The 134,611-nt window shown below is 37.7% G+C and overlaps 1 protein-coding gene across 2 annotated transcripts; it reads left to right on the top strand.

Moving 5' to 3' along the window:
• The first annotated feature begins 15,930 nt into the window (after positions 1 to 15,930).
• Positions 15,931 to 82,023, top strand: NDFIP2 (Nedd4 family interacting protein 2). 2 transcript variants are annotated; one of them, XM_049647129.1, is made up of 11 exons: positions 15,931 to 16,038; positions 16,916 to 17,028; positions 19,922 to 19,983; positions 20,717 to 21,054; positions 50,474 to 50,630; positions 56,623 to 56,756; positions 61,875 to 61,968; positions 70,103 to 70,227; positions 74,794 to 74,860; positions 77,706 to 77,811; positions 80,457 to 82,023. In XM_049647129.1, exons 4-10 carry the CDS (start codon positions 20,782 to 20,784, stop codon positions 77,807 to 77,809), a joined length of 954 nt encoding a protein of 317 aa, XP_049503086.1. In that variant the 5' UTR covers positions 15,931 to 16,038; positions 16,916 to 17,028; positions 19,922 to 19,983; positions 20,717 to 20,781; the 3' UTR covers positions 77,810 to 77,811; positions 80,457 to 82,023. The 2 variants fall into 2 exon arrangements, with proteins under 2 accessions (XP_049503086.1, XP_049503087.1); XM_049647130.1 differs by having other exon boundaries at positions 16,916 to 17,019.
• The last annotated feature ends 52,588 nt before the right edge of the window (positions 82,024 to 134,611 follow it).

The following is a 134,611-nucleotide window of genomic DNA, read 5'->3' on the forward strand; positions in this document are numbered from 1 at the left end:
ACACCTGTATCCCTTGGATAAATGCCTAGTAGTGCAATTTCTGGGTCATAGGGTAGTTCTATTTTTAGTTTTTTGAGGAACCTCCATACTGTTTTCCAGAGTGGCTGCACCAGCTTGCATTCCCACCAACAATGCAAAAGAGATCCTCTTTCTCCGCATCCTCGCCAACATCTGTTGTTGCCTGAGTTGTTAATGTTAGCCATTCTGACAGGTGTGAGGTGCTATCTCATTGTGATTTTGATTTGTATTTCCCTGATGATGAATGATGAGCATTTTTTCATGTGTCGGTTGGCCATGTGGATGTCTTCCTTGGAGAAGTGTCTATTCATGTATTTTGCCCATTTCTTCACTGGATTATTTGTTTTTTGGGTGTTGAGTTTGATAAGTTCTTTATAGATTTTGAATATTAACCCTTTATCTGATATGTCATTTGCAAATATCTTCTCCCATTCTGCAGTTGCCTTTTAGTTTTGCTGATTGTTTCCTTCACTGTGCAGAAGCTTTTTATTTTGATGAGGTCCCAATAGTTCATTTTTGCTTTTGTTTCCCTTGCCTCCAGAGACGTGTTGAGTAAGAAGTTGCTGCGGGCAAGATCAAAGAGGTTTTTGCCTGCTTTCTCCTTGAGGATTTGGGTGGCTTCCTGTCTTACATTTAGGTCTTTTATCCATTTTGAGTTTATTTTGGGGTATGGTGTAAAAAGTGGTCCATGTTCATTCTTCTGCATGTCGCTGTCCAGGTTTCCCAGCACCACTTGCTGAAGAGACTGTCTTTATTCCATTGAATATTCTTTCCTGCCTTGTCAAAGATTGGTTAGCTATACATTTGTGGGTCCATTTCTGGGTTCTCTGTTCTGTTCCATTGATCTGAGTGTCTGTTATTGTGCCAGTACCATACTGTCTTGATGATTACAGTTTTGTAGTATAGCTTGAAGTCCGGGATTGTGATACCTCCTCCTTTGGTTTTCTTTTTCAAGATTTCAAGATTGCTTTGGCTATTCGGTGTCTTTTCTGGTTCCATACAAATTTTAGGATTATTTGTTCTGTGAAGAATGCTGGTGTTATTTTGATAGGGATTGCATTGAATATGTAGATTGCCTTGGGTAGTATCAACATTTTAACAATATTTTTCTTCGTATCTGGGAGCATGGAATCTTTTTCCATTTTTTTTGTGTCTTCTTCAATTTCTATAATTATAAGCTTTCTATAGTTTTCAGTGTAATAGGTTTTTCACCTCTTTGAAATCTAACCTCTTTGGTTAGATTTATTCCTAGGTACTTTATGGTTTTTTTGTGCAACTGTAAATGGGATCGATTCCTTGCTTTCTCTTTCTGTTGCTTCATTATTGGTGTATAGGAATGCAACCGATTTCTGTGCATTGATTTTATATCCTGCAACTTTGCTGAATTCATGAATCAGTTCTAGCAGTTTTTGGTGGAATCTTTAGGGTTTCCCATATAGAGTATCATGTCATCTGCGAAGAGTGAAAGTTTGACCTCCTCCTGGCTGATTTGGATGCCTTTTATTTCTTTGTGTTGTCTGATTGCAGAGGCTAAGACTTCTAATACAATGTTGAATAACACTGGCAAGAGTGGACATCCCTGTCTTGTTCCTGACCTTAGGGGGAAAGTTCTCAGGTTTTCCTCATTGAGGATGACACTACCATATGGCTTTTATGTTCTCGAGTTATATGATCCTTCTATCCCTACTTTCTTGAGGGTTTTTATCAAGAAAGGATACTGTATTTTGTCAAATGCTTTCACTGCATCTATTGAGAGAATCATATGGTTCTTGCCCAATTGTTTTGTTGTAGTAAACTACATAACGTAAAATTTACCATCTTACCATTTTAAGTGCAGAGTTCAATGGTATTAAGTCCATTCATATTGTTGTGCAATCATCATCACTATCCATCTCTAGAACTCTTTTCATCCTGCAAAACTGAAACTCTAGTCCATTAAACAATATTTCCCCACTACACCCTTCCCTCAGCCCCTGGAAACCACCATTCTACCTTCTGTCTCTATGATTTTGACTACTTTAAGTACTTTATGTAAATGGAATCCTACGGTATTTGTCTTTTTGTGACTGGCTTATTTCACTTAGCATAATGTCCTCAATGTTCATCCATGTTGTAGCATGTGTCAAAATTCCCTTGCTTTTTAAGGCTGAATAATATCTCATTGTATGTATATACTGCATTTTGCTCATCCATCCCTCTGTCCATGAACTTTTGGGTTGCCCATATTTTGGCTATTTTGAATAATGATGCTATAAACATGGGTGTACAAATAACTCTTCAAGAATCTGCTTTCAGTTCTTTAGAGTGAATGCCCAGAAGTGGAATTGGTGGATTATAGTAATTTTATTTTTGATTTTTAAAGAATCAAATGGTATGACAATACTGCTTCCCACAATGGCTGCACCACTTTACATTCCCACCAACAGTGCCAAAGGAGTCTATGTTCCCCACATTCTCACCAACACTTATTTTCTGTTTTGCTATTGTTGTTTTGTTTTGTTTTTGATAATAGCCATCTTAATGAGTGTGAGGCAGTAAGTTGTTTTTGTTATTAGGTTTATTTGGCCTATTTTAAATAATTGGATAGCCTAAAGTGATTTTTAAGTATGTTTGTGGAGTTTTTTTAGTTGTTGTTAGCAAATAATAAATAAAACACACTGAGCTCATATCCTGAATATTGATCTCTAATGTTTCTGACACCAAGTGATCGGTCACCTTGAATTGATGACAACCTTGAAATTTGGTGTTAAAGTCAGAAAAGACAATTGGCTTTTTTTTTTTTTTTGGTTTAATGACTCCATATTTGATAATATTAAGGGTTATTGTTAAGGGTTTTTTTTTTCAGTTTGCTTTTAGCTATGATATTGGATATTTTGATTATGCTTTAAAAAAGAGTCTATACATGAATTCAGCAAAGTTGCAGGATACAAAATCAATGTACAGAAATCAGTTGCATTCTTATACACTAATAATGAAGCAACAGAAAGACAAATAAAGAAACTGATCCCATTCACAATTGCACCAAGAAGCATAAAATACCTAGGAATAAATCTAACCAAAGATGTAAAAGATCTGTATGCTGAAAACTATAGAAAGCTTATGAAGGAAATTGAAGAAGATATAAAGAAATGGAAAAACATTCCGTGCTCATGGGTTGGAAGAATAAATGTTGTCAAAATGTCAATACTACCCAAAGCTATCAATACTACCCAAAGCTATCTACACATTCAATGCAATCCCAATCAAAATTGCACCAGCATTCTTCTCGAAACTAGAACAAGCAATCCTAAAATTTATATGGAATCACAAAAGGCCCCGAATAGCCAAAGTAATTTTGAAGAAGAAGACCAAAGCAGGAGGCATCACAATCCCAGACTTTAGCCTCTACTACAAAGCTGTCATCATCAAGACAGCATGGTATTGGCACAAAAACAGACACATAGACCAATGGAATAGAATAGAAACCCCAGAACTAGACCCGCAAACGTATGGCCGACTAATCTTTGACAAAACAGGAAAAAATATCCAATGGAAAAAAGACAGTCTCTTTAACAAATGGTGCTGGGAGAACTGGACAGCAACATGCAGAAGGTTGAAACTAGACCACTTTCTCACACCATTCACAAAAATAAACTGAAAATGGATGAAGGACCTGAATGTGACACAGGAAGCCATCAAAACCCTAGAGGAGAAAGCAGGAAAAGACCTCTCTGACCTCAGCCATAGCAATTTCTTACTTGACACATCCCCAAGGGCAAGGGAATTAAAAGCAAACATGAACTATTGGGACCTCATGAAGATAAAAAGCTTCTGCACAACAAAGGAAACAACCAACAAAACTAAAAGGCAACCAACGGAATGGGAAAAGATATTTGCAAATGACATATCGGACAAAGGGCTAGTATCCAAAATCTATAAAGAGCTCACCAAACTCCACACCCGAAAAACAAATAACCCAGTGAAGAAATGGGCAGAAAACATGAATAGACGCTTCTCTAAAGAAGACATCCCGATGGCCAACAGGCACATGAAAAGATGCTCAATGTCGCTCCTCACCAGGGAAATACGAATCAAAACCACACTCAGATGTCACCTCACTCCAGTCAGAGTGGCCAAAATGAGCAAATCAGGAGAGTATAGATGCTGGCGAAGATGTGGAGAAACGGGAACCCTCTTGCACTGTTGGTGGGAATGCAGACTGTTGCAGCCACTCTGGAAAACAATGTGGAGGTTCCTTAAAAAATTAAAAATAGACCTACCCTATGACCCAGCAGTAGCACTGCTAGGAATTTTCCCAAGGGATACAGGAGTACTGATGCATAGGGGCACTTGTACCCCAATGTTTATAGCAGCACTGTCAACAATAGCCAAATTATGGAAAGAGCCTAAATGTCCATCAACTGATGAATGGATAAAGACATTGTGGTTTATATACACAATGGAGTACTACATGGCAATGAGAAAGAATGAAATATGGCCCTTTGTAGCAATGTGGATGGAACTGGAGAGTGTGATGCTAAGTGAAATAAGCCATACAGAGAAAGACAGATACCATATGTTTTCACTTTTATGTGGATCCTGACGAACTTAACAGGAACCCATGGGGGAGGGGAAGGGGGGGAAAAAAAAAGAGAGAGGTTAGAGTGGGAGAGAGCCAAAGCATGAGAGATTCTTAAAAACTGAGAATAAACTGAGGGCTGATGGGGGGGGGAGGGGGTGGGAGGGAGGGGAGGGTGGGTGATGGGTATTGAAGAGGACATCTTTTGGGATGAGCACTGGGTGTTGTATGGAAGCCAATTTGACAATAAATTTCATATATTTTAAAAAAAAGCGTTCTTAGTTAATTGTGGTAATCATTTCACAATATATGTAAGGCAAGGCATTATGCTGTGTACCTTAAACTTATGCAGTGCTGGATGTCAGTTATATCTCAATAAAATTTAAACAAAATAAAAACAACAACAAAAAAAACATCATCTTTCAGAGATACATACTAAAATGTACATAGACAAAATGAAATAATGTCTGATATTTGCTTCAAAATAATCCAATGGAGGTCAGGGTGAGAGAAGGCAAGTTATAGATAAAGGTTGGTTATTAATTGATAATTGTTGAAACTACCTAATGAACCCAGGAAGATTTATTGTATCAGTCTCTCTACTTCTGAGCAAATTGTGATTTTTCATTATACAAAGTTTGTTTTAAGCAGAGTTTGATCTATTAAGTATTTAAAAAGATAACAGGGTTGCCTGGGTGGCTCAATAGGTTAAGCATCTGACTCTTGATTTCAGCTCAGGTTATGATCTCACAGTTCATGAGTTTGAGTCCCTCGTCAGGCTCTTTGCTGACAGTTTGGATCCTGCTTGGGATTCTCTCTCTCCTTCCCCCCACCCCTCCCTCTATATCAAAATAAATAAATAAACTTTAATAAATAAATAATAGAGAGATAAATGAACAAATAAGTAAGAAGATAACATTTGTTAAATATGATAGGAGTAAGTTTTCACTTAATGCAGAAAAGAAAAATGTGAAATAAAACATTTGTATCACACTCACATATCATTTTTCTTACATTTGATCCTTACTATAGATGATTAATTTAGTTCTGAAATAATATTAAGTTTGTAGTATACTATAAAAAAAATTTCTGGTTACCAAAAATTGAGTAATTTATTGAATAAAATGGAGGCAAAAAACATAACTCATGAATTAATGCATAATCCAAACATGCCACTTTCTGCCTAAAGCCATAGTATAGCTCCATCCAACAGAACTTTCTGCAATAATTAAAATGTTCTATATCAGCTCTATACAATATTGTAGCCACTAGCCACATATGGCTATTGAGCTGGCTGGTGTAACCAAGTGGCTAGTGGGACTGGGAAATGGAAATTTAAATTTTATTGATTTTCACTTGTATTTTTAAGCACTTTTCATTATATCTGAGAAATTATGTTTTTCAGTGAAAATGTATATCCCTTGGACAAGTGAAAAATAAAATTATAAACTTAGTCCCACCATATATTAAAAATTGGTAATTAGAAGTCCTACTACTTGACCTAAAATACTTTATAGTATTTATAGTACTTTATAGTATGTTAAAATTTAAACAGAAGGCTGTATAAATAATCTATAAATAATATTACAGATTTTAAGAGTAGTTAATTATTGTATTTGTCTTGTTTTAAGATTTCAGTATTTAGCATACCAAATATGCACTTAATAATTGCGTGTGTATTTAATGTGTTGTAGGTTAACACATTTAATTCTTATACCAATCTTATCAGGTAGGTACACTATTTATATTCCCATTTTTCAATGAAGAAACTGAGACACAGAGAAGAAATAACTTACTCAAGTTAATGCTAGCAACTGGTGGGACTAGGATTTGAACACACAAATTTGGCTTAGGTCTATATTCTTAATTGCTTTGTATGTTTTCTCTCTTGAAATAAGTTACCAGGAAAGGAGTTAAGAAAGAATAATTAGTTAGTTGTTAAAAACATGTTCATAAATTTAGAGATTTTCATCACCTTAAAAAAATTGTATGTAAAGTATTATAAGTTCTAGTGGAAAAGGATATAAAATTGAATATAGAGTATCATTGACTATGTTTACTCTCTCCATTAGCCCCCTAAAAAAACTATGTCCAGGAAAAGAAATCAGAAATAAATATTTTATCTATTTTTTCATATATACAGATTTCTAAAATTAAAAAAAATGTTAATTATAAAACTTTATTATAATCATAAAGCATACTTAAATTTTCTTTATGGTATAAATTAATATTTTATATCAGATAAAATAAAAAACTATATTATTATAAAAGTTCATAAAAAATTTGTCTGAATAGTTTGGTTGTTTATTTTCCCAGATGCTAACTCTGAGAATCAGTTCAGTCTGAAGATGCTTTTATTTTTAATAAGTTATTAATTCCATATTCCTTAAAGATATGATTCTACTTACTTGTTAGAAAAACAAAATGAAACATTTTCTCCCTGAAGAGACAAATCACTGATACTCCTTAACCTCTTTGAAGTTGGCAAATAGATTGGGGATAGAGTAAAAAAAAAAAATGCATGTTTCACAAATGATTCTTTTCTTCCTTGGGTGATCTGAATATTTTCTTTTATTTTTTTAAAGTTTATTTTTGAGAGAGAGTGGGGGAGGGGCAGAGAGAGAGGGAGACAGAGGATCTGAACCAGGCTCTGCACTGACAGCAGTGGGCAGGATGCAGGCCTCAACCTCACAAACAGTAAGATCATGACCTGAGCCGAATGCTTAACTGACTGAGCCACCAGGTGCCCCAAGTAATTTGCACGCTTTAGAAGTCAAAAATACCTTTTGCATATGCCATATGTATATGACCTGAGATGACTTTTTCACAAAGCAGGTGATGCAGGAGATACATTGAGTACGTTAGTCTGGACTTCTGAGATGAATGGCACAGACTCTTGAATTGTTTGCCATCAACATGAATCATTATGTTACTAGCTACCCTTTATTTAATAGCAATTATATGACAGACACTACACTAGGTATTTTGTTATCTTATTAAATCCTTACCCCAGTGAGATGGGTAATTTCATTTCCATTTTACAAGTGGGGAAATTAATATGCAATGGGAAAATTCAACTTGACCAGAGTCAGTTGCTATGTAAGTGACAGACTCAGCTTTCAAATTCAGGCCTACCAGGACTGGTAATTGTGAAAATTAAATAAAATAACCCAAGTGGAAACAACCCAAATGTCCACTGATGGATGAATGGATAAATAATATGTGATATATACATACAATGTATATACATACAATGTATATACATACAATATACAATACAATATACAATATACAATGTATATACATACAATGTATAATTCAGTGTTAAAAAAATGAAATTCTGACACATACTATGACGTAGATAAACCTGAGGACATTATGCTAAGTGAAATAAGCCAGACGCAAAAGGATGAATCTATGATTCTACCTACATGAAGTACTTAGAATAGTCACATTCATAGAGATAGTAGTGGTTTCTGGGAGCTAGGAGGAGAGAGGAATGGGAAATTCGAATTTCATGGGTACGGAGTCTCACTTTGGGATAATGGAAGAGTTCTGGAGATGAATCATGGTGGTGGTTGCATAACAGTGTTGAAAGTATGGACTGTGCCCTTAAAAATAGTTAGAAGGGTAAATTTAAATTTTTTTTTTAACGTTTATTTATTTTTGAGACAGAGACAGAGCATGAACGGGGGAGGGGCAGAGAGAGAGGGAGACACAGAATCGGAAGCAGGCTCCAGGCTCTGAGCCATCAGCCCAGAGCCCCGACGCGGGGCTCGAACCCAGGGACCGCGAGATCGTGACCTGAGCTGAAGTCGGATGCTCAACCGACTGAGCCACCCAGGCGCCCCTAGAAGGGTAAATTTTATGTTATGTATATTTATGTGTTATGTTATATGTTATATGTATATGTATAAATATATGTTATGAATAATAAAAAGTAACTTAGGAAAACTCTTCTTTTTGTTTTTAGAAAAAGAGAAAAAGAAAGTGTGAGCTGGGAAGAGGGATGGGGTGGGGGGAGGGGGAGAGAGAGAGAGAGAGAGAGAGAAAGAGAACCTTAAGCAGGCTCCATGATCAGCACAAAGCCAGACATGGGGCTGGATCCCAAGACCCTGGATCATGACCTGAGCTGAAATGAAGAGTTGGGTGCTCAACCAACTGAACCACCCAGGTGCCCCCCCCCCCAATGCACCTTTTTTTAACTAGGCTTTATAACCAGTACAGAGCACAGCACAGGGCTTGAACTCACAACCCTGAGATCAGCACCTGAGCTGAGATCAAGACCTGAGCTGAGATCAGGCGTTGGACACTTAACCGACTGAGCCACCCAGGCACCTCATGAAAACTCTTTTTAATTCCTTTTTTTGGTGGGGGGCGGGGGTGTCTGGGTGGCTCAGTTGGTTAAGCAGCAGACTTCAGCTCAGGTCATGATCTCAATGTTTGTGAGTTCACGCCCTGCATCAGGCTGTGTGCTGACTGCTCAGAGCCTGGAGCCTGCTTCAGATTCTGTGTCTCCCTTGCTCTCTCTGCCTTTCCCCAGCTTTTGCTCTCTGTCTCTCTGTCTCTCTCTCTCTCTCTGTTTCTCTCTCAAAAACATTTTTTTTAAATGCTTATTTATTCATTTGGGGGTGGGGGGTGGGGAGGAATGGGCAGAGAGATAGAAAGAATTCCAGTCTCTGCACTGGCAATGCACAGCCCAATGCAGGGCTCGAACTCAGAACTGTGAGATCATCACCTGAACCGAAATCAATAGTTGGACACTTAACTGACTGAGCAACCCAGGAGCCCCCTCATGAAAACTCTTAAGTAAAGTTATAGCCCATTATAGAACCAGTACAAGGTTGAGAATCACGAGACTCTATCTGTAATAATAAATGAAAGTGGGGCGGGGCACCTGAGTGGGTCAGTCAGTTAGGCATCTGACTCTTGGTTTGGGCTCAGGACATGACCTCATGGTTTTGTGGGTTCGAGCCCTGCATCAGCCTCAGAGCTGACAGTGTGGAGCCTGCTTGGAATTCTCTGTCTCCCTCTCTCTTCTGCTCCTCCTCCACTCTGTCTCTATCTCTCTCAAAATAAATAAATAAACTTAAAAAAAAAAAGTGGGAAGGAGATCATTAGTGAGATGCTGTTTAAGTGGTCAGACCTAGTTCTATTTACATTTAGTATAAACCAGGAAAATATTCATGGAGAAATACTAGAGACTTTCCAAACCTCATTTACAAAGTATGGCATTTTTTGTTATCTCTTGGAATATTTTTTTTTTTTTTGATGTTAAAGATTCTTAAGAAACAAGACAACATTCTATGAATGGATATACTATGCATCTATTGCATGGCAATCAAATGGAGGCTTCAATCAATTACAGTCAACAAGTCAATAATGAGGGCCTACTTTATGCAAGGACTCATATTAGGTACTGAAAGCAAACACATACATCCAATCCTCTGTAGCCAGTGCTTGTAGGCAGGGGAAGTGAGCATACATAAAAAACTGTAAAAAAGACAGGCGAGCAGGCCAAGTGGCTAAAGCCTTTGAAAGGAATGTTGAAAAGACGAGGCAGATAGACAGTCTGGCACTCTGACAGACATGCACACACTCACTCACTGAAACCAAAGGTCAGACTTAAAAAAAAAAAATCCAAATAGACCAGATGCTGATGGATAGTTTTGCACTAATTTATTCCTCCTGTCACTATTTTAGGATATGATTTTTCACCTTCTACTCCTGGCATTTTAAGCACGTGCATAAGAGAAGGCAGAAAGTGAAGCAAATTACCTATATCTGTCACTTGCCTGAAGCCTACTTCCTAACTCTGAGAAGAGTGAAAAGGGATATATGTGTATATATGAAGGACCCATTATCTCCGAAAAAATGAGTTACTGCAAGTCCCAAATAAACGCAGGTAATTAAATAGAAAAAAAAGCAAATGACCAGATCAACAAAATGATCTCCACATGATTAATAATGATATCAAAAAGGAGTTCGACTTTATTAATCATCAGAGAAGTCAAAATTGAAATCACAATGAGATACAACTATCTTCCCATCATGATGGTCTAAATAAAAAAGACACCATACCAAATGTTTGTGAGGCTGTGGCTCAGCTGGAATTCTCATACATCGATGAGAGGAGGGGATATTGGTATAATCATTTTGGAAAACTGGCAGTACCTACTCAAACTGAACATATACGTACTCTAAAATCTATCATATCCACTTGTGGGAGTATACTCAGCAGAAATAAGTACATGTATTTACTGAAATATGTACAAGAATATTGTTAGCAGTGTTGGCCCTAGTAGCCTTGTTATGGGTTCAATTGTGTCTCTCCCTACCCCCAACTTACATGTTGAAGTCTTAACTCCCAGTGTCTCAACTGGGGCCTTATTTGGAAATAGGGTCATTGCAGATGTTCTTAAGGTGAGGTCATAGTAGGGTGTGGCCCTAACCTGACTAATGACCTTTTAGAAGGGGAGACTTCGGATACAGACACACGCACAAGGAGAATGCCTTTGTAAAGATGAAGACAGAGATTGGGGTGATGCTTCTACAAGACAAGGAGCACCAAAGTTTGCCAGAAATCCGCCAGAAGCTAGGGAAAAGGCATGGAATAGATTCTTCCTTACATCTCTCCAAACAAGCCAATCCCGATGACACTTGATCTCAGACGTCCATCCTCTAGAACATGAGATAATACATTTCTGTTGCTTAAGCCACTCAGTTTGTGATACTTAGTTATGGCAGTTCTAGGAAACTAATATGAGCCCCAAATTAGATGCAACCCAAATTTCAATCAGCTGTATTTATTCAGCAAAACAGATAATTAAGATAGGATATATTCTTGCAGTGAAATACTGCACAGCAAAAAAATGAACTAGCTACACCTATACTCAACTGTGTAAACAAATCTTACAAATATAAAGTTAAGCAGAAAAATCAGACTCAGAAGAGTACATATACTATGATTCCATGTATATAAAAGTCAAAACTATAAATTAGTCCAAACTACTATATGGTGTTAAAAGTCAGGATTATGGTTACTGTTTGTCTGGGAGAAGACACAGGAATTAGGCCAAGGGTTTTTCTGAGGTTCTGGAACTATTCCATTTCTTAATATGGGTTCTGGTTGCATGGATTTTTTAGTTTATGTAAAATCTGTGAGCTGTATGTACACTTACAAAATGCATACAAGTATGTATATTTCTTTTTTTTGTAATGTTTATTTTTGAGAGAGAGAGAGACCGAGCATGAGCAATGGAGGGGCAGAGAGAGAGAGATGGAGACACAGAATCCGAAGCAGGCTCCAGGTTCTGAGCTGTTAGCACAGAACCTGACATGGGGTTCGAACCCATAAACTGCAAAATCATGACCTGAGACGAAGTTGGACACTTAACTGACTGAACTACCCAAGCACCCCAAGTATATACATTTCAATAAAAAGTTGTTAAAGTAAACAAACAAACAAAAACAACAAAAACAAACAGAAAATTCCTTTTACCTCAGTTGTTGTTGACCTTTGGTAAATTTCTTGAGACTCTAGGTCTCAGTTTTCTGATATATAAAGTGGTAGTAACAATAACACTTATTGCATACATTTGTTGTAAAAGATATGATGCACTTAGCAAACTGACTGGCAGCATTTAATGAATGTTAGCTATTATTACCATAATTATAATGATTGACAAACATACTTCTGGATAAACAAATGACATATTTTCTATGGTTACACATATTGGAGTCTTTTATTTATTTTAGGATGACTCCTGCAGAGCATACGCCCAGACACTTAGCTTAGAAAAAATAAGATGTGGCCAAGTTGGGAGGCCTAACCAGCTTCTGGGTTCTTTCAGCAAGTCTCCATCTTCTCCAAACTATAATATTTATTCCATATTTTAAGTATAAAAGGCATTAAACATCACTTTTTTTTCTCTTGCAGTCACTAGAAAATGAAAGAAAGGAAAAGAACCTCCAGGATTAATATTACTTTTTATTTGTATGGCTACATTTCATTTGAGCTTCACAACAGGCTGTGAGACAGAGAGGGAAGGCATTACTATTCTGATATTTAAGAGGAGCAAACCAGCTCAGCAGGTTAAGTGACTTGCCTAGGAGCCACACTGTTAAGATATTCAGAGTTGGGACCAAAGCTATTAGAAAATTAGGCGGATAATTCAGGAAGTAAAAGAAGGAGGGTGGGGCGCCTGGGTGGCTCAGTTGGTTAAGCACCTGATTCCGGCTCAGGTCATGATCTCACGGTTTGTGGGTTCAAACCCACCTCAGGCTCTGTGCTGACAGCTCAGAGCCTGGAGCCTGCTTCAGATTCTGTGTCTCCCTCTGTCTCCACCCCTTCCCTGATCACACTCTGTATCTCTCTCTCAAAAAATAAACATTGAAAAAATTTTTTTAAAAACGAGGGTAATTTAAGATGAATAGTAAGAGAACCTTTGCTTGAGCAATGATGGCAAATGGAACTTTCTGTGATGTTGCAAGTGTTCTTTATTCGCCCTGTCCAACACAGTAGCTGTTAAACATTTATGGTTAGTATCACTGAAGAACCAAGTTTTTAATATTAGTTTAAATGTAAATGATCACCTGTAGCTATCATGTGTATGTGCAATGTATATCATTTCCAGGAATCATGACAAAGTCCCATGGTCAAGGGGTTGGGGCTGCACTGAGAGCTGGCATCCTGTTCACTGTATGTGTTTAGGTCATCTTATATCCCAACTTTATCTGAATGGGCATGCTTGTATGGGATTGGGATTGTTTAGTTTTTAAGCTTGCATGCAAGCTGTAACTTTAGTTGTAACTAATGTTAGGTATCTATTGTATTTTCAAAGACTATCTTTTTGGAGGGCTCATTTATTGTATGTTAAAAAGTAGACTTTCATGGGGAACCTGGTGCTAAACCATTTGTAGACGACCTGCTTCTGCATCGGGGTTTCATACTTAGCAGAGCAGATCTCTCACTGTGATCTATTCAAAGTCAGGCCTCAATGAAAGGGTTTGAAAAAAAATATATATGAAGAGGGGCACGTGGCTGACTCAGTTGGAAGAGCATGTGACTCTTGATCTTGGGGTCATGAGTTCAAGCCCCACGTTGGGTGTATAGATTATACTAAAAATATATATATATAAACTTTAAATAAAAGAAAAAAGAGGGGCCCCTGGGTGGCTCAGTCAGTTAAGTGTTGACTCTTGATTTTGGCTTAGGTCATGATCTCATGGTTTGTGAGTTCAAACCCCATTACGGGCTCTGTAGGGACAGTGCAGAGCCTGCTTGGGATACTTTCTTTCTCTCTGCCTCTTCCCCTACCCCTCAAAATAAATAAATAAGTAAACAAATAAATAAATACATGAATAAATAAATAAATAAAAAGGACAAGAGATAAAACAATATTTAATATCTGTTTATAAAATTTTTAAAAAACACACACAAAAAGGACCAAAAAAAGTAGATGTTTTACTTGTTCTGAAGCAGCAACCCCTGAAAGAATTAGCAACAATCTTAAAATTTATCCTGTTTGGTGGCAATACATTTCACTATAATATTTCTTACAAAAGAAATGTTGACATGTTGAGTTCATGATGCGTTGGAGTTCTAGATTTATTTTTACTAGTAATGTTTTGGAGGGCCGTTTCTTGTTGGATGTGGTAGGAACAGCCAATGGGGTATTTTTTAATGTTTTATAAGTTACCACATTTGAACTAAGCTGGAAGTGGAGTGGTAGTTTCACAGATAATCACTTCAAGGCACATTTACCCCTCTCAGCCTTAGTTTCGATATCTCCAAAATGAAGGTTTTGGAATAGGTGACAAGGAAGATCCCCTGAAATGCTAAAATTTTATTAATCCATGAAAACACACATTTCTCTCTTTTTCAGACATTTGGGCTCTAAGGAAATTTCAGTGACCTGTGAGCCAAATCATCTGTTGTGTTCAAACTGAAGGAATTAAATTTGATTTTCTATTCTATGTGCTATATTTGTAAGTACACATGTGTTTTTCGTAACATTTATGCTTTTGTTTTTTTTTTTAATTTTTAAATGTTTCATTATTTTTAAGACAGAGAGAGACAGAGCATGAGTGGGGATGGGGCAGAGAGAGAGGGAGACACAGAATCTGAAGCAGGCTCCAGGCTCTGAGCTGTCAGCACAGAGCCCAACGCAGGGCTTGAACTCACAAACTGTGAGATCATGACCTGAGCTGAAGTCGGACGCTCAACAGACTGAGCCACCCAGGCGCCCCTATGCTTTTGTTTTTAAAAGTCAGTATCTGGATGCTATCTTCTGAATGTTTGTATCTCTCCCCTCCCCCCTCCCCAAATTCAAATGTTGAAAATCTAATGCTGAAGTTGATGGTATTAGGAAGTGGATCTTTAGGAGGTGATTAGGTCCAGAGGCATTGGATTAATGTCCTTTTAGTCCCTAGATAGATCCCTCAGGACCCCTTCTGCCATGTGAGGATACAATGAGAAGCTGGCAGGATGAAACCTGCATGGGGTCCCTCACTAGAACCCAACCATGCTGGTATTTTGGCCTCCCAGCCTTGAGAGCTGTGAGAAATAAATTTCTGTTTATAAGCCACCCAGTCTATGGTATTTTGTTACAGCAGTCTAAACACACTAAGACACTGGATAAAGAAGATTTGAGCTTGATGTCTTTATTGGGGAAATCATGCCAGATTTCTCAGTGATCATTCTTCGTAAGGAGAATTTATAGACATTTCATGGGAGCTTCACATATTTTTGACAGGTGAAGTGGAATAGTATAAATATTTTATTTTTTCTATGATATCTAGCATATATAAAACAACTCCTTTTTTTCATTATCTTGACTCACTTAGGCTCTATAAGGCCACTAAGTTTGTTTGTTTGTTTTTCCCTATTTGAATCTTAAGGCCAGGAAACGGGTATGAATTTCTTCTTAATTATGGAAAGGCAGCATCTTGTAAGTCACTCTGTCTCAATACTGTCATCATTTTGTCCCTTCAGATATTGAATGCCCTTTATCCTCACTACTGAAACGAGGCACCTTTATCATACGGCAACCTTATTGGTAATGTTGTACAATGTTGTTAATAGCGAAGTGGCATTCTGACATCAGATGATTTAACAAATGAGGCCTGGTTCCTGTTACAGAAGGAGAGCAAACAATGTCTTAGATGTTACGAAAATCTTGATATATAAGAGACATTTGTCTCTCCTAGTATTTTATACACACACACACACACACACACACACACACCCCTACATGCACACAAACATAGTATTTGTCTTCTTCCATGATCATCTTGGAGGTAGTTAGTCAAGAGAAACCTGTCATAATAGGCAATGTACTCAGTGCCAATTCTGTTCTTCTATGATGAAAGTGATTATCAGGCTTGCAGAGAAAACAGGAGACAAATAACACATAAAATCCTGCCTTAAAATGGTCAAAGAACAGCCTTCTGTACTCAAGGTAAAGCAAAGAACATTTTAATAATTTATGAATTAGCCCAATTTTAAATACGTAATCCCTAAGGCAAAATGGCTGTTGATTTGATTTGCTCATGACTAAACAAAAATGAAAATGATAAATAAAAGTAGTGTTAGGACAGCTTATCAAAATTCAAATATTTTCTAATTGTTGCCTGGTGATGCCTCCATATATATAACAGTATGTATTTAAAATAAAGCTGATAGGAAATACTTATTATGGAAATTTATTTTAATCTCTAAGCTAACTCTCTGTACTTCTTTCTCTCTTCTGTTTCTCTCTCTCTCTATTTTATAGAGACAGTTTCAGCTTGTAGTATTTAATAAACATGGGATAGCCAGTTTTCTGTGTCAGCTTGGTTAGGTTATAGCTCCAATTAAAACTCAAACACTAATCTAGGCGTTGCTGTGAAGGTACTTCTAGATACTATGATCAAAGTCCAAGATCAGTTGACTTTAAGGAGATTATCTTCTATAATCTGGGTGGGCTTGATTTAATTTGTTGAAAGGTCAAGAGCAGAACTGAGGCTTCCCTGAGGAAGAAGAAATTCTGCCTGTAGATAGCAGCTTCTAGAATCTTCTAGAGTTCCAGTGGCCTATACTATGGATTTTGGATGTTTAGCCAGCCCTCACAACAGTTTAAGACAATTCCTCACAATAAATCTCTTCATATATATCTTCTATTGGTTCTTTTTCTTAGGTTGAGTCCTGACTTATAAAAAACATGAGCTGTATTTTAGATTCTTCCTATATTCTTACTATATTGATATTCAACATAGTGTATGAGAATAAAGAGAGAGACAGGAAGTAGATACCTGATTGTCAAATTGCTCACTCAGATTTCCTCTCTTAAATTATAGAGCTGAACAGATGACAGGAATCTCAGAACCAGTTAAATAAGGAACACTATGTGAAGCTAAATTGAGATACAAGCCTCCAAACTGCTAAAAGATCCACGTACATGGTAATAGAGGTAAAACTTTGGAGTAATAATTATGCTCATTTTCATTTACCAAAATGACACAATAGTTTCTTGTATTTTCTAAAATCTACTTCAGAAAATTTAGTGAGCAGAAAATAATGGCTACTGAATTTTTTTAGGTAGAGTTAGAAATCTTCAGACAGAGAATGCAATTTTACCTCTTTTTAATCATTCTCTAGATAAATATACGAAATCATACATATTCCAAATGCAATTAACCATTAGGATCTATGGTCACACTAACCATCAGCAGCTACTTGGGGAGTAGTTTTATGTTGTATGTTCTATGTTGTAGTGGAAGTGATAAAAAACTAGAAGTCAAGGGGCGCCTGGGTGGCGCAGTCGGTTAAGCGTCCGGCTTCAGCCAGGTCACGATCTCGCGGTCCGTGAGTTCGAGCCCCGCGTCAGGCTCTGGGCTGATGGCTCGGAGCCTGGAGCCTGTTTCCGATTCTGTGTCTCCCTCTCTTTCTGCCCCTCCCCCGTTCATGCTCTGTCTCTCTCTGTCCCAAAAATAAATAAAAAACGTTGAAAAAAAAAAAAAAACAAAACTAGAAGTCAAGAAGTAAGGAAAATTTGGAGCATTTGCCTACCTATGATTTAGGCCTGTGTAGAAAGCCATGTGCTGGCAAGGGCACGTCTGTCCACTGCTCTTTAACTGGTGAGAATAACAACAAAGAATCCTGGTACATGTACATGCAGTTTTTAGCATATCTGGTTTGAACTAGGAGGAGGGTATGGAGGATGATAAGAAATCAGTTTATCTCTAAAGGGAATGGCTTTGCTTCTGGGAAGGTAGGAGGGATTCCTAGTGGGAAGTATATCCCAGGAAAAGGGGTCTCTATGACTAGATAGCATCACTCTACAGAACTTCAAAGTCATTCTTGGTGGGATGACTGTAGATACATTATGCCCACATGAGAAAATGGTAAAAATGGAGGGTAATGGGGGCGGGGGGGGGGGGATTATTCTGGGGATGACGCATCAATTAATGTGAAAAGACTATTGTCACTTCATACAATTTTGATATTAACCATGTTTTATCACTTTATGTCTTGGCACGTGTTTAGTTTGGGTTCTCTAGGAAGCAGATGCTGATATGAAGTTATGAGTACAAGAGATTTATTGGGGAGTTAACATCTGTGAAAAAGAAAAGGATTGGGCAGGGAGAGTCATCACAATATACTACAAAGCTAACAAAGTCTCTGCCAGGTTAGCAGGGAGTTCGGAAGCAAAGATTGCCTCTTAAAAGGATGTCAGGCAAAAGTGGCTCCACGTGTACCACCACCAGTTGATGGCCAGATGCCACCCTGAAAATAATACAACCACAGGTTGAAAACCGAAGGAAAACCGGGCAGAACAGCTGGAGGTTGTTAGTTAATCACACTCCTTATAACTAGTCACAGAGTATTTTCTTGATAGGGAATTCAGGCAGTTTATCTCCATGTCTGCCCCAGTATTGCAATGTGGCTCTGGTAAAATTTTGGGTGGCTGAGTATTTGAAAATGAAAATTGATCAGGCCACAATAAGAGGTGTTCGTGAAGGGCATTAACATTCTAAAATTCCACCTGAAGTATTTTATAGTGGTACACTACCATCAATTCCTTAGGTGACTAGAGTTGTCACCACCAAAACATTAGGGGTTGAATACATCAGATGTTGTTAAAAGCTTCTAAAATGATAAGAATATTGTTTCTCCCATTTCATGCTCCCAGTGGGACAACTCAGGGCTTCTGATTGTGATGGCCTGTTACAGGTCACACTGGCTTAGTTGTGAAATGGGCAAAAGGAGCTCAGAGTGGCTCTTTTTGGGATGGTAAGAAAGCATCATTCATTTCATATAGATCAAAAAGGTGGGATTTAAGAAATTCAGATTGGCTCTTTGTGATGCATCACTATGGGGGAGGGGTATTTTATAGCATAGTGCTTAATATAGTGGAGACTCTGGAGTCTGTGACCACCTGCTAGTGATTTGGCTTTGGACAAGTTTCTGAACCTCTTGGTGCCTTAGTTTCCTGACTTGTTAAACAAGGATTATAGTTGTGCCTACATCATGGAGTTGCTGTGAGGTTAAAATCACGTAACATATGCAACGCCTGGCTGGGGAAAGGCTCAATATCCATTAGCTGTTATTCTACTTCTTTCCTCTTTTTCTCTTCCTTTTCTTCACTGAAAAAAAACACTTTCTGTTGAATTTTGTTGTCTGCTGTCTAGATTAGCAAAATGTTCACAAAGCTTGGGAGGAGGGTAAAATTGAAAGAATCTGTTACTTTAACAGGATTCATAATGCTTGCTTTTGGTCTTTGCTTTTCACCATTATGTTCTCAGTACTGTTCTGGGTATGCTAGGTGCAAAAAATGGCCACTGCGCTGAGCAGTAGTCTATTTGAAAAACAACAAATGGGCATATAAATGATTAATGAAAACACAAGCACATATAAAATTAAGTTCTAAAGGAACAGTACAGACCATAAGTGATGTAGGAATCACATTTTTCTGTTTCAACACTGTGTGTTGTTTTGGCTATTTAAAGGTGGTATCATTTGGGGTGAAACTGTGAAGGTGACCTCTTGTACAATAATACAATAAAATGTCCTATGTTTATTGTCTTCGAATCCAAAATACATGAATTTATATTAAAAGAAATCAAGTTTAAAGACATTTCAGTATGTTATTGCCTCCTTTTATTGTTAGTCTATTCATAGTCTCTACCATTAGATGTGTTGAGATGGTAAAAATAGGAAGAACTGGTCAATGCTTTGAATAAAACTATCAACAAAGCTTAAATGTTTTTAGTTGATTATTTCTCAGTGAGTTTGTCTTTATTGTATTTTTGCTATCTTAACTAGCCTATCAGACTCACTCAGTGGCTTTTTTTTTATTCCAGGACTGTCCTTTGGAAATTCAGAAAGGAAGTAAAAAGTAAAGGAGATCGCTGGGCCAGCTTATGTGAGATCATAGTTTTTGGGGTATAGAAAGGTTAAAAGATACTTTACTTTGTCCCATCATACTCTTCTACTCCGTAGAAAAACATGCTTTGTGGCCTTTGGGAGATACTCTCACATAGTAGGTCACGTATGCCTAATCGGACACTAAGACTGTCTTACAATGTTGCACACCAAGTGATTTCTTACTGTTATTTCCTTTGGCATTACTGAAGTGAGTACGATGACAAAATAGCCCTATCGTACTTCCCTATTTTCTTGTACCCTTCCAGTAACCTAGGGCTCTAGAGGCCTCCTTCCTTGGCGAGACGTTGAGTATGGTTGAAGAGTCCCTGTTAGATTCTTAAATCTCATACTACCAAGAAGGGGACAAAACAGTATTTAAAAAGATATCCTTTACCTCACTAATGATTTTGAACGAGCGTTTTAGGAACGTCTTAGAGACGGATCTCCCCGCATTGTCCTAGCTTGGGTGAGTTATAAGAGGAAGTGTTGGGTAAACGGATGACCCATCCTGAGGTGTTCTAGGAATGCGTTCCCTTCCTCCTCGACTCCGGTGTCTGCGTGGTGTGATTGTGTACCCGCCTGTGCCGGCGCCGAAACCCGTCCAATAGAAAAGACCTATCAAGGACGGTGATTTTTTTTTTCCGTCCCTTTTGCCACCGCCCACTCCCGGCAAGCAGACAACCTAGACAGTTCCCCGGACTTGTCTTACTTTTCCATTTCCTCCCACCCAGCCAAACCCCCCCGCTCGCGACGCGGACACCGGAAGACGCCACGAGCATGCGCGACCACTGCGAGCATGCTCAGTAGCTCGCGCGGCGTTCTGGAGCTTCGCCGCGCGGTGGCCGACGCGGAGGTTTCCGCGACTGCTGCGGGAGCGACAGGAAGTGAAGCGGCCCGGCCGGGCGACCGCGGCGGCAGAAACAGCAGCGGAAGGGGCGCTGCGGCCAGGACGTCGTCGACGGGGGTGGACGAGGGGTCCGAGAGCCGAGAGGACTCGCCCGCTCGGAAGCCGGATCCCGAGCCGGGCAGGATGGATCATCACCAGCCAGGGACTGGTCGTTACCAGGTGGTGAGTTCCTGCGTCCCGGCCCCGGCCTTCTGCGCTGCCCAGGACCCCAGAGCTGCCTCCCGCCGTGGACCCGGGAGTCCCCTTCCTCCGGCTAAAAACTGCCTAATTCTTCTTTTTTTTCTTCACACCTTTCCTTGTGGAGCTTGTCTCTGACTCCTTCGAGACCCTTTCCTCTCAACCCAAGGCTCCTCCTGCCTCCCCATCCTCACCCGCACCCTATATTTGGCTGTAAGATACCCTTCTCCCTCCCCCTTCCTAAAACTTCTGTTTGTTTTACTTCTCACCTTCTTGGTCATTCCTTATTTCCTGACCCAGTCACTTCTGAGATATTTCCAGTGGATTGTCTGCTGGAAATGGTGCTGAGTTCACATACCTGCTGGGAAGAGGGTCGCCGTCAAAAATGGAGCGGGTAGGGGGGAAGCAGATGTAAGCACGATGTAGGGTGGGATGTGGATTCGGTGAAAAATGTGGGTTGAAAAATTGTGTAACTACGGAGAATAGTGGTGCTGATCTGTGTCTTCAGCTCTAGTTAACCTTGCCATTTTGTCCTGTTCCATTTTGTTAGTATTCAGATTTTATTTCTGTTCTCACTTGGGAGGGGAGGGGGAGGCAGGAGAGGAAACAGGTTTTGCTAGAAAAAATGCAAATCCTGTTTGAAAATTATTTTTCACTAAATTTTTCACAGGGTTTTCCAGTTCAACCACACAAATCTTTGTATGTTAAATGAGTGAAAAGTGTCCCTCTACATTTTCAGTGTCAGTTTCTCTAATATAGTTTTTCCTGTAGTCTTAATTCTGGTAGTGTCGTTGGAGATTTCTCTTCTAAACCCTCTTTAAAAAATGGGCTCAGCAACAGTTGACTGGTTGTAGCTAGGTAGCATGTTATAAACTTTCATGTGGTAATTAAACCTTTTCACTAAGGAAGAATAGGAAAGCATTAATATGTAGCATTGATGGTGCAATTAATAGTGCTGTTTGTGAAATTTTGCAGATGTAGATATATTAGTGCAGATTTCACCTCTCAAATATGTGTTTGCAAATGTGAGACTTAGTTACGAACAAAGAATTCCTATCAATAAGTGCATTTTGACGAATATGAACGAAGGCTACTGAAAGATGAAATTCCAACGTATGCAGTTGTGCATTTGTCTAAGATACAAGCTCATGATGCTTCCATTTCATCTGGTTTACATCCTGTAAACCTTCAAATGATCTATGTTGAATTTTGTGAAAATTTATCTATTTTCAGAACGGTTTAGAAAATATTGCTGCCACTGTGGAAGGCATTTTTCTTTTCTTTTCTTTTCTTTTCTTTTCTTTTCTTTTCTTTTCTTTTCTTTTCAATGTTTATACTTTTGAGAGAGAGAGGGATGGAGGGAGGAAGGGGGAGGGGCAGAGAAAGCAGGAGACACAAAATCCAAAGCAGGCTCCAGGCTCTGAGCTGTCAGCACAGAGCCTGACACGGGGCTTGAACCCACAAACCATAAGATCATGACCTGAGCTGAAGCGGGGTGCTTAACCGACTGAGCCACCAAGGCGCACCCCTGGGTAGTTTTTTTAAAAAAGACCTTTTTTTGCAGATGTTAGCTAAAATAAAATGCAGAAAATATTGAGTACTCTTTCCAGTGTCTTTTTTCTAATCCCTTTCTTTTCTTATTTCTATTTGTTCCCTTAATGGCATTAGCTTTATTTGAATTCTTTCTCTTTGGGGTTTTGTGTGTCAGAATCAACTGTGTTCTCATACACAAGCTACTACTCAAAACATTTTTAACTGATGTAGCTGTGTCTTAAAATAATTTGTTACAGTTGCTTTCAGTAATTATGACTAGTCGAGATTTGACTTAATTATTACTAAAAAAATGTTTTTCTGACATCAGTGTATTGAAATTTACTTACCCAGTTTTAAGATATTTTTCTTTTTTTCTACAACTCCTTTTGCAACAAATGGGTATTTGCAACAAATGGGTATTGCATACCTCCCCCACCCCCCCACGCCCAACTGGAGATGTGTCCTACATAAACTTTGAAATAGACTTTGAATGGGTGGAAGCATTCCTTCAGAGCAGAGGGCAAAAATTGGTTCTTGTAAAGATACTACTCATGGTAGGATATCAGTTGTTTTCTTTGTAAGGCAAAATGTTTGAGAATCTTAGCATAGTTTAAATTTGGATTTTAATTCCTGTTGCTTTGTAATTACATAGCTATTTCATCTGTCTAGTGTAACTCTGGGTTTTATTGAGGATGGCCTGATGAATAACTATATCTAGGTATTCTGAAGAAGCAGCTGAATTGTTGACTATTAGACTATTTGGGGACAAGTCTGCAGCTCTGGATTATATGATGAACACAACTGCTGTGTAGTTGTCTTTACTCAGTTTTTTTGAAAACTCTGGAATGATTAATAAATTATTGATCAATAAGTAATTTCAGTTGTTAAATGTTAAGAGCTAAGTAGGAGACAGGCAGATATGTTTAGGAGTACAATCGTCTGTAATGTTAATTTATCTCTTATTGATAGAGTTAAAATTTAGGTTTCCATATTGGAAAGTTAGTGGTGATGACCGTCAGAATGACTCATGACCATTAACCAGTGTAAAAGTTTAATGTGGAAACAGCTTTTTCTGTGATGTCTTCTTCCCTTCCATTGTTATAGGAGTCTGAATTTTGTTAAGTAAAGCAGTGGATAATAATGTAGAGCTACAAAAAGCCTGAATTATTACCCTTCTAATTTTAGAAAAAGCTAGATATGCTATATGGTTTCCTTGTGTTACGGGATTAAGTTTTGTTTGGTAGAAAATGAGCAATGTTGCCAAACTATGTAGTTGATTTAGCTTGGAGTTGTTAGGCCACATTCTAACTTTGATGTTTTCTATTGTAAAGGATTATGTACCTATACCAAGCTGACTACTAAGGTTTCAGAGATGTTCTGTATACAGGTTAAGTTAGCACTGTTGATTGTAGCAGTAGTTTCCCAAACTGTTTTCCAGAATGATGGTAATAGATGGTCTTAGAAGATTTATGGCATATATTAGCATGTTAAAACATATATTTGCATATTAAAACAATGAGAAATTCTGCAGTGAAGACAATGGTTTAGATATTTAGTCTAGCTCTTCCTAAATTTTGATCACAGATTTTTAAAGAAAATTTTGAGGTTATATTAACATTTCCAAAATGTTAGTTTTCTGTGAACCTAATGAAGTATTCATATGGTAAAGATCTAGATACTTTGGCCTTGTATCTGGAGAATTAGAGTTGTCCTTGATAAATCAGGGAAGGGGATTAACTGTTGATGGTTAAAAAAAAAAAACACGTTTTAAAGTCATCTTGGCTTATATTTAGGTTGTGCTGCTTACAATTTGTGAGCTCTTACCTTAGTTAATTTATTTAGCATTTTGAAGCCTCAGTTTTGTCATATCAGTACCTACCTCATAAGGATTATTATGAGAATTATACGTTGTAATATATGTAAAAGATGTAATACAGAGATTATTACGTGGTAAATATTATGAATAACATAAGGTATGTAAACTGTAAAGTATTATATATCAGTTTTTGTTTGTGACCACTTTTGTATTTTTTTTTTATACAGCAACAGGAATATCAACTACTTCTTTCTTGTTCATGTCAAGTACTGTGAAAAGTCTTAAGATTTGATTTTATCCTATTTACAGGCTAAGAAGTTAGTTTGCTAATGTTTCATGGTTACTACCAGATGAGAAACAAATAGCATTCTTACTCATAGCACAGCGAGCTGCATGAATGTCAACATATTTGGGTACATTTTCCTTGCACCCACATCCCATTATGGTGATGGGTCTAGATAGATGCACTTGGTGGGTCACAGCACTGGAACTCAGGACCAAGGCTCTAGCACTTTAGCAAGCAACAAACAACAAGCTAGTTAACCTCTCCCTAGGAGTACAGTTATGTGCTGTGGTAACCTTGACCTTCTTTGTTGCCTAGGTGACTTATTACAAGAATCCACTCAGTACCAGGAAATAGATAAGTTTTGCAGACTTTAACACTCAGCAAGAATGTGCACAGACACTTAGGCCCATGGCAGACTGCCATACCCAATAAATAGTACATGTTCTGGGTGAGATAATAGATGGGAATTTTTAGGTGTAGTTATTTACTTTTGTTTTCCATGTTAAGGAAATATTGCAGTCTTTTACCCTATGTTGCTGTCTAGTTTTGCCTTCTTTTCTTGGCCCACCTCTGTTCCTTTGATCCTTAATTGTTTGTTTCCTTTGAATTTATCAGGATTCTTTGGTTTATATTCTTACCACACCACTTTTACATCATCAGAGTTGCCCATTGCTTAATCCAATAGATACTTTTCAGTTCTCATCTTACTTGATTTCTGTTACATTGACCCTGGGAACCTTCTTATTCCTGAGAGGAAGAAGCTTTCTACTCTTTACTTCTCTGACTTCTCTTTGTAACTCATTTTGTACTTACTCCTTAAATGTTAATACTTTCTAAGGCATCAACTATTGTAATAGCTTACTTACTACTTTCTTCCTTCATCCGACCATTCTTCAGAATGTCTTTTGCACTGAGTCCTATTTGTAGAACCTAAATTTTATTTTCATTTCTCTGCTCAAAAATCTTCAGTGGCCTCTTAATTGAATGACCTGTTCCCCACATTTAATATTAAAACTTTCAAATACATGTATAGAAATGTTGAAAAATTATACTGTTACCCCCATATACCAAATACCAATTGTAGGATCTACAGTTGCCAGCAGTTAATTTTTTGTGTTGTATACCTGTCCATCTTCTTATTTTTTGATGCTTTCAAACTTGCAGATACCTTGCAGTGTACCTCACTGCAAACCACATGCTTATCATTAGCCTAGAGTTTGATATTTCATGGTTCTCTTTCTTTGAGGTTAACATTAACATAGAGTGAAATGCATAAATCTTATGTGCTTTATTGGATGAGTTGTGACAAATGCATACACCTGGTAACTCAAGTCACTTTCAAAATACAGACCAGGGATCACAAACTATGTTCCAAGTACTGTTTTGTAAATAAAGTTTTATGGTAACAGCCATGTCTATTCATTTACAATGGCAGAATTGAATATTTGAAACAGGGCTACTGAAGTATTTATCATTCTGCCCTATAATATAGAAAATGTTTATAGAAAATGTTTATTGACCCCCTGATAGAAAACATTACTATTACCCTAGAAAGTTCCCTCATGACTCTTCCCTGTTGATTCCTATTCTCTAGTTGATCGCTGTTCTGATTTTTTTGACTTCAAATTAGTTTTGCTTATTCTAGAATCATAGAGCATATAGTCAGCAAAACTTCTTTCACTCTCTATGGAGTTTTGGAGATTGATCTGTGTTATTGTGTATATCAGTAACTCATCCTTTTTATTGGGGAATAGTTTTTCATTGTATAAATTGAATGAATACACTAAAGTTTGTTCATCCATTGCTCTGTTGTTGGACATTTGGGTTGTTTACAGTTTTGGGCTATTATGGATAAAGCTGGTAGGAATTTTGTACAAATCTTTTTATGGACATATGTCTTCATTTGTCTTGGGTGGAATTACTGAGTAATAGGGTAGGTGTATGTTTACTTTTATAAGAAACCATCAGACTTTTTTGAGTAGTTGTACTATTTTACACTTCTACCAACAATGTATGAAATTTTGGTTGCTCCACCAACTTCCAAAATTTTGGTGTTGTCAGTCTTTTTTTTTTTTTTATTTTTTTTTCAACGTTTTTTATTTATTTTTGGGACAGAGAGAGACAGAGCATGAACGGGGGAGGGGCAGAGAGAGAGGGAGACACAGAATCGGAAACAGGCTCCAGGCTCCGAGCCATCAGCCCAGAGCCTGACGCGGGGCTCGAACTCACGGACCGCGAGATCGTGACCTGGCTGAAGTCGGCCGCTTAACCGACTGCGCCACCCAGGCGCCCCTGTCAGTCTTTTTAATTTTAGCCGTTCTGGTTGACTGGAATTTTGAAGTATAAATTTCTGTTTTTAATGTACAGACAGAATGGATGGGTCTTCCCATACCTGTACAATGCAATATCTTAGCAGTTCCCCCTCTTAATTTTTATGCACTAACTGCTGTTGTCCAGCAGTACTACTTATTATTAGTTCTGTAGCCATAATGTATTCTCTCTTTTACTTCCTTGATTCTACATGTTTGTTTATCGTGTGACATTCTGTACCACACCCCTCTGATTTGTTTGCCTCGTAAAATACTGTTCTTAAATGTGAAAACTACGAAACCATAATTGAAAGGTAGGGCAAGTTACTTGTGTCTGTCATCTACATCAAGGCAGAGAAAAGTTGAAAATCACAGTATAGTTATAATGAATCACGTTTTTGTATGTCTTTCTGCTTTCTAGACTGGTGTATTTCAGAGGTGCATCAGGGTTCCTGTGAATGTCTGGTTTTTATCTCTTTAAAATAGGTTTTAAACTTATAAAAACTGTAATTAAGGAAATTCGCACTCAAATGTATTTTATATCACGTTTCTACAGCTTGAAGATTAGTATTACGTTATTGTGTGTTGTCAGGGTAATTTGTTTTTGAATGGAGGGCGTAATTAGTTTCTTTGGCTATTTCTGTGCTTGTAGTGATATTTACTGTAAGTGGGTTACTGATTTGATTACAGCAGCTCTTTTTTTTTTTTTTTTAATTGTACAAATGAACAAGAAACAAGTTTTGGTGAGGACGTGGAGAAATAGGAACCCTCGTGCACTGTTGGTGGGAATGCAAACTGGTGCAGTTAGTGGAAAACATTATGGAAATTCCTCAGAAAGTTTAAATAGAACTATCGTACAATTCAGTAATCACATTACTAGGTGTTTATCCTCAAAATACGAAACACTACTTCAGAGGGATGCATGAGTCCCTATGCTTATTGCAGCATTATTTACAGTGGTCAAGTTATGGAAGCAGCCCAAGTGTCCATCGATAGATGAATGGATACAGAAGATGTGGGATATGTGTGTGTGTGTGTGTGTGTGTGTGTGTGTGTGTGTGTGTGTGTTTATGTAAATATAAATCATCCATAAGAAAGAATGAAATATTGCTATTTGCAATAACATGGATGGAGTTAGAGAGTATAGTGCCAAATGAAATAAGTCAGAGAAAGGCAAATACCATATGATTTCACTCATGTGGAATTTAAGAAACAAAACAAACACACTAAAGAAAAAAAAGACAAACCAAGAATTAGATTCTTAACTATAAAGAATAAGCTGATAGATAGTTACTAGAGGGAGGTGGGGGTGTGTGAAATAGCTGATAGGGATTAAAGAGTACACTTAAGATGAGTACTGAGTAATGTATAGAATTGTTGAATCACTATATTGTACATCTGAAACTAATATAACACTGTAAGTTAACTGTACTGGAATTTAAAAAGCTTAAAATACTCTATTAAAAAATTATACAAATGAGTATACTGTATTAGCAGACGTAATTGGAGGTTGAATCAAATGCTAGTCGTTACTTAGGGCGTATTTGTTCATTACATGAGCTAGTAATTGTAAAAGATTTGTGCAGTAACAAGTAAATGCACTGGAATTGTATCATGAAAATATCACATTGTAGCTTATATGCTTATTTTATGTTTTGAGTGCCTCTTGTCAGATTTACACTTAAGGTATGGGAACAGTGTTAGATATCATTATTGATTATGAAAAAGAGGTCCTATAACTTATTTATTCAATATATAATTTATGAAGTATCTCTGCCAAATTCTGTTTTAAGTGCTGGTGAACAAAACAGTTAAGTTCTTGTCCTATGGCTTATACTTTGGTGGAGGAGGTAGAACTAGGTAGTTTAAAGAAAATGAAGCAGGCTTGTGGGATAAATAATACATTTCATCAATACTAAAATAGCAGTAAGAGAACAGTAATGACTTTGCATTATGTCAGGAATATGCTGAGAACTCTGCCAAGTGCTTTATGCATATGAGCACATTTAATCCTTGGACCACTTCTATGAAATAATGTCATGATCCTCACTTTGCATATGAGAAAAAATGAGACATAAAGAGGTTAAATAATAGGCCCAGCTGTGATAGATCTTGTATTCAGATTTAGTTTTAGTTGTTTTTTTTTTTTTAATGTTTATTTTTGAGAGAGAGAGAGAGTGTGTGAGCAGGGGAGGAGCAGAGAGAGGGAGACACAGAATCCGAAGCAGGCTTCAGGCTCTGAGCTTGTCAGTACAGAGCCCAGTGCGGGACTCGAACCCATGGACTATGAGATCATGACCTGAGCTGAAGTTGGACACTTAACCTACTGAGTCACCCAGGTGCCCCTGTTTTAGTTTTATATTACTTTGTAGCAAACTACTCCATACACAAGCATTTTATTATGTTTCAGGATCCCATGGGTTGGCTCTTATCAACAGAGTGGTTTTTCTGCTCCATGCGATGTTAGCAGGGTCTGCAGCCATTTTGTGGCTTTTTTGGATTGAACACTCACTTGGCTAGCAGTTGATGCTGACTATTGATTGGGATCCCAGCTGACACTGTTGACTGACTCATTTCAGTTCTCTTGTGTATTAAAAGTTAAAGCAGTCATAGGTCCAGCCGAGATTCAAAGGGAGAGGAAATGAACTCCATCTTTCAGTGAAGGAGAGGCATGCATGTACATGGTGGTAATAAATTAGTAGTGACCATCTTTGGAGATGTCACACCAGTTGGTCTGACCCCTTGGTTGATTGGAATCAGGATAATAGAGAACTGTATCCATTCTGAAGGTATGACAGTTAGGATGAGACTTGATTGAACTGTTGTAGTTGGTGAGTATTTCAGGTGTGGTAGTGGCCTATGGTGGAAATGAATTTATTTAAGAAATATGAAGAAAACTGTGGTAGAGCAAGATGAAGGGAGTTGGCTCATAGTGCAATGGGACAAACCATAGTAATTTCATGAATTTGATTGAAGAATGGAACTTTCACTTACAACTTCAGTTTATAATTTTTGTTTTATGAAAACAGTGAAGTCTAGCTACATAATTTGCAAGGTCCAATGCCAAATGAAAATGTGGTGTCCTGCCCTGGGGCAGTCCCTTTCTGTAGGTCTGCTGTCTCAACCCACAGCAGATGGACAACTCCCAATGGATTGCATCCTCCATGCTAGGACTTGCTCCATACATGAATCAGCAATAGGAGAAGACCTTGCTGGTTTGCCTGTGAATGTGTCATGGTGATACCAGCCTGGGATGGGGTGCTATCTACTTCGCCCCTCTACTCATGGGGCAAAGGTGGGGAGATCAAGCTGAGCCAGAGAGTTCAGCTGACTGAGAATTCTTCCTTGGGAGGCGGGCTGCTTATGAACCAAGGTTCTAAGCCCCTGGCACATGGTCTGTTGTCCCTTTGGAGTTCACTTATAAAACAGAAGACCATGGGGGAGGGGAAGGGGAAAAAAATTGCAGAGAGGGAAGGAGGCAAACCATAAGAGACTCTTAAAAACTAAGAATAAACTGAGGGTTGATGGGGGGTGGGAGGGAGGGGAAAGTGGGTGATGGGCAGTGAGGAGGGCACCTGTTGGCATGAGCACTGGGTGTTGTATGGAAACCAATTTGACAATAAATTTCATATTTAAAAAAAACTCAGATTCAAAGATAAAATTATTAAGAATTTTAAGATGGTGACCACAAAGCATTAAACCCCAAGCATGGGGCCTTTTTGAGGCAGGATTCTGTGTGACTACACTGGTCATGTGCTCATGAAGATGTCCCTGAAAGTGGTCTTACTATGAAGGGGTGGTGATGATGATGATGATGATTATGATGATGATCTAGACCAGGTGTTGTCAAACTTTCTGTAAAGGGCCGAATAGTGAATATTTTAGGCTTTCCAGGGTAATGTGGTCTCTGTCATAACTTCTCCAATCTGCCGTTGTAGTGCAAAAGTATCCATACTTAATATGTAAACAGATTGATGTGGCTCAAAAGCAGTGGGCTGGATTAGACCTGCTGGCTGTAATTTGTCCACCCCTGTTGTAAATGATTTGGGAATGTACCTCAATCAGTCCTGAATTTGGGGCCCTTTGCCAGATGCTTTTGCCAAATTATTTATTTCACCCAGTCTCCAAAACAAACCCTTAGGAATGTGGTAAGGTTGTTTTGTGTCACTTACTTGTAATCGGGCAGCTACCTAGTCTGTCACTAGAATGGGGGTAGAGATGAATGGATAGTGGAATAGAGTATAACATTTTTCTGTGAGAATGGCAAAGACCGGTTTCTCATGTCTGGTAGAATCTTCATTCTGTTGGAGTGGTCACGTCATTGAAGCCATTCTTGGCCCTCTTATTTGAAATAACTACACTTTCTTTACAGTACTCCTAATTCTACTTTCTCAGTTTTTCCCATAGTACTTATCACCAACTGATACTCTAAATATTTTGCATATTTAATTCCTACCTCCTCCTTTCACCACAGGTGTAATCTTCATAAGGACAGGGATTTTGTCTGTTTAGTTCACTGCTGTATCTTTCAGTACCTCGTATATGGGAGGCCCTTAGAAGTATTTGATGAGAACGAATAAACAAATGATGCTAGCTCCAGACCAATTTCGTGCACTCAAAACCTTGCTTATGTTATTTTATTCTATTTTTATATTTGCTTTTCATTGTTACTGACACGTGGGATCTCTAAGGTTGTTGTCGTGGTGGTGTGTGTTTATGTTACCTTCCAACTTAACATGTATTGCCTTGTCTTTCTGTGTATACATGATTGACACCCCCTAGAGTTGTTTATTAACCCATGAAGCCATTTGCAGTGGCCCGGCTTAGTATCTTCATTAACTATGGAACTGTGAGTACTCCTTTGGTTTTCTCATCTGTTTTATATTGGTTACTTAACGACTATTTTCTTTTTATTCTTCCCTTAACGTCAGACTTACATTCTAAAACATTGTCTGATTATGTGTGTATTAATAATATTTCAGAATTTTGTATATATTTTATGTTTATAGGCCTGACAAGTTTAAATAACTATAGAATACATTCTATTCTGCTGATGTTTATTAAATGTAAATTTACTGACAAGATCCTTGTAATTTGGACTAGCCTACCTAGCATGTGATCATAATCCATCCTGTGTCTGTGTTTTCATGTCTTGTTGTTATGGTTTCTTCCAGAGTTTGATTACATAGCTGGAATTAAGGTGTGGATAAAATTCTTGTTAAAGACATGCCAAATGCAAGTTGGGAAATGCTGCAGTAGTCTAAGATTTACTATCAGATTATTTCAACTTGCTTACTTTTAAGATTTGTTTGAACATGAACAATTTAATATTTTAAAGTTAGGAATGTGCTGTCGTTTAGTTTGTGATGTTTCTCCAGTATTACCAGTTATATTATATAAAGAGACTGCTGTTTAGCATAGGCTTTGAAAATCAGGAAATAAACTGGGTGGTTTTACCTCTTTACTAATTTTGAGGTGCTTAGGACTTATAGACTTTAGATGTTGGACTGAAGAAATCCAGTAGTGACAGTTTTTATAGAACATTGTTTTCACTTAGAGCTTTCATTTATATCAGGGTAACTTCTGTGTGATTTCCCCAAAAGAGGAAGGGCCTTGAAATAAATATTGACCCTTTTTGAGTTTTTGTTTAGAGAACAACATGAGCCTCTGCTTGATTTGTTATTGCGCTGTGCACTAAAGATATTTTGAACTCTTTTTACTTTTGTTCTCTTGCTCTGTTCCTCTCTAACCACCACTCCGAAGCATGCTCTCTTGCTTTTTGGCTTTTGAACATATTATCCCCCCTTTTTCTTATGTCCCTCCTTCCTCAGGATTAATTTCTGTTCTTTATTCAGATCTGTTTAGATGTGCTTTCCTCCAGAAAATCTTCTCTCACTGTCTGCTTCCTCCCTCCCCCATTTCCCACCCTTTACTACCTACCAAGTTCTGTGTGTTATTTTAATACTGTGCATGGATCCCTATCATAGTTCTTGTTCTTTGGTATGTATTTTGTAAACCCAATGGGAAGTAAAGCTTAGGTCTGTCTTGTTTGTGATAGTGTATATCATAGTTCTGAACCCATTATAGATGCATACTGCATACTTATTGAAGAAATAGATCAGGCCTTTCTGAATGATTTCAGGTGTATGCATGAGTTACTGGTGTATTATCTTTTATTTGTAAAGTGAACAGTTTTCCAAAGACCGTTATGACCAAAAAACCCAACAACGATGTTTTGCCTAGCCTATACAATGTTGATATTCTTGATGTCCATAATTAGGGTAGGTACTTTCTTTTAGAATAGTGCTGAGGAATCTGTTTAGATGAATTCTGCAATTTTTACATAATTCTTCATCTGACTGGTGGCTTGTATTTGCAAGATAGTGAACCATGGTTAGGTTATTTGATCTACTTATGGAAAGAAGGAGAATAAACTGTTTCCATTTATTGTGGAAGTTAGCTAGTGATCATTTTCTTCAATCTTCTCATTTTATAGATTAACTGAAGGAGGAGGGTCTGTTCCAGGTTGTGCAGCAAAGGTGGGAGGACAGATATTACTTTATTACTTGCAAACATATCAGTTAAGTTAAAATATATTACATTTTATAATATATGTTACAGTAGTAGATATTAATATTAATGTCAAATACTGAGAAATAGTCCCCTTTTCCATTCTTTGTCCTCTAAGCCATTCTCCTCAAAAAAAAAAAAAAAAAAATCTTTTTTAGCTGCTTTAATTAACTCTGCATTTTTAACATATATGTATATTCATTTACTTATTGATTAATTCTACAGTTGATCCTTGGACAACGTAGGTATAACTTGATGTTACATGTTATTATATACTGTATTCTTATAATAAAGTGTTCTAGAGAAAAGAAAATCTTTTTTTATTAACTTATTTATTTTTATTAGAAAGTGCACAAACGGGGGAAAGGAGAGAGAGGCAGAAGGAGAGCTAGAGGGAGTGGGGGGTAGAGAGAGAGAGAGAGAGAGAGAGAGAGAGAGAAAATCTTACGCAGGCTCCATGCTCTGCGCATAGCCCAACATGGGGTTTGATCCCATGACCCTGGAATCGTGATCTGAGCTAAAATCAAGAGTTAGACGCTTAACTGACTGAGCCGCCCAGGAGGCGCCCCTCATTATAATTTTCTTAAGATTTTCTTTCCTCGGGGCACCTGGGTCCCTCAGTTGGGAGTGTCTGACTCTTGATTTCAACTCAGGTCATGATCTCGTGGTTGTGAGATTGAGCCCTGCATGGGGCTCCGTGCTGGGTGCGAGCCTCCTTAAGATTCTTTCTCTCCCTCCATCTCTCTCCAAAACAAAACAAAACAAAACAAAACAAAATAAAACAACACAAAACAAAACCCAAGAAAGTTATAATGGAAATACAATTACAGTACTGTATTTATTGAAAAAAAATCCGCATGTAAGTGGACCCACACAGTTCAAACCCATGTTGTTAAAGGGTCAACAGTATTTTCTTACATGTCCTGCTTTCCCCTTTCAGATCATGATCTTTGTAGTCTCACCTCTAGCGTTCAAATCTTGGCTGCTCACTATAGGCACTGTAACCTTGGGCCAGTTACTTAACCTCTCTATGCTATAACTTCCTCATCTATAAAGTAAGGGCAGTACAAATGCAGGACCTACTTCATAAGATTATTGTGAGGATTAAATATATGAAAGGTACATAATTTTTAAATCAGTAATAGTGTTTACATTTTATGACATGAAAATATTGCTCGTTACTGAGTCAGGTGGTGTATTCTGTGGAACTTTTTAATATTTTTAATAGAGTTGCCTAATTTTTATTTCTTTATTTTTCTCTGTATCTGAGTTAATTCTTTGCATACCCAATGGTGGTTTTTCAGAATTTGGTCTTCAGCTGTATTCTTTGTATCAGATAATTATTATTTTGTTCTTTGAAGATAGTCTTTCTAGAGCCCTTCTTCCTCCTTTTTCCATTTGTACTGTTTTCTAGGCTTAGTACAGAGCTATCATACTGAGACTTCTTTGTGTAATACTTTGCTATGTTGGATCCTGTTTCTTGAATTACAAGTCTTACTCTGATTTTGATTTATTCTTTTATTTCATTGTGACATGTTTTCTGGCAGGTTCCTAAGAAAAGATGCTTGGAGGTAAAATTCACTCAAAAATTTTGTTGCTGTTTTTTTTCCTGTTTTTCTGCTCTGATTCTCTGTCATTTCATTGATTTCAAGGTAATTTTGCTTTACTTCCTGGAACATAATTATAATAGCTGCTTTAAAATGCTTGCATGGTGACTATAATCTGAGTCATCTTGGAATTGGCATCTCTTGATTGCCCTTTTCCTGGAGAATGTTTTATATTTTCTAGTATTTTTTATTTCTAGTAATTTTGGATTTTATCCTGGATCTTCTGAGTTTTGCTGTGGTCCTCTGGAGAATATAGCTGTTTTGTTTTAAGAGCCATCCTCTCAGCTTTAGATTTTAAGTACTGCTTCACACTATGTGTGCAGTGGTTCAGATATGATATTAAATTTTAGGCCTTTACTAATCTATTTTGGGTTAGTCTTACACCTACATGGTTCCAAAGGTAGTGATGTTTCTGTACTTTCTGGCCGGTTTGGCTGCATTCCATGCTTCTTTTGGCCAGGAATAGGATTTTTATTGGGGTTTTAGTAGCCCAAGCCACAGTGGTTTTCCACAACTGTGGTTCTACCTCAGAGCAAAGCTGCAAAAAGAAATAAAAGGCAGGTGGTGGTGGGGTGCTGGTATTTTGTGCAGGTTGTTTCATCAAGTTTTAACTTTCCTCTACATCCCTATTTTCTTTAGTGTTCAGAGTGCTCAGGCAGTTGGGTTGCTTTGTATGTTGTCCCAAGTTTTTAGTTGCTATCAGTGGGAGGGTTTGACTTTAGGGGGCCTATACTGCCATGCTGGAACTAGATCCAACTGTAGATTAGTGAGATTTTTTATTTTCTACTCCCTACGTTAACTTTCTTTTTAATATTTTTGTTTTGTTTTTCTTTCATGTTGGAGATTTTCTTTAAATTGGGTACTCCTCTAAAGGAGATATTTTTCTAAAAAGATTTGTGTTTTATAAGATGTGTTTATGTGTTCTTGACTTACATAGGTGGGCTTCAGTGTTGTATTATTTCTTGGTGAACCAACCAAGAATTAACAAATGTTAGTGTCTGCAATTTAGTTAGGAAGCTATGGCAATAGTTTAGGTAAGAGATAGTGGTGGCTTGGATTAGAGGAGTGGCACTGAAGGGAAGTAGATGGGTGGATTCAAAGATGGGGTGTGTGTGCGTGTGTGTGTGTGTGTGTGTGTGTGTGTGTGTGTGTGTGTTCGTACTTGAATCAGCATAAGAAGTACTCAAAAAGGTCATTTTGTGGCAGAATGGATTACTACCCCTGATTTTTTTATTGGAGGCATTTTGAATTAGAAAGAGTCTGAATTTAGAGACAGTACAATCTGTATTTGAATCTTGGACTCTGCTTCTAACTAGGTGTGTCAGTTTAATTCATACTTGTTCCACCGTGCTCATTTTACTCAGCCATACTCAGAGGGTTATCGTAGAGACAAAAGTGGGTGATACATGTAAAGTGGCTTTGTCTTGTTTTTTTAAACTAACACTTATTGGAGTTTTACTGTGTCAGGCATTATTCTAAGTGTTTACAGGTGTTAATTTTATAATTCTTACAGAAACCCTGTGAGTAACCATTTTGTGTTTAAGATGATAAAACTGAAGCCCAGGTAGATCACAAGAATTAGTAAGTGCTGGAGCCTAGATTTGAATCTAGAAAAGTTGATTCCAACCCCGTTGTGTTTAAACCCAGTATGCTTCTTATTTTTAGCCCAATTCAGGTGATTGAGGATGGGCTCAGAACTGTTTGTGCTAGTATTTTATTTCATTTGTCTATACGTAATATATGCCTACACAGTGCTATTCATTGACTCTAGTTAAAAGCAAAATTACTGTATAATGAAATATGTACTTTCAAGTCTTTCACTGTTTTACTTACGCTAATTAAAGATTTCTTTTGAAAGCAAAATTCAGTTTTGCAGAGAGTAAAGCATTTAGATTACCAGGTTTCCCCCTCCCCCACCCCCCACCCCCGAAAAACCTATTTGGTAAATTTGTTTTATTATGTGTGCTGAGATTTGCTGACAGTTGGAATTTGAGTAACATAGAGAACCACCTACTCAGCTTCTCTCTGGGAAGTAATTTTGCTCTGGTTTCTTCAGAGGCACAAGTTATAACATGTTTTTGTCTTGTGCATCTTTGCTCCTAGGGCAAATCAATACAGTAATGGAATTCACGTGTGTAAATTTTTATTAGAAAATGCCAGCAGTCACATCAAGTTGTGTGGAAAACCTAGGCATAATGGTGTTTCTGTATTGACCATGCCTTTAGAAATGTGGCAATATAGTGATCACTATAGCATGAGAATAACTAATATTTATATGGGAGTAAAGAAATATATAGTGTGAGTCAGTGTAGAAACACATGATTTTTTGAAAGGAACAGAGAGAATGTGTGTGTGTTTGGCTTCTGATATTGTGAAGTTATTGAGATTATGTATTTCATTTATCAGCCAACTTTTGAAGGTTTGCTTTTGCATGTAACACTGATGGATGAGTCCTTTGACTTTTGCCTGTAGTGGCATCTTGGCATTTGCTATCCTTCCTGGATGAATCATTAACAGCTTGTCTCATAATTGTTATTACTGTATTTAGTCTTGCTTGAGGATTCTGTTCATAGCTTCTCTGTGTTTGCTGAGGGAAAATTGATGTTTCAGGCCTGGGTCCTTGCTGGTCTTGGCTCTCTGGTTTATCTGTGATAGACGATACAGACTCTTGTTTTCCTTTATTCTCTCTGTTGTAGCCCTAGTTATACTGTATCATGGCCTTGCCTAGAGCTCCTAGTTGTTAGAAGCTAGAAGTTCTAGGGATTGATGGTTTGGAATTTATACCCATTTCTTGCACCCAGTCTGGTACCTAGAACATATTAGGCACTTAGTAGATGTTAGATAACTGACTACTGAATGAAAATGAATGATTCACAGAAAGAAGATGAAGCCCAAAGACCAGTGAAGATTATGCAGTTAGGAGGGGTAGGAAATTTAGATCTTCTGATATCAGGTTATCTTCTTTTCTAGTTTATTCATTAGCAGCTACGCAGCCATCTAAGAGAATGTAAAATCAGAAGACAGTACACTGTGCTATTTTTTTAAATGATGAATGCTTGTAATAGCAACTTCAGCATTGTTACATGGGGTTAGTTGCTTATGCCCTTGGTAAATGAAACTAAATCATATCAATTACACACTATCCAGCTTCAGTCCAGTCTGTGTCTTCGAGGCAGTCTCCACAGCTCTTGATTCAGTTTTAGCTAAGACTTTTTAAAGTTGGCAGAGTAAAATAAGGACCCCTGCAAAAGAAACAAAATGAGTAGTCAGAGGTAGGAGGAAAACCAGAAGGAAATAGTTCTGTGGAGGCTAAAGAAAAACCAATTAGAAGTACACTCAATCGAGTTGAATGTATTAAAGATTTTCTTATAATGAGGACTGAAAAAAAGGCTTTTGGATTTAACAATTAGGAGGTAGGTGTTCCTAGCAAGAGCTCTTTGAGTGAAAGCCAGTTGGTGATGGATTGAGAGGAAATGAGAATTAGAAGTGCACAGAGTAAGAATAGATCTCTGTCTCTCTCTCTCTCTCTCTTTATAGGGTGTTTGTCACTGAAGGAAGGAAAGAAAGGCAAGATGGAAATACTTCAAAAAGCACAGGGGAAAAAAAACTTTATTTTTAGCTGATGGCAGTTTTTCTCTTTTAACTATGGCATGAATAGAATATACATGTGGGTAGAGAGGCAGAAATTAGTGGAGAAAGGAAGGAGAGACATAATTTAAAGAGAAAATGATCCTTTGGGAGGCAGGATCTTCTCTGTGCAGTTGTCTGGCATTTAGGAGTAAAGAATATGTTAGGATGGATGCCATAATGCTAAATTTAGAGATGCAGGGGAGAGAAGTTGAAGGAATTTTTGCTTGAAAACCTGTTTTCCTCTGTGAAGTAGGAAGCAAAGATTTTGACTGAGCTCCAAGGTCGGAAGTGGAGGATAGGAGGTTGACAGAGCTGAAACACCTGTCGTGGTGAGGACTATTCTGATGGCCCTGCTGAGATGAGAAACTAAATTTGTGTGGCACAATTGTGTGATTTGTTTTCCTCTTTCTACCTGGAGAATAGCAGAGAGACTCATTCCAGATTGGATCTCAGTAGTGTACATGTAGCAGAGGATATAGGAGCTAGAAAATTGAGTGTGTCATGTAAATTTTTCACTTTATAATCCTGGCTGCATGGGATAGAAAGTAAAACCAAGTGGCAGTGAATGGAGGGCCCAAAGAATAGACTTAGTGGAAGTAAGGAAGTGAGAAAGGTAAATGCCAGGAGTTTGTGAACCAACTACTAGATGTAGAAATCTTTTTTATAGAAGCAGGAATAGATGACTGTCAGGTCAGGAAAAGTGGTGAACTGAGGTAGTCTCTGGATAACTCAACTCTGAATATCATCACTTCCTGTTTTATAGCTGGGGTGTTAAGTTGGTTTAGTGATCCTGTAACATAGTAGGACTTAAGGCAGAGGGGATGTTGGGGGTAGAGAGCTGGCTTGTAAGGCTTAACTGGGGAATGATTTTTGACCCTTGTGAATAGTAATAATAAGATGTAAGTGGGTCTAACAAGCTGTATAGATAGTGTAAACTTTAAGAGAGCCTCTTGATCTAGATCTGGCAATATCCAAGAAAATGTTCCTTTTCTTCTTGTTCCCGGATAAGGAGGAGCTGTGGGAGGATTGACATATTTGTTTGAGAGGCCTTTGAGGGTTGTAATGCCATCCGGGGAAGTTGGATTTTGATTAAATGTGGAGAAACCATTTTCTAAAGTGACTGAAGGTGTGGAGGTTTTTCATGATCTTATAGGATTTCTAATGCTGGAATGGAAATTGTTAGAAGCCAGATTGTAGAGTTTAAGTTAATCTGTTGGTTTTTGTACAACATATTGTTCTATTTTCTTATTGTATAGCATTTTGTTTTTTAACTTTTATTTTAAAATAATTTTAGACTTATAAAAAGTGTGGAAAAAGATTCCAAAGAATCCTGTATACCATGTATACAGTTTCTTCAAATGTTGATTTTTTATTATATTTGCTTTGTGATATTCCCGTTACATTGTATGTGTATATACAAACATACACTGTTTCCCCCCCCTGCCCCCCCCCCGCAATTTTGAAAGTAAATAGCAGACATGCTGTACTTTTACATCTAAATATCTCTGTGTATATTTTGTAAAATCAAAGGCATTGTCTTATAAACTTATAGTGCAAATTATCAAAATCAGTAGCATTGATATAATAATATAATCTGCAAAGTTCACTAGTTTCCCTAAGATCTTTTATAGCAAAAGAAAAATATCAGGATGTAGCTCTTTATTAAATATTATGCTTCTGTTAGTCTCTTTTAATCTGGAACAGTTGTCTAATTTTTTAAGTCTTTCATGACAATGTTTTGGAAAGATTCACATCTGCTATTTTGTAGTATACTCCACAAATGTCCATTTTTTTCCTAACAATACTTTCACCAACTGGCTTTAGAATTTACTGGTTATTATTGCCTGAAATAGTTATACCTATGGTAGTCGTCATGGTAATTTTCTAGTTCTTTCATTTCTTCTACATTTATTTAGAGTTGTACAAGGAAACATTTCCTTGCCTCCAGTTTATTTATTCATTTATATCAGTATGAATTAATGGATTCTTATTTTATTCTACTGATTATAATTTGGTACTGTTATCATTTATTATGAGGCTCAGCTCCTCCCAGATTTGACCAGTGGTTGCCTCTTTCATCTCCCATGTCCTTTGATATGTCCCCATCATGTTTGCACTTTCCTACCACACAGAATCTAGATAATGTGAAATATCTGATTTCTAGAGTTTAGTTTGGATTGAGGAAGTACTGTTTACACTTAAACATAGGGCTGTAGTGGAAGCAAACTGACCAGCACAACAGTCACTGCCATAGTAGCTTACTATTGCTCTACTGGGTGCTTACTGAGCATTTTCTCACAGAGTTGTTTGTGGAAAGTTTGCAGAGTCGTTTATTAGCTGAGTTGTTGAATAAAACAGAATATTGGCGGCATGTTGCTGATGATGTAAGTGTGCCATCCTTGTAACTGGAGTACTAAGGACTAGATAGTGTTCCTGTGCAAACAGAATGACTTTGTAGATGATGTACATGAATATGTAATGTGATTAACAAAGGCAAAGGGACCCCATAAAGCAAACTCTGCTATAGATGGATAAGAGACCAAGAAAAAGCCCTTATGAGTAATTTTGGCCTCTAAAGTGTGTTTTATTAGAAAATCATCACACAAAAATGGGTACATATTGGTATTACTTTATGTATTAGTTCTATTAATACATAATTGTATTAAAAATTGATGGAAAATAAAGATGATCATATCAGTTTATATACCTGACTTTCTTTTCTTGTAAAGATAATGGTTATAAAAGGTTATTGGATGTATGTAGAGTATGTGGTGATTTTTTTTTTAATTTGGTAATGGAGAAATTTTATAGTGTCTGTTTTCTAGCTTACAGAAACTTCTTTCTTTAAGCATAGATGGAAATGTCTTTAATATATCACTTTGTGTCTTAAGAATAAAAACGAATGTTTCTTACTTTCTTCTCAGTTCTAGAGAACTTGGAGAAGATAGAAAAGTAAAAAACAAAGAAACATAAAGTACAACTTGCAAGCGCTCATGCTGCCCATTTTGTCACCTGTCAGTTTGAAACATTTTTTCTTATTTAAACATAGAATAATATATAATTTATCCACACAATTTTGTCAGCTTTTTAATACTATATCATGATCATTTCCTTATGTCATTAAGTATCCTGTTAGAAACACCATCTTAAATGGCTCCATTCTTTTGATACTCCTATATTATTTTGGATGAATAGATTGTTTCCAGTTTTCCATTACTGTAAAACTGTGATGAACAGCTTTATAAAGAAGTCTTGTTTTAAGTTTCTGATTAGTTTGTTTGGGTGTAGTCTTAAAGTAAGAATTACTAGACTAAAGTGTGTTTTTGTAATGACCTTTTTAATTTTTCTAAAAAGTTATGTATACTTATTTTTAAAAATGTAGGCAGTAAGAGTACAAAGAAAGAAGCAATATAGGCATCCATACCTTAGCAACCAGAAATAACTTATGTTAGCATTTGGTGCGCATAATTTCATTTGTGCTTATAGAAAGGAATAATGTTATAAAAATAGGATAATGCCATTTATGCTATTTTAAAAAACGAAAACATGAAATATGATTTTGTTTGAATTCAACACCAGGGGAACAAAATCTAAATGAACAGCTGAATTCTAGATAAAGGTTTAACACAGAGCTGTTCGGTTATGTAAGATTTCACCAAAATTAAGAAAAAATACAAAAACCAGTAGGGAATTAGGATAATTTAAAAAAACTGCATGTTTTAATTTTAGGTATTAGAGATTAAATCCCAGCTGTGATAGATGAGATAAATGATACTTTCTCTCATCTCTTTTTTTCCTCAGTCCCTCATTTCTATGTTACGTATATTTTTACTTTTTCAGGTTATGTAATGTTTGCTTTTTGGGTTTTTTTGTTAAAGTTTTTTTTTTTTTAATGTTTATTGATTTATTTTAAGAATGAGAGAGGGGTGGGGAGCATGTGCAAGCAGGGGAGGGGCAGAGAGAGAGAGGGAGAGGGAATCCCAAGCAGGCTGTCAGTGCAGAGCCCAAGTATTCACAAACCATGAGATCATGTGAGCTGAAATCAAGAGTTGGATACGTAACTATTAACTAACTGAGCCACCTAGGCGCTCCAGGTTTTTGTTTTTGTTTTGTTTTTTTTTAAGTTTATTTGTTTATCTTAAGAATGAGAGAGAAAGAGCGTGAGCAGGGGAGGAGCAGAGAGAGAGGAGAGAGAGAATCCCAAGCAGGCTTAGCACTGTCAGTGCAGAGCCCAGTGTGGGACTCCATCCCACGAACTGGGCAGTCATAACCTGAGCCAAGGTCAAGAGTTGGACACTTAACTGACTGAGCCACCCAGGCGCCCCACCCAGGCGCCCCTGATTTCTGCCAGCAGCTTAGACTTTAGCTCTATGTTTAGCATTAGTTCTGTATTTAAGAGGATTCAGTGCTAACCACCATATCTTTTCCTAATACTTTTCTCTTTGCTTGGTATTTGACTCATTTTCTGATTGCCTGTTTTTCATTGTGGATTAATTTTTTTTAAGGAGTCGTGGGTGCTATAAATATACATGGAAGACAACTTGGCCAGCTCAACTTTTTGTTTTAAATGTAAATATTAAAATTATGAAACATTTCAAACATAAAAGTACAGAAAATAATATACAAGATAGTTTTATATCCACTGTGGAGATAATGGCAAATGGAGATAATAGCATTTTGTCATATTTGTTTCAAGTTTTGAACTTTTTTTTCCTTTTTTTAAGGAAAGGTATGCTTAAAGCCTTGCATTCATGCCTCCCCCTTCTTCCTCGTATGCTGTCTTGAAGTTGATGTATATGATTTCTATGGATGTTTTTACTATATAAAATAGATAGGTTTTAGATTTATGTGAAAATGTACTTATTACAGTTTTTTGCTGTTTTATACTTTTGCAGCTTGCTTTTTCACCTGGAATGTTTTAAAGATTTATCTATGATGATTCATATTGATCGAATTCATCAATTTAAAGTGTTGAATTGTGTTATAAAATCATGAAATAATATTCATTTCCTGCTGGCAGACTGTTGTTTTCAGTATCTTACTATTACAGATAGTACTGCTGAGAGCAATCTTGTACATGTATTTTTATGTCCTAGTGAGTTTTCTAGTGTTGACATCTGGAAGTAGAATGATTGTATCCTACACACCTTCAGCTTTCATAGGAATTGCCAAATTGCTCTTCAAGGTAGTTCAGTGAATTTATACTCTTACTAGTTTGAGTCCCAACACTATCCTTCCTAACAGTTTGTGCTCTTTTAATTATTAGGAATATTTTCTTTTTTTTTCATTAATAATTTATATTCCTTCTATGTGATGCTGTTTTGTTTCTTATGTCCAGTAAAATTTGTTTTCTTAGAGTTTTCATTTCTACTAACTTTTATCAAAAGATCACCCCTTTTATGACCTGTTTTTGGTTTTGTACTTATATTCTTTCATAGTAAACTATTTTTTGATGAGTAAAAATCCTGTGTATGAACTTTCGTTACTTCTCTGTGCTCTGAGTCCCTGATGCTTCTTCTATCTGTACGTACAGTCTCAGGTAGTTTGTCTGTAATCCAGTGACCCTTACCCTTGCCAACTCATTGATTTGCTTATGGGAGAGGATAGCTGCATGTGATTTTTGTGACTTTCTTTGTTGTTGGTTGTCTTGTCTAGCTGTGGTAAGAAAGGCTGACTCTAGTGTAGTTTTTCTGAAGACTTGGGTGATGTGGGGTTGGAATTTATTTTCTTGTTTAATGTAATTCAGAGATTTTTTTCTGAAAATATGGTTTAATTTTAGTAAGCTTAATAACAAACATTTTCTTATTAACTAATAATAACTGCCCACAAAAGTTGAATGACTAAATATTTCAGGTGTCTGCTATATGTAGAGCACCGAGGAAATCCTAGAAATATATGAAATATGATTCTTGATCTTGAAATGTTAAGTGCATCTATTACTTGACTAAACTCCCTCCCCCATTTTGGTAAAAAAACTCTGGGAGGCTTAGACGACTGTATTTTATGTGAAGCCTACTCAAGCTGTACACTCAGCTACCTGTTTTAGGGTATACCAGGATGGATAAAGTATACTTTATAAATTTCTGAAGGTTATGATCTGATCGGGAAGGTAGAAACATTCCCAAATCTAATTAGAGGTTGTCAGGGTCCCTAAGCCCCCACAGGGCATCATGAAGCACAGTACAGACTTGCAAGTGGTAGTTTGCTGGAAGGAAATGGTTGCAATTAGAATTGACTAGATCTTGTTTTTCATTCTTGTGCCTAAATAGTTTTGATTTTAAAACCTCTTGAATGTTCAAATTCTGATTGCTGAATTAGGGGCTTATTTCATGCGTGGTGACATTTATTTTCATAGTTTCACTCTATTTTAATGTCTGAGATCTCAGTTCTTTTTTTCAGTTGACGTGTTGGAAGCAGACAATAGCAGTTTTGAAATGAAACCAAAACCCTTATTTGTTTAAGAGAAAACTAAGATGTGCCTTGATAAAATATCTGATGACACTTTTTTTTGTTGTTAAGTTTATGTATTTATTTTTCTGTAAGAAAGTGTGAGCAGGGGAGAGTCAGAGAGAGAGAGAGAGAAAATCTTAAGCAGGCTTAGCACTGTCAGTGCAGAGTCCAATGTGGGGCTTGAACTTAAAGTCATGAAGCATGAGATCATGACCTGAGCTGAAATCAAGAGTCAGACACTTACCCAATTTAGCCATCCAGGTGCCCCGACACTTGGTTTTAAATAGTTATTTTGCAGCCTTGTTCAGGTGATGGAGCATCTAGCACTCATGGTACCGTTTGTGGAGCACTATGAAATAATGATACTCTTTCATGCTAAGAAGAAAGGTTTTACTAGCAGAAATATGTTTATATTATGAAATATAAAACAACTAAAATTCTGTACTTTCAAGAGAAGAAGCTGAAAATTAAGCATGATTTGCCAACTGACAGTTTTTTATTAATATTCATTCATTGCTTATACATTCTTTCCTAATTGTTTATATTTTTGCTTTATCATAAGCTAGCTCTCATTAGTGGATAAATGTCCAGAGACAGGAAAGTTTTAGCGAAGAAAAAACACCCTAACATTAAGACAGTTCTGTTACTTTGCTTAACAGTATATTTATATATATAAAGAAGACTGCTATAATTTAGTTTTATTGGTAGAAAATCTAACTTCATATACCAGGCAGCGGTGCTTTGTGGGAACCTGTGTTCCACGCTATTGGTTTAGATCGCTTGTGCTGTCTGCAGGGATTTCGTAGCTCCTGCTATTATCACCTTATCCCTAGAGGCATAGATAAGGTAGCTCATTTTCTTCTTGGGTGATTAAAATGAGTAGCTGGATTCTACCAGTTGATTTTATTGCAACTCTAATCTGTTTTCTCCTCTAATTGAGGTGTTAAGGCAACATAGAATGATAGAGACTACCATAGGTTTTTGCTAGAGTCATGTTATCTTATAGCAGCCTTTGCCATCTATTAATATTATATAAAGGGCAAGAATCCCATTTATATGTAGGTTGACTATTGAATTGACCATTCAGTTTTCTTGAGAATGAAAGGGGTGGAGAAAATGCTAAGTTGAATGGAGCCCTGCAATAGTAGATATAAAAAGTAGGATTCTTCTGGGAAAAACAGCTATATGGTGTGCAGCCTTGCCAGAGAATCATCCAAAATCTGCCTGAAAGTGTTGCCCTTCAGAAAAGCTAGCATTCTAATAATTTAAAAGACCTAATTAAACAATTTTAAAGGTTTTTTATTGAGGTAAAATTTATCTCCTTGCATCTATGAACTCTTCTTCCCAGTTTTGTTTTGTGCTAAAATTAAATGTAAGAATATGGTAGTATACAAAATATACATTAGTTCTTCACGTACTTTTTTCCCCCCAATAACTTACAGTTTTTTTTTTCTCTTTCAAACACTGTTCACTGAACACTTCATAGTACATCCATACGTTCTCATCTTGGTATGTTTAGAAAACATTCATTAGGTTTCTGGCTTCTCAGAAGCAAAGCTCACAGTTATTACGTTAATCTTTTATCACCTTAAGATAGAGTGAAGTGCCATAGCATAGGAGAGCTTAAAGGAAAATAAATAATAGTTTACACATGAGAAGACTGGACAGCAAGGTAGAGTTAATCATAATGGTTAAGGTTGTCTTATCATTAAAAATACTCAGCATACATCAGTAAGGATTAGCTACAGGTATGTTGAAGATAGCCCTCTTGTTATCCTAGTATCCTTCAGGCTAAAAAACTGTGGCTCCCTGTGCAACTTTTCATCACCCTGGTTACTATATAAAAGACATGTTTTAGTTTTCATATGCTATTTTTTAAAAAAATTTATTTATTTTGAGAGAGAGCACATGAGCGAGCCAGGGGCGGGTAGAGAGAGAGGAGATAAAGACTCCTATATGGGGGGCGCCTGGGTGGCTCGGTCGGTTAAGCGGCCGACTTCGGCTCAGGTCATGATCTCGCAGTCCTTGAGTTCGAGCCCTGCGTCGGGCTCTGTGCTCACAGCTCAGAGCCTGGAGCCTGCTTCTGAGTCTGTGTCTCCCTCTCTCTGACCCTCCCCCGTTCATGCTCTGTCTCTCTCTGTCTCAAAAATAAATAAATGTCAAAAAAAAAAATTAAAAAAAAAAAAAAAAGACTCCTATATGGAAGCTCAGTATCACAACCATATCATGACCTGAGCTGAAATCAAGGATCAGAGGCTTAACTGACTGAGCCACCCAGGTGCCCCTTCCTGTGCCCATGTTTTTTTCAGGAGACTTATAAATAGGATAAGCTAGGAAGATAACTTTGGAGGTGCCTTGTTCATTATTGTATATATGTAGGTCCTACCCTATTTATCCCTGTCTCTTTTTTTGCTGTTTATGGTAATCCTTACAGAATGTAAAATAGAACCATTGCACAGCATGATTAAGGAAAAATTTCCACAAATGACACTGTCTGGTTTGATAAATGTGATTTGGTTTGAGCCCTTGAATGGACTTAGTTAAAAGGCACTCAAAGTAGGTCAATTTACAGAGGCACCAAAGAGATCAAATAAAAAAATTGTATTTTGGAAGTTCTCTGCTACAGTGGATAGACATTATTGACTGAGTTATTGGGTTTTACTATTGATACATGGCAAATGTTCACTGTACGTTATAATTTTTTTAAAAAATAAAACTGGAACTGTAGGGCATTTGAAATAATTTAGGGTATGTTTTACAAGTTCCGAGCTCTACTTCTGAGATCATATATAAAAATATCTGTAGTTAACTCTTTTTATTGCAGTTATTTAAGTACATTTTGATAGGTTTTAAAAATGAGCTGGTCATTCTGGGGAACACATTTATGTATTTGATATGGTAAGGAGTGTTTCTTAGGAACCAGAGGAGAGCTGTTTTGTCATAAGGCGTTTTCTTTAGTATAGTTCACCCACATTTGCATTGTTAATGGTAGCGGTGGAGCAGTGGTTTCATTTTTTGACAGCATCGCTGTTAATTGTTTAGTTGTGAATGTTAGTATATATCCGTACTTCACTTTTATTTGCCTCAATTTGCTCGTCTAACATTTTTGCTTTTCAAAATATGATCAAAGATGACTAAGTTAGGTGTTCCCCTGTGTAACTTGTACTAGGAAACATGGAAGATGCTTTGTGACTCTGAGGCAGTGTTGCTAGTCAGGAGGGTGGTCGTGTAGTGCCTGCTTGGAAAACTGCAGGTAAATACAAAGCTCATGCAAAATTCACTTTATGATTATTTGACCTTACAGTTCAGTTTCTGTGAGTGAATTCTGTCACATAAACCTTGGTGTTATGGAGAAAAAAACTGTCTTAGTAACTTGAGAAGTGATTTTAGGTATGTTTATGGCAGTTCTGTTAAAATTTATGAACTCAACAAAAGTATTGTGTTAGTGAGATCACTTACCAAGACACATGCTAACAGCAGTGAAGTAAATTTTACTTTGCATATATATATTTTTAATTTTTTTACAGGCATATGAATGACTATTGGACTGATAGCACCGAATTATTTCAGGTCACAGAATAAAGTATATTAAAGGGGAAGAAGGAGGAAACTAGTATTTATTAAATGCCTTCTGTGTGTTAGATGTTAATGTTGGGTGCCTTCCAAATATTATTTTACAATCCTATGAGGATTTTGGCTGCATTTAGAACTTAAACTTGGAGACACTGAGGCACAGAGAAGAGGTTTCTCAAAGCTCCTAAAAGGTAGAGAAAGAATTTGCATGCTCTTTTTAAACTCCAAGTGCATGTTCATTTCACCACATCACAACACTCAGATTTGTGTTTATACAGTTTTGCTCTGTGACAAAATTTGGGGGATTTTTAACATTGAATTTCTTTACAAGAATAAATTAAGATGTGAAAATTGAGTAATATTGAAGACCTGTAGTTTCTTTTCAAAACAAGATTCTAATAGATTTAAAAGTATCTTAAAATATTTCATAAGAGAAGGGGAAATAATAGTTACAAATAGAGGGAGGGAGGCAAACCATAAGAGACTCTTAAATACAGAGAACAAACTGAGGGTTGATGGGGGGGCATTGGAGGGAGGGGAAAATGGGTGATGGGCATTGAGGAGGGCACTTGTTGGGATGAGCACTGCGTGTTGTATGTAGGCAAAGAATCTTGGGATTCTACCCCCAAAACCAAGAGCACACTGTATATACTGTAAGCTAACTTGACAATAAATTATATTAAAATTCTTTTAAATAGTTAATAAGAACTCTTTTGCAAATATAAGGATCAATTATAGTACCTTTTTGGTGAGTCACTTTTTAGATACTGATGCTTTTGGTTGACCTCGAATTAGTTTGTATGTCATTACCATCACCTCCTAACAAATTTAAAGTTTTTAAAAGACTTTTTAAAAGGTTACTTGTAAATGAAGTAAGAAGTCTGCAGCCCTGCTGCTCAGGTTTGAGTCCTGGCCTTACCCGTCCTGGCTGTTGTGATGTCTAGCAAGTTACTCTAGCCCTTTCAGTGTTGTTCCCTTCCCCCATTTCAATCTGTCAAATGGGGATAATACTATTTCATAGATATGTGGTGAGGATTAAATGAGTTAAATACAGATCCAACGTATTATTTTGCAATTCTGAGCTTTCAGTACGTTTGTTGTGTTGAAGAGCGTCTTCCAAGATTTTATATACACATTGGTTCATATTGCTTGATAAGTAATTCTTCTGGTACTTGAGAAGACCTCCTTAGAGTATTCTGCATTTTTGAAATGTTTATATATTATTATTTCATTTTATTAATTCAGGTTACATTTCAGTTATCCTAGATGCTAGTGTAATAGAAATGGTATTGTGGTTGTATTAGTTGTTTTCTTTGTAGCGATTAATACATGGTAGATGATATTAACTGTAGGATTGAATGGATTTGAATGTATTTTAGTCATGATTTTTTTTCTTTACAAATGCTTAATTTGAACCTCAATTTTATTGTAAAGAAACTACCAAAAATATAATTTTTTAATGACTGCTTAGATCTCTTACAAATTTTGTTCATCTTTTTAAATGCTATTTTTCTTTGTTTTTAGCTAAAAAGTGATCCTTTGCCTAAAACAGTCTTTGAAAATCAGCTTAAATTTTTTAAAAATAATAATGAGAATTACATTATTGTTTTCTTTTTCCTTGTTCTCTTAGCTTCACAATGAAGAGGATAATTCAGAGTCGTCTGCTGTAGAGCAACCATCGACTTCAAACTCAACACCGCAGACTGTTCCTTCTGCATCAGTACTTGAAACTGACTCTTCTCCTCCACCTTATAGCAGTATTACTGTGGAAGTACCTACAACTTCAGGTATTGTTTCTAGTTTGAAACGACAAGTAATATTTTTAATATCTCTCTCTTTTTTTTTAACCAGTATGGTTTTGTGTAATTATCGAGTCTATTAAGAGGCTTCCTGGTTTTATGATTTTTTAAAAAAAGGTTTTCCCAAGGATAGTTTGTAAAATGTTTACTCATATATTACTTGCCTCATATTCTTGTTGTTTTCAAAAAAATTATAAGTATAAACTTGCTTATGCTTATTACTATTTCCAACAGAGTAGCATATTGCTTTTGGAAGAAATAAATACATTGTATGTACACAACATATTTTTATATATTTGTGTTTGTGTATATCTACTTACATAGTTGTAAAACAAGGTACTATTGATGCTGAGTGTGAGCAGGAATGTGGTATGTGTGAACGGAGGTGAAGGGTGTACATAATGTTATCACATACATATGGTAGTAATTCCTGGGCATACGACAGTGGTTCCTGCTTCTTACTGTTCATCTTATCTTTTCAGGTCATTCTAAAGAAATACCCTCCTCAGTTTCTCCGGCCACAATTTGTATTTTCCCAGTAATGCTAAGCTAATCATTATATAATTTATTTTTTATTCTTTACTTTTATTCCAGTACAGTTAACATACAGTGTTATATTAGTTTCAGGTGTACAATAATTTAGCAGTTCTGTACATTTCAGTGCTCATCATGATAAGTGTACTCTTAATCCCCTTCACCTATTTCACTCATCCCTTTGCTCATGTCCTTCCGATAACCATTTGTTTGTTGTCTCTGGTTAATAGTCTCATTTTTGGTTTGTCTCTGTTTTCTTTCCTTTGCTCATTTGTTTTGTTTCTTAAATTCCACATATGAGTAAAGTCATATGGTATTTGTGTTTCCCTGACTTATTTCACTTAGCATTATACTCTCTAGCTCCATCCATGTTGTTGCAAATGGCAAGATTTCATTCTTTTTTTAAAAAGCTGAATAATACTCCACTATATACATACACACCATATCTTTTGTATCCTTTCATCTACCAGTGGACACTAGGACTTCTTCCATAATTTGGCTATTTGGCTATTGTAAATAGTGCTACAATAAATACAGGGGTGCATATATCCTTTCAGATTAATGTTTTCATGTTCTTTGGGTAAATACCCAGTAATGTGCGATTACTTGATCATAGGGTAGTTCTATTTTTGACTTAAAAAAATGTTTTTTTAATGTTTATTTAGTTTTTAGAGAGAAAGTGAGAGAGCACGCATGAGAGTTGGGAAGGGACAGAGAGAGACCGGAGACACAGAATCGGAAGCAGGCTCCAGGCTCTGAGCTGTCAGCACAGAGGCCGATGCAGGGCTCCAACCCACAAGCCATGAGATCATGACCTGAGCCAAAGTCAGACACTTAACCGACTGAGCCACCCGGGCACCCCCTATTTTTGACTTTTTAAACTTCCATACTGTTTTTCACAATGGCTGCACCAGTTTGCATTCCTGTAGCAGTGCATGAGAGTTTATTTTTCTGCACATCCTTGCAAACATTTGTTGTTTCTTGGAGTTAATCATTATATAATTGAAAAAATTTTAGGGGCGTCTGGGTAGCTCAGTTGGTTGAGCGTCCAACTTTGGCTCAGGTCATGATCTCACAGTTTGTGAGTTCGAGCCCTGCATGGAGCTCCCTGCTGTCAGTGCAGAGCTTGTTTGGATCCTTTATCCTCTTCTTTCTCTGCCCCTCCCCTGCTTGCACTCTCTCAAAAATAAATATTTAAATTTTTAAATATGCTTTCGTATACGATTGTAAATAACCTCTACGTATTTTATGTATTCTTTAGGAAACACTTTTTAAATCTATTATAAGAAACATTTTAATATTAGAAGACCCTTCACTAGAGTATTTCATCTTTCTTGTCTCTTATTCTGTAATCAATATCAATACTTCTCAAACTTCTGCCAACTTTATCTTGTTACCATTTCTGCTTCTACAAATTTTATCTAGACCATATGGGTGTGTAAAAAGATCATACCATTTACTTTTTCCATTTACAATTTTATGCAATTGCTGAAAATGATTTTCTTATGAAGGTATTCTCACTAATTTACTAAAGAAGTAAATGCTTACTCCTTTTATTTGTATATAATGTTTATTTGATCAGTGTGCTTGTTTAGTGCCCAGTTTGATGGACAGTTTTTATATTGATTTATGTCAGTTTTATGTGTCTTTGGCCATAGGATTTAACAGCTGGATTGGTGCTAGCTAAAATTTATTTTGGGCTAATTTTTTTTTGATTATTCTACGAGTTTCCAGAATATAGTGCAGTGAATTTGCTATTCTAGTCTAGGTAAAAGAAAAACAAATCTATTTAATGGTAGTCTTGAAGAAAGAAAAGGAGTTATTTTCCTGATGCTTTGCCTGTGTTTGAATGATGGACAATGCTAAGATTGAAATTATAGGTTTTTTTCTTGTGGCCACCATTGCCTGGCTGTATAACAAGCTACCACAAACCAAACAGAGTAAAGTAGCAGTCATTTAGTGTTATCAGTTCTCATGGTTTTTGGGGTGGGCTAGACTCAGTTATGCGATTGTCTCCCAGGATCTCATGTGATTATTATCTTTTGGTGACCTGGAGCTGGAGTCATCTTGAGGCTTCCTTATTTACATATTTGGCAGCTGATGCAAGCTTCCGCTGGGGCCTCCGCTGAGACTGTTGGCTAGAACACCTGTACGTGACCTCTTGTGGCCTGGGCTTCCTCACTGAATGGAGGCTGAGTTCCAAGAACAAGCCAAATAGAATCTGTGTCACCTGTTGTGGCATTACCACTCAAGTCACACAGTGTCACGTCTGCCACATTTGATTTGTTAGAAGTGAGTATCTGGGGTTAGTCTTTATTCAAGACAATTAGTCTCCACCTCTTGATGGGAAGAGTTTGAAAGGATAAAGGAGGTTTCAGTACCTTTAAAACTGTCAATGGCTTCTTCCTCCATCACTGAACCTTTTCCTTGTCAGTCGTCTTCACTTTGGTAAATGGCTCCACTAGGCCAGAAACCTTGAAGTCATCTTTTTGGGTCTTTATCACAGAATTATGTTTTTTTCTCCTTTAATTTTTGACATAATGAAATATGTTATTACTAGATTTCTTTTTAAGCCAATTCATTTCTGCATTCATAGACTAAATTGTTACCATATTCTAATCCATTCTGGATTTATATTTGTTAATGTTTTTTTTCCCAAAAGTTTTGCAATTTTATTAGTGGGATCTTTAACCCTTGTACTGTCTTTGTGGTTTTAGTATTAATATTATGTATGGAAGCAACATAGCATGAATTGAGAAGTTTCTCATTCTTCTATGCTCTAGAATAGTTTTGATAATGGAGCATGTCATTTTTTTTTTTTTAATTTTTATGTATTTTGAGAGAGAGACAGTGTTAGTGGGGAAGAGGCAGAGAGAGAGAGAGAGAGAGAGAGGGAGAAAGAATCCCAAGCAGGTTTCACACTTAGTGTGGAGCCTGACATGGGGCTTGATCTCACAGCCATGAGATCATGACCTGAGCCAAAAATTAAGAGTCAGATGCTTAACCAGCTAAGCCACCCAGGTGCCACACAGATCATGTCATTTTTAGAGATTGGATAAATTTCCATTGTAAGACAGGTTGTCCTTGCTACCTAGGTATTCAGTTATTCTTATAATCTGTATGACTACTGGTCTCTTATTTTTACACTTGTACTAAAAGGCCATTCATGACTGTAATTGAGCACAAGAACTGAGTAATTCTAGAAGTTTGCTTCTCTTTAATGAAAAACATCTAGTGTTTTTCTTCAGCCTTTTACTGTTAAATTTTAAGCATGGACAGTACGAGTTTTCTGTGGAGATTATGTTCTTCAGTAGGTCACTTTATGACTGGTTTTATAGATCTGAGCACCATCAATAATAATAGTTGACATTTGTATAATGCTTTACAGTTTACAGAGTCCTCTTGACTACTCTTAAATCCTGTCATATAACAGCAAGTAACAGCCTTGCTGAGTCAGTTTTATGGATGAGAAAGTAGAGCTTCATAAAGTGCTTAAGTGATTTGCTTGAGGTCACACAACTTAAGACGAGCAGCTAGGATTGGAGCTCTCCAGACTTTAAATTTTCTGGTTGAGAACTGCCGCCTTAAAGGGCAGATAAAAAATAAGTAAAATTAACCAGTGAAAGTTAAAACTATAGCAGTGCTTTTTCCCAGTTTGCATTGCATTTGTTAGTTTCATTTTGCCTTTCACGGGAGTTAAAACTTTTCAGAAATTACATATCTGTTGTTAATGTAAAAGATCTCATCCTCTTGGGTAATGTATGTCATTGTTCCAGTTTTTAAATTTATAATTTTAATGTTACTGCCTTAAAATTTATAACATTGCTTTCACTTAAATTTTGCTTCTATTCGAGGCTTCAGAACTAAAGAAATCTATTTTCCTGACTGTGTGTGGTGTTTTTACATCTGAATAAGAAGTCATTTCTAAGGATTTATGACCCTTGTACCATTTTGGTGGTGCTCAGTGTTCTGCTGCTACTAGCATTACCTGTCATTGGATTAAAAATTGCCTAGCTTCATATCCTTAGCTCTTATTGATAGCATTTAAAAAACTTCTTTTAAAACCAGTATACATTAAAATACAAAAGGAAAAGAATTGCTAGAGTGAAATGTGTTTTCATGTGGAAATGCAAGAAATTCTGATAGAGAAAATTATAAACCGATATAGAAAATGTGCAAATACTGTATTTATAATCGAGGAAATCACGAAAGTGATGTCAGACATTGGGGTGTGGACAACCTTGAGAGTCTGATTTTCTTGGCAGTGATGCTAGCATGAGTCTAATCAGTATATCAACCTGTATGTATCGCTTTACCTGTACTGCTGAAGTTGGTGATAAGTGATGCAGGGTTTTTTTTCTAAATTAGCACTCTTTGGGGCTCCTGGGTGGCTCATTTGCTTAAGCGTCCAACTCTTGGTTTCAGCTCAGGTCATGATCTCACAGGTTCGTGAGTTCGAGCCCCGCATCAGGTTCTGTGCTGGCAGTGTGGAGTCTGCTTGGGATGGCAGTGTGGAGTCTGCTTGGGATTCTCCTTCTCTCTCTCTCTGCTCTGTCTCTGTCCCAACTTGCTCTGTCTCTGTCACTCTCCAAATAGATAAATAAACTTAAAAAAAAAAGTAAAATTAGCACCCTCCCCTTGCTATTGTGTTATATTTCTAAAGATCATATTTTAAAAATCATCTAAAAATTGGGGATGGAAAAATTCTTCATAAAAAGAAACTCTGAAAAACTAGGTAGATATGGAAAAAAATGAGAAGAGGGGGAGAGGAGTAAAAAAGAACTAAAAATCACCAGTCTTTTTTAGGAAAGAGAAATGTTGAGTTTGCTGAAGAGATTTGGACAGTTGCTAAAACTGACATGTAAAAAAAAAAATGAACCTCACATGTTATGAGAGCAAATATTGGTAATTAGGAAATCCCTGGACTCTGCCACTTGTTGGTTGTGTAATACTGGGCAAATTCCTTAAGTTTTCTGAACTTGAGAGTTGCTAGGATTAATGTCTTTAGAAGTGGCATATTAAATAATGAGTACTATACAAGTGTTGTTATTCCTGATACTTCTACTTTTAGGCTATGAGATTATGAGCAAGTAAATTAAATTCTTTGAGCATAGCAGTAGGTAGAATGGATGCTCATATGTGATGACTTTCTCACCTCCCTTGTCTTGTACAGATTTTCAGATTTCATTCTTGATATTTTTGTTTTTTGTAATAGCCTTTAGATGATATTTATGAGTCTTTTCCCTTTATAATAGATATGGGACTAAACTAACACATAGGATTGAATTAGTAACTTACATACTACCTAGCTTTATAAAATAAGACTACAAATAGCAGTAATAGTCTTTAGTAGCCTGTTGTAAATTATTAAATTATGTTTTTGACTATAAAAATTTTATTAAATAGTTTGTTTTAATGGTTGTCCTTTTTTAATCCCTTTCTTCAGATTCAGAAGTTTACAGTGAGTTTTATCCCGTGCCACCTCCCTACAGTGTTGCTACCTCCCTTCCTACATACGATGAAGCCGAGAAGGCCAAGGCTGCTGCCATGGCGGCTGCAGCAGCAGAAACAGCTCAGAGAGTAAGGCGGTCTGATTGCTTCCTTTTGAGAATATCGTCTAATAATTCTGAGTACATTCAGTCTGTCAGAAATAGTTCTCTAAGAGTGTTTGTGCATGTAGATTGTTTTTTAGTATTTTCTCTACTACTACTTATGTGTGTTGTCATGCTATGGTGAAATTGGCACTCTCCTAGTTAAATCCACCTTCTCCACCGTTTCTGTTTCTGTTTATTTCTATATCAGTCTTCCTCCTACACTCCATCTTAGTTTGTGGACATCCTAGTCCTTACAGTATGTTTACCAGTATGTTTCTTAAGTCTTGATTTGTCTTCCCTCACGTGCTGACTTTTACCCCCCTCACTCTAGTTACTGCATCCCATTGACCTCTTCACTGTTGATATCCTTATTTCCTTCTTTATATAATTTGGATTTTGTGGTCCTTAACTACAATCATAAAGCATCTTTTTTTTCCCTACTCAGTTGTGTATATTAGTATAGCCAGTCTAGTGACTCTGAATGAACTCAGTGTAGGTTAAAAAACACAGAGAAATAACATCACAAGGCCTCCAAATTATGTTTGTCAACCAACTTTTTAATATTTTTTGGCGTTTTAACACATCCCACACTAGAATTTTAGAATGATGGTCAAGGATTCCACCTGCCCCTTCTCCCCTTACTGTCTCAGTAGGAGAGCCAGTGATACATATGGATGCTACTTCCTTGTTCTGGTAAAGGAGTGACTATCTCAGTAGTGGACAGTCAACAAGATGCATGTGTGCTATTTTACAGTCCAGTAAAAGATGGAAGTTATTTCATTTCAGCATGGCTGCAAGCCGGGCTAGAGTTTGTTGCCCTTTTTTCTTGCTTTAGACGTTAGAGATGAGTACCATTTCAGAGTCCTAGATTCATCCCATTTTTTTTCAGGAAAAGACACCCAAACTTATGTTTACACAGAAAGCTAGAATGAGGTGAGGCATAAAGGGAGAGAAAGGAGTTTTTGTGTACAGCGTTCTCCTGCCATCAGGCCAGAGCCCAGCAAGTAGAGTATTTGATAGGTGAGTGTTTTCTCCTGGATGGGTTTCTTTTATCAGTACAGCACTTTCCATGCCTGCTCCCACTCCTGTACTCCAACACACAGAGTTAAATGTCAACATAAATAGCTTTGGGCACATAAGTAAAAACAGCAAGCCTCAAATTTATTATTTATGCCTTTTCCCTCTGAGGGGGAAAGCAAGTCTTTGTTAAGACCGTGGCATAAATACAGCTCAGTCAATAAGGGTTTTTTGATGCTTGGAGGAGAGAATCATAGAGAAGGAGCATAGATCTGTATAGAGTGTGGAGTTTCTATCAAAATCAACTCTAGGTTGCCTGGCACATATGTGGTTGTCCATGCATTGTATACATGCATGCACTCTCCGTGAACCAGAAGGACTCCTTTTCTCAGGGAGTGTCTCTCTAGAGACGTTGGAAATGGCAGAGGTCCTTAAAAGGATGTTAAGCAAGTTTGGGACCTCTATTGCCCTAACTTGCACACAGTAGGGTAGAACTCTCCAAAGAAAGAAGCAAGCCTTGTCTTGCTCTCTGTGAGGGAAAGCTTTTAGAACATGGCTTGTTCACCAGGTAGTCTTATCTTACAACCTAATAGTGAGCAGTGTTTGGTTTTTTGTACCTTATTTTAAAGTTTGTCAGTAACTTGTCTTTTGACACAAAAACTAACACTTTATAAGTTGTGAGCAACTCCAGGACGAGGACCTCGTGGTTACATTTCTAGCACCTCGCTATTATCTGGCACATACTTGGTATTTAATAAATTACAGTTTATTAAGTTGAATACTTTTTAAAAATTAGCAATGAAGAGAAAAATTAGGAAGAAGAAAATACCACACTTGTTCTCTTACAGCTTTTCATTTTAAAATATATTGGTGTCTTTTACCAGTTTTGGGATCTATAAAGCTGTGTTTAATGTAGTTGAAATTATCACAGAGTTTCTTTTATTTTTTAAGCATTTTATATAAATGTTTCTCTGTTATTTTAATGGTTGAGTGAAATTCCATGGAATCAATTATGCTACTGTAATTTAGTGGTCATTCCTCTCTGGTAAAGTTATCAGATTATTTTGAAATGTGTGTTGATGTGTCTATGTTTTACATTGTTAATGTCGTAAAAGTATCTTTGCATATATGTTTTCTTTTTACAAATGATGTGTGATAAAAATATCTGGACTGATATTTAGAAAAAATATGAAATGTTTATATTCTTGCTATCATACTGACTGGTTGGGAGGGGCTTACACTGGGTTTTAATGCTTATTTCTTGAATTCACTTGAAATTATACAAAATCTTACTGTGTATTTAGTCATTGCCAATCACTGAATTTTCTACGATATATGATTGCAGAGTACTTGAGGGATCTTTTGGCCCAAATAATGAGCAATATGGTTCTGAAAGTCTTTTTCTTTTGGCAGTGTATGTAGTGAGACTGCCATGAATATATTAGCATTTTCTTGACCAGTCTCCTGAGCCTCAGTTCCCACTAAGAAACACAAAGAGGACCAAGTAATGTTTCCACACACAGTGTTGAACCTTGGGTTTAGTGAACCCGATGTATTTTTAATGGTCACTAAACATGCCCACATCTCTGCCCTAGGGAGTGACACGCTCTCTCTTCCAAAGCTGTCTGCAATATAAACAGCCTTGAAAAGATAGTACAGAAGAAGGGCAGCCATTGCCTCCACCTGGAAGACAATCAGAAACATGAAGGACTCATCAAGAATTGTCTCCTGACAAGAGTCCACTGTTGGTGGGCGTTTAGATTGTATCTGATCTTTTGCTCTTATTAACACTGCTGCAACAAATTATCTTTAATACATGATTTCTTATGAGTGGGAATATAATAAGTAAATTTGTACAGAGTATTTCAAGAAGTGGAATGCTGGGTCAAAGGGTGTGTGGGTAAATTTTTTTTTCTTTTTTAAGAGTTTTTATTTCAGTTCCAGTTAACATACAGTGTGATATTAGTTTCAGGTATACAGTTTAGTGATTCAACACTTACATATGACACCCAGTGCTCATCGCAAGTGCAGTCCTTGATCCCTATCGCCTTTTTGACCCATCCCCAGCCCCTCTGGTAACCATCAGTTCTCTATAGTTAAGTCTGTTTCTTGGTTTCTCTCTTTCTCCCTATGATCCTTTGTTTTGTTTCTTAAATTTCACATATGTGAAATCATGTGGTATTTGTTTTTGACTGACTGACTTCGCTTAGCAAAATACTGTCTTTAGCTCCACATCACATCCACATCATTGCAAATGGCAAGGTTTCATTCTTTTTTATGGCCAAGTAATATTTCATTGTATGTATGTACCATGTCTTCTTTATCCATTCATCAATCAGCAGACACTTGGGCTGTTTTCATAATATGGCTATTGTAGATAATGCTAGTATAAACACTGAGGTGCGTGTCTCCCTTTGAATTAGTATATTTGTATTCTTTGGGTAAATACCTAGCAGGGCAGTTGCTGGATCATAAGAGTTATTTCTGTTTTAACTTTTTGAGGAACCTTCCTCCATTCTGTTTTCCGGAGTAGCTGCACCAGTTTACATTCCACCAACACTGCAGGAGGGTTCTGTTTTTGCCACATCCTCACCAACACCTGTTGTTTCTTGTGTTTTTGATTTTAGCCATTCTGACAGGTGTGAGGTGGTATCTCATTGTAGTTTTCATTTGCATTTCCCTGATGTTGAAGTATGGTGAGTACTTTCTTGTGTCTGTTGGCCATCTAGATGTCTTCTTTGGAAAAAAAATCTATTCATGCCTTCTGCCCACCTTTTAATTGGATTATTCATTTTTTGGGTGTTGAGTTTTATAAGTTCTTCATACATTTTGGATACTAACCCTTTTTTAGATATGTCTTTTGCAGATATCTTCTCCATTCCATAGTTTGCCTTTTAGTTTTGTTTCCTTCACTGTGCAGAAGCTGTTTGTTTGTTTATTTATTTATTTACTTATTTATTTTTGAGAGAGAGAGAGAGAGCGCAAGCAGGGGAGAGGGGGAGAGAGAGGGAGACACAGAATCCGAAGCAGGCTTCAGGCTCCAAGCTGTCAGCACAGAGCTGGATGTGGGGCTTGAACTTATGAGCCACAAGATCATGACCCGAGCCAAAGTGGGATGCTAAACTGACTGAGCCACCTAGCCGCCCCTATTTACTTACTTAAAAAAATTTTTTTAATGTTTATTTTTGAGAGAGAGACAGAATATGAGTGGGGGAGGGGCAGAGAGAGGGAGACACAGAATTCGAAACAGGCTCCAGGCTCTGAGCTGTCAGCACAGAGCCTTACCTGGGGCTCGAACTCATGAACTGTGAGATCATGACCGGAGCCGACATCAGATGCTTAACGGACTGAGCCACCCAGGTGCCCCAGAAGCTTTTTATTTTGATCAAGTCCCAATAGTTTATTTTCTCTTTTGTTTCCCTTGCCTCCGGAGAGATGTATCTAGTAAGAAGTTGCTACGGCTAATGTCAAAGAGGTTACTGCCTGGATTTTCCTCTAGGATTTTAATGATTTTGGGTCTCATATTTAGGTCTTTCATCCATTTTGAATTATTGTTGTGTATGGTATAGGAAAGTGGTCCAGTTTCATTCTTCTGCATGTTGCTGTCCAGTTTTCCCAACAGCATTTGTTAAAGAGACTGTCTTTTTGCCACTGGATATTCTTTCCTGTTTTGTTGAAGATTAATTGACCATATAGTTGTAGGTTACATTTTTATTTTTGATAAATATTGCCAAGTTGCCACCCATAGAGGTCATATAATTTAGACTCCACCAATGATCATGAAAATTCCTCTTTCCCATTGGATGCAAATGCACAGTGTCAGTCACATCTTTCTTCACATAATTTTCATTAATCCAGTATTTAGTTTTTATCTTTTTTGTTTAACCCTTTTTAAGGGTGCCCATGAAAAATTAATTCTTGCTAATGTTTTTGATTACTTTGTGCCAGATATTGTATTCTCTGTATCATTTTGTCTATACAACAAATTGAGGACATTTGATTTTATTTAAATTTTTATCTTTATACTTAAGATAATAAAGTTGTAATTGGTTTTTAGTGTGCTATTCTAATGTTACATGTTTTACAGATTCAGGAGGAAGAGTGTCAACCAAGAGATGACTTTAGTGATGCAGACCAGCTCCGAGTGGGTAATGATGGAATTTTTATGCTGGCGTTTTTCAGTAAGTGATTTTTCATTTCCACATTGTTTCTTTGGGTATACTGGCTACATGTGTATTTAAAGTAACATAGATAGTGAAGAAAGGCAAATATTGTTAAAGTGTGTCTAATTAGTGTAAAATATAAATTGTTTCTGATATGTGATCATGTGAGACCATAAAAATCCTAGAATTTATTAAACACAACTGTGTATTGCAATCATTATGCTAGATACTGACTGTATAGAGTTATATAAGCATATTTAAGCTAAATATGTTTTTGCATGAAAAATGTTGCATGTCCATGCAGTGATGTAGGACCAGGCAAAATGAAACTATTAACTTCTGCTTGTGGGGCAAAGGACTTCCATTTGAGCGTCTTTATAAGGCACGAAAGAAGGGTTGGAAAAGGAAGTATTTTGGGCAACTGGAATAATGTGATTTGAGACACAAAAGAAAGCAAGTATGTCTTCTTTGGGGGAATGGTAAGTGATTAGAAGACCAGAAACCTAAGTAAGATTTTTTTTTAACATGTTGCAGAATTCTTAGTTTAATATCTGAACTTATAAAGTATACTTTATACTTTGAGGGAAGACTGTGTTATAGTTATTATTTAAATTCCTAATACAGGGATTGGCATATAGTATACTCAGTACATAATGTTATGACACCTGAATTGTTTAATTGCTAAAATTAAGTTTTAGAAACCCAATATTCATGTAAGTAAATTTCTTAGACTAGGATATGGTGAATTTCTGCCCTCAACCTGGTTAAATGACCAAGCTTTCACAGAATGCTTATTTCATTCATTTTAAGTATAATGTTTATTTTGATAATAAAACTGAGGAATATTTTACTTATTTAAAGTATCACATTCAAATTTAAAAATAGAAAATTCTTCTTGAGTTACTTTTGAGTCTGGGAAATCACTAATCCTCCATTTTGAAATGGTTTCTTGCTTGCTTGCTTTCATTTCACCTGCTGAAGAATAGAAGTAGATAACCACTCAGAAATGGTAGGTGAGTGGGAAGATAGTTACGTTTTCTCTTCAAATTTAGTACCTTATGTTCTGCTTCACAGCCAGCTAATGTATATGCAATATTTAAATCTTGTGGTTTTAGTTAAAGTTTGTAATTAGATACAATGTTGGGTATGGTAGAAAGGAACACTTTGGCTACAGATAACTACTGTCTTGTGCTGTCAGTCTAGTAAACTGGCTTTTTTCTTAGTTTTAGTTTAACTAGTAAGCCTTTATTATCAAGTCTTCCACATATTTTGCTAAGAGCGTAAATATTAATTCCTCTAATGGTTATAGCTTTTAAAAATCTTAATTGAAAAAGAGAATTTAAATTAATTGCGCTATTTTTAGTATAAAGACCTGTTTCTTAGGAATAAAAATGTGATTTAATACCATCTAGTTATTTGACCCCGAGCTTGTGATTATTTCTCTATTTCTCAATTTCACTTAACCCTGCTGTCTTTTTAACCTTTATTTTTTTTTAGATTTGAAAACATTTTTTTTGATTAAACAGTGTTGTGTTTGGTAACCTAGACACGTGGTTGACCTTATTTGGCCTGTGGTGGTATATAATTTAATATAAATATATTTAATGTATTTAGTGTAAATCACCTACTTTTACTGCATTTTTACTAATGCCTCTACACCTTATTTTTTTATGCATCCCATTCTATAAGTACTGCACCAATATTATAAGAGTAAAAATATATATTATTTTCAGACTTCATTTCCTAATATATTTTTTTGTGGTAGACTGTAGGCCAGTGTTTGAGTTTATTTGCTTTGATGAGCATAGATTTATTTGTGATCACTACCATCTAGTGGCTGTTCTTCAAATTGCAACTTGGTATATTTTTCATGCTTCCACTATCTAATAGTAGCTATTGTCTAGATTCTGTTCTATTTTCTATTTCTGTGGTTCAGAAATAGATTTTTTTTAATTTTTAAAAATTTTTCATTTTAATTTCAGTACAGTTAACATAGTGTTATAATAGTTTCAAGTGTACAATATAGTGATTCAGCAGTTCTGTATATTTTCAGTATTCATCATAAGTATCTTCTTTAATTCCCATCACTTATTTCACCCATTCCCCTCCCCCACCGCCTCCTGTCTGGTAACCATCAGCTTGTTCTCTATAGTTAAGAGTCTGTTTCTTGGTTTGTTTCTCTCTCTTTTTTTTTTGTTTGCTTGCCTTTGTTTCCTAAATTCCACATGAGCGTAATCATATGATATTTGTCTTTCTCTTATTTCACCTAGCATTATACTCTCTAGCTCCATCCTTGTTGTTGCAAATGGCAATATTTCTTTTTTTTTTTTAGCTTTTTTTTACGTTTATTCAGTTTTGAGAAACAGAGAGAGTGCAAGCAGGGGAGGGGCAGAGAGTGAAGAAGACACAGAATCCGAAGCAGGCTTCAGGCTCTGAGCTGTTGTCACAGAGCCCAATGCAGGGCTCAAACCCATAAACTGTGAGATCATGACCTGAGGCAAAGTCGAACATTCAACTGACTGAGCCACCCAGGTGCCCTGAGATTTCATTTTTTTTTTAATGGCTGAATAATATTACTCTGTGTGTGTGTGTGTGTGTGTGTGTGTGTGTGTGTGTGTATACACATCACATCTTCATTCATCTATCGGTAGACACTTGGGCTGTTTTTCATAATTTGGCTATTGTAAATAATGCTGAAATAAACATAGGGGTGCATATATCCTTTTGAATTAGTGTTTTTATATTCTTTGGGTACGTACTCAGTAGTGTGATTACTGGATCATAGGATACTTCAGTTCTCACTTTCTGAGGGACTTCCGTAGAGTTTTCTACAGTGGCTGCACCAGTTTGCATTCCTACCAGCAGTGTGTGATGGTTCCTTTTTTTCCACATCCTCACCACACTTGTTGGTTGTCAGAAATAGATTTTCTTTAATATGGTTTATAGCTTAAGCATTTCAGGTAATAAAAGTTGTGTGAATACAAACTACGGTGAATATCAGTAAGAATATTTCAGTTAAAACTCTTTGGTGGCTTAATTCTTGCCTATTGTGTTTCAACATCCATTTTTCAGTCTCTTACCATAGGTAATCCTAAAAAAAGTTTACACATAAATTTGTAAAATAATTGAATGTTTATGTTCAGAAAATGTAGAGAAAGAAATGTATGTATCCCTTGATAATTTTTGCTTTTCATAATCCCTTGAAGTGTCACAGCAAAATGTCTCATACATGCCTAACTTGCTTGTTTAACAGACTTCTTAAGACAATGGAATGAAAGTCAGTCATTATTTAAAAGCTAGAAATTAAGATTGAATTCATTGGATAATTGATAGTCTGGAAATGACCTTGAACTTTAGTGCTTAAAAATGGAATGGACTCTGTTTAGAAAACTTTACTTCTAGGGTTTATTCCTACCTTTTATACTTACTGTAGTGATCTCTGTGGTGTGAACATTTTGTAACTTTACTAAATGAGAGCTTGTTACTACATGGAAAGAGCTTTGAAAACAAAAAATCGAGTTTGGGTCTTACTTATATCAGTGTTCTAACTTTAAATTTTAAATAATTTTGAGCATTAGTTTCTTCATAATGGGCTGGTAACAGCTGCGTTTCATGATTTTTGTGAGGCTTAGAAGTGATATGATTAAAGCATTTGCCCAGTTGCTACACAAATACCATAGATATGATGTGTCCTTCTCAGTGCATCGTATCAGGAGGCAGTGATCCAGTTATGTCTTTTTACTGGTGATGTCAGTTCTCATCAGGTTAAGGTGGTGTCTGCTAGCTTTCTTCACTGTTTTTTCCTTTTGTAATTAATAAGTGTCTTGTGGCTTTTGAAAATTTTAAAGTAAAGTCTTATTAATGGATAACTGTAGTGTACAATATTGCTTTCTAGGCTGTTCTGCTACCCTCTTTCTGTAGATGGGAGGTATATGTAAGAAAGAGATCACTGCATAGAAGACATGAAAGGCTTGGATGTGCCTATCCTACCTATACCTCTTACTTGCTTTGTGAGTTTATGTGGCACTTTGCTGTTCTAGGTCTCAATTTGTCCTTCTGTAGAATGGAATTAATTCTGACTTTGCCCTTCTTAAAAGGCTAATGAGAAGATCAAATAAGTTAAAATATGTGAAATGTCATAAATTATAGAGTGCTGTTGGGTGAAGGTAGTTCGTAGTAATGTTCTCCTTCCACATCCTTAATTGAGAATTCACCTTTTACATGATTTAAACTAATTGGCAGCCTTCTTTCAAATGTCATTAACCTGTCTGACTCACTTTCATACAAAGAAGGCACTGTGAACGTGACTGTGGAGAATGTAATTGGAGCAACACTTGGCATTCTTTACCAACTTTTCTTAATTGCCCTGCTTTGCAGCTGCTCGCTCCCCCCAGTTTTATTTTTTCTAAGGAATATAGGTTTTGGAAGTCTGTTCCTTCTTTGGATTCCATGTTGGGCCTTGACTGTGTGGCGACTAGGTGCCCTATGCCTTTTAAGCTTTGTCCTAAGTTTCCAGGGAAACATGGCACAAATGAAGTAAAGCTGAAAGAAAAGTGTTCCTGTCTTTTTCCCTAGGCATATTACATTCACCTGCCTCTACTACATGTTTCTTTTATGGATTTTACACACTTAAGGTTTAGCATACATTTATTTTCTTTTTTGCCAATTCAGACATGTCATAGAGGATTCAGAATTCAATGCTTCTGCCCTTTCTGTGTTTTAAGACCTGTTCAGCTTTACTTGCTATCTTATAGGCCAAGGCCATAAAAGGTGAATCTGTTGGGGCCCCTGGGTGGCCCAGTTGGTTAAGCATCCCACTTCAGCTCAGGTCATGATCCTGTGGTTCGTGAGTTCAAGCCCTGCGTCGGGCTTTCTACTGTCAGCACGGAACCCTCTATAGATCCTCTGTCTTTGCCTCTCTCTGCCCCTACCCTGCTTATGCTCTCTCTGTCTCAAAAATAAAATAAACATTCAAAAATTTTTTTTAAAAAGTGAATCTGTCTACACTCAAGTAGTCACCAACTTTGTTTTTTTCCTAGTGCTTAAATCATTTACAGATGGATAAAGTTATGTATTAGTCTCTTAGAGCTAATACCACCATCTGGGTGGCTTAAACAGTGGAAATTTATTTTCTCACAGTTCTGGAGGCTAGAAGTCCAAGATCAAAGTGCTGGAAATTTTGGTTTCTGGTGAGGCGTCCTCTTCTTGGCTGTGGACGGCTGTCTTGCTGTGTCTCACATGGTCTCTTTTCTACATGTGGGTGGAGAGAGAGCTCCCTTAGTGCTCTTCCTCTTCCTATAAGGTCACCAATCCTAGTGGATTAGGGCTCTACCTTTATATCCTTAGTTATCTCCATAAAGGCCCTATCTCTAAATTCAGTCACACTGGGGAGTTAGGGTTTTAAGGAGACACAGTTCAGTCCATAATACGTTATATTGCACGAGCATAGCTTGTAGGAATCCCTGCTGCTGGCAGAGTGCAGAAAAAGAAAACATGATGACTCAATAGGTACTTTTTTGTTTTTTGGATCTTATTTCTGGTGTGGGTACAGTGGTATGTGTACTAGATACCAGTAGATCTGATTTTGAAGAAAACAGTGTTGAATTTTCCCCTGAACTAAACATGCTCAGAGGTGAAAATGCACTTTTGGAATATTTCGCTGTTTTGTATTTTCCCCATCAGTGCTTCCTGTGTTTTAACCATGTGACATGCTTGTAAAATGATAGACTGAGGCATCACTGGGATAAAGTAATAAGTTGCTCATGGCTGCTGGCAGTCTGTCCTCTGCCCCAGACCTCACCCACCTGCTGAGGAGGAGGAGAGTAACTGTCTCAGCCAGTCACAGCACACGTATGGCACATAGGTTGGGAATCTTTACTGCTATTTATTAATGTAAATTCTTTATTTTAAATAGACAGGAAGATATTACATAAAGCTGTTGCATGGTTTCTCCACAGATAACACAAATATTAACCCATTGGATGTAGAACAGCTATGTCTAATAGTATATTCTATGATGCTGGAAATATTCTGTATCTCTGCTGTCCAATATGGTAGCTACAAGCCAGATGTGACCATTGAGCACTTGACATGTGGCTAGTGTGACTGAGGGACTAAATTTTAAATTTCCTGTCATTTTAATTAATTGAAGTGTAAATATCCTGCTTTGTAGAGCAGGGTAGGTTCCTGGAGCAAGTGGAAGAAGCAGTGTGGCTGGGGGGCACTGGATAACAGATGCAGAGGACATCGAAGTACTGATCAGTATCTGGGTTTACAAAAAAGAACATGTGGAGTGTAAACAAGTTTTATTTCCAGTAGTGTCACCTGAATTTTTTTTTTTTTTTTTTTTAAAGATACAACCTATTCTGTAAAGAGATCATCTTGTATGGGTAGTAATAATGGCTACCATTTCTTTAGGGATCACCATGTGCCAGATTCTATACCATGTTAAACTCTTTAAATTGATTATCTCACTTAATCCCCTTATCAGCCTTGTGAAGTAGTACTACAGATCAGAGAACTGTGGCTCACCAGAGTCAGCAGTGAGTCCAAGGTCATTTATCTAGTGAGTGAGTACACTTTGACTCAAACACAGGTCTCTTATTTCAAAATTCATTCTCCTCACTGTTGCACCATATAACATAGCTTACCATAAATGATCAGGAAAGCATTTGGAGAAAGAAGAAATTATAGAAGACATTGGGAAGGAAGAAATTACAGGAGTAGGGAAATTGCTTTGAAGAAACAGCTATTTCATTTAAATTTATCCTAAAATGTTTCCTCTCTGTCTTCAGAATTCTGAAAAAGTCAGCATTTCTCTAGGTAATTTACTTTGTTTACCCTGAGAGTTGGGTGGAGATATTTGGGGTATGAGGATGGGCAGTGAACAGGACAAAGTTCTGTTCAAATTGATCTTCGGTTTTACTATTGTTACTGTTATTATTTGATAATGTTACTCTCTTGGACACAGGGCACTCTGATTATATCTCAAGGACCTGTGTCAGAATGGTTTCTGCTACAAGTAATAGAAAACCCTCATTCAACTATTTTAAATAATTAGGAGATTATCTCACAAAACAGAAAATCCATGAACAAGCAGATCCCAGCCGTAGCAAGTATCAGTGCTATAGCTCTGCTCCTCCTGGATTTCCTTCCTTCTCTAGCCTGTTTAGAGTTACAGTTTAATCCTCAGGCTGATAGCAAGATCCCTGCAGTGGTTCCAGGTATCACATCCAAACTAGACATCTGGGGGAAAGCAGTATTTAAAAAAAAAAAATGTATGTATACACACACACACACACACACACACACACACACACACATTTAGTAGAAATTCATAAACTAGGCAAGAGTGTAATAAACTTCTATGTATTTATCACTCAGATTCAACAGTGATTAATTTAGAGCCACTGTTATTTAACCTATATTCCATTCTCCATCTCCTTGATGTGTTTTTAAGAACTGAAGAATGGTTTTCAGAAATCCTATTTCAAAAAAAAAATTGGCAGGGAGTTTTGGCCTCCTGTGATTTTTTCCCCCCCCAGACTACTCAGGATTCACCTTTTGGAGTTAAGTATGGAGTCCAGACTTCCCTAAAATAAAGACTTTATAGGTAGGTGGATTCTTCAGGAGGGGGAAAAACAGGTTTTGTTAAGTAGGAGGAAGAGGCAATGAACAGTATCTTCTCTGGAAATACTTTATAATTTATGTGACTCATCTTTAATATTGCTTTTTAAAAAATCCAGTTTGGTTGGCTGATTGCTTAGGCTGGGTTTATTGGGTGGGATCACAAGGGAGCTACCCTGTGACTTGGTTTATTATTAGCTGGTTTATTATTATTACTATTATTATTATTATTATTAGCTGGTTTAAAAATGCAGTTTAACCTAGTGGTGACACATTTTAAGGAATTGATTCCTCTTGGCCAAACTGACAAGAAACCAAGCGTACCTGTTTGTTAATGTGTAGTTAATAACTAATACATTTGCAAAAGGTAAACTACAGTCTATAAAGAAGACTTAATTGGTACAGAGTCAAAAGAAAGGGGAGTGTTATTTCCATTGTGCAGTAAAGTAGTGTTAATATTATGTCTTTGTTACTTTGTTTCCGAAGTGTGATCTTTAAAAGAACTTTTTACTTCTCTTGCTTTTAGTGGCATTTATTTTCAACTGGCTTGGGTTTTGTTTATCCTTCTGTATCACCAATACCATAGCTGGAAGATATGGTGCCATATGTGGATTTGGACTTTCATTGATCAAATGGATCCTTATCGTTAGGGTGAGTGTTTTGATAGCGTCTATTACTCTTATCTCTAAAATTAAAATGTATGAAAATCTGTCTGTGGTTCATGAATGTTCATTTTATGTCTAGGAGTTCAATTATTTTGAGACTTATTCTTACCTCTTATTATTGTAGTGATCTCTGTGGGATGAACATTTTAAATGAGAGCTTGTTTACTACGTGGAAAGAGCTTTGAAAACAGAAAAAATTGAGTTTGAGTCTTATTTATATCAGTGTTCTAACCTTAAATTTTTAATTTTTCCTGAGCATTAGTTTCTTCATAATGGGTTGGTAATAGCTGCCTTTCAAGATTTTTGTGAGTCTTAGAGGTGATAGAATTAAAGTATTCACCCAGTTGCTCCACAAATGTGCTCAGTAAACTGTGTCTATGACTATTGTGATCAGTCAAAACATAAAAATTTCTATCAGTAAATTGTCACAGATTTAGTTATTTTCCCACTCTTTTGGGGGAGGGGGTAGCATTAAGAACTCAAAAGTAAACTAAGGCCCCTGAGGTGGCTATCAGAACTCACCTTTTTTCCTTTATGTTCCTTCTCAGCCTTTCTTCTCATTTCTCTGTTGTTCCTGGGATTCACCCTCTGTCTACTTCTTATCACTTATGAGATGGTGTGTTGGGAGATAATGCCAAGTCCTCTTCTTTCTCCCATCTCAAAGCTTGTCCCATAATAAATTTCTGTGTCCATTCCACCAGCAGTAGTGTTGTTAGCATAGCTTTCCCCCAGCTCTTTGCCTTTTGAAGGCCCCCTTTGGCTCCTTTTTATGAAGCCTTTTCCCTGGTTTCTTTAGGGTAAGGCCTAGGAGAATGATTAGGAGTGCCTTTATTTATTGTTTTAATAAGTTTTCTTACAAGTAACCTATACATTTAAATGCTATTCTACAGTTGATAAAATGCGTAATTTCAACAAGTCATATTTATTTAAACATTGATTTCTAATTGAATGAATGCTCAAATGCTCCTAAAATATTCGGTACAGTCACATAGTAAAATGTCAGCTTCCCTTACGTGCTTCAGACACTTGTTATGCACCTATATTATCAAATTGATTTAAAAAATTAAAACTGGATTTAATGTGTTTTTGCTTTATTTTTAAACTTACTGCCTCCTAGAGTTTCAGTAATCTTATCAGACCTTGTCTGTGTTCAGACCAGATTAAATTTTTGGCTATTAATCAGTTGATTCTTGGGTGAGACCTTATTGCATGGCTTCTAAGATGATTAAAACTAGAGCCATTGTAAGAATAGCCCCCTGGCAGATTCTTTTTATAATTTCATTTCAGAAGTTGTGGAGTGGATTCCCACGATGAGCAGAAATCTGTTAAGGTGTTATGGACCATACAAATATAAAGAGATGATATAGGAGTAGATGATGTAGAAGTTACTACTAGAGAACCTCAAAAGAGTTGAAGTTAGATATGTCCATTGGTTATGGTTATATTAGTAATAGAACTAATTACTGTTATTCAAATAGGATTTCTCATCTTAGTCACAGAACACAAAATGAGTTGAGGACTGTTTTTTCAGTTCTCCTAAGCTTAATAAATGTGTGTATTCTAAATTTATAAAAAAGAAGGTAGTCTAGTCCATTATATGCAACCTATGCCCTAGGGGTATTAGCTCCTAATTCTCCCATAGTAGCCCTAGTTGGGAGGGGGTTGATTAGTAATTAACTCCAGTTAATGTGATAAGGTGGGGAACTTAAATTCAAAGACTGCAGGTGCTCAGAGCTTTGTAAGGTATATACTAGCATCAAGTTTGATCACCAGGACTATTTAGTTTCCCTTTATAATAGCGCTACTGAAGGGTACCTGACTGGCTCAGTCAGAAGAGCATGTGACTCTTGATCTCAGGGTCGTGGGTTCGAGCTTCACATAGGTGTGGAGATTACTAAAAAAAATAAACTAAAAAAAAAACAAAACCCAAAAACCATAAAATGTGCCTTTAAAAAAAATAAAGTACTCCTACTGAGTTAAGGTTAATGTCATGCCTTTAGTGTATACTGAGAATTGATACAAGAAAAGGATTTTTAAAGATCTTTTGTATAAAGTAATAATGGCAGCCATTCATTGAGTACTTACTATGTTCCAAGCAGAATTCGTTACCAACATCAAATTCTTGACCCCCTACCTGTATCAGTGATGCTCATGACAATGCAGCCATTATATTGATGATGAAGCTAAGAATAAAAAAAAGTCTAGTAACTTGCTCCACATCCCATAGTTTGTATGTGAATTAGAAACTAGCTTGGTCCCAGTTCAGTGCATGTTCTCTTGGTTCTGTACTGCCTCTATGACACTGCATTTTGACTTTTACTATAATGCTCCAAACAATAAATTCCCTGTGGAGCTCAGTGCTGAGAGAAAGGGTTTCTCCTAAAAACCTGTTTTATTTTATTAGACAATAAGTAATTTATAAATCATACTGCAGCTTTTCTTTTTGTTTCTGAGTTGCCATGAACCTCAGATTTAATGTAAATATCTTTAGCCAATTCTGGTATTATTTCTGTCTACGGCTTTTGATCTTTTTATTATTTGTTTGAAAATGCATATGTGTTTTGTTAAAAACTAACAACTCTTTTTGAAAGTAGACAGGATGTAAACAATAAAATGCTGGTGTTACATTAATAAAATAAAATTAGATAAACTCCTGTTGTCAGTTAATTTATTTTTCAAAATTTGATTTTTGCATCCTGTGATTGGCCAGTCAACATGATGGATTTATTCATTAAAAAACCCAACTTGGCTCAGCCCTGCGACTGTTGGTATTTTAAACATTTTTGCTCACTCAGTAATGAGTTCAAAAGCTTATTAGTTTATCCTTTTTACGTAGTGGACTTTACAAAGTCTCTCTTCGATTTCAAGGTGAAGGTAATTATATTTTTTACCCAGAAGTAAATAAAAACTAACTTTGGTAAATATTTTTGGTGAAGAATGATGATGTTCTTTTCTGGTTGTCTCTTGCCTGTTAGTATTATTTATTAAATATATTCTACAATATATTTAAATATTAGTTAAATGTATTGCTTTGCTTCTTTATTTCTTTTCATTCTTATAGACTCTAAAACCCATATGAAAATCTTTTATTTATAATTAGTAATCACTTGATTAAAAAATATAGTGCAGTCCTACTTTACAAGCTATGTTTTCCTAATTTTTTAGCTCTCCCTTGTACTTATTTTAATGATGTAGGAGTCTGGAATTTGCGTCTATAATGGCACTTTAAAAATTTTAATCTCTGAAATTTTTGAAACTCTAAGCTGAGAATTTAGATTATAGTTGATTTATTAATTATAAATACTTCCTATGGAAATATTTAAGGTTTTAAAAATAGATTTAGATAATCTTTAGTACATATGCATCCTCAGTAGTGATATTTTTATTACAGTTTATAAGCATTTTGGTTATTACCAAACCTGTAGGATTTTTAAAAATGCTTCTGTGGAAAATACCAACGGATAGTTGGAAATAATTATCAAAAAAAGTTGGAGATAGATACTTTTAATTTCAGACTTGAGGTCAAGTCTCCATTTGATAAAATCATTTTTAGTTAAGTCAGATTCAGTTTGGAGACCAATGGAAACAGAGTAGATAAAACGACGTAATTTTTAATAGTTTTAGACTAGGTTATATTACTTTCAGCAAACAACTATTTGCAACACTGTTTAATGCTAAAGGGTCATAGAGAAGAATTATCTGAAGTAACTCTGAAGACAATTAGTTTGACTTTTTACAAAAATTTTTTCAGTAATTAAAATCATGATGTCCAGAGTCTAATCAAGGAAAAGATAGCCGTGTTCATTGTCATCAAACTCTCCCTTCCCATCTGCCTGTTCATATTCTCATTTTACAGAACATATAAAACTGTCTACCGTGGTCACTAATAGGAACTGTTGAAATGCCACTTCAAGGTTCATTTAGCTGTTCTCAGCTCACTGTTGAGAGCTGAATACTGGAGCATCTAGTTTGAAAATAAAAAGAGTCTAATGAGTTGGGGGTCTTTATGTGCCTAGTATTCTTGGCAGTGATTAACAGTAGGGGGTGTACAGAAGGTCAAAAGCTCTTCTTTTTAGAGGTCAGCCGAACATCCCCATCTGATAAGATTAAACTAATGTGGCTTTTGGTGTTAATATCTAAAGCAGCGGGTTGCTGTAGTGTGTTTGGGATGGTAGTTGTGGCTTTTAGAGATTATGAAGAAAGAACCGACATGTGAACTCTTTAATGAGAAAGTTGGATTCAGATACAGAGAATTTACCTTTCTTTCTTACAAGCATCTTGAAACTGATTTTTGTTTCTAAAATACTTTGTATAAGTTTGTTAGCTATTGTATAAAAGATTTTAAAGAGTTTTTTCTCAAGTAACTATGTATATATTACATAATGTATTAAGTAATTATGTATGTATTACATAATGTATTAGGCATTTTGTTTTCTCTTTGTGTTAAGTGCTAGAGATTATTTGAGGTACATGATTCTGAAATTGAGGCTGATCTTTCATTTTCAAATTCAGGTACATAAATATGGTTAATATATTTATGTTCACTCCATAGTTTTCTGATTATTTTACTGGATATTTCAATGGACAGTATTGGCTTTGGTGGATATTTCTTGTACTTGGTAAGTTTATTCTTAATTAAATTTCAGTTTAATTTACATTTAGTTTAACTTTGATATTTCCCCAAATTGTAAGATGTAAACCCATTGTGTTGGAACTTAGGTGGTAATAATTTTTCTGTTGTAAAGTTCTCCTGTCCTAGCACTTAAATCATCTAAGCTATTTGGGTAATTATACATAGTACTCTAGATTTTGGATTTAAAAACCAGAGCCTTTCGATTTAAAAAATCAGTGGTTGGATGATAATTAAATATATAAAACTTGAACACCCTAAAATGATTTTTAAAACTGTCTTCGGCATTTATCTTGGAAAATATTCATGCATAATTTCTTTTAACGATCCTAGGAGATGTTGAGAGTAGGATAGTTGTTCTATGCATTTTACTTATTTTTGGAACATTGAAACGTTCTTTATACTTTTGATACATACCCTGCATTAATCATTAATCAGCCAGGCAGAAGACTTCATGCCTAACGACCCCAGTACTTCTGTTGAGTTTTCTTCTTACAAGGCATGTCTTTTTATTAATATTGATGAATTTTATGGATTTCCAATTTTTGTTGCCTGGTGATTTTCACTTTAGATATATGATAAGTTAATCTTAAAATCACATGATGCCTTTAATCCACATTTCAAATTTATTTACTGGCGTGAAGAATATACTGAAGTTTAAAAGCCCACATTTCTCTAGGAACATTATTGTACCAGAAAATAATAGCATTTCAGTAGGTGGCAGTGTTCTCATTGAGTTTTTGTTTAGTCCTGCTATTGGATCTTTAGGATCTTTATGGAAACAAATTCTTGCGATCAGATAAGGTCACTAAAGATCCTGTATTCTTTCTTTAATAATTATAGTGAAATTATTCTGCTGTTGTGATTTTGTTAGGGAGCCAGACTCTTATGAGGGTTTAGGCAGTTTTTTTGCATTGTTAATTGTGTTCTGACTGCCTGAATTCTGTGATCGTTATTGAGCTACTTATTTAACAGTGAAAAAAATATATAGTCTATTAGATGTTTAAGCATATTAGGTGAGTATAGTTGCTTCTGAATATATTATTAACGATTGGACCTTACTATAGGCCTGAGTGGAATGCAGAGGATGACCTCATTTCCACATCAGAACCATAATCTATCTAGCATTTAGGGAAATACGGAAATTTAATCCATGATGAAAATGTTGCTCTCACATATACTCAGAAGAATGTTGAGTACATTGTAGAACACTGAGAAACGATAGCTGCTGAATGATTGATTGGTTTCTAGGTATGAATTGGCTTATTTTAGAAAATGGTTGAGCAGAATAAAATATGTCTTAGAAACAGCAGTTTTCATAGACAAAAGGAGGGATTTCACAAATAATTTTGGTTTACATTATTCAATAATGCTTTTACATTTGGATCACAATAGCATTATCTTTGAACAGCATCTGCAAGAGCACGAGGGTGGAATTCAGAGTGGGAGTCACAAATGGAAGGAGTTAGGATATGGGAAGCAGATGTGATCAGATTTAGCTGAAATTTATACCACTTGTTTAAGTCATTATTTGTGTATCTTCTATCTTTTTCGTTTATTACAACCATGCTCTTTTTTAGTACTTTGGTTACTGTCTTGCATTTGGGGTACGAATTTAGTTTGGGACTTTGCATTTGTATATATTTGCTATATGTATATATATCTTCTGTTTTTGTTTTGCATCCCCTCCCATTACTAGTTAAATATTTACTGAAGTTAGTAAATGTTTCCCTTAGAATTCTATGCGTAATATCAGAGAATTTACTAATAATGCTAATGCTTTTTGTGGTTAACTAATATTTTTCATCTGAAACTTTGAAGCATTTCACAGGCAATGCTTGCTCTCCTTCAATTACTAAGGAGACCTGTTAGCAAATGGCTGTTATTTAAAATTCCTATTACAGAGAATACTAAATAGATATAGTAAGACCTATCCCAAATCATTTAAGAAATCACTAGAGTGGTTGCTTCATAAGTCTTTCCTGATTCTTCTTATGTAAATTTGTATTATAAATTAGTCTTTTATTATTACTTGAAAATAAGAAGTAATAATTAAAATTATTTATGTAACACACATGTCTTCAAATACAGATTTAACAGATGACAGGCACTTGATATTGCTAGACAGGCTTCTTGGTTTTATCCCACGGTTGTTAGCAAATTACATGCATATATTCCTTCTTGAATACTTTATATTAGCAAATCTGTCTTAAGTTTGCTTAGTAGTTGTATTAATTGAAAAGTTTTATATGGGGGTGCCTGAGTGGCTCAGTCAGTCAATCTGACTTCAGCTAGGTCATGATCTCATGTATCTTGAATTCAAGCCCCGTATCAGGCTCCGTACTGACCATGACAGCCTTTTTGGGATTCTCTCTCTCTCTCCCTCTCTCTTGCTTGCTCTCTCTCAAAATAAATAAATAAACTTAAAAACTCAGAAATTTCTTTAAAAACAAAAAAAAGAAAAGTTTCATATAAAAATGGGATTTCTCTGAGTTGAATCACATTAAATGCATTAGGTAACTTTTCTATTTAAAGAAATGGAATGAATGTATATATTTTTTATAATTCTGGATTTTCATGGCTGGATTTGCTTTACTTTAATTTAGATACATCTGGACTTAACAAATTGAAAGAATTTTTGGGAGGCAGTAAACTTTTATTAAATTTTTCCAAGATGACATTATCATTATAATGTAAAATAGGTTATGGAATGAATGGAATTTTACAGATTAAATTCTTTAAGCCGAGAGGATCTTGTTTATAATTGTCTATTTTAAATTTGTGGTACCCCCTCTGTATAAGAACATAATGTATCTGTGATTTTAACCTCTCAGGCCTGCTTCTTTTCTTCAGAGGATTTGTTAATTATCTAAAAGTCAGAAACATGTCTGAAAGTATGGCAGCTGCTCATAGAACAAGGTATTTCTTCTTATTATAGAGGTAAGAAATCTTAACATATTAACTGTTCCCTTCATGTATTCATATTCACCAGATGCATATAATGTGCACTCATATTGTTTGTTTAAATTTAGCATATTTAATATATTGATATACTGTTAATCAACTAATGAAAATTTAATAAGTTGTGAACTTTTTAAAGTAGATTTTAAAAATTGAATTTCTTTGGAAATTTTAATTTTTTAAAAATACAATGAATAAGCAAACTTTAAGTCAGACTTTTTACACTTCTTTTTTAAAGATTAACCACAGGATGTAACCATTAGCACAAAATTTAAAAGGTTGAAAAAATAGGACAAGGCACTTACACAGAAGGGATGGGCACTTTGTATAAAACAATGTGAAAGTCACACATGTGTTGAAGAAAACAAGAAACAAATTTGTGATTGAAAAGCAATTTTCTGTGCACTGATCTTAACAAACAAGATCGGAGAGTTAAAAGCTGTGTGAAGAAAATAGGAGCTCTGATATTGTTTACTTGAAGTGTGTCAGTTTATACTAATAATGAAGGCTTCAACTTGAATAAACGGGAATAAAGAAACGAGCAGGGATTTCTTACTACTTATCCAGTGAGTTTCTGGAGGCTGTGTGTAACCAGTAGTATCTTCACCTGAAGGGACCTTGTATCTCTATTTTCTATAATAGATTATTTTTTATTGAAATACAGGTAACATACAATATTATATTTGTATTATAATATAATTTGTAATATAATATATTATATTTGTATATATGTGTATAATACAGTGATTTGACATTTGTATATTTTGTGAACTGGTCATCACAGTAAGTCTAGTTATCATCTGCCACCATACAAAGTTAATACAGTATTATTGACTGTATTCCCCATGCTGTAAATTACTTCCCCATGACTTACTTGTTTTGTAACTGGAAGTTTGTACCTCTTGATCCACTTCACTCATTTTGCCCCCCTCACTCCAAAACTCCTTCCCCTTTGATAGTTATCACTCTGTTCTCAGTATCTATGAGTCTGGATGTTGTTTTATTGTGTTTGTTTGTTTGTTTGTTTGTTTTTTGGTTGCATTTATAAGTGAAATCATGCAGCATTTGTCTTTCTTTGACTTATTTCACTTAGCATAATACCCTCACGGTCCATCCATGTTGTCACAAATGGCAGTATCTTTTTTGTGGCTGAGTAGTATTACATTTTACACACACACACACACACACACACACACACACACACACACACCCCACATCTTCTTTATCCATTCATCTATTGATGGGCACTTAGTTCCCATATCTAGGCTATTGTAAATAATGCTACAGTTAGCAGAGGGGTCCATATATCTTTTTGAATTACTCTTTTCATTTTCTTCACACAGATAGCCAGAAGTGGAATTGCTGGATCATAGGGTAGTTCTACTTTTAATTTTTTGAAGAAGCTCCATGCTGTTTTCCAGCATGGTTGCCTTAATTTACTTTCCCACCAACGGTTCACAAGGTTTCCCTTTTCTTCATGTCCTTGTTAACACTTGTTTCTTATCTTTTTGATTATAGCCATGCTGACAGGCATGCGGTGATAATCTCATTGTGATTTTCATATGCGTTTCCCTGATGTATAGTGATGTCAGGCATCTTTTTCGTGTGCTTGATGGCCATCTGTATGTCTTTGGAAAAATGTCTATTCAGACCCTCTGTTCATTTTTTGATTGGATTGTTTGGTTTTTCAGTTATTAAGTTATACGAGTTCTTTATTTTGGATATTAACTCCTTATTGAATATATGGCTTACAAATATCTTTTCCCTCTATACTATTTTTAAAACAAGCACCATATACTTCATGTCTATAATTGATTTGAACTTTTAAAGTATTTGAACTCCATAAGCAAAATGTCTGCTAAAACACTTAACTTTTGTATCTGTCTACAAGTACAAAATGTTCCAAAGTTACTATAACTAAATATCCTTTTTATAAATAAATTGTATGGTTTTTTTATTTGAGCGCTTAAACTTTATAACATGAGTTTTACATTATCTAATACAATTTATTTATTTCTGCTGAAGAGTAGAGTGAATGTAGTTGTATTTCTGGATAATATTAAAGTATACTTTTAAATGTTGTTTTACCTCGGGGCGCCTGGGTGGCCCAGTTGGTTAAGTGTCTGACTTAGGCTCAGGTCATGATCTCACAGTTCGTGGGTTCAAGTCCTGCATCGGGCTCTGTGCTGACAGCTTGGAGCCTGGAGCCTGCTTCAGATTCTGTGTCTCCTCCTCTTTCTGCCCCTCTCCCGCTTGTGCGCACGCGCGCTCTCCCTTTCTCTCTCAAAAATAAGCCAGCATTTTTAAAGAATGTTCTTTTACCTCTACCTAGAAGAGGTCAATTTTCTCTTTAGCCACTAAAATGTCTTTGCAAGAAATAACATTGAGTGTATTGTGATTATCTTGTTTGCATTTTCAAGAGTCTATACTATACATATTTTCTAGATGGTTTTCTATAGAAGCTTAAATGTTGGAATATATTCTGATATATGCTGTTTTATGTCATCTTTACCAAAAGAGCATTATATACTTGATGTACTACTGCTATAAAATGGGTTTTTGTACTATCATTTAGATACTTGCATTTTAATATGCTTTAAGACTAATTCTTTCTTTGTCCCTAGACTACATCGACCAGACATTCTTTTCTTATATCAGTGTGAAATTTCCAGATCATCTGTAAACCTACAACTTTAATAGAATAGAAGACTACTAAAAGCAGAAGAAAAATTAGTGAAGAAAAGATAGATCTTCAAGATTGAATGGCAGGGTGGTTAATGCTTAAAGGCCAATTCTGTTCATTCTCTTAAATATTTATATTTCATTGGTTTTGCACATTTGCATATGTGCCCATTTAAAAGATTTGCGTATACTTGAAAGAGACCGTAAAGTTGTATCAGTAAAGTCCAGTCATATTTGGTCAGTCGGTGTTTGGTATAATTGAAAGAGCTGAGTAAAAAACAGTCTTCCAGCATGTAAATGCCATTGACTTTTGACCTGACATTTAGTATAATAAAATGAAATTATTAACCATGTCAAATGCTTTATAGTTTCTGGCTTCTAGATTCATCTAGTAACTCTACACATGGAACATCCTTTGTTATATATAGGTTTTTGAAACCTGCAGTGCTGATTATAGAAAAGCTTTGTCAGATTTGTGAACATGATATTTACATTATTATTTAGCATATTCTTTCTGTAAATAACCATGCATAAATTACTTTCTGCTTTGTTTTAGAAACTGTCTGGATATCTTTTAATTTAAAATTAAGTGAACTTAATATATAGAGAAAATTTGGGTGTTAAAGATAGTTTGTTTTAGGACAAATTTTAAGCAAATGTGGGTATTCCACATGTCCTTTATAAAAAAAAAAATCTTCCTGTTTTTTTTTTCTTTTTAAGGGACATGCCAGTTTTAGGGACTCTTAATTGAGAAGCTTGGTTTTTAGCATTGCCATCTTAGAGATTCTTGGAGGAAGAGATTGTATTAGATGTTCTATTTATTTCATTTAAGACGTTTTTGAAAGTTAATTTTTTGAATAAGATACTCTCATTTGCATTTGTCTTTTAAAAAGCCAATAAAAGTATCTTTCAATTATGATTGTAATAATTTTTTCTTTAGAGGATTAGTTTGTTAAACGAAGCAAATCAGAACTTGTACTAGTAGCTTCTTGCTTTGATTATAGGATTAACCTATACAAATCCTATCTTGAATTGAGATATGCAGAATAATCTGTCTTCAAGTTATGGAAACGTGTGGAATATGGGGGTGTGGTGTGTGTGTGTGTGTGTGTGTGTGTGTGTGTGTTGCAAGAATATGTGTGTCTGTGACCATTATTACAACTGGAATCTACGTTCATAAGCTACTGCCATTTTGCAAATCATTTTATGTCTCATCTGTTTTCTTTTTAGTTATGTTTTTGCTTTTGAATGCCAACATCAAAAATGATGGAAATTATATCCTCTTTTCAACTTAAAAATCATTTAATACGGATATATAGAACATATAAAATTGGTTGCTCGTTTATTATTTGACGCTGACTACTAAAAAATACATCTAAAAGTATTCAGGGACATTTTTCCATTTCTGAAAAAATAAGTTATACTTTATAACTTCTTTTGTATTTCTCTGTATTTTCTGATTTATTTCATTGTCTTTGATAAATAAAACATGCAGTTTTGTTTTGCTAATTGAGCCTGTTGTTTTTCCTCATTCATTCTCCCTGCATGGAATTTCTTATTGTTGATTGAGGTACCTGTGTTACCCCCTTGAGGTCAAACAGTAGCATGGGGTAAAGAAAACAAAATATTTAATTTAGTTGCCTGATTTGGAAATTAAAGTTAGAATGTACTTATAAGAAATATGATCTAATACTAGATCTCTTCTTTATCTCATATTAAGTTCCTGTACACCTGTACTTGTTTTTTTGTGGTAATTTTCAAATGAAATTAAGCTTTCATACATGGTAATTTTAGATTACTAGATCACCTATCACATCACTTTATTAAAATGTAGTATTTTAGTCCTTGTGGTATTTATACTTGGTTTCTGATTATGGATGTGTCACTTTTGGTCCAACATCAAAAACTTCATTTTCTGTTTGGATTTTTTTTTTTTTTTTTTTTCCCCTTTCAAATCTATAAGGTTCAAGTGTGCATGTTGCCGGATGCTTTCTAAGTGGTACAATTCAATGGTAGCCTTAAATCTCATTAGTCAGGGGCATCAGAATATTAGTTTTAAAAACTTAACATTCTCTTCTGGATCTGTGAAATCCTGCACACTTCCCTTCATTTGCTGTGAGCTGGGGTAGAGCAGCTGCTGTTGTGCTTGGGGGATTCTGAACCACCTTTGCACTCCGTCCTGAAGTTCACAAATCGGAATCTTTGTTAGGATGTCTAAATAATTTTTGAATGAATATGAATCGGGGCTTGGAAGTTGATGTGAATATTTATTAAATTATATTGATTATATTTGAATAAGCTAGTTATGGCCAGGATAATCCATTTTTATGTATTTATGAAATCAACTGAATTTAAGGTGAAAATACATTTTTCTGTACAGTGTGTTCAGGATCGAATTAGAAATTTGAAATTAAAAGATCTTATACTCAGTTAAAATAAAAATCTCCATTTAACAGAGAAAAAAAATACTAATGTCTAGCCCTTTGAGACCGTGAGATACCTCCCTTGCCTTTGAGGTTGTTCATAAATTTTAACCTGTTAGGACAGTAATCACTAATTCCCAGCAAAACCTTTCATCACAGGAAAAGTGAAATCCAAAAAGTCCAATTGGAGAAAAAAAAAATCAGGGTTTCTTAATTTAACATTTCTTTTTCAACTGGTCCTTTCTGTCCCCCAAAGCACAAACATAACAGTGGTGAATGTGATACTGTATTTAACTGGAGTGACATGTCCTGAGCTTGCTCAGAAACAGTCGTGATTATTTGTTTTCTCAGCTTAAATAGTGCCTCTTCTCTGAAAAGTGTCCTAAAAAGGAGAAAAAGTTATATGAACACAGTGTCTATATAGCTGTACCTTTCACTGCGAAGTGACTGCCTAAGCCCACTGCCCTTTGGGAGAAGGAGCTGGCGTATTAGGTCAGGAGTTAATTGTTGTCACAGCCTTTCCTAGCCAGTGCATTTGTCTGGCCTGTAGAATATGCACAGTATCTTTTTTTTTTTTTTTTCTTCCTTTTTTCTTTTTAAATAGAAATTGTATTGGAATGACTCCAGCTTATAGTAAAGAGTAAACAATGATCTTTTATATTTTAAGACTGCTGTTAAATGTTATGTTAATTGTTTATTAGTTATATAATTCCTCCGACATATGAAATGTTAGTGTATTCTTTTAAAAAATCTCATTCAGGATAAAGTTCAACTGTTAGATGATGATGTGCCAATTATTGTAAGAATATCCTTGCCCATATATAAAACATGCTGACATGTGTTTTACTTGTTAATAAAGTTCTATAGATGTGGAAATGTGAACCTGTGCATCCTTTTGAAAATCAGTTTAAGACTGACAACATATTATTGCCACCTTGGCCTCACAAAATGGTTATATGGTAGACGTCATTTAAGATGAAAACACCTGGCATGGAATTAGGTTAGAGTGGGGAACAACATTTAACTTGTCACAGTAATTTGTTGGGAGGTGATTGTAGTTTAATTTTAATAAATGCAAAAAACCAGCTTTATGGAAATAATTTATGTTCATTGCTACTTTGCAAAATATCAGTGGTAACCATGGGCCAGACCTGCCTGTGTTATGGGCTTGTATTTTCATTTGGGACATAAGACCTAAAGTGCAAAAAACTTCAAGTTACTTAGAAAAAAAGAAACCAAAAAGCTCATTCCATACTTCATAAAAGTTTTTAAAAATGTTTATTTTGAACTCCACATGTTTGCATTAACTTTTCTTTCTTGAAGTTTTCAGCTTAGCTTTCATTCTTTGATTTTGGTTTTGAGAGATTGAGCTACCAGCTTTTAAAAACCCACTTGATTTTCATGAAAACCGTAAAAAAATTCAGTAGAGTATTACTGTTTTAGCAGTTGAGGTTATGGCAAGCGAACGTCATACACTCCTGGTTTACAGAAACTTACAGGTGGCTTTTCCTATCTCTCACACTTGCAAAATGAGTCACCTCATTATTTTCCCACTCCTTGTGTGTTTGTTTTACTTAAAATCAACATTTTACCTTCAGTGACACAAGAAGGGGTATAGGCTATCCTTACAGCATACTTTCCTCTTTTAGCTTTGTCAGAAGCATAGCAAAGTCAAGAAACATTAAGTTTACTCAAAGCTCCAAAGAAATTTGGAAGAGCCTCTGCCCTCAGCATATGAAAAGTAGCAGATAACCTTGTTGGAAAGTATGAACTCAGAGATTCAAGAACAGTTCTTGTACATAAATCCCCTGTGTGGAAATACATTTATCATTCCTTTCCCATCAAACTTACTTTATCAGCCATCTGAATTCCTGCTTAGTGATTTGGTTTGGCTATGAAATCTATGTATGGGATTTGGGCTCTACAATTTTAATTTTCATCTTATTCAGAGATAAGACCTAAAGACTCTAATTGCTAACAAGCATTGGTGATGGCATAAATGGGAAATATCACTTCCTAAATCCAGCTTTTAAAATGGCCAGCAGATAATGGAAAAGAACATCAGTTCATTGAGAGGTATGAACTTTTAAAAGATAAATGAGTCTTAACATTTCCCTAATCGAGTGGCATCTCCAGGGGTGAATTCTTGATTGAATGATTCTTAGGACCTCTCTTTAGAGCTGTGTATGGTGCATTATAATCACCTGGAAGTTTGGGTAAATTAACATTCCAGCTTCAACTTCCAGAGGGTCCAGTGCAATATACCTGCCCAGTGGACAGCACATTTCCTTCCCATAGTTTGAAGTTCCGGGATTTGGGTCTGATAGTACTGCTGATTCCTTTTTCACCATTGTGTGCTCTCTCTAGCTAGCTCCTAGTACACAGGTGATTAGTTAACAATGTTAGGATCAATGGAAGACTTCTTGCGGGGAAAGGGAAAAGGCACATAAAACAGATCTTAAAGAGTTAATGAGCATTTCTTGAGTTCTTGCTTTATGACCTCTCTGAATGAGAGCCCTTCTGGTTTTCGTGCCTTTATACACACAGCGAGGCTCTGCAGGGCTGTATCAACAGGGCAGTGTGGGAGCGTTGTGGCAGAATAGAACTGTTTGTGCTGAGAAGGCAGTTGTTTTCTCCATAATCCTGTAAAGTGAGCAGAATTGGATTAATTTTCAGACAGTTGATTTTGCCTCAAAAAACGTAACTACTTTTCCACTAGCACCTTCCCTTCTCTATCCTTGAGGAGCCTATGGATTATTAAGAGAAGCAGCTTTATGTAACAAAGACTGGGTTTGGGAGCCAGGTTAACAAAACCTGAGCTCAAATATCAACTTCCATGCAAGCTGAGGCAATTTGCTTAACCAAAGCCTCAGTTTCCTCACCCGTTTGTTGAGGGGCACAACATGTACCTGAAGATTAGGGGAGGTTTAAGCAAAAGAAAAAGGTGGGCAATATTATGTCTTTGCTCAGTGTTTCCTGACCAAGACTGCCTGTTAGTGTCAGCAGATGCCTCAAGGATTTGAAACAAGCCCGACCCTTGCCTGATGTGGGCATTGCACCTGCCAAAAAGGGTGATTATAATAGCCTGTTGATCTAATGTTTGTTCCTTGTATCTTCTTTGCAGCAAGTGGAATCAAAACAAAATTTCTTAGGTGACAATTGACTTTAAAGGACACAATCATGCCAAGGGGAAGGAAGTTGCCTGTTTGATGAGCAATAAAGCACTCTAGCTGGTGGGGAGAGAAGAAGCTCACACAGATCTTTCCAGGCCAAAGCGTGGAGGCCCCCAAACCAGTCCCTCCAAGCTTTGCTGTTGAATTGGAATGAGGTTACTTTTTTTTTTTTTGTATTGATGTTATTTTTTATAAGTATCCCCTGCTTTTTGAAAGTCTGCAGTATGCCACTTCACTTCTGTGAAAACCTATGTTCTCGTTTTTGCTAACTGAAAGAAATCCGAAGAGGATTTTAGCTTTAATGAAGAAAGGTGAAAAGCAAAAATAGCATTCAGCATTTGTTTTGCAGCAAGCTGTTAAAGGAGCAGCGTGCACCCCAGGTGGCCAGCGTGGCCCCGTCAAGCTGCTTCCCATGACCAGCTCCTAGTATCTCAGCATCAGGCCGCCAGAGCTCTGAACTGTGTCTGTGAGCATCTGTGACTTATCATGGTTGGTTTTGTGCATTTGTTAGCAAGATGTCTCCTAAGGTACCAGAAAAGCCTGAGAGAGATGATTTTTTGGATCCAGGAATACTCAAAAATTAATGGTAATAAATTTAATGGTAATTGCTTTCATATAAATCTATGGTAATTGCCGCTTTATACATTTTGGCTTACAAAAGGTTTCATAGGAATGCTCTACTTTTGGATAGCGGGGGAAACCTGTAATTGGTGACATATTGCTTTAGCTCAGGGGACCCGTGTGCTGAAATCCTGGTTAAGAAGCAATCGGAAGATAGTTTGTGGGCAGGTTGTTTCTGATTCTAGGAATTTTAGGACTCACCAGCTTTCTCTTATAATTATGGTTTCTTAATCTTCAATTTATTTTCGAAAATGTCTATTACGTTGGAAGGGAAATACTTAGATGGGAGTTAAGTCCCCTCCCTAGACTCTACCCTGATTATAATTGGGGTCAACTAAATATTTTTGAATGCTGAAGGGCTGGTGCTGTTGCCTTCACATGAAATCCATCTACCCTATTCATTTTTCCACCTTCTTTAAAAAGAGCTTTTGGGAAGGCCATTCTCTCTCACCATCTCACTCTGATTCTGGTCCTCTTGGTTTTCATAGCCATGTGTATTATTTCTATCAAGGCACTTAGGACACCACATTATCATTACTGACTTTCGTGTTTCTATCCTCAGTTGCAGATACTAAATCTTATTCAACTTTGCCTGCCTCCCCAACACCCAGCACAGCTCAGAAAATGGCTGGATGGGATGGCTGCTAGTGCCAAGCTGTGTGTGCATCAGGATACGGGAAATACTTTCTGCCCTTTAACTCAGGGTCCAGTGGAGGAAGATTTATAAACAGAAAAATGTGCTAATATGAGGTAGGGACAGAAATCATGGATCTGAACTGACCTCTGGGAGAACCAGGGCTCCCCTCACTACGGAGGTGACACTGGAACTAGATTTAGAGAAAACAGATGTGCAAGTATGTTTACATGTATTACAAACATTTCCTAGTTTGCCGTGTCTTCCATGATGCTCTGCCTTCCTTGGTCCTCCTCAGAAGGAAATAAGCGTTCTTCCAATCCTCATGACACTTCATCTCACTTCATGAGCCCCGTTATTATCAATCTGCTTTCTGCTGTGTGGCAGTCATTTGCATTCATGCCTCATCTCTCCTGCTGGAGGCTGGGCCCATGTCTGCTGTAGCTTCCTAGCCTCCGATGTGCCTGGCACAGAGGAAGCGCTTGCAAAACCAACCTGAGGTTCTCCACATGACCCTGCGAACCACTCGCTTTGCCACTGCAGCTACTACTGGCCTCAGAAGTTAATGATGGTACAGGCACCCTCTTCTCTAATTACACTGGTACAAGACGTATTAGAATAAACTGTGATCTCTCCTTTTCACATACCTTCCAATGTTCTCTCCCTTTCCAGAAGCAATCACTGTTAACTATTACAGAATCCTACAGACTTTTTCCACATACTTTTTTTTTTTTTTTTAAACTAGGACGGCCCTGTCTTCTATGATGTCATCAGAACTGGTTTCACATGAAGGTGAGCTGATCCGAGGTACAACGTCTGAGACAATGTGCCTTTTTCTCTGTATCCCAGGAGACCACTCTCAGGGGGAGATTACTGTTTATTCCTGCAAATGTACTTTGTTTCTCCTGAGAAACCAAGGTTTATTTTCTTGGTTCTTTAGTCTCTAGATGAGGCATGACATGTGACTTCAGGGCCTTTGGGAGCTGGGCTATTCCAGGATCTGATATCTGCAGCATTTAGATGTCCTGCTTTGTGATCTTTTGATAGGTCTATTTTTGGTGAGAAGTTCTCTGGAACGAGGTTATAAGGAGGAAAGGGGTCGGAGTCAACAAAATACCCAGGCTGGGTAGGTTTAGGGAAGACCAAAATGATTCTGGGTTTCAAACTAATTCCCCTTGTTTCAGGACCAAAATTGTGTTCCAGGATGTGGCAGTCACTATTCTCTGGCTAAACCAACAAACGTTGGCAACCCCTCACTCACTTTTTCCCAGTTTTTCCTTTCTTGAGCTCAAGTGTGACATCTTGAGCTGAAGCAACTATTGTGCCATTGAAGCAACAGTTGATAGACTTAAGTATGACAGCAGTAAGAAAGGAGGAGCCTTGATTTTGCTGACATCACAGAGCACTGCATGAGCCCTGGACCTGCCTACCTTCCAACTTTCTGCTCAAAGAAAAATAATTGCTTAGGTATTGTTACTCAGGTTTTTGTTACAGATATTTAAGAACAATTCAGACTGATACAGGTGTAACCATCCATTTCCCCAAAGCCACCCATTTTCCCAGAAGAGCAGCTCAAGGTCATCAGAAGCCACCAACATGAGCCTGCCCACAGGATCACTGACCATCCAGTCTCCTTGCACTTGATTTATTGATTGTCAGTCAACTCAATACAGTGGCAGTGTAAGCAGCGGGTTTACATCTGCTTTGCTCACCCCTTCATTCTCTTTTTTTTCTCTAATTGGGAGTCCCATGGAGCGACTAACTTCCCAACAACTGCTAACAGATAGGCTTAGTGAAAATATCAGTAGCCATAATTCAGCCCCCATCGCAGAGACCATTCAGTGCTATCCACACTTCCTGTCAACAAATTTTGCTAGGGGAAGCAGGTGCCATTTTTAAATTATTGCTTGGTGGAACAACCAATGAGAATGGTTCAGGTGAATTAGGCAAACTCTTTTTACAGTAATCTAGCTCCCAAATTATGATTTTGGTTTGTATATTCAGAAATGAAATCAAGTCTGATCCTTTGGAGCCAAGTAGCTTTCTAGATAGAGACGCTGCTGCCCAAATAGGCCCCCCAAAACACCATCTCCGCTCTCACCTGCCTTGAGTTCTGCCCTCTGACCAGTACAGGAGATATGACTCTGAGACTCATTGGCTGTCCCCACCAGGGAAGTCTGTGCAGACACTTCCCTAATAGTGTATTTGCAATGATTATGTACAATTTGGAGCTTTGCTTTGCCTTCCCCCTCAATGTTAGCTGGAAATCCATATTTTCTCACTCCAAACTATTCCCCAGAAAAAAACCTATTTTCTCAAAGAGTTAAAGAAAGAATGTGTAATGAAGCCCTATAGAAATACATACCTCTTGCTTGTTAACGTTCCAGATTCTGAAATTGATTTCCCTCTCAACTCTGTGTAGCACAATGCAGAGGAGATGTAGAGAAAGAAGTCTGGCACTGTTTATACCTACTTGTTAACAGCAGTTGCCCTTCCCCTCTTTTGTTTCTACCTCCCTCACTTCCTGCCTTTTCTCCCTTTTCTGCCTTTTCCTTCAATTACCATTTTTTTGCTAACATAAACCTAGTTTGTCATTGTCTGAAGTCAAGAGTAAAGGCCAAATATTAAAAATTCTGAATGAGAAATTACTTGTAATGTGAGCTCCATCCTGTGTATTAACTTCAGCCATTTGTCTACATTTGTCAAATCTCTGGGACCTCAAATTCTAGGGAAATGTTTCTAATAATGCTAATATTTTACAATTTGTGAACTAGAGGTGTTTGTTTGTTTTTAAGATTTAATGTACTGTTGGAAGATGGGGGGATGTTCCTCCACCACTTTTGATGTTTCTTCCTTGTGGATGAAATGTAATTAGTATAACTTCTGACCTCCCTTTTTATTAGGTCTTCCTCTGGGGAGTAATTTATTTGATGGATAAATTTGAAATGTAAACACCTAGGCATGTTCTGCTCAGCTTCTCTTCTTCCTCTGGGGAGCTAGCAGCTCACAGGGGTTGCAGTTGTGCTCTGTTCTTCAGGGCAAGCTCTGTTCTGCTCCTGCCCAGGGAAGTCTCACATGACCTGGGTAGGGTACATCTGCCTAATTCTGGAATTCATTTAACTAAACTATACCCTCCAATCTAGTTTTATCAGCAATAAAGTTAGTATTTTAATTCTCCATGTTCCACTCTTTTGTTGTATTGCTTATATGTATATAACCCACGTGGGAAAGAGAAGTGCTTTACTGGGACTGTCAGAAACTCACAATACACATCCCATTAGATTGCTGTTGACTAGATGTCTCATTAGCCATCTTCAATATACATGAGTCAAATGCAAGACTATCTGAATTCTTAAATTTGAAATCTTTCAGAGGAGGATTTTTGGACAGATCCAACAGACAAAATCAGTAAGGATATGCTGAACTCATCACCATCAATGAACTGGATATAATTGATATCTACAGACTACTTCATCTAACAAGACACATTATTCATTCACCAAAGTAGACTACGTTCTTGGCCACAAGGTAGAGCTTAATAAATTTAAAAGAATAGAGATGACACTATGTCTGCTCTCAGATCACAATGGAATTAAGTATCAATAACAGAAAGATAACTGGAAAATCCCCAAATTTGTGAAGATTTTAAATAACACACTTCTAAATAACACATGGGTCAAATAAGAAATCTCAAGAGAAATTTGAAAATATTTAGAACTAAATGAAAATGAAAACATAACTTATTGGGGTGCCTGGGTGGCTCAGTTGGTTAAGTGACTGACTTCATTTCAGCTTGGGTCACGAACTCATGGTTCATGAGTTTGAGTCATGCATTGGGCTCCACAGCTGGCAGTGTGGAGCTTGCTTGGGATTCTCCCTCTTTCCCTCTCTGCCCCTCCCCAGCTCATGCTGTTTCTGTCTCTCTCAAGATAAATAAACTTAAAAAAAAAAAAAAAAAAAGACAACTTAGCAAAATTGGTGGTGAAAGCAGTACATAGAGGGAACTTTATAACAGTGCATACATTAGAAAAGAAGAAAGCTAAAATCAATAATTCAAGTTTCTACCTTATGAAACTAGAAAAAGAGTGAATTAAATCCAAAGTAAGCAGAAGAAAGAATTAGAGCAGAAATCAGTGATATTGAAAACAGGATTTCAATAGACAGAGTCAAGGAAACCAAAAGCTAGGTCTTTGAAAAGATAAAGAAAATTAATAAACCTATATAAAGCCAGGCTAAAAAAATAGAGGACACAAATTAGAAATGAAATATCAGAAATGAAAAAGGGGCATCATCATTACAAATCCCAAAGGATAATAAAGGAATATGAGTAATACCTCTATACCCCCAAATTTAATAACCTAGATGAAATGGACCAACTCCTTGGAAAACACAATTTGCCAAAATTCACGCAAGAAGAAACAGATGATCTGAATAGGCCTATCTCTATTAAATAAATCAAATCAGCAATTAATAACCTTCTAAAATACAAAGCACCAAGCCAGGTGGGTTCACCGGTGAGTTCTACCAAACATTTAAAAAATTATACCAATTTTCTACAATTTCTTTCAGAAGACAGAAGCAGAAGGAATGCTTCCTAACTCATTCTATGGGGCTGGCAATACCCTAATACCAAAACCAAAGCCATTACAAGAAAAGTAAACTAGACCAGTTGTTCCCATGACCATAGACACAAAAATCCTCATTACAAATCCGGATTAGTAAATCAAATCCGACAGTCAGTGCATAAAAAGTAAGATTTATCACCAGATATGCAAGGTTGGTTCAACATTTAAAAATCAATGTAATCCATTACATCAACAAACTAAAAATGAAAAATCACATAAATATATCAATAGATGCAGAAAAAACATCAGACAAAATTCATCATCTATTCATGATAAAAGCATTCAGTAAACTAGGAATAGAGGGGAACTTCCTCAACTTGATCAAGACTGTCTCCAAAACCCTAGCGCTAACATCATCCTTAATGGTGAGAAACTCCAAATTTTCCCACTAAGATCAGGTACAAAGCAAGAATTTCCCATTTCACGACCTCTTTTAAAAATTGTACAGAAAGTCCATGCTAATGTAATAATGCAAGGAAAGGATATTAAAGCTATACAGATTGGGAAAGAAGAAATAAAACTGTCTTTCTTCACATTTGAGATGAATAGACAAATTCCTGGAACCAACAGGCAATTATAGCAAGGTTAAAGGATACAAGGTTAATATAAAAAAAAAAAAAATCACTTGCTTTCCTTTATATCAGCAATGAACAGGTGGAATTTGAAATTAAAAACATAGTACCATTTACATTAGCACCCCCCCCAAAATGAAATACTTAGGTATAAATCTAACAAAATATGTATAAGATCTATATGAAGAAAATTATAAAAGTGATAAATAAAATTAAAGAAGTAAATGGAGAGATAGTCTATATTCATGGATAGAAAGACTCAGTATTGTCAAGATGTCAGTTCTTCCCAGTTTGACCTATAGATTTAATGCAATTCCAGTCAAAATCCCAGCAAGTTATTTGGTGGATATCAAGCACCTGATTCTAAAGTTTATATGGAGAGGCAAAAGAGCCAGAATAGCCAACACATTATTGAAGAACAAAGTTGAAGAACTGACCTGACCTGACTTCATCACTTACTACAAAGCTACAGAAATCAAGAAAGTATTGTCTTTTCTTGGTGAAAGAAGGGACAAATAGGTCAATGGAACAAAATAGCCCAGAAATAGACCTAAATAAATACTGTCAACTGATCTCTTACAAAGGAGCACTGGCCATACCATGAAGCAAAAGTAGTCTTTTGAACACATGGTGCTGGAACAACTGGCCATCCACATGCAAAAGATGAATCTAGACACAGACCTTACACCTTTCACAAAAATTAACTCAAAATAGAAGACAGACCTACGTGGAAAATGCAAATCTATAAAAATCTTAGAAGATAATACAGGAGAAAACCTAGATGGCCTTGGGTATGGTGATGACTCTTAAGATGCAACACCAAAGGCACAATCCATGAATGAAATAATTGATAAGCTGGACTTCACGAAAACCAAAAACTCAATCTCTGTGAAAGACAGTGTGAAGAGAATGAGAAGACAAGTCACAGAGTGGAATACAATATTTGCAAGAGACATCTGATAAAGGACTATGATCCAAAATATACAAACAACTCTTAAAATCCAACAATAAGAAAACAAACAACCTGATTAAAAAATGTGCCAAAGAGGGCCCTTGGCTGGCTTGGTTGGTAGAGTGTGTGACTCTTGATCTCATGTTGGGTGTGGAGCCTGCTTAAAAATACATAAATTAATAAAGGGCGAAAGACCTTCACATCTCACCAAAGAAGATACACGTAGATAGCAGCTAAGCATATGAAAAGGTATTCCACATCCCATGTTATCAGGGAAATTCAAATGAAACCACTACAAACCTATTAACATGGCCAAAATCTGGAACACAGACAACACCAAATTCTGGAGAGGATGCAGACCAACAGAAATTCTCATTCATTGCTGGTTATTATGCAAAGTGACACAGTCACTTTGGAAGACAGTTTGGCAGTTTCTCACAAAGCTAAACATACTCCAGGATCCAGCAATTGCACTCCTTGGTATTTACCTAAAGGAGTTGGAAACTTATGAACACACAAAAACCAGTGCATTGATGTTTCTAGAAGCTTTATTCATAATTGCTAAAACTTGGACGTAATGAAAATGTACTTCAGTAGGTGAATGAATAAATAAACTGTAGTATCAGACAATGGAATATTCAGTGCTAAAAAGAGGGTTTTGCTTTTTGTAAGATTGAACAGACGTCACTGGGATTGTATACAGAAAGCTCAGAAAACACTAGAATTATCCTCTTAAAAATAAGCTATTGTCCCCTCCAATAATTTAACCATTTTCCTGGTTGTATGATTTCTGCACCGTCATCTGGATTTAGGAATCCCAGTAGTCAGTAAATTACACAGTGCCCGTTTTCAGTCTGTTGTTTATGCCAGACACGCCCTAACAGTCCTTGGTGTGAGCAGTAACGTGACTTAGCAAAAGGAAATTTGAGTTGGTATCTATCTCCTTTGAGCTTCCATAGCTGTTGGACCTTCTTTTATAAGATGCTGTGTTTTCTTTTTGTTTTTGTTTGTTTGTTTGTTTGTTTCTTTTTTTTTTTTTTTTTTAACCACATGATATGGTCATTTCTAGTTTTAACTTGTCGTCTTTGATGGCAACTTCTTTTGGCAACTCTTGGCCAGTTGTATGTCCTTTGTATTCCCAAACTGTGTAATATTTCTCAAATTTCAATAATTATGTTGAAGAACAGAAGAGAAAGTGGGCAAAGAACACAGAAGGAAAGCTAGGAGGGAGAGTGGAAGGAAAGAAGGTAAATATGTAGATGAGAGCGAGGGCATTAGGGTCGCATGGCTATAGACAAGAAGACAACTACATAGGAAGGGAACGTACGTTGTGCCAATAATTCAGGCTGTGCAGTGACTCTAGCAGCCATGGTAGATGTTTCCTGTCATGGTTCATACGGAGAGCTTCAGCAGCAGGACCAGAGGTCCGTGGTCATCCAAACTCCACAAGTAGACACTCCTGTTGCAAAGCTCAGAAATCTACGCGAGAAAGTTATTAGAGGGATATAGGGATATTGGGACTCAGGAAACCTAAGGGCATGAAATGTGGCTTATATGCAAAACGACCTGAAACTGGGCACTGGACAGTGAGCAGGGGCCAAGTCAGAAACACATTCACACAAATCTTCTCTGGAACCCCATGGTTTCTTGTCTCTTCTCCCTGTGTGTCTGCTTTGTTATTATTTTTTTCTTTCTACAGACTGATTTCTTCAGTTTTTCCTTCTTGTGCCTAACTCATAACGGTCATCTCCAAGTGCCTGCCTCAGCCCTTTACTTGACCTGACCTTGAACTTAACAGAAGTTAGCTTATGAAATCTGTGTCCCAACCTCAAACTCTCTGGAGATGGAATTTCATGTGCCTCTCTCCCAGGCGCCCTGGATTCTGTCAGTCTGTGGTACTCACCCACAGCGTCACCCGGCAGGAGGGAAGGACAGGGTCACAGCTGCTTTCATCTGAAGCCGTGGCAGGGGAGGATTCTTGCATAGAAATGAGAAGGCAATTATTGCATCTTTAGTATACTGCGTACCCCTAGAAATATGATCAAGGTGGGGGATCCCCCGACCTAGGATGAAATTTCATCTCAGGTCAGAACTGATTTGGGCTTAAACTTAATGGAGTTTGAGTGAAAGTTGTCTTCCTGTCAAAATGGTACAGCTTTTCCAGATTTTGTTCTAGGCAAAATAAGATTGTTAAAGGATTTTTTCTGAGGACCTCTGCTTCTAGAAAGATGTAGCGGACATGCTTTTCTATTCCACCCACTGAGTATAACTAAAAACCTTGAACATTATATAAAACAGATCTACCAAAAAAGGTGGAGAGAGGAAGGCAGACCAGCTAGGGACCTTGGGATTCGAAAACAACACTGGGGTGAATTCCTTGAGCTTTCCTTTGCCTTGTATATCCCAGACATGGGGCCAAAGAAGCCAGCAACTGGAAACACCAAAGGCCACAGACACAAAAAGTGCCCAGAAAAACCGTGGTCTCTCTACCCGCAGGACCAGAGAAGGGGCAACCTAACAGGACAGAAAACTTTTGGACAACAGCTACTCTACAGCAACCAACACCACAGAAACAAATTGTGTTCTCCTCCAACCTTGACCAACAAAGCGTGGCGTCCAGACTTCAACGCTCACCAGGTAGTCACGAGGCACTCCACCCTCCACCGGGAGTCAGGACTTTGGTCTTCCAGTGGTAATAGGACCACCCCAGTGTCACCATGTGGGGAGCTGGAACACCCTTCCTGCCAGAGAAAGCCAGCTAAAACAGGTTTCAAGAAGATCCAGAGTCTCATAACACAATATGAAATGTCCAGGTTTCATTAGAAAATCATGCACCAACAAAAGGGTTTCAATGGTACAGTAACTAAAATCTAAACCAGGAAATAAAGGCCAAGAAATGCTCATGTGACTGTTAAAGTATTTAATCTTTTTTAAGAAAATGTTTATTTATTTTGAGAGAGAGAGAGATAGTGAGCAGGGGAAGGGCAGAAAGAGAGGGAGACTGGATCCGAAGTAGGCTCAGTGATGACAGCAGAGAGCCCCATGCAGGGCTTGAACTCGCCAACCATGAGATCATGACCTAAGCTGAAGTCAGTTGCTTAACCGACTGAGCCACCCAGGTGTCCCTAAAGTATTTAACCTGACAAGTAACTTAAATTTTTTTTTTTAATGTTTTTATTTATTTTTGAGACAGAGTGAGACAGAGCATGAGCAGGGGAGGGGCAGAGAGAGAGGGAGACACAGAATCGGAAGCAGGCTCCAGGCCCTGAGCTGTCAGCACAGAGCCTGACGTGGGGTTTGAACCCACAGACTGTGAGATCATGACCAGAACTGAAGTTGGATGCCCAACCGACTGAGCCACCTAGGCACCCTAATCTTACAACTTAGACTGGAGAGAAATCCAAGTAATTTCAGCCCTCAGTTGTTTATTTCAACATATTTCAAGAATGCTAACAGGTAGAAGCAGATAAAGACTTATAACTGAGTTTAGGCCCTGAGCTTATGCTGTGCTGCATACATGAAAGATAGAGCCCTTGGGAGGAGAGTTTGAAAGGAGAATAGAATGGAAGGAACAAGATTATCCAGAGAACCATGAGGATCTTGAGTTACAAGATCAAAGCATCAAGATGTACGATGGGATCTATACACTAGGGAATTTTTCTGGAAATATCTGGAAAATAAAGCTAGTAAGATTCTTGGAGGGAGGAGTATGGTTTTGCTTTTACTGGAGAGGTATTTTATATTTTTCTAAGTAAGTAGATGACCTATTTAGTTGCCCATGTCAGTAAAAGTTAAAAATGCTTTAAAAAATCTTAAAAATTTCCATCGCTCCTGTATATTGTCATTGCTGATCAGTCCACAGATTTCTGGATGAATTTTGAACATTTTTCAAAAAGCGGAAAAGATATCATTCTTAAGTGAAGAAAAATACTGCCAATTCTTTAAATAATTTATTTTGCACCACTCCCATCCCCCAGGTCTGGCACGCTTAGCGCTCACATATCTGTAATGGGGGTATGAGGGATGAATGAGCTGTTTAATTGTGTAACCAAGTTTGCCTTCTTTTAATGTCTGAGAAGAAGGGGAAGAGAAAGATCAGATGTGTTGACTTAAGGTAAGTAATAACCGAATGCTTTTTGAGGGGCTAGATGAGTATCAGAGAAATGGTTTATGTAAACTTTGGTTTCTGCCCGCTGCTGATGCCCACCCAGAATGCTCTCTATAAAACCTTCAGTCTTGCTCTCCTCAGGTTCAGCCTTCCTGAATTTACCATATAAACTTTTAATGAGTGCCCTATTTGCAAACCTCCCTTCCGGATTGGCAAACACAAGTTGATAGGGAACGTCTATGCCTTTTTTCTTATAATTTCCCTTTCCTTACACTTCCCCCGCTTAACCTTACTTACCAAGGCAGGAATCACACACACACCACAGAGAGTACACTTAGTGGCCAAAGGAAAACAAAAAGCCAACATTTACAGTGGTAGTTTACAGCATTTTTGCACTGTGATTTCAGAATGAAATGATGTCAAATCATGTTGTACAGCTAAAGCTAGTATGACAGTATTTGTCCATTATGTCTCGCTAAAGCTGGAAAAGAAAAGAAGGGTTTTAGAAAAGGGTGAAATGCGTTAGGCACTTTGATTTAGAAAAAAATTAACTACCTGAAATTTAAATTTAAAAAATAAATAAATGAATAAAAATGGTATCTGTTTTAGCCTATGTGGAAGTTTTTAGACATAAAACAAACGCTTCTTAGTAAATGCTAGAACCTACCTAATTGTTGAAGGATAAAGTGACATATAATGATACCTGGAAACAAAAGGAAGAAAGGGTTGAGATCTGTTATATTTTGATTTAAAGTAAGCAACTAGAATGCATTAGTGCTATTAGCTATCTTGTAAGATAATTTTACAAATAGAGAAAAGATTTGATTTACTGTTCAAACAAAGCAAAGCCACTTAACTCTCAGTATTATTCCCTTCTTATTGTGTATTCTGTCTTTCCTCTGGAATGTACATACAAAATGTGAATTAAATTTAGAATTTGAATGAGGAATAAATTCCGAAAAAATTATTCAGTTATGTTGAATTAGTAGATCAGCCATAATCACACCCCCTCAAATGTGCATGTTTGTAAGAGCAGTACAATTAAAACAGGGTACTTTGAGACTCTGTGCTGTTACTGCTTGTCAGCTGCTTTTCAAACACTGAAATGCCAGTAGATCATGCAACCAGTACAAATTTGATTATGTCATCGAAGGACTATAATGCTCTAAAGAAAAGCCATTCTTTTTTCACATATTCTTTAAAGAATAAGAATACTTTTTCAATGGAGAACTCACGTGCCCCTATAATCAGAAGATGTCAGTGGTCTTTTCAAAAAAATTCCAGGGGCTCCTGGGTGGCTCAGTCAGTTAAGCAGCCAACTCTTGACAGCGGCTCAGGTCATGATCTCTGGTTTGTGAGGTGGAGCACCCCCTACCTCCCCACCCCCTGTTTGGCTCTGCACTGAGAGTTCGGAGCCTGCTTGGGATTCTGTCTCTTTCTGCCCTTCCCCACTTGTGTGTGTGCACACGCACAAACTCTCAAAAGAAAGAAATAAAACATAAAAAAATTCCAACAAAATTTAAACATTGTCAAGTTTTGAAAGAAAAAAGAAATCACTTCTTTTTTTTTTTTTTTGAGAGAGAGAGAGAGGGAGAGGGAGAGATAGAATCTCAAGGACGCTCCACACCCAGGGTCAAGCCTGACGGTGGGGTGGCAGGGGCTCAATGTCACAGTTGTGAGATCATGACCTGAGCTGAAATCAAGAGTCAGACGCTTAACCGACTGAGCCACCTACACACCCAGAAATCATTTCTAATCTCATTATCTTGATAAAATTTTCATTTTGGCTCATTTTTTCCTGATTTTGACCCCATGCAGTTGTTACTATTTTTCAAACAAATTGTGTTCTCTTTTTTCCTTAACAATGTTTCACCCTAAAATCTATTTTTTATACAATTATCATAATTACTGTTTGTGATAGTTGTAATAATCTCATTTATGGGAACTTATCATATAGAAAGTATTCAGCAAAGAAAAAATACTTTATATAAAGATGTTCATGACACCCTTACATATAATAATACTTAAAGTAATGATCACATATTAGTAATATATTACTGAATAATATAAAAGTAAAATAATGAATACAGTCACTGTCCAGCAATGGTAAATCATGGCCTATAAACTGCATGGAGTATGACATTAGTGTTTTCAATAGTGGCCGAAAGGCTGAACACTCTGATTCACTCTCTGGTCAGCTCCATGGACTCTTAATGGTCGAGTGTCAGGGTTGGTTGAGTAATATTTCTGTGCTGCCTTCTGTGTTATGTTTCTAACAAAACGTCTTATTTGACAGTCAGAATGTGAGGAGAAATGAGTAAGAGAGGCCCGGGGATGGCAGTTAGAACAAAAGTGAAATACACCCTAAAATGTGGCAGTGCCACAAGCAGAGATGAGTTGACAAATTGTAGACGTTTTTCTTTCCCCTCAGGATTTTCTATAACAAGGGACTAAAATGCTGGGCTGACTTAGGTCACCTGGCTCCGGAAACCAGAATAAGGGAATCTGGATATAGGTCAGAACAGCAAAGATACCATGTGTAGGGACTGATTACACTTCACTGAGGTGCTGAATTGAGATGCTGGCTGCAGGCAGCCTGGGTGGGGCAGGTCCCACACAAATCAGAATGTCCAGCTCCCAGCGCAAACTGCAAATGCTCCTTCAGTGGAAAGAGCCAAGGCCATGGTTGATGCCCACAGTATCCTTGCTGTTCTGACCTATATCCATACAGGCAGGGCAGATTGGCCAGGTCAAATTTGGACTTTGGGTTTTCACTGGGTATACTTATTCCACTGGTAATATATTTAAGAAATGTCTTAAAGTTTATTTATTTTGAGAGAGAGTGGGAGCACCAGTGAGGGAGGGGCAGAGAGACAGAGGGAGAGAGAGAGAATCCCAAGTAGGTTCCATGCTGTTAGCGCTTGATCCCATGACCCTGGGATCATGACTTGAGCCAAAATCGAGTTGGATGCTTAACTAACTGAGCCACCCAGGTGCCCCTAAGAAATGTCTTAATTTCATGTCATTATCTTTAAATTTTTAAAAAATATTTATTCATTTTTTGAGAGACAGAGAGAGAGCACAAGCAGGGGAGGGGCAGAGAGAGGGGGAGACACAGAATCCAAAGCAGGCTTCAGGCTCTGAACTGTCAGCACAGAGCCTGATGTGGGGCTTGAACTCATGAAATGCTAGATCATGACCTGAGCCAAAGTTGGATGCTTAACCGACCGAGCCACCCATGCGCCCCTCATGTCATTATCTTTAACAAAGGTTCCTCAATATATGTAAAAATTAAACTAAAAATAAAAGTGGATTAGGGTTTTCATGAATAGGTTCATTGTTCATTGATACTTCATTCATAAATGTTCTATTTCAGGGGTGCCTGGGTGGCTCAGTAGGTTGAGCGTCTGACTTAGGCTCAGGTCACGATCTCGCGGTTTGTGAGTTTGAGCCCTGCATCAGGGTCTGTGCTGACAGCTCAGAGCTCGGAGCCTGCTTCGGATTCTGGGTCTCCCTCTCTCTCTGCCCCTCCCTGCTCATGCTCTGTCTTTCTCTGTCTCTTAAAAATAAATAAATGTTGAAAAAAAGTAAAAAACAATAAAATAAATGTTCTATTTCATTTATTCATCGGAAGGTAAAGGAAAATATCTTACATTTTAAATGTCATACTTATTTTGAAATGAATATCAAAATGATTGCAAAATATTTTAGTGCAATGAGATAGTAGCCTACAGTATTAATCTATGCATTTTTTTTGGTCTCCCCTGTGACCCCTACCATGTGCCCCTCAGTCAGGCAGCAGGGAAGGTTAATATTAACATTTCTCGGTGTATGGTTATTAGAACAGCAAGGCGAGGACTAATAAGTAAGGGGCTCGACTAAAAAAAAGTGAATGTTCGGTTTCATGTTCTCAAATAACACATTCATTGCAGGAATAGCAGTTGGAAATGAAAAGTTTTTTGAGTTGTAGGAAAATCAGTGTCAAAACTCAGAACTCTGGAGAACTGAAGTATATAAAATATTATGCCACAAAAACAAGGTAGAGAGGGCTATTACACAGATCCAGGTAGCCCACCTACCAAGACTAGACAAAGTTATATCTCTCTAGGGGAAGAAGAGAGTAAGCAAGGAAAGCCACGATTAGGGGATGAAAGGAGGGAATGAAGGACTCCATGCAGGAGTGCACTGCAACTCTTGTTTCCTTGGTGGGAACTGGGTGACAGGCAAGGTTCCAGATTTCTCCTACATTACAGCATGGGTCATGATGTCTAGGCAAAGTGGCAAGGAGAGCATCGAAAGCCTTACCCTCTCCCTAAGATGGACACAGAAACAGGCAGAGAGGGCTGTTGAACATATGGAACCCCACAGTTAGGACATGAGTGATGCAGAAGAACTGCCAAGGAGTTTAGGCTGCGGGCCAGGTGGGACTATGGCCATGGGACTACGGACTATAGATGTCCCACATTAGAGACCAGTGAGAATGAGGACCAGCAGGAAATGCCAGGATGAGCAGATGACAGCTGGGCCCCGAGGCACACCTGCTGCCTATGCCTGGATGTTGTAGATCTTTCTGTATCTTTGATGCAATGTTGGAGAAATAGAAAGGGGATGGGAAGGGCATTGTGCATCGGCCAAGGAAATTCTGCCGGACTAGCATTAATTTTATGTCATCAGTGAAACGAGGGCTCGAGAAAGAAAATAAGTTTAGTTATAGAAAAATAGATATGTTTTTGCCTATTTGAACTCGCAGGCTATGAGATTCAATGTCTCTACATAGTTATTAGTACAAAGACCTCATCAAAAATTTATATCAGAACCTGACATATCCAAATAAAATTAAGCATCTTAAAATAATCACATGTAAAAGGTTAAATATCAACCCTTGGAGGGAGATTTTCATTTTATAAATTCATTCCATCAAAATGTAATGCATTTGGAAGGGGATCTTGCTCAGTTTCCACAGCGTTCTTATGACATAAATGTCAGCACTGTTACAGTAGTTTCCTTTGTGGAAAAAAAAATATTGTAACATTTAAACTAAGTTTAAATGAGGACTTTGATTCAGGGGAATCAATAGGTTAGAACTTTGCCTTTTCTCTCTTTGCGGAAACAGGTGTATTCCGAATACTGGGTCACTGTTAAGCTGAATCTGTATCTGGTTCTTTGAGAAGAGCTTTCTGCTTTGAACATGGAGGTGCTCTTCCAGCTATCATGGTTCTTTTTTTTTTTTTTTAAGTTTATTTATTAATTTTGAGATAGAGCACGAGCAGAGAAGGGGCAGAGGGACAGGGAGAATCCCAATCAGGCTCTACCCTGTCAGCACGGAGCCCATCCTGGGGCTCGAACCCACGAAACCGTGAGATCATGACCTGAGCTGAAATCAAGAGTTGGAGGCTCAGTGACTAAGTCACCCACGCGTCCCCCAGCTATGGTGTTTCTGCAGTCCCATGGACACAGCTAATTTGTCCAAAGGTATACAACTGACCTAGGCCGGGCCAATCAGATTCTGTTCCAGAAATTCAGAACTTAAAAACAGAGACTAGGAGTTTTTGGTAACTGAGACACTGGAAACTCATGTGGTGAGGTTCCCAGAGCAGCCCTACGTGGATCCTGAAAGCTTGTTTTTCATCAATCCTTGAATTTCATCAGCTTTTCTAAAAACATCCTACCATCAGTTTTGCTTAACTAGATTGGTTTCTAGTCCTTAATAACAAAAGGGTCTAAAATCCTACTTATAAATTTACTAGAAACAATTTTGGCAACAAGGCCCTACTCCAATGACCTGGGTGAAATCAGGTCTTGCTTGGGATGCTGGCCTCTATTTTCCTGACTGAATACACATCTCACATTAAGCATGTAAAAACACACACACACTAAACAAAGTGTTCTTCCTGAAATCAGCTCACAAAGGTTGTTGAGGCAACCCTGTAAAACTTAGCCCTTGTTCCTGGAGTCTTTTTTTAAAGAGAAAAATAATTTTCTGTGTTCATCTAATTTATTCTTAGATCATCACAATTACTTACCAATGGCATGTATGCACCTGTTGGGTACTACAGAACTTCTCAAACCTTGGAATCAGATTAGACACCACCACCCTTGTTTCCTGTTCTAAATTGATGTTTCCAAGTCATGCTTGCTTATTTTTTATCACAGCAATCGCTGACAACTCAGCTTCACAAGGTATGGTGTTATGGAAACAAATATAGTGTGATCTCATGTTAACGTTGTGAAACTAATTCGAATGAGCTGTTTGTCCATTGTCCGATAAATGGTGCTGTATTTCTCTCAAAAATGTAAACAGCCCGGGGGCCCCCATTGTGACTTGGCTGCTGTAATTCTGTCAATTTTTTGTTTGTATACATTTTGAAGCTAGGTCACTGGGCATCTAGTATTATAATTGTTAAGCTTCTCATAGTGGGTTGGATGCTTTTATCATTCAGGAAAATCTGTCTCTCAAAATGCTTCTTGCCTACATTATTTGATAAGAGGATTTCTGAAAACGTGTCTTTCTGTTTCAGCGAAACTGTTCTTGACAGCATTTGAAACCTGTTCTAGAGAATATTTGTATGTGCTTCCTGATGAGAAAATATTAGGGCTGCTTGAAAGTGAAATTAAGATTCCGGAGTACTCTTTTCTGGCTTATTCCTGTCGATTCTGTAAATGTTATTTAAAATAATTCATACCGAGTTTTAGAGAGCCCTAAGTGGCCCACACACCCTTTTGCACAGGTCTGCTCTTTGGAGTCCTGCTCTGTCCCAGGGAGTCTGCCCACTGGAGGAAACCTCTCATCCCGGCCAGCACCATGACTTTTCATTTTGCCTCCCTTCCCTTTTCCCTTGGAGACCTGTAAGTGTACTCTTTAGGTCGAAGGGAAGAAACTCAATGTCTTACTCACAAAGTTTTACTTATAAAATTTAAAAGTCTGCAGAGTGAACTGTGAGCTGCCCATTTCCCATCAGACATGTAAAGGGCTTGCGTGTCCCTCTTGTCCTTATAACAAGAAAAAGCTGAACAAACTGAAAATCAAGACCTGCACTTAGATTTCTCAGAGGATGCAGGTCACAAGGCCAGACATTGCCTCAAGCATTGAAGAGATAGGTGAACACAGAGAATTACGGTTTAATGGGAGCAGAAGGCAGTCCCAGGGTAGAAAAACTTACACTAATTGATGAATTTCTGGAGGCTTAGTGCAGATGAGCTAGAGAGTTAAAATCTCTAGGAGGCTCAGTTTTAGGAGTCTGCCATGCTTTTGTTAGATTTACCTCCCGGTGCCCCACCAAGTTCTCAAGGTGAAGATCAGAGAAAAATCTGGTGCGTCTGGTGGCAGGAAGGGGTAAGGTCTCTTTGAAATCTGCCCAGAACGTTCTGTTCTTTTGAACAAAATCCTGCCTGCTGGAGACATTATTTATCAGAGGCTCCCTGACTTAGGGGCAGGGAAACACCCAACTATACCTCCCTCTAGCCTTCCATGTGGGAGAAGAAAACACCCAACTACTGCCCCCTCTAGCCTTCCTGTTTCATCTGAAGTTGAGGAGCATGTTTGAAGATCACATCCCAGGGGCACAGGCTCACTAAAAGGTTGAGACCTGGTCACAGGACTAATAGAATACTTCCCCTCTCCCCACCTGTTACTACCACATGGCCTGTGCCTCTGTATAATAACTAGGGATTACAACAGAAGGGACTGTCTGCCTCAGATCCTATGTAAGAAGGAGTGTCTAGGGAAACCCACAGACAACAGGGGAGACAAAAAACAATGAAGGTAGAAGGAATTTTAGCCTCTGACACCTGCAGCCACAAGAGTAAACACAATCTGACTTCTATACCGACAAACATGAAACCTTGCACTGACAGCCCATTTAACTGTGAGTTGCCTTGACCCAGGATCTGATCACACAACCTCAGATGAAAGTAGGAGGCCTTATCCTTCTCAGAGAGTCAAAGGAACTCTGTTCTCTAAATAAAAATATTGCAGTATTTGCAAGTTCCTAACTGGCCACTTGACAATATTCTCTTTATTTTGTAAATAGTTTTTTTTTTAGAAATTACATATTGAATACTATGCAGGGATATTTATAACCTGCAATGCATAAAGAACAATAGTAACTAGAACACGTGAACACCTGTCTCCTGCCACCGGGCCTGTGAATAGGATTATCCTAGGGCTCTTCAAGGCCTAGTGGATACTCCTGGACCCTAGCCTTCTACCTGTACCACAAGGGAAATTCTCCTGAACTTTGTATTTGTCATCCTCTTGCTTTTCTTTATAGGTTTTCTGTAACTTTAAACTTTTATTCATTTTTTGAGAGAGAGAGAGACAGACAGAGACAGAGAATTTGTGGCAGAGGGGCAGAGAGAGAGGGAGACACAGAATCTGAAGGAGGCTCCAGGCTCCGACCTGTCAGCACAGAGCCCGACCTGAGGCTTGAACCCACGAACTGCGAGATCATGACCTGAGCCGAAGTCGGACACTTAACTGACTGAGTCACCCAGGGGCCCCAACTTTTCTACAACTTTATAACCAAGAGATGTTTTTTAGTTTTGCACAGTTTTGAACGTTATATAAATGCAACCGTCCTAGGTGGATTCTTCTGCAGACGTTTTATCAATGCTGAGATTCATCCATAACAATACATGTGGTTGTAGTTCATCTCTTGATTTTCTTGGCACTAGTTTCTCTTTTGTTAAGGTGCATTATTGTTCTGTAGTTTGGGTTGAGTCATTAAGGACCTATGTCAGCCTGTTATTATTGTACACTTTCATGTATGTTTTATATATGTTTATTTTATGTATATTGTCCACTGGTCATAAGTATTTTCCCTTTTTAGTCCCTCCCATTCACTCCCATTAACACATGGGGCTTGGGCCCAATAGTCTCTCATGGGCTCCCTTTCTTCCTCTGTGACTACAACATTCAGAGGCAGGAAAAGAGAGAGGCTCCCCCCAGGTGTGTTTTAAAACCTCTCCAGAAGCCCCTCAGAGCCTTCCCTCACATCTTTTTGCCATTCCTAACCCGTTCACTGGCAAGAGCAATATAATTATGATGGCCGAGGCTAACAAGATGGAGGAACAGCCAGCTTCCTTGAAGTGTACCGCCTCCCCAAATGCAGACTGAGGTAACACTCTCTCAGACAGGAGTGAACAAGGGGAAAGAGAGCACTTGCCACACAACCCTGCCGCCTCACAGGGTGACAGTGGAGATGAAATGATGGAAGACAAGCAAAAGATGAACAAATGATGTAAGAAAAACCAAAAAATATAAGATGTCATTAGATTGAGAAACTTAAAGCATAAAATATGTTATTTCCTAAGAAACTACTATCTTCGCAGTTTTCAAGAATAACTATGAACAAAATAAAAAATAGTATTTTTATAGGTGTGTTCTGAAAAACCAGTATTTGAGATGTGCCTTATTTCAACAACTACCATCCAGGACACAGTGGAATCCAGGGTCTATGAGATGAAAGACCCTCTAAGTTCTGGGGTCTTACTCTTGTAATAGACGGTTGCTGGCATTCTGTTAGATTTGTAAACTGAGGTGGTAGACTAAATTTCCTGTTCTTCTTGGGACGCCTGCGTGGCTCAATCAGTTAAGCGTCCAACTTCAGCTCAGGTCACGATCTCACAGTTTGTGAGTTTGAGCCCCGTGTCGGGCTCTGTGCTGACAGCTCAGAGCCTGGAGCCTGCTTCGGATTCTGTCTCCCTCTCTCTCTATCTGCCCCTCCCGTGCTTATGCTCTGTCTCTCTCTCTCTCAAAAATAAACAAACATTAAAATTAAAAAAAATAAATTTCCTGTTCTTTGTGACTTAGGAAAAATAAAACTTAAGAAGGAATTTAATAAGATACTTGAGGCTTAGGCTTTTATAAAGGAGTATCTTTCCTATGAACATTGCCACATTATTTAAAAATCAGCTTTGAATTTAGATTTTAACTTTTTTTTTTTGTCTAATATTGTCTTGAATGAGAACATGGTTGACAAGACTCACCCATTTGAAGTTTTCTAGGAGAGATTACATTGGCTAAATAATTTGGAGAAATTAAAGGCTTTATATTAGATATAGTAATTCTACAATTATTAATTGATAACCAAAATATCATTATATTAAGTATAATAAGCTTTCTAAATATTTATATTGTCTTCTATCTCTTAAGTTAGAACTTTGGTAGCAAGATACGGTTTAAATATTTGATTTGTGTTACATATAAAGATAGAAGTTATGTCTACCGAAAGTGACTTTATATTGTGGAAAAAGACATTTTTGACACATTTCTTTTACAGTTTACTTAGATCTGAGCTTTTGGGCTTGAGAGCATTATGGCCAGTTTTATAAATCTACAAGGCATTTTGATGCAAGAGTAAAGAATGGAAATAATATAAATAAATTTATAATAGAGTTTTATAAAAGCGGTAGCTGGGAATGAGGCATTGTGGTAAAACTGAGCAAAATTACACACCTTGTCCACATGCTGTGTCCATTTAAAATTGGAGATCATAAAGAGAAATAAATCTTTTCTTCTGTTAGGTCCATAAGTTGTTGTTTTGCTTTTTTATTTAACTTTTTTAATTAAAAATTTTTTTCGAATGTTTATTTCTTTTTGAGAGAGAGACGGAGTGCAAATGGGGGAGAGGTAGAGTGAGAGGGAGACACAGAGTCCAAAGCAGGCTCCAGGCTCTGAGCTCAAAGCCTGCTCTGAGCTCAAAGTCGGCACAAAGCCTGATGTGGGGCTTGAACCCAAGAGCTGCAAGCTCATGACCTGAGCTGAAGTCATACGCTCAACCAACTGAGCCACCCAGGTGCCCCTGTTTTCCTTCCTTCCTTTCCCTCCTTCCTTCCTTCCTCCCTTCCTTTTTCTTTCTTTCTCTTTCTTTCTTTCTTTCTTTCTTTCTTTCTTTCTTTCTTTTTCTTTCTTTCTTAAGTGAAGAGAGGAGGTAGAGAAAAAGAATTACAGAGAAAAGATCCTGAGCAATGGTAAGAAGGGGAGAGAACAATAAATGTCAAAACTCAAGGAATTTTGTGTGGTGAGCACAAAGTCAAGGGTAGTGTGTAATGGGAGAAGAGCCTAGAGACTCAAGCAGGGGCCGATGATGAAGTCCTAGTGGGAGACGAGGGAGCCAGAACAGCTCTCCAGGAGAGGGGAGAGGGGAGATTCCTGCTGGATCATTTCCTCGTGGGACAATGGGTGACAGAGTTAAGATTCCAGGTGGTGGCATCTCTGGGCTGTAGCTGCAGGCCAGCTTGCAGAGGCTGAGCAGGTGCCTTTAATCTTCTCATTTACAGAGCACAGTTTTCCAAATTATAGGACAACTACATAGGGTAATCATCTTAAGTGGTGTGTGCATGAACATTTTTAATCATTGTGTTCTACAAAAAAGTATCTCCATAGTACAATTGGGACCTTCTGAATGTTATTGCTCATGCATAAATTAAACATTTTAAATAAAACGATTCGTGTTTTAATTTATTATTATTTTTTAAATGTTTCATTTATTTATTTTGAGAGAGATAAAGACTGAGCAGGGGAGAGGCAAAGAGAGAGGGAGAGAAAATTGCAAGTAGGCTCCACACTGTCAACCCACTAACCCTGAGATTATGACCTGAGCAGAAACTAAGAGTCCCATGCTTAACGGGCTGAACAACCCTGGTGGCCCTGAACACTGAAACATTCCTAATGAGAAAAACTGTCCTCCAAAATAAGGTGGACTTGGACAGTATTACATTATGTCTGGCAAGGGGGAACCTATGCCATTATCCAAACAGAATATTTTGTGTTCCTACATACTAATGTATCATCTTTATTAAATCACATGAGGACACAAGTAAATGTCCTGAGGGATCCAATTCCCAGCCTAGGGGACTTAATAAATCAGAGTTCAGATCATGAGGCTCTTAATGGACAAAATTAGTACTCACTTTGTGAGTCATGGTCTTAATCTGTGTTTTCTCTCGCAGATACTAAATTGTTACTGTGGCGTCTGCCTCCGGCGCAGCCAGTTAGCTACCAAAGGAGGCACCCCCGTGCCAAGAACGCCCCCTGCGGACCGCTCAGGACACACTTCCGGGGGTGGGAGGGGCGTGTAAGAGTGGAAGCGCAGGCCCCGGGGCTGCAGTGTTGGAGGAGGAGGTCATCCAGAGGACGTGACCGCTGGTTGACCCAGAGCTGGATTGGTAATCAGAATTTCCCCACCCTTCCGCTCTCCGTGGAATGTACCTTCCGCCCACCAGTTCCACGGGCGGGGTCTCTTTTCGAGGGCACAGCCTTGAGGGCACAACGTGTTGTTTAGACCATCTTAGATGGTATACGTGGCTGAACCCCGTTAAGGCCTCTATAAACGGTCCGATCTTACGGCTGCTGAAGACAAGCCTCGTAAGTCGGCTTATTTTAAAACTGCCCCCCCTGGCTTTTTTATTTTTATTTATTTTTTAACATTTATTTTATTTTTGAGACAGAGAGAGACAGAGCACGAACGGGGGAGGGACAGAGAGAGAGGGAGACACAGAATCGGAAGCAGGCTCCAGGCTCTGAGCCATCAGCCCAGAGCCCGACGCGGGGCTGGAACTCACAGACCGCGAGTTCCTGGCCTGAGCTGAAGTCGGAGGCTTAACCGACTGCGCCACCCAGGCGCCCCGCCCCTTGCTTTTTTAGAAACTGCCGCCTAGCAGCCTGGAAGGGTCTGCCTCTTTCTTCCATCTCTCCTACCCCTCCCTCCACCAGGCCAGTTTCAAATTTCAGCGCGGAAGCCCCCACCCTAGAAGAGTCGTAGGTGGAGGCAGGAAGTAGAATAGGAGTGACCAGGGGCAGGGGGAGAGGGAATGGGCCATTACTGCTTAATGGGTGCACGGTTTCGGTTTGGGGTGATGAAAAAGCCCTGGAGATGGATGGTGCTGATCACTGCACATTATTGTGAATGTGCTCAATGCCATTGAGCTGTACAGTTAAATATGGCTAAAATGGTAAATTTTATGTTAGGTCTCTTTTGCCGCAATAAAAGAAAAAAACCCCTAAGGGCGCCTGGGTGGTTCGGTCGGTTAAGCCTCAGACTCTTGGTTTTGGCTCAGGTCATGGTCTCCCGGTTTATGGGTTGGAGCCCCGCGTGGGGCTCTGTGCTAACAGTGTGGAGCCTGCTTGGAATTCTCTCTCCCTTCTGTCTCTGCCCCTCCCCTGTTTGCACGCGCTCTCTCTCTCAAACATTAAAAACAAAACATAGACTTTGTATTAATTGAGTGAAAAATCACTAAGGCGGTCATATCATACTTGCAGTCTTATAGACTGCACCTTTACCACGGGGCCTCTGAGACAGTCTTGCCAGAGCTGAAGGTCCTGCAAGATCTTTCAGGAACTTAACTCTTTCTACTTCTCAATTTACCCCTCTCTCAGAGAGACTCAGAATCAGGCCTGCGCTGTGTAACACATACCAACCCTCATTCTGTATCTCTTCCCTTTTCCGGAGCTTCGGTGCACTGAAAACATAACTTCTGACTCCTTCTTTAGCTACAGTTCCAGTCGGTACCCTCACTGGATAAGCCTGGAGACCACATGCCCATCAGTTCAAGTAAATAGGGGCCCACAGGGACAGGGGAATTGCTTCCTGATTTAAGATACCAGTTTCAGCCCAGAAGTACCTACTAGTGTAAGATACATATTATAGTATATGATAGATCATATTATTCTGAAATGAACTTTAAAAAAAATTTTTTTTTAAATGTTTATTTATTGAGACAGAGCATGAACGGGGGAGGGTCAGAGAGAGGAAGACACAGAATCTGAAACAGGCTCCAGGCTCTGAGCTGTCAGCACAGAGCCCGACGCGGGGGCTCGAACTCACAGACTGCGAGATCATGACCTGAGCCGAAGTCGGCCACTTAACCAACTGAGCCACCCAGGCGCCCCCTGAAATGAACTTTTTACTTTGTGTTTAATCCCCTTACAGGAAGCTGGTGGAAGGGAGGGACCATGTCTTAACTGTGTATGTTCCTAGGGCCTAACTCTGTGCCAGACACATAGGAGTAGGTATTCAGGAAATTTGTGCAGTTAAATTAGGGATCTTCAAGTCAATTAAACCAGTTAAACTAACATTTAGTAAGTACCTGTATTAGTCATCTATTGCTGTGTAATAAATAACCCCAGACTTAGTGGTTTAAAACACTAATAATCATATGCTACTATTTACAGTTTTGCTGAGTCAGAAATTCAGGGTTAGCACAGGAAAGAGGGCTCCATGAGGACTAGGTCCACAGGCAGATGACTTGAAGGCTGGGGACTGGAATCCTCTGAGTCGCATTCACTCCTATGTCTAGTGCTTGATGTTGGTGTGAGCATGTCTGGCTTCTCCACGTGGCCTGGGCTTCTTCCCAATATGGTGGCTGAGAATCAAGGGTAAGCATCCTAAAAGAGAGAAAGAGAGAGAAGCTGAAGCCATATGTTGCCTTGTCTGACTCAGAAGTTACACAGCATCATTTTTGCAACTTTTGGAACAGTTGCAAGGTATGCCTAGATTCAAGAAAAGGAAACAGACCCTAGTGGAGGTGTGTCAGTCTCACTTGGTAAGAACATGTGGGAGGGGTCATGTTAACTGTGGCCATCTTTAGAAAATACATTTGCCACAGAGCTTGTAATGTGTCAGGGACTGTGTCAGTGCCTTTCTCTAGGCTTTTTTTTTTTTTATGTTTATTTTTGAGAGAGAGAGACAGAGAGACAGAGTGCTAGTGGGGGAGGGGCAAAGAGAGAGACACACACACAAACACACACGAAGAATCCGAAGCAGGCTCCAGGCTCCGAATTGTCAGCACAGAGCTGGACGTGGGCCTTGAACTCACGAACTGCAAGAGCATGACCTGAGCCGAAGTCAGACGCTTAATTGACTGAGCCACTCAGGCACCCCTCTAGGCTTTTCTTTAGAATATCTATTTAAGTTCTTTTAGATGATTAAATAGTGATCAATGAAAGCAACATTCTTTTGCTCTCGTTCTTCTACTTCATGTTCTCTTAAGTCTAAAAATGCAGAATATAATTGGTCATCGTTTTCATTATTCAAGGTTGATTTACTTATTAACTTGTTTTTTTGGCGAGTATTTATTGAGCACTCACTGCCAGGAAATAATGTTTGGTGATAAGGGGAGAGGTGTACAACACAGAAGTGGTTTCTGCCCACATAAAGACTGTGGTCTGGTTGGTGATGGAAGAAAGCCTTGTACCATCATTTTATCCATGTGCAGAATGAAGACTGAGTCAGATAATAGACTCAGATCGATAAGGGTATCATCAGGGCCACCATTCTTAGTAGGCCATGTTGACCAGATAGCTGACCATTCTAATTTTAAAGCTCTCCAGGATATAAAAGAGGAAATTTCTGATGATAAAACCTGATGGCAATTCAAGCTCAATTCTCTCTTGTCTGGTTTTCTGTCAAGCCACAGAAGTGGTTAGTTCTCTCCTTATAAAAACTTGTTATATATTGAGTAATTATTATCAAGTCACTTAACAGCTCTTCCCTTTTCTAGCTAAACTTCCTCAATTTTTAAACATTTCCTCATGGGGCCATTGTTTATTCTGTAATCATTTTATTATTTTGTCTCGTTTCTGTAGGGAATCTCAAACTGTATTTTCGGTAAAGCCAAGAAGCCACGGGAGTGAAAGAATAACGTGTGGGCTCCAAATGCATTTCTGTGAGTACACGCTGATAACACTGACTTTTAATGCGACACCAGCTTGTAGCTTAGAGTTCACGGACTCTTCTTTTCCTCTTCTTTGCGATGTGAGTTCCAAATCACATTTGTAGCCTTGCTGTAGTTTCTGCTTTGTTCTTAAATGACCATGCTTACCACCACCATTGGAATTAACACTTTACCAACTGAAATAGGGTCTGGGATTTTATTTTCTTATTTTGATACCTTAAATAGTTTAGCTTTTTCTCTGACCTAGGGTTGAGTGTTTGAATCTAATACGTTTAGACAAACCAGTTCTAAACACCCTTGAACCTGGTTTCTTTCATTCCGCAAATATTTATTGAGTACCTACTATGTGCCAGGTGGTGTGCAATGCGCTAGGGGGTCAAATGCCCAGCAAAAGCTGACATGGCGCTTGCGTTCTCAGAATCTAGTGCTTGCCAAGGGAACTAGATGTTGATTGAATTGCAGACCAAGAAGATGCCTGCTTAACAAGAGGTAGAACTGTATGCTCTTATAGAAAGTTGTGAGTTGGAGGGGCGCCTGGGTGGCTCAGTCAGTTGAGCGTCCAACTTCAGCTCAGGTCACGATCTCGCGGTCCGTGAGTTCGAGCCCCGCGTTGGGCTCTGGGCTGATGGCTCAGAGCCTGGAGCCTGCTTCCCATTCTGTGTCTCCCTCTCTCTCTGCCCCTCCCCCGTTCATGCTCTGTCTCTCTCTGTCTCAAAAATAAATAAATGTTAAAAAAAATTATAAAAAAAAAAAAAAGAAAGTTGTGAGTTGGAGCTCAGAGCCTGATATTTTAGTTAAATAAACTTTTAATTTTTGAACAGTTTTAGATCTACAGAAAAACTGGGAAGATACTACAGAGCAGTCCCGTATACCCAGTTTCCCTATTATTAACATTTTACATTAGTATGATCTGTTACAATTAATGCATCAGCATTGGTACATTTTCATTCAAGTCCATAATTTATTCAGATTTCCTTAGTTTTCACCTACTGTCCCTTTTCTGTTCCAGCATCCCGTCTGGTGTACCACATTACGTTTAGTAACCGTGTCTCCTTAGGTTTCCACAGGCTGTGATAGTTTCTCAGATTTTCCTTGTCTTTGATGACCTGGAAAATTTTGAGGGACACTGGTCAGGTGTTTGTAGAGTGCCCATCAGCTGGGATTTGTCCAGTGTCTTTCTCATGATTAGACTGGGGTTATGGGTTTTGGGGAGGAAGACTATGGAGGTAAAGTTCCATTCTCATCACATCAGATCTAGGGTACGTGCTATCAACATGACTTATAAGTTGATGTTGACCTTGACCGCTTGTCTGCGGTTGTGTTTATTAGGTTCTTCATTGTGAAGTTATGCTCACCGTTCCATGGCAGCTTCTTTGGAAAGAAGTCGCTCTGCACAGCCCACACTCAAGGAGTGGGGAGTTGTGCTCCACCTCCTTGAAAGCAGAGCGTCTCGGTGGATTATTTGGAATTTTTCTGCATGACAGATTTGTCATTCCTCCTCCAGAAAGTTTATTTTATAATAGCTAGCTTTGTTGTTGGTTAGCCATGTGACCTCTGGCAAGTCGCTTTGCCTCGATGGGTTTGTTTCCTTATCTTAAAAATCTGTCTTCTTCACATAGAGTTTTGAGACATGGTAGGCCAAAATGCTTTGTGCTTTATGAACTGTGACTATAGGAAGGACTTGATGATTGTTTCTCTTAGTTCAGCTTTCTTGTCCCCCCTGGGACGGCCTTTCCTGAAGGTTATCTACGTGTGCTTTGTGCCTAGCTGTCAGTGGAATGGCCACTGGTGGAGGGGGATCTGAGGCCTCAGGGGGCAGTTGCTGGCTCTGGAGGGACCCACAGATCCCAGTAGGGAGTCCTGCATTGCTTTCCATTTCTTCTCTTCCTGCCAGGAAAGTTCCTCATCTGGGGTGATTGCTGTGGTTAAGATTACCCAATATCGCTGTTTTAAAGCTGCTAACCAGGTCAGAGGGATGAGGAAGAGAAGGGCTTTTTCTATCAGGTGACACGAAGAGAGCCCAGAGCATTTTGGTCCAAGGATTTCAGTACGCCTTGCCTACTCTTTCCTCTCTTTGCTTCTCTCTCAGTCTCTCTTAGGAGTATTTTTGGTTTCAGTTTTGTGCAAGTTCCTAACACAGTTGCAGGTTGTGATTAGGATGATTGTCTTTATACAAGACACTTGAAAGTCAGGTTCAAACACAGCACATGCACGTTCTTTGCAGAAGATGTCAAGCTTGTTGACTGGAAGCCTGCCTGCCAGAACAAGATCCTTCTTCGAACACCAGAAACAATCTGCTATTGTCTCCTGGGATGAAACGGTGCCAATAAAGAATGAAAACTCTGAGCCAAGAGGAGGAATACCGCATTAACTGCTTCACCACTAAAAGTAATTATGGGAAGGGAGAGACGGGGTAAAACCCTCTCCTTTGTTTTTAGCTTGCAAGGACACACAGAGCACAGATGTGACCAGAGCAAAGCCTGCTGTGTGTCTTGGCCCAGTGGAGAGAATGGTTCACTCCTGTGTGTGCACTGGTCAGGGTCAGAGCCCCTGCCTGCCTTCTGAGCACACTTGATGCTGCCGGTGGAGAAAGCTGGGCACCCCCTTAGTTTCCTTTCCGCTTGGTTGTCTTGGTTCCAGAAGATGTTACCACAGGGACAGGCCTGTGCTGGGGCTTAGGGGGAGGGTGGGGGGAGTGCGCATAGCTTTAAGGGCACCTTAAGAGAAGAGGATAAAATGCATTATCCATGGAGGGAATCTGGGAAGAAGAAACGAGAGGGAAAAGACCAAAGAAAATAAATTGAATTAGGTAATGGGGAGGCTTATCTTGTTTTTTTTCTAATTGTTTTATTAATTTTTTTAAATGTTTATTTTTGAGAGACAGAGGAGAGAGAGACAGAGCACAAGTGGGGGAGGGGCAGAGAGAGAGGGAGACACAGAATCCAAAGCAGGCTCCAGGCTATGAGCTGTTAGCCCAGAGCCTGACGCGGGGCTCAAACCCATGAACTGTGAGATGGTGACCTGAGCCAAAGTCGGCCGCTTAACCAACTGAGTCACCCGGGTGCCCCAGGCTTGTCTTAGTTTTATTAATTCTTTGATTTGTGACTGACTGAACATGGGGACAAGAGAAGACAGGGGTAGGGGGCTAAAATTCTCACAGCCCCTCTTCATGTTCACCCCTAGCCTCTTATGAATAAAAGTAAAGGAATATTAATTAAATCTTTGTGGGATCTCCATTTTCTTCCGTCCTACAGTCCTGGTCAGCAGCCAGCCTGCACTGCAACTCCTAGCAAACTCTCTGCTGATGTTCTGAGCCCCCTGCTCTTCTCCTGACCACAAAGCCGGTCTACCCTAACGCCTGTCCTCGCACAGAGTTCAGCTTTACTTAAAAAATTCAGGGGCGCCTGGTTGACTCAGTCGGTTTAGCATCTGACGTCAGCTCAGGTCATGATCTCACAGTTTGTGAGTTTGAGCCCCGCGTCAGGCTCTGCACTGACAGCTCAGAGCCTGTAGCCTGCTTGGGAACCTGTGTCTCCTTCTCTCTCTACCCCTCTCCTGCTTGTGCTCTGTCTGTCTCTCTCTCTCTCAAAAATAAATAATCATTAAAAGAAATTTAAAGGCTGTGCAACAATTCAAGACTCTAGGAGATTTGGGGAGGTACTGGGTTCATGTGAGTAATCACTAAGGGTAATGAATGAGCCTCTGGGACGGCAATCAGATTTCCCTGCTATTATTCAAGGTCTCTCCACACACATGTCTTCCAAGGAGAAGCCCATTTCTGAGTTACCGAGATTCCTAGCTGGGCAGGGCCCCATTCTAGTTTTAGGCACTACAAGTTTGTTTGTGGTACTTTGTGAATGATCTGTGGTAGAGGTGGAGGGGGGAGGGGAATCTGACCTTGTTTTAACATTGGTTTGATAATTTCGATACCTGAATCACAACTGCGTCTGTTTCTATTTTGATTTTTTAATCGTAGTTCTCCATCTGGGTGTGCCTGATAATCTTCCAGGGAAGTTTTATGAAACATTGTAGAGGGTCTAGATGATACTCTCTTTGGAGAGGTTGTTGTTTGGTTTCCGGAAGGCAGTTAGTGGAGATCACCTTAATCCATTAGAGGGAAACCAATTTGAGCCTGAGTCTCCCTCTTATAGGCTTTGACTATTTAAGGTTTGACCCCCCCTTTTTTTTAATGTTTATTTATTTATTTTGAGAGAGAGAGAAAGGGAGGGGCAGAGAGAGAGAGAGAGAGAGAGAGAGAGAATCCCAAGCAGGCCCCTTACTGTCAGTGCCAAGCCCTGTGCAGGGCTCAAACTGGACAGTTTGCCTGGGCACTTCCACTTTGGCGACCCTGAACTCTTATTATTATTATTATTTTTCCTAGCACAGTGAGACTCTTAATAGCTCTGCTTAGTGTTTCAGCCGCTTAGCAAGCACTTTCTGGATTAGCTTCTCTATCTCTTGGCCAGCACCACAGACAAATGGATGACTATCCAGAGGAAACATGGGTCAGACTATCAGGCTGATTTTCCTATGGATCCCTTCTGTCCAGGATCTTGATTTCTTATATCTTGGGTTTCTTGATAGTCCTGACCTCCCAGTTTTGACTCTCCTGTTCCATCAGACTGCTAAAAGTTTTGCTCAGTTTCTCTGCATCTCAGCAGCCACTTTCTGCCCACCCTCTTGATTAACTTTTCTTCTTTCAAGGATCTTGATCTCTTCAAGGAGCTACTTTTATAGTTCTTCAACACATTAAATAGGTGTGGGGGTGGGGGTGGGGGTGGGGGATGTGTGTATGGTCCTGCTTGTCTGGTTTTTCTTTTTTAAAATTTTTTAATGTTTTATTTATTTTTGAGAGAGAGAGAGAGACAAAGAAGAGTGTGAGCGGGGGAGTGGCAGAGAGAGATTGAGACACAGAATCTCAAGCTCTGGGTTCTAAGCTGTCAGCATAGAGCCCAATGTGGGGCTAGAACTCACGAACCATGAGATCATGACCTGAGCTGAAGTCAGACACTTAACTGACTGAGCCACCCAGCTGCCCCTTGTCTGGTTTTTCTAAGTAGAATTAGTCTGCTCAAAGCCAGATAGCAAAGTTCTGCCCTTGTTTTTTTAATTAATTAATTAATTAATTTTTATTTTTTAAATTTACATCCAAATTAGCATATTGTGCAACAGTGATTTCAGGAGTAGATTCCTTAGTGCCCCTTACCCATTTAGCCCATCCCCTCTCCCACAACCCCTCCAGTAACCCTCAGTTTGTTCTCCATATTTAAGAGTCTCTTATATTTTGCACCCCTCCCTGTTTTTATATTATTTTTGCTTCCCTTCCCTTATGTTCATCTGTTCTGTGTCTTAAAGTCCTCATATGAGTGAAGTCATATGATATTTGTCTTTCTCTGGCTGACTAATTTCGCTTGGCATAATACCCTCTAGTTCCATCCACGTAGTTGCAAATAGCAAGATTTCATTCTTTTTGATTGCCGAGTAATACCTCATTGTATATATATACCACATCTTCTTTATCCATTCACCCATTGATGGACATTTGGGCCTTTCCATACTTTGGCTATTGTTGATAGTGCTGCTATAAACGTGGGGTTGCATGTGTCCCTTCAAAACAGCACACCTTTGTCTCTTGGATAAATACCTTGTCAAGTATTTAGTGCAATTGCTGGGTCATAGGGTAGTTCTATTTTTAGTTTTTTGGGGAACCTCCATACTGTTTCCCAGAGTGGCTGCACCAGCTTGCATTCCTACCAACAATGCAAAAGAGATCCTCTTTCTCCGCCTCCTTGCCAACATCTGTTGTTGCCTGAGTTGTTAATGTTATTCATTCTGACAGGTGTGAGGTGGTATCTCATTGTGGTTTTGATTTGTATTTCCCTGGTGATGAGTGATGTTGAGCATTTTTCATGTGTTGGTTGGCCATCTGGATGTCTTCCTTGGAGAAGTGTCTATTCATGTCTTTTGCCCATTTCTTCACTGGATTATTTGGTTTTGGGGTGTTGAGTTTGATAAGTTCTTTATAGATTTTGGATACTAGCCCTTTATCTGATATGTTGTTTCAAATATCCTCTCCCATTCTGTCAGTTGCCTTTTAGTTTTGCTGATTGTTTCCTTCACTGTGCAGAAGCTTTTTATTTTGATGAGGTCCCAATAGTTCATTTTTGCTTTTGCTTCCCTTGCCTCTGGAGACGTGTTAAGAAGTTGCTGCGGCCAAGGTCAAAGAAGTTTTTGCCTGCTTTCTCCTCGAGGATTTTGATGGCTTCCTGTCTTACCTTTAGGTCTTTCGTCCATTTTGAGTTGTTTTTTGTGTATGGTGTAAGAAAGTGGTCCAGGTTCATTCTTCTGCATGTCGCTGTCCAGTTTTCCCAGCATGACTTGAAGAGACTGTCTTTATTCGATTGGATATTCTTTCCTGCTTTGTCAAAGATGAGTTGGCCATACATTTGTGAGTCCATTTCTGGGTTCTCTCTTCTGTTCCATTGATCTGAGTGTCTGTTTTTGTGCCAGTACCATACTGTCTTGATGATTACAGCTTTGTAATACATCTTGAAGTCTGTGATTGTGATGCCTCCTGCTTTGGTTTTCTTTTTCAGGATTGCTTTGGCTATTCGGGGTCTTTTCTGGTTCCATACAAATTTTAGGATTATTTATTCTAGCTCTGTGAAGAATGCTGGTGTTATTTTGATAGGGATTGCATTGAATATGTAGATTGCTTTGGGTAGTATCAACATTTTAACAATATTTGTTCTTTCTATCTGGGAGCATGGAATCTTTTTCCATTTTTTTGTGTCTTCTTCAATTTCTTTCATAAGCTTTCTATAGTTTTCAGTGTATAGATTTTTCACCTTTCTTGTTAGATTTATTCCTAGGTATTTTGTGGTTTTTGGTGCAATTGTAAATGGGATCAATTCCTTGATTTCTCTTTCTGTTGCTTCATTGTTGGTGAATAAGAATGCAACCAATTTCTGTGCATTGATTTTATATCCTGCAATCAGTTCTAGCAGTTTTTTGGTGGAATCTTTTGTGTTTTCCATATAGAGTATCATGCCATCTGTGAAGAGTGGAAGTTTGACCTCCTCCTGGCCAGTTTGGATGTCTTTTATTTCTTTGTGTTGTCTGATTACAGAGGCTAAGACTTCCAATACTATGTTGAATAACTGATGAGAGTGGACATCCCTGTCTTGTTCCTGACCTTAGGGGGAAAGCTCTCAGTTTTTCCCCATTGAGGATGATATTTGCGTTGGGTCTTTCATATATGGCTTTTATGATCTTAGGGTATGATCCTTCTATCCCTACTTTCTTGAGGGTTTTATCAAGAAAGGATGCTGTATTTTGTCAAATGCTTTCTCTGCATCTATTGAGAGAATCATATGGTTCTTGTCCTTTCTTTTATTGATGTGATGAATCACATTGATTGTTTTGCGGCTATTGAACCAGTCCTGCATCCCAGGTATAAATCCCACTTGGTTGTGGTGAATAATTTTTTTAATGTATCGTTGGATCCAGTTGGCTAATATCTTGTTGAGGATTTTTGCACCCATGTTCATCAGGGACTGCTCTTGTTTTAAATGCCACTGATAGAAATGTTCTAAAGTTTCCCTTTCTTCTGCCTTGTTTTGAGTCTTTAGTTTTAACCCAGGGACCAAAAAGGTACTTGTTTGACTTTACTTACAGTTTAAATATGACTTGTCTCATATTTGTGATTGTGAATGTGTTTCTGTAGGACAGGAGTTCACATTTCTTGCTTCTCCCATTGTTACTTACAGAGTAGGCACTCTAGAATAACTGGAAAGTAAATGGATTTTATAGTTACCATCTTACTGGCAAGAAATATCCCCTTCACACCTCTGGGAATCCAGCTGAATCATTCCAGGTGTCAGCCAGACAGAGACTTCCTGCCTGAGATAGGACAGACCATCTGCACCTCACTTGAGGCAGAGGAGAAAGGGAAGCGAAAAGACAGACCACATCAATTTCTTCAGCTGTAAAATGAATTGGATGAATCTTGACATCATCAAAATTTCTGCAGGCCTTAATAGTTTCTGAACCTTTTAGCAAACTCACCTCTGTTCTTTGGTCCTTTTATTGAGGACATTGTTAAGGCCAGCGCCCATCTGTACCTTTATTTCCTCTGGCCACTCACATGCTCAGTGGCACTCTGCGATGAGAGACTGTAGTCTGCATGCTGATTTTTGCATTAACACCACTGTATTAGTGTCCTTGGGCTGTCATAATGAATGGCCATGGACTTGGTGGTTTAAAACAGAAATTTTGGGGCGCCTGGGTGGCTCAGTCAGTTAAACGTTTGACTTTGGCTCAGGTCATGATCTCATGCTTTGTTGAGTTCGAGCCCCGCGTTGGGCTCTGTGCTGACCGTGCAGAGCCCAGAGCCTGCTTCAGTTTCTGTGTCTCCCTCTCTGTGCCCCTCCCCCACTTGTACTCTGTCTCTCTCTCAAAAATAAATAAATATTAAACAAATTTAAAAAATAAAACAAAAAAATGTATTGTGTCATAGTTTTGGAGGCCAGAAAGTCTGAAATCAAGGTTTCAGCAGGGTTGGTTCCTTCTGGAGGCTCTGTGGGAGAACCGTCCCATGCCTCTCTCTTGGCTTCTGGTGGCTGCTGGTGGTTCTTGGCCTTCCCTGGCTTGTGGCTCCATCACTGCAGTCTCACCTCCATCTTCCCATGACTGCCTTCTCTCTGTGTCTACTCCTCCTATGAGGACAACAAACACTGGATTTCGGGCCCACCCTAAATCTCAAAATCCTTAGTTACAGCTATAAAGGCCATATTGCCACATTCTGCGGTTCTGGATAGGCTTGAATTTTTTTTTTTTTTTAAGTTTAGTTATTTATTTTGAGAGAGCATGCATGAGCTGGGGAGGGGCAGAGAGAGAAGGCAAGAGAGAATCTCAAGCGGTCTCCATGCTGTCAGCCCAGAGCCCAATGTGGGGCTCAATCCCACGAACTATGAGATCATGACCTGAGCCGAAATCAAGAGTTGGAGCCTTAACTGACTGAGCTACCTAGGTGTCCCTGAGTAGGCTTGACGTTTGGGAGAACCCTATTCAACTCACTATAACCACCAAAATCAGTCTTAAAATAAGAAACTTTGTGAGGGTGGTAATTCTGTGTCTTGTTCACTGCAGTATTCTCTGTACTTAATTGAAGGCATTTAATACTTGTTAAATAAATGGATGGATAAGGTTGAAATTGGGTCTAAGTGGTAGAAACTCAATATATATGGCCAGCTGCATTCAAATTAAGATGTCATTCATGGGCTAATCTTGTAGAGTGCTTGCTTTTTATGAGTTTTCAGTGTTTTTATATAAGGTTCTATACCTCAAGTGGGTTGATGGCTATGCAATCCATTAGTGAAAAGCGTATTGCTGTGTAGTCTACTTTAAAAAAAATTAACCTTTTTTTAAAAAAAAAATTATTTATTTTGAGAGAGAAAGAGCAAGGGAGGGGCAGAGGGAGGGAGAGAGAAAGAATCCCAAGCAGGAGATAGCATGGAGCCTGACATGGGTCTCAGCCTCACCAACCATGAGATCATGATCTGAGCCAAAATCAAGAGTTGGGTGCTTAACCAACTGAGCCACCCACGCTCCCCCTCAATATTACCTTTCTTTATATTTGAAGTTAAAAAAAAATGTTTGTTTATTTTTGAGGTGGGAGGAGGGACAGAGAGAGAGGGAGACACAGAATCTGAAGCAGGCTCCAGGCTCTGAGCTATCAGCACAGAGCCCAACGTGGGGCTCGAACTCACAGACTGTGAGATCATGACCTGAGCTGAAACCAAGAGTCAGACACTTAACCGACTGAGCCACCCAGCCCCCCGCCACCTCCAAATTACCTTTATATTCTTTACTTTTACTTTCTTTTTTTCCTCTTTCTTTTGTTTTCTTCCTATTTTCTGTTGGATTCGTTTACTGTTACCAGTTACAGGTCCTCTGTTTCCTTCTCATTTTCTTTCCGTTTTTGTGTTTTTTCCTTTTTTCAACTCCTCATATTGTGCTTTCAAAACGTATGGGTCTGCGATGTAAAAAAAGAAAAAATGTATTTTTTCTATGACTATATATTTCAATATATTCAGTAAATATATATTTCAGTAAGATTTAGATGAAAGAGATCACAAGCCTTCAGGTAGATTAAGCTGAAAAAAGAATGATACTCAGTGATTTTTTTACTGTTCCCCTGAAGAAAGGAGACACAGCTTATTTTGTATTTTATTTTATTTATTTAAAAAAATTTTTTTTAACGTTTATTCATTTTTGAGAGACAGAGACAGACAGAACATGAACAGGGAAGGGGCAGAGAGAGGGAGACACAGAATCTGAAGCAGGCTCCAGGCTCTGAGCTGTCAGCACAGAGTCCAACGTGGGGCTTGAACTCACGAACTGCGAGATCATGACCTGAGCCGAAGTCGGACACTCAACCGACTGAGCCACCGAGGCTTCCAGTATTTTAAATTAGTCATAAGAGGAAGGTATTGTGTCTGCAGCTCTTCTAATAAACTAGGAACATAATGAGGGTGGTGACATTGTACATAATAAGCCTCTAGCTGTCCGACTAAGGAATCCTTTCTCACGCTGTTTCCTGCAGAGTGAGATTGTGCAGATGCCTGCAAATATGTAAACTTGCTGTACTGTTTGAACATCCCTATTACCTTGCTGTGCCTCAGATCTGGTTCTTTGATTTGTTCTCTCAAGCTCCCTAAAGCTTCTTCTATGGCAGTTTGGATAGTATTTAGGAATCTTCCTGCATATGCTCATTATATAACACAAAGTGACATAAAACACTGCCACATAACCGTCCCCTGCTCAACTCCCGTGATTCACTCGGTACTAGGTTAATAGCATTTATGTTATTCATAGATCTCAGTTGACCTTGATCTGCTAGAAACTCCTTCCTTTTTATCTCTGTTCCATACTGGGGAGATTTTGTCCTACATAAACAATGGTTCTTTTGTACATCAAAGCACATACCCCCCTTCCCCAACATCCAAGTTTTAATTTTCCTGGCATGCATAGTATGTATCTCTCTTCTGTTCAATGTCTGTTACTTCTTACCTACGTTTAATTGATGGATAATAGAATTTTCTATTTAGTTTGCAGAAGAAAAGTATTTAAAAATTAAGTTTTTGGTATCTGAACAACAACAAAAAGACTGCAGCTTTGTGAATGAAAAAGTTCACAGGAGTGATTTTTCTTCTGTTTTTCCAATTTAAAAAATACAGATTAAGTGGGGATTTAGTCTCATATACCTCCGTTTATCCAGTATCTTTCAAATAATAGTATTTGTCTTGGAAAACAAAAGAGTTTTAGTCACACTGAAATATCCCTGTTTGGGTTGAGAGTTTAATATTTCTCTGTGTATTTTGTATATATGTGTATATATTAAACATATGTATGTATGTGTATGTATGTGTGTGTATATATATATATGTAAACCCACACACACAGTCTTTCTGTGAGTAATGATACAGGCATTGGATAAAAGTTTGTGGGTAATAATTGAGAATTTAATTCAGAGTCAATTCTGCCATTCCTTTTGGGAAACTTCTTGGAAAAGCACTTACCAAAACACAACAAACAAATGAACAAAACAGAAAACAAAATCTAATAACAAAAACCTCATTTCTTAGGAATTACTCTGTAACATAAATCTCACCTCTCAATAAAACATCTTATTTATAAAGTACCCCCTTCAGTTAGCTTATTTTTTGTAATCAGTGAATACTGATCTGGTATTAAGTACTTCTGTGTAAAACATTTACAACTCTGTTCTCCATCAATTACCCAATAGGTGGGTAAAATCTTTTAAAGCCTTCTTTCATGGAGTCCAATTCGGAGTGTTCAAATCGTCTCTTGTTTTTACCTGAGGATTCAAATATTTATTTATTTATTTATTTATTTAATGTATGTATTGTTCTGGTGTATTACTTTTCTGTGAGGAGATATTCCGCAATTATTTGTGGTAGCAAAATGTGTAATGAGAATTATTTACCATACTTAAAATGTTTTTCCACATTCTCAAACTTTAGTTTGCTTAATAGTGCCTGGACAGCTTTTTTCTTTTTTAAATGCAGACTCCGGGGCCCCATTTTGAGAAATGCTGACTTAGTAGATGGGGGGCATGGGCCCAAGCCTATGTTTTAAGAAAGCGGCTCTGTTGATTCCAGTATGCTTGGGTACAGATTATACCTTGAGGAACATTTTTCTGAACGATTATGGAACAAAGAGCTTAGTCCTTTTGCTGGGGAACCTAGAAACTGAGGGTTGAAGGGCGCAGTGGAAATGTATTCTGGAACGCTAACGGTGCACCTAGATACACAGTAAAGATAACACAATGAGTATAAGCTAGGTGCAAGAAATACTCGACAGATCTGGCCTTTAATACCTTGCCAAAAGTAAGAAGGGGAAGCCCTTACAGAAATTGGTGTAGAAGGTCATGTGGGTTGAGGGGTGTTGTTGGAGGTGAAGGTGTTAGGACATTTCTTCTGTACCTCTACTTGGTTTATTTAAAATGAACTGGGCCCTGTGATTATTCATGCAAAAGACCAGGGGCACCTAAAACTCTTCTGTGGGAATAAAATTACTCACCAGCCCATCTATACTTGTTTTTGTTTTTTAAGTGTTCCTATAATCATGCCATAAGGATACTTTGGAACTGAAGTGACTCAATCATTACACAGTTTTTTACTCCTTCAGGATAAAATGCTCATTTCCCTGGATGAATAGGTATAGGCTTCTCATAGTCCAGATTACCATAATTAGTGTGGAGCCTACTTTAAAATTAGGTCATATAGTTAATGGTTTTGATTTACCTTTGGCTTTAGTTAATTACATGAGATAATACATGTGAAAATGTCTGGCATGGAATCTGGCATGTGCTAAGTATTTAGTTCCTATTGCCTACTTAGCATCTCCTCTCAGATAGCTTGCAACCACCTCGCACTCAATATAAGCCTCTGAGTCTTATTGATTTGACATCCTCCGTGTCTCTTAAATCAGCCACTTCATTCATTGCTCAGTGGACCAGTCATGGCCTGTGTGAAGTTTCTGGGCAGGTTGTGTGGATGGCCCTCAGGTCCAAAGAACTTCATGCATAAAAAGAACAGAGAGGTCAGCATGCAAGGGGAAGGAGGCCAAAACATGAAGTACCCTTATAAGTCACATTAAAAGTTTTTGAAATTTTATTCTAAGAACAATGGGAAAAGTTTGAAGAGTTTCAAACATGGGAGTGGCATGATCAGATCTGAGTTTTACGAACATTGCTCCCTTCCATCTCTCCAACTCCTTTTGTCCTAACATAAGACCAGGTCACAAACATCTCTCCTCAGGAGCATTACATCCAGTCCCCTTCCCCCTTCCTTCTCCTCTTAAATGCGTGCTCCACATTTCAACCAAGCAAAACCCACAGACAAAACCCCTAGGAATCTGATTATATCATTTTCCTCTTTCAAGTCTTTTAATGGTTTCCCAATGCCCTTAGGATAAATTCCAAATTCCTTGACAGGGGTTCCATGGCTTATGACTAATATTTACCTTCCCAGGCTCTTCTCTCAACCACTTTCCCTCAGACATTCCAGGTACACTGAACATCTTTCAGTTATTCTAACGAACCATGCTGTCTCTTGCCCAGACCTTCCTGTTCTCCATGCCTGGGCACCAATCCTGCCCAGCTCTGTTTGGGCTGGTGAATTCTTACAGCCTTTGACTATGTGGAGTACCCTGCTAATGATTGCCATCTTTCCCAGTTGAGACATTTATCACACGTTCCCCTGCCAGACTGAAGCTCCACCAGTGTCTGACCTGGTCATTCCTTCAACCGTAGATAGCACTTGCCCCTGGTGGGCTCTCAAGATGCCTGGAAGGTTCTCAATAACACACTCCTACGGAATGGATGAATGAGCGGTACCTATCAGCTTCCTTCACTTTGCCTTTTATATCATGTCCTCTTTCTGAAGAGCTTGTTGGAAAAAGGACTAACTCAATAATGACACACCTGCTTTGGGTTTAGATGACAAATTGGAGTCCTGTTACAATGTTAGGAATAAAAACAACCAAGTTAAATTTTAGACAGGGATATAGAATCTGATATTAGGCAAACAAGGAAAGACCTAAGGGAAATATTTTTATTGTAAATGGGAGATGCTAAATAATTGTTGAATACAATCAATATAATCAGTTGCTTAGTGTTGTCCCTGATTCCTTTTACAACCATAATTAATATTTGAAAAATGCTTTATATTTTATAAAGTGAATTTCACCCACATGATCTCATTTTCCTAACAATACTATATCATCATTACCTGTCTTATGAAATAGGAAATGAAGGCCTACCTGTGGTGCAGAGTGACTCCCCAGTGGTAAGTGGTAGTGCAGGACTTGAACCCCTGTCCTCACCTCAAATCTAGTGCTCTTCTAATATATCACATTCCTTCCCTAAATGTCTGCAAGCAAAACCAAAATTGTTGGTTACTTCTGGGCATGGTTTTGTGTGCATTATTTTATCCGGTCAGAGTTGCAAATGATTGGGAGGACAAGAAAAACAACAGGGAACATGACTGTTTTGGCTGGGAATGGAACCCCTCTCCAAAATATTTGCTCATAGAAGGAGCAAGAGCAGTGTGGCAGACGTGCCCCACTTGACTGTGATTCTCTTCACAGTTTACCACCCGAGGAGGGAGACCCTGGTGGAGGGAGGCCTCCAGCTGCTGTAAGACTTTTCCATTTTTAATAGCTGATCAATCACCAGAGAATACTGAGATTCAGCTAGGTATTTTGCAAGTCTAAAGGGAAGATAGAAGGCAGAGGTTAAAACATTAAAAAAAAAAAAAAAAAAAGGAAAGAAAGAAAGAATAGAAAAAAGAAGAAAAAAAAGATCACTCTTGCCCTGATGAAACTTCTGATCTATGGGGGAAATGCATAGACCTTCAAAACCTCTGCCAATATGATGAGAATAGCTACAACTAAGTTAATAGCAGATGATTTAATGAAGAGCCTAGCCCAGGGGTTCTCAATCTTGAGAACCTCAAAAATGCCTCTAAGGTTTTGCTGCCCAGACTGCAGCCCAAAACAATGAAACCAGAATCTCTGAAGATGGAACCCAGGCAACAGTACTTTCCAAAGCTTGCTAGGTCATTCTAATGTTCTGGCAAAGCTAAAGTAGGAGAAAAACCTTTTACTAATTTGATAGGAGTTATGCCAACCTCAGATTCATGACCGCTGGTGTGGTGGTTTTGATTATTTTGAGAAATGCTGAAAAATCCCTGATTGGAACCAAAAGTTCACTGAGTCTTCTTTAATTCAGAGGTGCCTGGTGGGGGCACCTGGGTGGCTCAGTCCGTTAAGCGTCCAACTTCGGCTCAGGTCATGATCTCACCACTTGTGGGTTCGAGCCCCACATTGGGCTCTGTGCTGACACCTCAGAGCCTGGAACCTGCTTGGATTCTGTGTCTCCCTCTCTCTGTCCCTCCCCCACTTGCACCCTGTCTGTCTCTCTCAAAAATAAATACACATTAAAAAAAAATTCAGGAGCGCCTGGGTGGCTCAGTTGGTTAAACGTTGGGGTGGTTCTGTTGGTTAAGCATCCAACTTTGGCTCAGGTCATGAGTTCCAACCCCATGTCGGGTTCTTTGCTGACAGCTTCAGAGCCTGGAGCCTGCTTTGGATTCTGTGTCTCCCCTTCTGTCTGCCTCTGCCCTGCTTGTGCTCTCTCTTTCTCTCTCTCTCAAAAATAAACATTAAAAAAGAAATCTCCTTACTTCAGTGAACACATTACAATAATCAACATCCACTAGAGCACTCAGTAAAGCTCAGCATAGAGCTAAGGGAGATAAATATTATATGATTGCACTCATGTGTGGAATTTAAGAAACAAAACAGATGAACATAGGGGAAGGGAAGGAAAAAGAAGATGAAAACAGAGAGGGAGGCAAACCATAAGAGACTCCTAAATGCAGAGGACAAACAGGATTGCTGGAGGGGTGCTGGTGGGGAATGGGCATTAAGGAGAGCACTGGGTGTTATATGTAAGTGATGAATCACTAAATTCTACTCCTGAAACCATTATTACACTAAATGTTAACTAACTTGGATTTAAATAAAATTGAAAAAATAAAAACAAACTAATTGAATTCTCACAATTCTAAGGTTTCATTATTAGCCTGTTTGAAGATGAATCAACTGAGGTTCCGATAAGTATATTATCTGCCTGAAGTCATGTAGCTGGTAGGGGGAGTAGTAGAGACAGAATTTGGGCTTTTCTTGCCGAATTTTGTAGTCATCAGTCTCTAAACCATTCTGTATATCCACTGGGGAGTGAAGAGATGCTATTAAAACAAATAGCAGCAAACCTCACTTCCAGAAAGGCTGAGCCTTGCTGTACCTCACTTTACAGCTAGAGTACAGTAGACTTAGGTTGTATTTCTACTACTGTTTTAAAAATCTGTGAGTTTTTTTTTATGCTTCAGGTTTTTAAATTAAAAAATGGAGGATGGGGATGCTGGAGTGGTTCAGTCAGTTAAGTGTCCAACTCTTGATTTCGGTTTAGGTCATGATCTCATGATTCATGGGGTCAAGCCCCGGTCAGGCTCTGCATTGACAGCACAGAGCCTGCTTGGGATTCTCTCTCTCTCTCTCTCTCTCTCTCTCTCTGTCTCTCTCTCTCTCTGTCTCTCTCTCTCTGTCTCTCTCTCTGTCTCTCTCTCTCTGTCTCTCTCTCTGTCTCTCTTTCTCTCTGTCTCTCAAATAAACATATAAAAATAAATAAATAAATAAATAAATAAAGGATAAATTATTTAAACATTTTATGATTTTTTTCCCCATACATACATGTCCTTGTTACAAATCCAAAGAGTTCAAAGGGGTATTTCAAGAAAAGTAAATCTTTCAGCCTCTAGCCATTGGTTTCCTCCAGAGAGAGTAGTCTGGAGATTTTATTGTATAAATGAAAAGACCGCGATTGATTTAGGATCTTCAAGATTAATCTCCTGGGGTTGTGGAGAGGATTAGAAAAATATGGCCCAATAGCAAAAAAAAAAAAAAAAAAAAAAAAAAAAAATTGGGAATGATCATAGGATAGACAAGCAAGAGTGTTGTCTGCCATGGTTTAGATGACTTGCCACTTATTTAGGCCCAATTGATGGCACTTTCCAAACTCCTGCTAATATAGGCAGTGCTCCAGTGAAGAGCTTTATGTGAACGTCATTTTGCACATGCCTAAGTATTTCCATAGGATAAATTCCTAGAGGTAGAATTTCTGGATCATAAGTATGTGCATTTAAATTTGATAGATACTGGGGTGCCTGGGTGGCTCAGCTGGTTGAGCATCCATCTCTGGTTTCAGCTCAGGTCCTAATCTCACAGTTGGTGAGTTCGAGTCCCAAAGTGCAGAGCCTTCTTGGGATTTCTGTCTCCCTCTCTCCCTTTGCTACTCCCTGGCTTGCTCTCTCTCTCTCTCTCTCTCTCTCAAAAAATAAATAAACTCACACACACACACACACACACACACACACACACAATTTAATTTTTGATAGACACTGCCAGTTGTGCTCCATGAAGGTTGGATTCATTTGCACACCCACTAAGCAGCAACATAACTCCTGGTTTATTATATACCCGCCATTATGGTACTTCACCAAACTTGTTGAACTTTGCCAGTCTGATGGGTGACAGACAACTGGAATTTCAGTATAGTTTTAATTACCATTTTAGAATTATTCTTCATTTGAAGATCTTTTCATATTTTTAAGAGACATTTGTATTTACTCTTGTCTGTTTCTAAATTTTGCTTACTTTTTATTGGTCTTTTCTTATTGATATCTAGAAGCTCCTGGTGTTAAAGAAATCAGATGTTTTTGAGTGTGAATTGCAAGTATTATTCCCAGTTTGGTTTTGGCTTTTTAAAAAATTTGCTTACACATTACCTCTCTGATTATTAAATAGACTACAGATTAAAATCTTAATTCTTACTCTTTACAAACATTTAGAAGGCAATATTTTCAGAATAGCTATAAAATTTCAGCAAACCACATTTGTGTTTAACCATCTACAACCATAAGATCTCTAGATGTGTTACTATAAGGTAAAGTTTCATACTGTTTTTAAAAATTTTGTTTCAATTTTAGTAACTTTTATTTACTTTTGTATAACTTACCTTTGACTCAAATTCCTTTTTCTTTATTACATTTAAATAATGATTAGATCCAAAATGAGTTCCTTACCACTGTAGATACGATGTCTCAAAAGCATTTCCACAAACCATTTTATATCACAACACATAATAAATTAGCATACTTAGTGTTTTTATTTCCCTACCTGTTATGAATATTCAGCCTCTCCCAAGAATGCCACTTTTCTTTCTCTCTCTTTTTCTTTCTTTCTTTCTTTCTTTCTTTCTTTCTCTTTTTCTTTCTTTCCTTCTTTTCTTTCTAAATATTTTAATACCCTCTTAACTGATTTCTCACACTACCCCTGCAACCACCAGTCTGCTTTGTGTATCTATGAATTTGGTTTTTTTGTTTTTGTTTTTGTTTATTTGTTTTAGATTCCACATATAAGAGAAATTGCATGGTATTTGTTTTTCTCTGATTGGCCGATTTACTTAGCATGATACTCTCAAGGTCTATCCATATTGTCACAAATGGCAAGATTTCATTCTTTTTTGTAGCTGAATAATATTCCATTATGTTTATTATATATATATACCACAATTCTGTTATCCATTCATCCATTGATGTATGCTTAGGTTGTTTCCATATCTTGGGTGTTATAAATAATGCTGCAATAAATGTGGATGCATATATCTTTTTGAATTAATGTTTTTGGTTTATTTGCATAAATGCCCAGAAGCGTAATTTCTGGATCATATGGTATATCTATTTTTAGTTTTTTAATGAACCTCTCTATACAGTTTTCCTAGTGGCTGCACCAATTTACATTCCCACCCAAAGCGCACAAGTGTTCCCTTTCCTTCACATCCTTGCCAACACTTGTTATTTCTTATCTTTTTGATGATAGTCATTCTAACAGGTGTGAAGTGATATCTCACTGTGGTTTTGATTTGCATTTCCCTGATGTTTAATGATGATAAACATCTTTTCATGTACCTGTTGGCCATCTCTGGGTCTTCTTCGGAAAAAGACTGTTCAGATCATCTGCCAAATTTTTTTAATCAGATTGTTTTTTTCCCTGTTAAGTTATATAAGTTCTTTATATATTTTGGATATTAACCTCTTATCTGATATGTGATTTGCAAATATCTTCTCTTTCATTTTGTTGATGCTTTCTATTGCTGTGCAGAAGCTCTTTAGTTTGATGTTGGTCCATTTGTTTATTTTTGCTTTTGTTGTTTTGCTTTTGGTGTCAGATTCAGAATATCATCGCCAAAACCTATGCAAAGGAGCTTACTGCCTATGTTTTCTTCCAGAAATTTTATGGTTTCAGATTTTATATTCAAGTCTTCAATTCATTTTGAGTTAATTTTTGTATACGGTATAAGATAGTGGTCTAGTTTCATTCTTTTGCATGTGGCTATCCACAGTTTCCCCAACACCATTTATTGGAGAGTATTCCCTATTGTAAACATGTATTGCAAACATTATTCTCAGTTTGTGTTTGGCATTTTGACTTGATTTATGATATCTGTCTATCTATCTGTCTATCTATCTACCTACCATGTAGAAATGTTCTATTGTTATGGCTTCAAATTTAATTCTGGACTTCTTATCAACATTAGAAAGATTTTCCTGCTCAAAGATTACTTAAATTTTTAAGTATTTTTTTTGTAATGCCCTTAATGTTTTATTTTTATGTTTAACTGTGAACTGGCATTTTTTTTTTTAATGGAAGTTATGAAGTAAGGAGCCCAAAAATCTTTTCCCTAGATTGCTACCTGGTCGTATCTGACATCTTTTATTGAACACTTCTTCTCCATTGATTTGAATGGAGAAGAATTTGAATTTGCTTTGAATTATTTTATCAAGTATTAAGCACTTTTACATTTATTTCTGCAATTTTGATTCCGTTCCATTGCTCTATTTGTCTGTTCGTATAACAGGATCATATTGTTTATAATAACTGTAGCTTCATAATTGACTTGATATCAAGGAGGCCTAGTCTTCATTGACTGTTATTATTTCAGAAATTTTGTAGTTCTTTTTGTTTTATTTTTAAATTTTTATTTTTTTGTTTAATTTATCTAATTAAAATGCTCCATGTGTATGATTATTATAATTAAACTACATTTATAAACTAATTTAGAAAAATCCTAGTTGATATTTTACCTTTCTATCAAAGGACATGGTGTATTCTTCCACCTTTTTTGGGGGGTCGAGTTTTTGTTTTTAAACTCAAGATGTTTGATTCTCTTTTTCAGAATAAATTTATCGTCAGACAGTAGGAAAAAGTATAATTTGAATTTTTGCTTTTTGGTTTTTGGTCTTTAGATTTGGTCAAATGTTCCCTGAAGTCACTCATCAACTTTGTGACTATCAGTATATAGTGTGGGGGGTGGGGGTGGGGAGGAAGACAGTTTGTTTGCTCTCATAAAGTTTCTGGTCCTGAAAGTTTGAGCAGGTAAATGAATCCTAGCAATGCCAAGTCTGTTTTTTTGTCCCAAGAGACCTGGCCGCGAAACATAAACTGAAGCAGTCCTTACCATTTCGCAACACTGTTTGGAAAGTCCTGCTAATGAATTGTGTGGCCGTATTTCCAAGGGTTAGTATGCTTTGTTGTGGCCTTGGAACTCCAACAGCAATGCCAGGTCACCCAGTGCAGGTAACACTATAGCAGTCAGCATATTAACATTTCTTAACTAGCCTCACTCTCATGCCAATATTCAAAAAGAACAAACTAAACGAATATTTATTTACTGGTTTCAATCTTGTCTTAAATTCTGCAAATGAAACCTGCAGCTTTTTGAAGCCAACTCCCTGAGTAATAAAAACATGCTTATCAATGTTGGGCATGTGCTATAATCACTTGTGTCGTTGTTTTGGGAAGTACATAGATTATGGCCAAATAGTCCTTTCAATTTGTAAGGAGCCACTGTGCAAATCTTATGAAATAGTTCTGACTTTTCTGCATGCTCTGACTTGCCATGAAGTAAAGAACGTCTCACAGTTAACCAAACTTTCTGGATTCCTCACTGCTTTGAGTTTGAAAAGTGCCCGTTTCTCAGAGATGTACTTGTTTTACTTGAAATTATTCCTGTTTGCAACACATATACCAACACCTGCATTCTAGGGATCAAACATTTTTCTTTCTTTCTTTCTTTCTTTCTTTCTTTCTTTCTTTCTTTCTTT

The sequence above is a fragment of the Panthera uncia genome (assembly GCF_023721935.1).
Source record: "Panthera uncia isolate 11264 chromosome A1 unlocalized genomic scaffold, Puncia_PCG_1.0 HiC_scaffold_16, whole genome shotgun sequence".
Taxonomy (NCBI): Eukaryota; Metazoa; Chordata; class Mammalia; order Carnivora; family Felidae; genus Panthera; species Panthera uncia.

Coding starts and splice junctions, on each gene's coding strand:
- NDFIP2 (XM_049647129.1), top strand. CDS start 20,782: ATGCTCAGTAGCTCGCGCGGCGTTCTGGAGCTTCGCCGCGCGGTGGCC. Junction 61,969..70,102: donor TTTTATGCTGGCGTTTTTCA/GTAAGTGATTTT, acceptor TCTTGCTTTTAG/TGGCATTTATTTTCAACTGG. Junction 70,228..74,793: donor AATGGATCCTTATCGTTAGG/GTGAGTGTTTTG, acceptor TTCACTCCATAG/TTTTCTGATTATTTTACTGG.